The following is a 131,124-nucleotide window of genomic DNA, read 5'->3' on the forward strand; positions in this document are numbered from 1 at the left end:
GGTCCGACGCGATTACGGTGCGTATTATGTTTATTTCTCTCGACATTCGGTCATGGCCGACTTGGCAGCACAAACTAGGCGTTTATTTCTTTTCTCGTGGTTTAAGAAAAAAACATAATATTCTATTTGAACACGAACCAACACCACTCACCAGTAATGTATACGTGCAATAATACCTGTACGGTACCACCGCCGCCAATCGTTTAATATACAGTATTGTGATTCTATATTATCACGACCGACTGCAGGTAAACGCGGTAATACTGATTCCACGATTTTAATCACTATTGTTGTTACAGACTGCGGTATATTATCGTGCGGTATTACCATACTATACCTATATTGTTATGGTTACTGCTTAATATTCGTTCGCTCTGCTCCAGACGCTACAGGGGCAACTCCCGAGTGCGTCCCGTTTATCATATCGTACCTTTTTAATAGTCCAACTGCGTCCACAATAATATCGCTAAAAATGTTGGTATATCCCATGTGCGTTCGCATTTATTGATTATTTCGTAGAAAACTATATTGATCCACAGTCAGACTTCCCTCCTCACACATGGGCAGAAATGAGCAGTAGCAGTGAACGAACAACAAATGCGTGTGAAAGCTTTCATTCTAAATTTAATTCATGCTTTTACACACCTCATCCGGATATATATTTCTTCTTAGAAATATTAAAAGAAATTCAAATAGACACAAAAATTTTAATACAAACTTCTAATCAAATACCTAAAAAAAAATAGATCAGTCAACGAAAAATATATTAAATTCATTGAAGAAAATATACAAAAATACAAAACTTCTAAAATCTCTAGATATGATAATGTGAAAATCATGGCATTAAAAAGTCTACCAAAAAAATAGTTTAAATATTAACATTTTAAGCATTTAAAAATTGTATGTAAGCCTAAATAATTTAGTACATTTATATAATAATAAACTTTTAATTTTATAATAATAATATAATATAATAATTAAATAGGAGGGAGGGTTAATTTTAATGTTCCCGGCGCTAATCTGCGCAACTTTTCTCCTTTCCGGGTCCCGTTCTGTGCGACAAATTACTTATATAATGAACCCATTTTGCGTATGATGGCACTAGCTAATGATGGATCCTATAACATCTAATCATCTTATTGTGTGTAATTATTTTGTACTACATTATTATCTGCTAATATTATGTATGTTATAGTGTATTATATTTTTGTTAATTATTAATTTTATATAAATGTCAAGGGCCTATCCCGTTTACTATTATAAATAAATAAATAAATAAATAAATAAATAACCAAATAACCAAATATTTTTGGGGTGTAAGCCAATTCACCTCCTAATGATACACCCTGGGTAAATCTAAATAAACAGGGACGCATTCGGGCTATGTAAAAAATATGACCTTTTTTTCTTGGGACGCACTCGGATGATACCTTATTCTGGACGCACTAGTAACATAAAAGCGTAATTTCGGGACGCACTCGGGCGAGGTTAGGACAGGTTAGTAACCTGCAGTGACCGCGGAAAATGCGTGTGTGCATAATGTAATAGCGACATTATGATCACTCGCCCAATGGAATCTCCTAGCGTAAATTAATTAATAATATTTTGTTGTACCGTTTGTTGTCCGTGTCAACACGTTATTATATTGCCATAAGCGCATTGTATCTGAAATACGCTCGCTCGTGTGACACAATATATTATTATAATATGAATATTGCAGAGCGCGTTGATAATGTTCTCACGCGAGTTCTCGATTCCGATCCGCACGCACAACACGCATAGGTATATAATTAAATATTTTTAGTACATTATACGTGAAAGCGTGCGACGACGACCTAGACTATGGCTACAGCGCAGAGGTATTCAAACGGTACGTCGCCGGAGTTGTCGAAGGGAGCCTACAATAATTATTGAAAACCAGTACTTAAACATTTTTACGAAAAACGTTTATTATTATCGTTGAGGCACACCTGTTGGGAAAACGTTGAATTGTCTACAATAATTATTCGCTAAGTATAGCTTCTCTTGATGAGGTATTGTAATCAACTATTGAAATCGTAAACTTCATCAAAACTCGTCCTTTGAAATCCAGATGTTTCGAACAAATGTTTGTTGATATGAGAGCTGAGCACACTTCCCAACTATTACAATTACAATTTTTTCTATAACAACTGCTTATTTAAATTTTTTTTATACGTGTAATGTGGTAAATAAATAATTAGTATAAATTATAAAATATAAATTACATTCATATAAACATTGATTTTTTTGTCATTTATAATTTGGGAGCCGTCAAAAATTTGTGAAAACTCAAAGGAGCCGAGGAATGAAAAAGTTTGAATACCTCTGAGCTAGTGTAGTGTGTAACTTATATAGATCACCCCAATCTAAGATCGAAATAGTTGCACGGTATACTGTGACATTCCCTCAGTCTTCTCAGCGCGGCCAAAATTCAATTTTATGCATCCTATATACATACCTGGTTTGCCCGATTAATAATCACTGTCAACCGTTAGCAAATAAAAATAAAAATTTCTACTAAATAAATTGTATTTCTCCTATAACCAATATCTATAATAATTATACCAGTATAATATAATTATATATTATTAATATGTATCCGAAAATTATTGATAAAAATATAATCTTAAGATCAAGAATCATATATATATATATATATATATATATATACTCAAGGCCGTAGCCAGGGTGGGTCCAGGGTTCAACCCCCCCCCCACCCCCGAAATTTCTGGCTAAGGCCTTGATTTTCATATTGTCATATATAATATAACATATATTTATACTCAAACCTCCCCCATAAATATTTTTCTAGCTACGGTCTTGTATATACTTGTCACTTGAACATTATAATATATATATATATATGGGGGACGGAGTGGCCGAGCGGGTCGTGTCAGTCACGGGCGGCACTTCTCCCCGGGCAGTCAAGGTGTCTGGAGAGAGAGGCCGCCATCCCGCAACTGGGCCCACTAGAAATTCTGCCAAACAAACACACACGTGTTCCATGACCCTGCAGTAACCCTACAGTAACCTAACAGTCCCAAAAACCCTACAGTACCGCAACCACACCTAATGGCCTCAGTTGCCGAAGCTTAAATTAAAAATAATATTTATATTATACGTAATAATAATTAAACCTAGACAATTATAATTTAAAGCTATCTGTATATAAATATAATAACGATACTACATTGTTGTATTAATAATAATATATCCATAGGTTAGTAATAATAACATGGTATTATTATTTATTTTTATGTTACTTTGAAAATAATACTATACATTTATTTTATTCTAAATAAAACAATATTATTTTAATTATGTTATTTCAGATATGATGAATTAATAATATATTAGTATTATTATCATTACGCTTTTGCTATCTGGGAATTCAGTACAAGACATATTTCTCCATTTTGATCCATTGTCTTGGTGTTGGTCGGGAGTCCTATTTTAACGATTAATTATGTCATATGGACCAGCGATTCTCAACCGGAGGGTCACCAACAATTATTTTAAGGTCGTCAATTCATGTGGGAAAAAAATTGTTTCACTTAGAATCGTATAATTGGTAGTAAGTGCTATAATACATATACATTTTTTTGGATAGTCCGATAGTCGATAAAAACGTTCACTGAAGTGTACATAATATAACTTTTTTTGTAAGATGTATACACAAATAAATACAATAATAACAGTTGATTCAATTTTTTAATGCTTACATTATAAAAGGGTCGTTTTTGGACGTCTTGGGGACATTATAGGGGGTTGCGAACTCAACAAAAAAAATTTTAAAAACGAGTTTAAATGTTTTTCTTAAAAACCTTCTCCTGGCAATTACGAACAATTAAAATAAAAATTGAGCCACATCGGCTCAGCCGTTTTCAACTGATGAATTGTTATACATTTTTGGCTCAATTTTTATATATATAGAATATAGATATAAAACATATTGTCTTCATTCATTTTGTTTATTTTGGATTAATATGAGTAAAAAAAAGGTGTATTGCCCTCAAACCTATTTGACCATTTACTTGTATATTATTGCACATTTAAGAATATACATAATAATAGAATATTTATAATATGTCATATATATGGAATATAATATAATAATCGAGGGTCGGGACCATGACGCCAATGAGTACCTTAAAAATATTATGTATACTAAGTGCAGACAGTTGTGGAAGAAAAATTATAATTTTCGATAAAATATATTCATTGCGTGGCACATTACCATTGATTGCAACTTATCGTTATGCATAACATTGTCCGTGGATAATTTTTTTTTTACTTTTGTAATACTGCATTGTATATTTGTGCCTCAAAAATATAGATAACGCAGTCCTGCGCTACTTGTAAAATGAAAAAAAGCTAAACGTTTTACACTCGTCCGTAACAGCAGTGCGTGAAGTGCATAATAAAAATGTCAAAGATTTTATGCTAAGGAATAATTAGAAACTTAACCAATACCGTAAAAATGTAGGTGTGAGTACTTTGTTTATGTATACCACACTCCATTACACTGAATTACGAAAGTATTAAATTAGTGCAACATCGTTATCTAGCTAGGTATTATATTTTCGTGTGGTTTAATAGATAACAGGTGCTATTAATATTTGATAACATTGTAGAAATTTAAAGTATAACTCAGTCAGACTACCTACGTGATCAATCACATGGTAGAACAGTATCGCACATATTAATATACAGTATTTGTTTATAGAGAATATATAAATTACATGGTGTAGGCCACTTAACAGATTATGTATTTGTATATTTTGTTATTTGTGCATGTGTAGAAACTTAAATTAATTTGAAATTTAAAATTTAAACTTATTTTCGGCAAGCAATTTACCTAAGTTATTTTGTTAGACATTATAAAAAAAAGTAGGTACTTGACAAATTTCTCTAAACATACAGTTTGGTATTATAGGCGATGTAAAAAAAAATCATGTTTTAAATGTACAATACTTTTTAAAAGTGTGTTGGGAAAAGCAAAAAAAAAATAAAGTAAGAAACAATGAACATTTTTACTCAAACCCAGTTTTTGACAAAAACGATTTTTTTTTATTCGTGTAACTCAAAAACTCAAAAAAGATATTACCTCGGAATTAATAACAATATTATAAATAAAATATATTATACGTTTCTCAATTATTAAGATTAATCAAAGTTACAACATTGTGATGTTGATACTTGTTAGTTGTTAGTAAACCAATTGCGCTTAAAATGCCCTGTTAAAGTACCAATTATGCTCAAAACATTTTAGGGTCGATAGCCCAATTATTAAAAAAGATCCATAATATAACGTCAAACCACTTAAACGAATACTTAACAACTAAAGAGATACGTTTCAATTAGTATACCTACTTTTGAATTATAAATGAATGAAAATATTGTACATATATAGGTATCTAGTATTATCATTGTGTTAATAATTAAGTATTTTAATAATGATATTAACAACATACCAAATAGACTGATAAATAGGTACTTAACGATAAATGATAATGAAAATTTGTTTCGTCTATCACTTAAACGCATACATTAGAATGTTAATAATAATGAAATATACATACTTCATAATATATGAGCATGGATATAATCATAAATTATTGGTAGAAAATCAACTATGAACAAAATAAATGTTGTGTTTTTTGAAAATTAAAAATAATAAAATGTACTTAACTATATAGTCACGAAGTAATCAATTTATCAATATATGAATTTTAATTTCCAATTAATAAATTATGATTCTTAAACCTATAATATATTCATAAATATAAAACTTGAAATAAAACTAAAAGGCAAGAACAAATTGACGTATTGACCGTATAAATAAGGATCCCAATAATTGGTAAACTGACCCTAAAATAATATTTTTTTTAGAATCAACTAGTCCATGCTCACGATGTTATCGAATTTTACTCTCTCTTTATAATAAGATGTACAACACTACATCACTGGATACTGATAACAGCCAAAATATCAGCTAAATAATTGAATATTTGGAGGAAAATGGAATCCAACCTTTTTTGGTGGAGGAAAATAGATCCAACAAAATTTTTCAATCATCTTAGCACACATTTCCAAACCTATGATCATGGATACATACATCATGGATAGGTACCCAATATAAGTTAAGCAACTGAAAAATGACTTATTAGATTTTTTTTTTAGATATATAAAAATGTTCATATTATATTTTCATCGGCTTAATAGTTTAATTAAAAGACAAAAAGGGTGATTCTCATTTGAAAAAAAAAATTTGTAAGCCCTCAAAACACTAATTAAATGGTGTACAAATCCAAGTATGTGAAATAAATATGGGAGGTACTTTAATATTCCTACTTAAAAATTCCAAAAATTAGAATTTGAATAAATTTATTATTATTATTCAAGGAAAAATTAATAGCGGTAATCATGCTTCGTTAAACACTCTACTTAAAATATAATATATCAGACATGATTATCCACAAAAATATATGAAATTAACACCTAAATGGAAATCATAATTACGATCAATTATAAGTTTATATACACATATATACTTTATACTTAACTTATTATGTATTATGGTGTAACCTTGCTTAACATTACAATGCTGCAAACAATAAACTAAATTATTATCTGCATAATTATTACACCAAATATTCGAATGTATTACAATTTTTAGGAAACCATTTATAAAAATATGATATTTTATAATATATATGTAATATACTTATGTTGTAAAGTCATATGTAACATAATTACCTAAGCCATTGCTACGAAGAGTCGTTTTAGTCCATTAACATTAACACAATTAACACTTATTTATTTAATTCATGTTAAATATAACTATATTCCAGTAATGAGTCTTAACAGTATAAAATTAAAAGGGCTTAATAATAATAGAAATATTATCATCGACCAATTAAAAAACCCTGGGAAGTTGTTGTTCCGCTGTCGATCGACTGTCGAGGCCTCGAGGCAGTAGTGAGGATGTGTTCAATTTTAATTCAGTGATTAACTTTTTTGTTTAAGATTTTCAGGGGTGGAATTTGCTTAAAAATAATCAAATTATTTTTAAAGTAGTATTATGTCATAAAGGAAGTCTAATAGTATAGTAAAAGTAGGCAATAATGAAAAGCTTCAAGTCCCTGCGAATAATATTTTTTTAGTAACAACAAAATAATTAAAATCGTATTACCTATAGACGTATGCAATTGTAAGATTTTTGTAGTTTTTAATTTTTTTTAAGTGTATTTTAATCTCCTTCAAAATATTTGTAAATAATAAACAATTATTATTTATGTTCGAATTTTTGTGTAGTAAATATTTTATATAGGAACATGGTACCCGCATTATATTTTATTATTAAGGTACTAAATTATTAATAAATTGTAGATAAATTATTGATCAGTTTCAGTTATACAGTATAAATGAGGTATAGCAGCCTGCTAGGTCGTCTGCCAGAATCAGACATTCTCGATCTCGAGTCGTGTCCATAAGTTGAACTCAGCCCAACTCTGAAAATTCCCCGGTAGATCATGGTTAATGAATGATACCGTGATTACAGTGGACAATCAAAATACGATAAAAGCACACGACACGACAAACGACGTAGTGTGAATGTGTGATAAATATGATAATCGCCTTATCGATGTGATCGTCTATCGTAGGGTTGCCATAAAAGTTCAAGTACTGACCGGGACATTTACAAAAATAATTTGAACCTTTTTTTTTTTTAATATTAAAATTTAGAACACAGTGTAATGAATATATATATAATATATAGAATAAAATAATAATAGTATTGAATTATGAAAGACATTAAATTAGAAGATACATTTGATTAACGAAATATTATTTATTTATTTTGAAATATTATATTTTTCTGACTTTTTCACCTGTTTCAATAGCTCTGGTTTTCCCATAGCATACGTATGCAATTCAACGTGAAATTCATGGTTTTAGAATACAAATATAATTTTTATAGAAACATAATTTAATATAATTATTGGTACTAATATTATTTACACATAACCGGGACTTTTGTAGGNAAACATAATTTAATATAATTATTGGTACTAATATTATTTACACATAACCGGGACTTTTGTAGGGTCTAGTGGGACGACCGGGACCGAAGTCATGAACTGGTGACATGTCCCGGTGTACCGGGACGTATGGCAACCCTAAGAGTCTATCGTTATATTCTTCACACTTGGTCGTTAATCGTTTTTATACAGATCATGAAGATTCTGGACAAATTGTATAATGATGTGAATTCCGTTTATGAATATTGTCGTTCACAAATAAAAAAGCGATAATACAATAATGGTAATTAAATATATCTTACGAACGTTTAATGTTTACCAACAACGTCCGCATTAGCTGTGCACATTCTTTAAATTAATGAAAACATAATGATACGTCATCACATCACAATATCACATCGTCAAAACAATTCGGCAGTCGTGGTGTCGTAGATAATAATAATCGACCTGTGCAATTACAAAACAACACGGACGTAAAATATACGTACTATGTATGTCCGTGCAAAACACTTTCCCCGTCCCCTCCATGACCGAGGTATAAGGACGTTCGAGGCCTTGGCGGCGATATCATTCCGACGACAGCGTTAACGCGGTTACGGTAGCAGTGGGGTGGTCGTTCAACATATGTTTAGATAACAAAGACCAAAGATAACGGCGATGTTATTGTTGTAGTAAATGATTTTCTCAGAGCCGTGTATACTGTATACGCGTAATACCGTATACGCCGTAAAGTTTTTGTAGCGGACTAGCGAACGATATCAAATTGTCAACTGGTCAACTTAATGAATAATAATATTCATAAATCATAATATCTCATAAGGTATCGCCAGTGCCATTGTCGATTGAAAATTTTCCCGCCTCCGAAAACTGTTCTCGAGACGACGTTTGCGTCCTGGAAAAACGGTGGACCCGTCGTCGGCCAACTAGCTGTAGTCTCTGTGAGGTTATGCAACAGACGACCGACGTGGAATCCGTCTTAAACCGCTAAATAATAGAACGCGAGACCGTCGCCATGTCCAAGACGTCCGGTTCGGCCGCGTCCGGCTCGTCATCGTCGTCGCAGCAGCAAGCGTCCGGGGTCGCCGTTGTGCCAGCCGAGGACAATTTTGACTTTCTGTTCAAAATCGTGCTTATCGGCGATTGTGGCACTGGCAAGACATGCGTCGTTCAGCGTTTCAAGAGTGGTACATATGCCGAGAACCAGGGCAACACCATCGGTGTCGACTTTTCCATGAAGACCATCAAAATCGACGGCAAGAAAGTCAAAGTAATCAATTCGCCTCTCCGTCCTTGATGCCGTGCAGCCTTGCATAGGTGTCCATAATAACTATAACACCTTAAGGCTTACTTACTGTAGTTTTATGTTACAGCTCCAGATATGGGACACGGCCGGCCACGAGAGGTTTCGAACAATCACACAGAGTTACTATCGCTCAGCTAATGGAGTCCTACTAGGTAAGACTTGTTGACATCACTATACAGTTCGATTCACCACTTTGTCATTATATTATTATTATGTTTTACAGTGTATGACATTACAAAACGTGCTACTTTCCTGAATTTACAGAGATGGGTAGAAGAAGTACGACGATATACTTCTTCTAATGTCTTGCTGGTGTTGATTGGTAAGTTTTTATATTGTTATCTGTTTTTTTTTACAGTGAGTACTACTCCTGTAAGTGATGTCCCTTAATTTCTTTGTAAATAATTTATCGCTTTAGAAATGTACCGAACAATAGGTATTCATTCCAACTTATAACAGTACTGAAGCTGTTTGATTATTAATAAATACAATATGCTCATAAAGAAAATAAATTTAAAAATCAAAATAATACTCAAAATTAAACCTAAAAAACTTATATATAATGAAAAGGTTAATAAAAATAAAATTGTATATTGATATAATATATATTTAATACTTAAAACATCTTAAGCGAGGTTCAATTTTTTTTTAATTGATTAAGTTTGAAATACTTATTGAAATTCTTTGCAATGCCAATAATGTCTGGGTACCTTCATTATGTCATAAAAATATGTTTTATATAAAAACCTCTTGTGTAAGTTATTAATACATACAAACTACAAAAAATAGTGACTAACCTATATGATCTATAATTTTACAATAAATTGGTCATTGTGATCAATTGTCGTTCAGTGGAATGATTGCAATTGATTGTAGTGTGAATTATTTACAATCAATCGATGCGTAACCTTTTGAAGTTGTCACAGTAGTATGATTCACCCTCTAACAACTAAAACTACACTCACTCATTACACTTTTCAATCTATGTAGGTAACAAATGTGACCTAGAGGAAAACCGCCAGGTGGAGTTGTCTGAAGCAGATGCAATGTGCGAATACTTTCCTGAACTATTGTCTGTGCTAGAAACGTCGGCTAAGGAAAATAAAAACATTGAAGAAGCATTTGTCACAATTGCTTCTGAACTTAAGGTAAGTGTAAGCATTTTATTATTTGTCAACAGTTCATTCAATAAGAATTTTTACAGAGACGTCATGACCAAAGTGCTCATATTGAAGATGAACCTAATCCTGTCATTAACTTGAGTGAAGGCGAAAATGTTCAAAAATGTAAAGGCTGTACTTTGTTATAAACTAACATTGCAACACAGCACTATAGAACAAATCAATATTTGATCATTATTATTCTAAAGCCCGATGACGAACATGCATAATTAATTAATTATGCGTTCATAATCTTAAGGTAACACACTTGTTTAATATGAAACCTTTAAAGTTTTATTTAGATTGTATTTAAAAATAAAAATTTATGAGGATAGAGACAGATCATCCCAGAATTTATGTACACGTTTATGATCCGCGTTAATAATGTATTTAATTTTATCTTTCTTAACTTGCAATAATTATTCATGTACTTGAACCTCACTTTGTTAATCATTCAATCATGTACTATAATATAATATTAAATAAGATTCTCGAATAGTTTTATGGGGGACCATGGTCATAAGTGTTTTTTTCAAGTATCTCACAAGGTCCACAGATGTATCTTACTTCGAAATTATTTTTATCAGTAGATAATATAATATTGTAGAATATCAATGGTGGTATTTATTTTTTTAGCCGCTATCATATTTTAGGATATTATGTTTGTGATATTATTCATACAACATTTATGTATCCCGTATCGATATTCTGTAAATAGATATACGTCCATATCGAGAATTTTAGCAATTATATTTTTTCTTTTGTTTAATTATGTCATTTACAATTGATGATTTGAATTTATTTTAATTATTATATATATGGTTTTTTCTTCTTAAATTTAGATAAATTTGTCTGTATGATGATTGATTATATATATTTATATGCATATAAATACATATAAGATAATACATACATTTGTATAACATTATTACCATCTTTTTTAAAAGCACCTCTAATAATACGGTGAAGGTATTGAATATTATATTATTTTTTTTATTGCTATGTGTAGTGAGAGTAGGGAAATATTAATAATTCTATTATAATATACTTAATACTAATAACTAGTCACGTGAAAAATGTATGAAATATTTTATTGTAGCAGTTCCTTTCATTGGTTAACAAGTGTTTATGATGATGATAATTTCCCTCTACAAAAAATTGTGATTTATAATGTTTTACGTGAAATGTGTGGTGGAAATTTATATGTACAATATTATGTATCTAAAAAAAATTTATATTGTTTAACTTTTTCAACTTTATAGATGTTTTATTATCAGTACCTAGATATTTTTTTAATTCTACAATATTTTATGTTTTTTTTTTTTAAAGAATTATCTCACATTTTTATTATTATTACTATTATTATTTATTTGTATTTTATTATTTTTTTACCAAAGTCTACATCAGCTGTTGTATACCTGTAATAGTCATATGTGCTGTTTTGTCTTACTTGTATATAGCCATCACGGCTACCAATAATCAGAAAACAAAGAATTAAAATGAGGACTTGAGGCGGGAAATTACATAATATTATAATTATTGTCTTTTTACATTAATATTACAATATTTAATTATATTATATGACTAACAATAAAGAATTTTATTTTTTCCAATATTAAATACTAGAATACTAGATTTGCATCTGATTGATTAAACTAACTATTAAACTTAGAACATTTAGAAAAAGTTGATGATTATGTATTATCATTATTTTAAATATTCTTGCTCACTTGTGAAAAAAATGTTCTTTTTTTTCCTACCTCACCTTCCAATTGTAGAGGTCACTACGATACACTTGTTATCTATATAGTGGCCAATCATAATAATTATATTATTATAGGTATACATCCTATACTGTTTAGTATGCTCACAATCAATGAACATTTACATCCGTATCAATAAACATAATAATATCTTTACTGTATTATTGTTGTTATTATTATTATTAAATATTATTAATTCATTAAAATAATTATTGCACTACTTTAACTTTCTACATAGAACAACTACTACAAACTTTAATTTTGATCTTTTATTATTTTTTATTGTTTATAATCTTTTTGGAGTAAAATCACAAAGAATGCCAAACATCCAAAAACTAGTTTATACTAACTTTACATGTTAATAATATGAATAAAAATAAAATTCTTACTTAATAATATATTATAGACTATTGTAATGTGATAAATTCATATCTTGTAATAATAACTAAAATGATTGTGAATAGACACAGTTTTTAGAAAATATCATACATAAATTGTAAACATAATGTGCTGAGAATGATATTATATATTATGATAATATACTGTGTAACAATAACAATTATAATAATACTATATTTTGATATTTTGTAAATCAAATTTGTTAACATTGGCAATATATTATAGTGTTGTTTGATTATTCAAACCAAAATATGACAATTAGCCTCATCTGTCAATTGTTCATAGAAAAGAAATCATAATAACCAATAAAAAATTTGTATAATTCCGATCTCATTACCTAAAGTATATTTAATATGGACTTATAGTTAAAGTACTTTTGATTGTGCATGATCAGTAAAACAACTTTGTGGCTATGCCAATATGAATATAACATAATAGCATCGATTAAATAATAAATATACTTGTATTTAATCAATGATATTAGGTTGTATAAATACAACCGTAAAAGACATTAAACAATATTATATTTAAATTAGATAGTGTAATGTCTTAGTTATTAACAAGGTTTTACAGATTGAATAAAATAAGTTTTTAATTTATATTAGTGATAATATTGTTATTAAGAGCGTACTCATAATTTTAATTTCAAATTCTAGTGCAGAGTACTTTTCTAAATATTATTATCTACTTTTAATAAACCATATTATTATGGAATATTGGTATTATTTATCATTTAAGGATAGGTATTGTATACTGTATAAGTATATGAGCCGAGTGCCCGAGTAGGTACATTTACTGATGTAACGTGCATTATATTCTTTATTGACTTACTGGCTACGTACCTTTGAGCTATAAATGCTTTTAAAAATAAAAACAAACTTAATTTAAGCCTAAATGACCTTCGTTGTACAAAAATAATAAGTCGTAGTTTTTACAAACTGGTTGTGTTGTATGTACACTTTAATATTGTAAACCATTAAAATCATTTATTTTTTAACCGATTGTACCTATAGGTGAGTAGGTAGGCAACGAGACGTGTTGGCCGTCAAGAGAATCGCTCTGTACACGCATAATGGATAATATATTTAGCCATATGATTATATAAGCACAAATTTCGTTTAATACAATAATTTAATATTGACTGTTGAGTTTTTAAATCTTGTATAGAACAGTTTTAGATAGGTACCAGGTACCTACTACCTAACTTGAGTCGTCCACGGAACGAGCTTTTCAAAGTTCGAAGACTTATATATCTACACAAGTCCGAACACACCAGGACGGCGTGATATAGGTAATGCGATTTAAATAATTAAATATAAGCACTCAACTCGAATGACTTATACTATATCATAATTGATCATAATATTATTATTATCGTGACGAACTACTCACAAATGCACAATGTATACAAATAATAATTACAATAATAATCCGTGTTAGTAGTTTTCGAGAAGATACCTTGATCGGGTCTGGATGTTTCATGCAAACAGCAAGTTGCAATGCTGTTTACTCGTATATGTATAGGTACGACCTACGTGCCCTCAGTCTTGTGAGCTGTAAGGTATTTGAATACTTTTTTTTGTTAGAATACTATTTTTAATACTTTTTGAAAAAATTATTCGAATTTATTGTGTTTTGAATAATTTTTTTGTATTTTTTAATTCATTAAAAAATAATTATTCCAAATCTAAAAATGGTTGAAATTTGTGACAAAATAAATATTGCTATCACATAACGGGCACATTATAATAGTTATAAACAATAGTTTTCTCTTTAAATGAAATATGATTAATCCACGTTAATTTACAAACATTCCAAGACTGACAAATATTAGCGGAAGATAAAAATATATTCCAATAACATTCAAATACTTTTTTGAGTACTCAAATACATATTCAGAATATATTATTTTAAAATTATTTGAGTATATATTCTGAATACTCATTTAGTCGAATGCAAACTAAAAGACAAAAGTATTCTTTACAAGACTGCCCACCGTATAATCGTGGCGGAATAGGGAGAGTGAGTATAGGTACTTACCTACTGGTACAATATTAACTCGACTACTTGAGTACGGATTTCTATAAACTTTGCATGCCTAGAAAAACCTTTCAATTACATTCAAGAAAAAAAAATGCTTAAATGTTTTCTGAAAAGGACATAGGTGAACATGCAATTTGAAATACCGTTATTATCGTATGCGTACGTGCCTATAACGTTATAATATAAGAAATATACCTACCTGCCCAACTGTAAAAAAAAAAAACTTTAAAAAAAAACAATGCAGAGAAATTTTAAAAATGGTCACTGTTAACTATGTAGGTATAATCATATTATAATAAAAAAAAAAACGTTGTAGACAGCCGTTAACCAACATTTAAGTTTTATTATGTTTAACTTGGACAATCATTATTAAAATATAGGTATTATGCGAAAAAGTCGTAAAAAACGAATAATGCATTCGCATAGTTGCATGCTATTATACACACCTATATGCACCTATAATCTATATGTAAATTAACCAAAAAAAGTTTATGCAAGTGCATATTATTATTTTATTTTAAATCCGGGCTCTAGTCTTAACGACACTATTATTGCGATACGTTGTATGTTGGTGGGGTATAATACTCGTATATTTTGCCTTTTTCGAAGTTTTGTTTTTCGGTGGACTTTCCAAACGTGGACGATATTCCTAGTGCGGTCGCCTGATGTAATAAACTATAAACTACTCAGGAGTCTGGAACACTAATTCTAGAGTACCTAGGTATCAAATATATTATATTACTCATTAGTCATTACATTATAAGTAGGTATACCTATTGAAGGTGTATGGACATAAATAGAGTTAGGACGTTGATAACCTAAAAAACACACAAAAATGTCCTAAGAACTTCAAAAAAATTACCTTAAAAATGATCTAAAAAACTAATTAAATAAGTGAAAAAATTGTATTTATAAATAATAATTTTTATTGGAGATATGGGTGTGATAGTAATTTAAAATATGAATTATAAATTATAATATTAATAAACATTAAACAATAGTGTACGTTTACATTTTAAGCATGAGATACAATTATTAAAAATAAATTAAACTTGGATTTAACACTTGCTCTAATCTAAAATTTAAGAAATAGGCCCCACATTGTACAAAAACTACAAACAAATGACCTAAAAGATAACCTAAAAGATGAAAAAATGACGTTATAAACAAAAAAAATTTACATTTATAGCTAAAAATGCCTAAGAATGCAAAAAAATGCAAAAGTCATCAAAATTCCAACTCTAGACATAAAGTAAACACCTGCAATGAAATTGTGGTTATTTATAAAAATAACACTTAAGTTACTTAACATATAATAATATGTCAATATTAAGTGTCTATGCCTTTATAAATAGTAATGATCAAAACAAGACCAAGACCAAGACTTTCAAAATCTTGGTCTTGGTCTTGCAGACCCAGTCTTGGTCCTGGGTATACGCCTTAATCTTGGTCTTGGTCTTAGTCTTGCGCAAGACTCTTGCAAGACTCTTGCTATTTTCACAAAATATAAAAAAAAAAACTAAATATCTACCTATTATAGCTGTGTAGGTTTCTTGCTATGACTTCTATGATGAAACTTATGTCCAATATATTATATAGTATATTAATAATATAAAACAATCAAACAATTTAATTTTTATTATAGGTAGGTACTCGTTTAAAACTTTGCATTTTAAAATACTATGTTTATATTATTTGACTTGGATTTGTATTAGATGAATATAAGTTCCTATTACATTTATAATAAATATCAATAGGCAATATTAGTATTACTAATTACTTATTATTGACCAAAATAACCCATTAAAACTGTACAATTATAATATAAAATATTTATAAGGTTTATTATATTGTTAATAATTATCGTGTATTCCGATTAAATAATATTACTAGAGCAAGGATCTTAGACCCTCACTAAAAAACCATGAAATATGCACATATTATGCATCTAAAAAAATTACACGTCCATATTATACATATTTTTAATTAGTTTAAATTATTTCACTAGGTTCAATTTTCTATGTAGATACTAGATACTTACTTCTAATATTATGACGTATAAAGATAAAAACACAGTTTCGGGTCACATTCTTCATTCAAATGTAATAAATATAATTGTTGACCTTGATTCATGAAAATATTTACTCAAGTGCTTGATTTTTGATGACCTATCAAAATATGTACTAACAACTTAAAATATGCTCTTATAATAAAAAATATTATGCACTGCGAATGCATGAAAGTCCTCGCTCTAAATGAATTACTAAATTATTCTGAGGCAGCTCGCAGCTGACACGAGACATCGTCATTACGACATGTGTAACAGTGTAACCTAGGTAGGTATTATTACTGTCATTTTGTATACAACTGTTATAACCGCACGTGGAGCATAGCCATGCCACATATTTAGGTACCTACCAACAGTACCATCTAAATACACAGGACACGGCGTAGGTAGTGCTCACTTATACAATCTACATCTTAATATTGTAGCATGTAACTAACGACGAACGACACTAATTAATCATAATATATTGACATTTTAACTGCGGGAAATGAGTATAATAGTATACGTAACGACTTACACAATATGATAAATGATAATATGACGTAATACATAATACTATTATAATTAATGATTAATGGCATTATAATAGTAAAATGTAATCGTTGCACGAGCGCCCGCAGGTGGAGAGGGGGGGGGGCGAATGGCCATTGCCCCCTCACCAACCTGGGAATTTTTAACTGCATGTAGGAACTTACATATCAATGTCACTATAACTAATATTAAATTATGTGTAATCATTATCTAAATATAAAAGCATAATATATATATATATATATGAGGGACCACCATACCGTGATGAATGTACACGGGATTGGGGTGCTAAAGCACCCCCCTCCCCCATTTTACGCCTATACCGTCCACGATATTTTAAATATTTAGTAGATTTACCCTGACCTTCACAGAGTATTATGTCTCATTGAATCCTAACTATAAGTTATTTATGTAATAAGAAAAATTATTGTTAATCAGCAATTACCTACATTTTTAATAATATAAATCCTTCGTTTGTAAGCTATAGTAATAGTTTTATTCAGAAAATCCACATATCCTCGTTTACTCCACCGCAAGCCATGCTCAATAAACAAATCAAAACGTGTACGTGTGAAATTTTTTTTCTCGGAAAAAAAAACATAACACTCACAGTTTTTGGAGATGTCGAGACGATCTGGCGGCTGCAGTGTGAACAGTACGAATAAAATCGTGTTGCGTACAATTTTCAAAGTACATATTATTCTATTAACGTCTTGGTCAGGTGAACGGCAGACTTGGTGAAACACCCTGTATACATCACATATACATAGTGACATAGTGTTGATGATAATGTCTGAACAACAATTACAGTAATAACAATACAATATAATACGATGCGGACTGTGCATTGACCTGCGGTACGACCGTTGAGGTGCGCCTACTGTGGACACAATGTGATCGCGATAATATTCATAATAATGACTGCCTATTATTGCGTTATTGTTATTATTATTTACTAAAACTGTTGTAACTGTGCAACACTAATTGAAAAATAACAACATCGTATAATCCACGGTGCAGTATGACGTGTGGTGTGGTGTGCATGTCCAGTAGGTATACCTACGCACGAGTCGAGTTGTGTCCGCCTGTGCGATAAGATTGTAGCAAATATACACACAAATAGTAAGCAAATGCGGTTATTATTAGAGTTGGGATGTTGATGACTTTTGCACTTTTTGCCTTTAATTCTATACAATGCTCTCCTAGCTAAAAATTTGTTCCGTGCTCCCATGATGCAAAATATTTTAATTTTATTATGCATATTTTTGTTTTTTAACGTCATTTTTCAGCATTTTAAAGTCATCTTTTCATTTTTTAGTTCATGTTTTGTAGTTTTTGTACAATGTGGGGCCTATTTCTCAAATTTTAGATTAGAGCAAGTGTTAAATCCAAGTTTAATTTATTTTTAATAATGTTATATAACACTTAAAATGTAAATGTATACTATTGTTTATTAATATTATAATTTATAATACATATTTTGAATTACTAACGCACCCATATCTCTAATAAAAACTATTATTTATAAAGGCATATTTTTTTCACTTATATAATTAGTTTTTTAGATCATTTTTAAGGTAATTTTTTTGAAGTTTTCAGCTCATTTTTGCATTATTTTTGTGTGTTTTATAGGTCACCAACATCCTAACTTAAGTTATTATGTACAAGGTGATTTTTTAAGCATGCTCACGCTACTTTTGTGCTCAATTTGTGCATACATTCAAATTCTGATTTTTGGAATTTTCAAATATACTTGAAGGCCATATTATTTTGTAATGCTATTGAGAATTACCACTTTGGACGTTTCTGTGACGAGCTTGTGTTCGTAGCTTATAGACTCAAAAACAACTTGACTGACTTTGACAAAAGTTTCTCGGGATCAGGGGCTGCTATTCTATGATTAGTGTGTTGCTTCAGAAACACATAATATAACATTTTGGTAGATGGATAGGTGATTGAAAGCTGGGTGATTAATAATTATTTATTAACATAATCAAAAAAAAAAAAATGTTTCACAGTACCTATAATGAGTCATTGCAATTATAATTAATAATTATCATCGTCCAATATAAGGGGGGGGGGTGAAGGAAAATAGTCGAAAATTGAAATTGAAATTTAGTATTTAGAAAATTATGCCATGTCTATACTAATTGCATTTGACAACAATTTCGTGTCTCCGCATTTTTGATGAATGAATTTATGGAGAATGGACCACTCCCCCATTTAAACTTTTAAAGTAGGTACCTATATCGGCTATCACGTACGATTCTAGGGAATAAATGATTTACCGGCACTGTGGGTCATTGGTGTCTGGTAGATACCGTAAATAATAAATAAATAGACCTAAGACTAGTAAGACTTATATGATACTATGCATTTATCACGGAAATGTTCTGCCGCCCGTATTATCGGAACTAACTTCGGGCTCTGTTTACAATGCGCATAATATTGATAGTTATCACGATAATAATAATATGGAACCCTACAGTGTCCATCGCCATAGCCCGTAGGTTGGGTGTAGCCAGTTAAACCCAAATAGCATTGTTGAAGTGCTAACGTCGTGTAAGACGTGTTCGCGTAAGACGTTTTTTCTTGGTCTCGGTGTGTCATGTTGGCCTCGGATATTGGTAGGTACCTAACAGTAGTTTTACATATTTTGCAGCACAGCGCTGGCACCATACGTCCGACATGGGTCGAAATTGCAACTTCGAGGTTACCAGCTGTGGTATCAATATTGACCTACGGAAAGAATGATCCAATTGATCGAAGGAATCAATAAATTGATCGTCCTGCCAATGAGCGCACGCCCTACTTTATTTAGTCTATAATTATATTATCTTTAATATATTGTGTTTTGTTAATTATTATTTACAATATGTTCTCAAAATGTCTTATACTTTAAGTCATATGAACTGTTAGTTGTAATTACTTTCTGTTGTCGTTTATTGTATTCTTTAATTATATTAAATTGTAATTGCACCTTTGGGCCCTGAGTCCGTTATAAATATAAAATAAAATAACATTGAAGGGGGGCTCACTGCAACTCTCCCTGTCGTGTATAGAGTGGAATATATATTCAACTTGCAGGTAACGCGCGACCAACATTTTGTTACCTGTGCATTTAATATACCGAACACTACACGACACGACGAGGTATGTGAATTAATTAATTCATTCTGCAATGGTGGAGTTTCATTTAATTCACACGGTCACTCGAACATCAACTCGGACCGCGATTTAGCAGTGAAAATAATAACGCCTTTGCAGTTCTTAGGTTTTCACAGACATAATACGTGCTGTGCAGGACGTCGACCAGAAGCGAGTACATAACGTTCGAGAAACCAAACCCCGAAAAAAACAAATAAATAATAAACGCGGTTATCAGCACACATACCTGGTAAATACCTTTTAATCATACAAAATTACAGTGAATAATAATTATACGTTTGTACATTCCGTACTCGTAAATGTGACTACGGGGAAAATCTTAGACGGTATTTTCACATTTATTTTAATATGTAGGTATACCTAGTAATTATCTGTACCGGATTTAACTACTGAACAAATTTTTTACAAACGTTCTTTTAAAACTTTTGTATTAATATTATTGAAAAAAAAATCAATATGGAATATTTTAACTTACCTTTCTTTTTAAATACAAACTGATTAATGTTATTACAATATTAAATGTTATACCTAACTAACTATATATAATAATTAGTAACCTAGGTATTAAAAATGTGCTGCCCCTAAAAAATTGCCGCTGAAAGCACGTGCGCGTACTGTTTACCGGGAAATACAGCACTGGTAATAATATAACATTATTGTTTCGCAAGTGACCAATATTATGTCGGCGCAGAAAAATAGCGACTCAGCTCAAAAATCGTCATTTTCGATATTATTACGAACATTTATAGCAAAATACCCACATTTGTATGACGTGCAAGAACGTTCAATAATCCTTAAAATGACCGAAGGATAGCTGTCAAGTCACGTTCTTTTCATTTCAAATTATCACTAATTTGTTATCATGAAAAGTGTCAAAAATCTAATGATTGTGTTCCGGCAGTCAAAGTGACAAAAAACGTTAATTTTAGGCTAAAATGACACAAATTAAAATGTGCCAGTATTATTGAAAATAATTAAAAACATAATTTGCAACAGTGACACAAGTCAAATTAGGACATTGTTTTGTCACTTGTTTCTACAATAAAAAGTTTTTTTTCATCAGGTATTCAATAAATAACGTTGTTATTTTTGTATGCATTTACTAACCATATTATTATTATTATTATTGTAGAAGTCATTATAAAATCGATATAGTGCGATCATAATTTTCAGGAAGAACCTCGTAACTCAAAAAAGGGATGAAAATCAATCAGTTTTGGAGTTGATTCTAAATGTTATCCACACAAAATTGTAATTTTTAGGACGCAAAGTAAACACTTATGTCAATTCCCAAAAGAAATTAAAATTTTTTAAATCCAAATTCATAACGAACATTGCAAGAAACAAAAATCCCTTAACTTTATCCTGTAGTAGGTACTGGAAAATCAACTTTTCTGAGTTTAGTCACTATTCTTGTGCACCGAATTATTATTATCTATATACGATGTATAATGTGTAATATGTAGGTATATTCGATTTAACGGTATTATTAAATTGGTATCTTGGTTAAGTTCAAAGTAATTTTTCCAAAGAGATTTTTGATATAATTTGCGATATAGGTACAAAACAAAACCGACCATGCCCGAAACCACGATTCGCGTGTAAAATATTTTATGTAATAATATTGTTTTACTTTTTACATAATAAAATAATTATGAACACTTAATAGACCACGAGTATCATACTATAAATATTTACCAAATAATAAACCGAGTGTCCGTGTTTGTAATGTAATATATACTATTAGCCCGTGTTTAATAATATTATACATACATATTATATTATTATAATATCATATAATATTTCACTATAAATTTCGAAGAACTATAAAGGTCAATGTATAACACTTTATTGTATATTATATTGGTCTAATAATTACTATGAGTCTAAAAATATTTTGACTAGATGTTTAATAATAAAAAAAAAAATAATAATAATAATATCGAAAAGAGCTATAATAGTATTGATCTTTGACGTATTTTTGTTTGTTTGGTTTTTTTTTTGGAAAATACATAATAATTTATAATATCTATACTACTTATTATAAATTTATATACTTAAACTTTACACATACAATATAATAAAAGACAATGTATTCCTAAGTAGGTTCTATATAATATATAATATAAGGTATGTATATAACTACATGTATAGTATAAATTATCATTATATATATATATATATATATGTACATTGTACAGATCGTTAAGTTAATTTATGTAATGATTCATAAGGACTTCGTCAAGAATGAAAATATTATATAAATACAAATACTTGCATATAATCTATCATTTCTACGTCTTATATTAGGTTGTAAATTAAATAAATCATAATAATATTGATGTCGGTCGAGCCGTCATCGTCTCGTGACGATAACTCAGGGATAATAATATAATTTTTGTCCGATAATACTCTGATAAATAATATATTATATTATTAGTATTATATAATATTAAATTATACGACGCATATTATTATAATATAGCATTATAGCCGGTATAGTTATATATTTTACAAAGGCATACCTAACAAATATTATAATATAATTGTTTTAGTCTGGACGTAAATACTTTCAGGGTATGATATTAAACTATTATAATATTATTATATAATACTACTTCAGTGTTATAATTGTACTTAAATGTAATAATATAGGTAATAATGTATATTGTACGTGAATGTACTTATAGTAGGTATAATATTATATATAGGTGTGTATAAGTCGCGTGATATTATAATATAGGTAATATCGAGATATTAAATTTCGCTAAAATTTATATAATATTATAATATGTGTGTATAATTATTATAGGTATGTATATAATATTAAATAATGTGTATTAAATTTGTCTAAAGGAATCATATCACGTTTCAGATAGTCAGTTTGTCTCGTTCAAATCCCATCGATGAGTACGTTGGATGCGTTCACGTAATTCCAATTGCCGTTGAATACTTCTGAAAAAAAACAATCATAATAAATTTGATTTATTAGTTGAAAAGAACAAACAGTAGGTACTTAAAATCTCGGGAGGTTTGTTAAAAAGTATTAACTACCAAAATACGCAATTATCGTGTATTATTATATAGTATGCCTTCGTCGAAATAAAAAATTAGTTTATAATGTTTTTTTTTGTATATTTCAATAAATAATATGAAACAATCAAAATTAAATTTTTTCTGTAATTAGTGAGCAATGTTTATCTTTAGTTCTTCACTCTTCAGTACTGGAGTCTTATTGTGAACAGATAAAAAGGCTTGAAATATTGCCTATACTCAACCCCTGAGCTACTTTATACTTGAACGACCAATAAAATATGAATTCAACAACTGCAGAAATAAACAGTATACAAAACGTCTTCAAATATTTCATAAAAAAAAGGGTAAGCAAGTGAGTACAGATTTGCTGTGGCCGCTGTGGAAACTTTAGGTGTCATGTTGGTCACTGTAATAAAAGTGTTTCGTTTTAATTCATGATATTAAACTATTGTAGGTACCTATACGAAAAACCATTCTGAGCAAAGACGGAATTTTGATAAATTTGAATATTTAACAGCTACTCATTAATAAAAAATATCGTGCCTATGTATGTTTATTATTTTTGACAAACCTATTGTATTTAATTTCAAGCTTTTTAACATAGTGAAAAATTGAATATATTATATCAATATTTATGAAACATTTTTTAAAGCCTAAAAATAGCTCAAGAACAGAAAAAATACACACTTGGTGAAAATTTCGTGTACCTACGGCAATNATAGTTTTACATATTTTGCAGCACAGCGCTGGCACCATACGTCCGACATGGGTCGAAATTGCAACTTCGAGGTTACCAGCTGTGGTATCAATATTGACCTACGGAAAGAATGATCCAATTGATCGAAGGAATCAATAAATTGATCGTCCTGCCAATGAGCGCACGCCCTACTTTATTTAGTCTATAATTATATTATCTTTAATATATTGTGTTTTGTTAATTATTATTTACAATATGTTCTCAAAATGTCTTATACTTTAAGTCATATGAACTGTTAGTTGTAATTACTTTCTGTTGTCGTTTATTGTATTCTTTAATTATATTAAATTGTAATTGCACCTTTGGGCCCTGAGTCCGTTATAAATATAAAATAAAATAACATTGAAGGGGGGCTCACTGCAACTCTCCCTGTCGTGTATAGAGTGGAATATATATTCAACTTGCAGGTAACGCGCGACCAACATTTTGTTACCTGTGCATTTAATATACCGAACACTACACGACACGACGAGGTATGTGAATTAATTAATTCATTCTGCAATGGTGGAGTTTCATTTAATTCACACGGTCACTCGAACATCAACTCGGACCGCGATTTAGCAGTGAAAATAATAACGCCTTTGCAGTTCTTAGGTTTTCACAGACATAATACGTGCTGTGCAGGACGTCGACCAGAAGCGAGTACATAACGTTCGAGAAACCAAACCCCGAAAAAAACAAATAAATAATAAACGCGGTTATCAGCACACATACCTGGTAAATACCTTTTAATCATACAAAATTACAGTGAATAATAATTATACGTTTGTACATTCCGTACTCGTAAATGTGACTACGGGGAAAATCTTAGACGGTATTTTCACATTTATTTTAATATGTAGGTATACCTAGTAATTATCTGTACCGGATTTAACTACTGAACAAATTTTTTACAAACGTTCTTTTAAAACTTTTGTATTAATATTATTGAAAAAAAAATCAATATGGAATATTTTAACTTACCTTTCTTTTTAAATACAAACTGATTAATGTTATTACAATATTAAATGTTATACCTAACTAACTATATATAATAATTAGTAACCTAGGTATTAAAAATGTGCTGCCCCTAAAAAATTGCCGCTGAAAGCACGTGCGCGTACTGTTTACCGGGAAATACAGCACTGGTAATAATATAACATTATTGTTTCGCAAGTGACCAATATTATGTCGGCGCAGAAAAATAGCGACTCAGCTCAAAAATCGTCATTTTCGATATTATTACGAACATTTATAGCAAAATACCCACATTTGTATGACGTGCAAGAACGTTCAATAATCCTTAAAATGACCGAAGGATAGCTGTCAAGTCACGTTCTTTTCATTTCAAATTATCACTAATTTGTTATCATGAAAAGTGTCAAAAATCTAATGATTGTGTTCCGGCAGTCAAAGTGACAAAAAACGTTAATTTTAGGCTAAAATGACACAAATTAAAATGTGCCAGTATTATTGAAAATAATTAAAAACATAATTTGCAACAGTGACACAAGTCAAATTAGGACATTGTTTTGTCACTTGTTTCTACAATAAAAAGTTTTTTTTCATCAGGTATTCAATAAATAACGTTGTTATTTTTGTATGCATTTACTAACCATATTATTATTATTATTATTGTAGAAGTCATTATAAAATCGATATAGTGCGATCATAATTTTCAGGAAGAACCTCGTAACTCAAAAAAGGGATGAAAATCAATCAGTTTTGGAGTTGATTCTAAATGTTATCCACACAAAATTGTAATTTTTAGGACGCAAAGTAAACACTTATGTCAATTCCCAAAAGAAATTAAAATTTTTTAAATCCAAATTCATAACGAACATTGCAAGAAACAAAAATCCCTTAACTTTATCCTGTAGTAGGTACTGGAAAATCAACTTTTCTGAGTTTAGTCACTATTCTTGTGCACCGAATTATTATTATCTATATACGATGTATAATGTGTAATATGTAGGTATATTCGATTTAACGGTATTATTAAATTGGTATCTTGGTTAAGTTCAAAGTAATTTTTCCAAAGAGATTTTTGATATAATTTGCGATATAGGTACAAAACAAAACCGACCATGCCCGAAACCACGATTCGCGTGTAAAATATTTTATGTAATAATATTGTTTTACTTTTTACATAATAAAATAATTATGAACACTTAATAGACCACGAGTATCATACTATAAATATTTACCAAATAATAAACCGAGTGTCCGTGTTTGTAATGTAATATATACTATTAGCCCGTGTTTAATAATATTATACATACATATTATATTATTATAATATCATATAATATTTCACTATAAATTTCGAAGAACTATAAAGGTCAATGTATAACACTTTATTGTATATTATATTGGTCTAATAATTACTATGAGTCTAAAAATATTTTGACTAGATGTTTAATAATAAAAAAAAAAATAATAATAATAATATCGAAAAGAGCTATAATAGTATTGATCTTTGACGTATTTTTGTTTGTTTGGTTTTTTTTTTGGAAAATACATAATAATTTATAATATCTATACTACTTATTATAAATTTATATACTTAAACTTTACACATACAATATAATAAAAGACAATGTATTCCTAAGTAGGTTCTATATAATATATAATATAAGGTATGTATATAACTACATGTATAGTATAAATTATCATTATATATATATATATATATATGTACATTGTACAGATCGTTAAGTTAATTTATGTAATGATTCATAAGGACTTCGTCAAGAATGAAAATATTATATAAATACAAATACTTGCATATAATCTATCATTTCTACGTCTTATATTAGGTTGTAAATTAAATAAATCATAATAATATTGATGTCGGTCGAGCCGTCATCGTCTCGTGACGATAACTCAGGGATAATAATATAATTTTTGTCCGATAATACTCTGATAAATAATATATTATATTATTAGTATTATATAATATTAAATTATACGACGCATATTATTATAATATAGCATTATAGCCGGTATAGTTATATATTTTACAAAGGCATACCTAACAAATATTATAATATAATGGTTTTAGTCTGGACGTAAATACTTTCAGGGTATGATATTAAACTATTATAATATTATTATATAATACTACTTCAGTGTTATAATTGTACTTAAATGTAATAATATAGGTAATAATGTATATTGTACGTGAATGTACTTATAGTAGGTATAATATTATATATAGGTGTGTATAAGTCGCGTGATATTATAATATAGGTAATATCGAGATATTAAATTCCGCTAAAATTTATATAATATTATAATATGTGTATATAATTATTATAGGTATGTATATAATATTAAATAATGTGTATTAAATTTGTCTAAAGGAATCATATCACGTTTCAGATAGTCAGTTTGTCTCGTTCAAATCCCATCGATGAGTACGTTGGATGCGTTCACGTAATTCCAATTGCCGTTGAATACTTCTGAAAAAAAACAATCATAATAAATTTGATTTATTAGTTGAAAAGAACAAACAGTAGGTACTTAAAATCTCGGGAGGTTTGTTAAAAAGTATTAACTACCAAAATACGCAATTATCGTGTATTATTATATAGTATGCCTTCGTCGAAATAAAAAATTAGTTTATAATGTTTTTTTTTGTATATTTCAATAAATAATATGAAACAATCAAAATTAAATTTTTTCTGTAATTAGTGAGCAATGTTTATCTTTAGTTCTTCACTCTTCAGTACTGGAGTCTTATTGTGAACAGATAAAAAGGCTTGAAATATTGCCTATACTCAACCCCTGAGCTACTTTATACTTGAACGACCAATAAAATATGAATTCAACAACTGCAGAAATAAACAGTATACAAAACGTCTTCAAATATTTCATAAAAAAAAGGGTAAGCAAGTGAGTACAGATTTGCTGTGGCCGCTGTGGAAACTTTAGGTGTCATGTTGGTCACTGTAATAAAAGTGTTTCGTTTTAATTCATGATATTAAACTATTGTAGGTACCTATACGAAAAACCATTCTGAGCAAAGACGGAATTTTGATAAATTTGAATATTTAACAGCTACTCATTAATAAAAAATATCGTGCCTATGTATGTTTATTATTTTTGACAAACCTATTGTATTTAATTTCAAGCTTTTTAACATAGTGAAAAATTGAATATATTATATCAATATTTATGAAACATTTTTTAAAGCCTAAAAATAGCTCAAGAACAGAAAAAATACACACTTGGTGAAAATTTCGTGTACCTACGGCAATATTTGTTTTTGAATTATTTACAACAAAATAAGAAAATTGTTCGATGAGATATCGCTAATTTACAGTTGAATATCCAACGTCATAAAAATTTAAACTCCAAGGGCTCATAAAAAATGAATATAACTTTCCAAACTTTTTCAGACTTCAGTGGTTACACTTAAGTTCTCAGCCAGATTTCGTTGGTTGAATAGGTGCTTTATTTTAATTAACCCTAAAATATAAGTAGACATTTATTGAAATATTTCAAAACTTTCATCCCTCTCCCAAGGTATGCGCGTTGCCAGTAAAAATTGAAAATTTTGAATAACAATACCTTTTACCTGCCTAAATATTTTATATAATTTATCAATAGTCCTATATTTATAGCTTTTATCCATATGGCTCTAAAAACAAAATGTTTGAATGAAAGCAATTTTGATATATAATCATATATTTTTTTCTATTTATTTTAATATTGGGTACCTAAAATCACACTAATCACATTGTATATGATATTATAATGTACACCAATACGGCCTATAGTGTATAGACCATAAAAATAGCTAAGTTTATAAAATATAATTGTTATACTTTGATTGTTTGAATAAAATATGATATATATTTTGAACTCTCATATTTTTTACCATTTATTCAGGAGTTACAAGTAAATACGTACAAGCTAATATTATGGTGAATTCTATTTTTAAGAATATTATTTCATTATAACTGTGCAGATGAGGCGTGTATAAGTATAATATATTAATGTATATCCGTTCGACACCCGAATGTGATGAATCAAAATCATAGACTTACAGCACGTCAAATGATGTTCATTTAATTTCGTATAGTCGACTTTAATGTTACAGTGAATAGACCTCAATCATTAAAGTTAAATCTTAAAGTTATTATCAAACTTAAAAGTAAGAACGTATTATCCGTGTTTTCTAGTGGGTTTTTGATTTCTATGCGAGCTATGAGTTGTAATATTAGACATATTATGCACTTACTCATACCTCGCTTGAAAAATAAAATATCCTAAAAAAAACTGACAATGTTCTTACTAACAGTTATTGATAACAGGTCAATACACTGTACCTCATTGTAAAGGTTAATGCACGAAATCGGAACTGCTGAACACAATTAATAATATACTGTACTGTTTCAACGTTTGTAAGACGGAACGCATGGGGGTATGGCGTCCTCTGACAGTCCTAAGCTCTCCAGCCACTTTTAACCACCCTCCACATACAACTAGCTGGTTGCCGGCGGTTAAACGACTGCTATAGTCGTATATATATATATATATATATATGTATCTATATCGAGCTATATCGTGAGGTATAACGTTTCACAAATATTTGACGTCCCCTCGAAGGGATACGCCGCTCTTCAATAGGTTTGTCTGTCTGAAAATACTCGCCTCTGGCCGGAAAAGAATAAATTTAAGGAGCAAGACGACACGGGAAGTGACTATACATAAAGATTAAAGGCGTATAAATAAATCATACCGTTTCGGGGGGATAGATTATATTATACACCTATTACATTTATACGGTATACATAATGCATCTATATAGACCATAAACCCTCGAGATGCGGTTGCACCACTCTTTTCCGGACCGTCATCTCCTCGGTTTATATGGTCGATATATACGCACCCGATAAACAGGTGGCTGTTATATTATAGTATATACACATGGTGTGCGTCGACTGTTTATAGAACACTAAAACGATCAAACGGAAACGGGTAATTGGACTTATCGTGATCCTCTTATGACGACGTAATACATAGCTGTATGCATGTTGCCGTGGTAACTAGTGCGGAGAGTGAAACGAATAAATTTGGAACTTTTCGTAGGTTTATTGGAAGGGAGAAGTGAAAAATTCATCTCTACGGGATTACCGATATTCGGCAGCCCGACGATGAAACCCAACAGTATATTACACCTATAGGCAATAGGCACTAGACCTGTGCCCCCCCCCCCCCCGTTGGTAACGACTACCGTTTGCTGATAGAAATATTTTGTGTCTAATGTTTATCATATTGTGTTTACAATTATTTCCTCCGCTTAAACTGCGGGATTACTCTTTTCACGTTTAGCATAAACGCGACGAAGGAGTGTTCCTATTACTATCATAAAAAAGTACATAATATGCACACACACATGTGTAAATTAGAGAGAGGGATTAGTCGCCCCTAAAAACTCCTAAAGTATTTCCTAACTTAACCTCGTAAGTATAATAAATCATGTTAATACGTATAAATGAAGATATTTATAACCCCTCAGATTTTTAACCACAATTCTACCCACGTGCACACGACAAAAACGAATTATTGTAAGATATATTAGATCAATATTATTGATAGACTTAAACGGCTCAAAAGAAATTAGTTTATTGAAATTTGTTGGTTTCAAATTGAATATTATAAAAACGAGTCACGATTTTTGGCTTGCACTATAGTTACACTGAAACTAAAACCTAATACCGCAACTGTCAAAGTATATGCAGATCCCAGACCTCCGACTCCAGTTGTCAATAATACAACCTGCCATTTACAAACTTTGCAAGCATTACAGCCGCCATGGCGCCATTTATGTATCCTTAGTTGGGTACAATGTTAAAATATTTATGTTTAAAATAATTTTTATAAATATTTTTCATCATTTCTTTTAAGTATAAAAGTGTATTAATTTTAGGTTGGTGGTGGATACTTCGAATGCTTGTGTATTGTATTATGCTCAATAAAATTATAAAAATTGATTATCAATGAGAATAATAATTAGCGTTGAATTAATATGTATGTTTCTCATGGTACGTATTCACAGCAAGGCGACAGTTCTCTGGCCGAATTCGATTCAAAAAAGGGCACCTCCGGAAAAAAAAGTTTAGGAATCACTGGGATACTGTTGTACAGGAATATAAGAAAAACATGAATCGAGAACTTACCCATTTCGCCGTCTTGGCATGGTCCCGACGCCTTGGTTTCGATCACTACACCCGTTGCACATGCGTCCATGAACATCTGACACCAAGAGTGATACGTCTTGTCATTGCTACCGCACACCTTGCCGCCCGTGTCCTTGCGCTTTCCCGAAGTTTCCGGTTCCGGGCACGACAGGTTGCACGTCACACACCGCGGACGTCCGGTCTTTTTCTCGACCAGACACTTCTGACCGCTCTTGCAGCTCACCGTGGCGCACGTGGCAGATTCTATGTGGAAACACACGTGTGAGTTTTTATACGTATTTTATTTATTATGCAACACCCTCGAGTCCAGCGGCGTGGTGGACTTATTCACATTTTTAGAGACTATAGTCTGATAATAGATATATATACCATGCAACTACCGATGGCCTGATGTACTAAATTATCACCTATTGGCAATCACCCACCCACCTGCCATCTCTCGCTTACCCCGTTTCACCACGCCATACATCGCATTGTACGTGTATAGTAATAAAGACGATTAAGTCGGAATGATGGAGGAGGCACAGCCGCACAGACATCACTTCATAAATTAAGTGCACTGTACAATATGTCTATTGTCTGTAATAATATGATATTAAATATGTGGTATTGTATTTGCTATAACTTATAATATGGTAGGTACAGCTTTGCAAGTTGACTAACACGTGCAGTAATAAGCACCGAGTAAAAAATTTAAATATTATTTAGAATCTGTTGGTCACTTTTTTTTTGCTACTCACGAATACGGATGACGGGATATGGTTTTGGCGTATCGTCAACTCGTAGATATAATATAAAATGTGTAGTAGGTAGTAAAAGTTATATTTGATTTATAGTTCTGAAAAAAATGACGGGCTCCTGGCAAAGTGTCACCGCGTTAAAAATATGTATATACTCATTATTGCAGTGTACTATAAGCGCATCTTATTATATTAAATGACCGTAAACAACGGATATAATTATACTTACGAATTATTTTGAATTTTGACGTATGTATGGTTTTAGTAACAAGAAAAAAGCAACTACGTCAAAATATATGACAACTATAATATATGATCACATAGCACTTATTGCAGCAGCGTACGTCTCTCAAAAACGTCACTATATGATAATAATAATTATTACTATTGTCAAACACGAACGATTTGTTTCGATTCTGTTTGTCAATTTGACACCCTGCGGGTATGTATTATACTACATATTTTATACAAAATAAAATGTTCGAATTCTCGAGCAAATATGTACATTTGGTGCTTCTAGAGATTTTAAAACCAGCGCACTCATAAACTGCAGCCCCGCGGGCTTATCGAGTGATGACTAAAATACATACCTACCCGATGTCCGCAATAATAATTGTAGAGTTTTATTGCCGAGTGTGTGTATGCGTGTGTGCAGTGCAGTGGCTTATTACCTATAGCTATTTTTTTTTCAGTTACTCGCTCCGACGCGTTAAAATTCCCCGAGGTCAATAACGTATGGTTACGCACACGTTGTACGCAGGCATTATACTGTCCAATAATTATTATTATATTTTTCACGGAGACGACGACCGGTAAACGAGACGTCCATCTCACTCACGTTGTACACAGCGTAACACAATACCTATATAATATAATAATAATAATAATAATAATAACAAATCTCAGATATGAAAAAAAAAAAGCCTCGCTACAATGTTTCGTGTGGGCACGCGGGGGTACACGGGGACCTCCCAATAATCGCGATGATAATAACGTAAGCGCGTTATCTGCACGCGGAACGAACTAGGCAAGTCTTCGTCAGTTTTGTAAGTCGTTTTATAATGTGTTACACACGTATGCACAGGCATGCCTATTTTAGGTTATAATATATATGCATATGATATGATGATTACGAGCTTGGCAAAGTCACTGATCATTTTTAATTGTGTAGAGTTAGGTGGACGGAAAGCATTTAAAAAAATTTAAAGTTAATAGTCATCTATTTCTTTTTACTAACTCAGTTATGTCGAGAATTCAACGCAAACTTGCAGTTAACTTTTTTTTTCAATACATTTATCAATAGCCCGTGATGTGGTTTTAAATAATGTTTATCATCAATAATAACTTTTATTATATTATTTATTATTCAATTATTTATAGACTAACGTAACTCGGATGCGTTTAAAAGTAACTATATAGTCATTTATTAAGTTCATATCAATAAAAATCAGTGTAGTTAAAAATTCGGTCAATTTTAATAGGTTGAAATTAATTTAACTTTTCAACTCGCTTATGCCCAGGCTTGGATAATAATGTACATTGGTAGTTATACCCGAATAATAATAATAATAATAATATTTTATTAACGACAGTAAGTTGTAATAATCCGCGACGTATCACCGCTGGACGGACGAGTCGGTCGGGTGCGCGTGTACGCTATTAAAATTTCAACGGTTCCTTCCATCCATTTAGCGGCTTCAAAACGTTGTGGGTCAGCGTTTTTATTTTTCAAGCGTCGCGTCACCCGCCGATGTAAGTACTTCCATATTATTATATTATACACCCACCGCCACCTCACTACTTCTTGTCCGCCTACGCCTCCACCGTGCGCCGGTTATGGTAATACGTCGGGAATGTATGACGATGGCAACAATAATAATGTTATAATACAATGTATAAAATATAATGTTATTATTATATAGGAAGTCGTCGCGCACACGCTGGGGCGGCGGACGGCGTTAAATTTAACTCTTGGATGGCGGTCAACTGCAGCGACGGCTATTACGAGTCATTACCCGTACATATACAATGGTAATGGTAATAATAGTAGGTACTATATAATAATGATAATAACGATAATAATAATAAATAGCTCCGGTATTACGCCTAACGTTGCAGCGAGCCCGTAACTCGCGAGTAAATCTCCCAACTTGAATAATTGCTCCCCGAGCGTCCCCCCTCACCCACGTCAACACTTAAAAAATATTCTATTTCTATACATGTATTGTTGTAGGATTCGTCGAAAATGAACGCTGCTGCAATATACCTCGCGAGTTAAATCTTACAAGTTACAACCAACCGCTGTGGCCAGGGTGGGAGCGGAGGAGGGGTTTAAAAACACAATCACCCCTTCCCAGGATTGCAACCTATTTTATATATTTAATAACACGAGACTTAATTGTGAAAAATTAATGACAGGTGTATACTTGCCATTTTCTTTACATAAATGATACGTCTCTGAAATTTGGTTATCGATTTGGAAACGTTATTTAATTTCAAACCACTGGCGTAATGTACCATGAACGTTAAACAAAAATTTAGCGGTATCAAATTGAGCATGAAAAAGTGTGTTTAGTGGTAACTGGTAATACTCAAGCAATTTGCGAATAAAACTAATTAGAAAATAAATCGGAAGTCGGCTATATCAGGTCATCCGTGTAGGCATTCAAATTTAAAAAAAGTGTCTTTTGAGTTTATGTTAATAGTTCTCTATACTCAGTACTCATTGCTCATTGATTTATAAGCTATTACTATTTCTTATTAAAGTCATTACTTAATAATTACAGTACATTGCGGTTTTTTTTTTTTAATTATTTCTTCGGTTCACACAATTTATAGGTACATGCGACTTAGGTCCTAAACTCCAAACACAGTTCACACGTTAATTAAAAAAAGGATGGTACGCATTATATATTATATGACACAACGCCCGTCAATGGTTCATATAATAATATTTATACGAGACGCCAGACACGTGCATAATAAATAATAATATTAAAATATTGTTAATAGCATTATACGATGGGCCGGTGAGTGCGTTTATGTTACTTTGTATTAAATTGTATAAAATGTCAAAAAAAAATTAATTGTCACCATAATATTATAATTAAACGCGTTGTTTTGTCTGTCTGAGCATTTCAATATAATATTACTATCCTCAATTATGTACCTAAAACGATTTTCAAAGCGTATTAATTATTACACAACGTATATGGTTGTATTTTAAAAGTTGACGAGTGAGCAAACTTTAGTTATATTTTTAGTATCAACTGTCATACATAGTAAACGTAATATTCAAGTACTAGTTTAATGATTTAAACCAATCAGGTACATTCCACATATTTTGGACACGGACCGTTTCGAGTGAGAAATGATTTTTTGTTTCCTTTATACCTAACCGTAACGTTAAACTAAACAACGTTCATTTGATATATTATTTTCTCCAACTTTATGAGAAGTATATATATAATATATAAGTAATAATAAATTGCTAAACAGTAAACTATGTATAATGCCCATAAGGAAGTAACCTAACGTTGTATAACAACTCAAAATTTTAAACCATGCCGACAGTACGTTGACATCTCATCGTCCATAGCTATTATAGGTATGCTATTAAATAGGTAGACAAAACACAACAGTTATTGTGATTGTCTGTGAATCGTTCATTTTAACGAATATTATTTTTAAATCACGACCATTTCACATTACATAAATTAAAATATGTTATGTGTCCAAACGAACGTCTGTGTTCAAAATAACTAATAGGCGATGAAATCACGTACCTATATATAGCAACAAAAAATTACCGAAATTATCGTATTAATCGTTAAATCGCGTATGTAATATTATTCTCATCGTTGCATGACGATGTAGTTGGAGGAAACGAATTATTATATAGGACCAGACGACCAGTCGAGTATACATATAGATATATCATAGAACTAGTAAACTATACAACTCTTATAATATAATACTGATTTCACCTACACACAAGACTATTTTAGTAATTGGATTTTCGGAGAAAAAAAAAACTAGAAACGGATGTCGGAGAAAAACACGACATTACTGCGATATGATCTACAAGAAACTTTGTGATACAAAAAAAACTCCGCCTCAAAGATAAAATAAAGATCACATTTTGGATGTATAATATATTAATATATACAACGTAAACACTAATGAGTACTTTAAGTCTATAAATGTATAATTGCGTAGTTTATTGTAAGCTTTGTGTTTTATATATTAGGTATGACAACTATTGGACTGCTGTTTTTAATTTACTATTTCATCGACTACAATTTAACAGGATAAGAGATTGGAGAGCAGAGTACAAGTCGAAACGAAAATAACTACACAACAAAATCTCAACATCATAGCAGCGTATATAGAAAATATATAATATCAGGTTATATCATCATCCTTCTAATCCTAAGTGCAAACGTGCTTGTAGTACCTACATGTAGTTCTGTACATTGGGCGTGTTGTGGTAAAGGCAAATTATGCTGCGTCTTTCGAAATGAATTCACGTTACTGTGAATACATCGAGTATTTTATTTAAGCTGTTATTGAATGATTCATAAATATTTGGTCCACGAACTGTAACAATGTTTCTGCTTAAAATCACATTTGAAGGACCCACAAGTAGAGTTGTTATTGTTACGTGTTTTAAGTTTATCGGATTCTAAGCGTTAATGTGTTGTCTTCTTGTTCGGAAAACAGAAAATTTCAGGACAGTGTAAGATTTTAGCAGCACTTTAATAGTTTAATATACCTATCTATTTGTATTGCATGTTAGAAAGGTGATTTTTCAAGTATTCCTATAGCTTTCTAAGGAAGCCAAAAACGTTTTAGAAAATGATATTTATTAGCAAGTAACACACGAAATTATTTTTTAAGACGATCGCCTTATGTTGATGAACCGACATTTCCTCTTTCTTTTTTTTCAAATATGTTTAGAATTTGACGAAGTTATAATAAAATATAAAATATGTCAATAATATAGTACGCTAGCTGCAGTAAATTGGATCAGGGCTGTGGCGACTGGCGGATACACCCAAAATTCGAGTATAATAATATCATAAGATCATATTATGTATTTTACAGTATTTATAATAATTGTAGATGAATTACGATCGACGACGAAACGATGGTTGGCGGCGACGACGCCCGTTATAAAGTCAAATAACATCGTATATCTAATATTTTATACGTCGTCGGAGCCGGTGCATCTATATGATATGTCATGTATACACAGCCGAATATTATGCACTTAAATATCGACTCTTCGACGAAATTAATTTATTACGCAACAACAACAACAACATCGACGACGAGGAAAAACAACATCGTCGTAATATACGTCACACGCGACTTCGCGTATAATATTATAAGCGATTGTCTGCGAAAAACAGGTGGCGGCGGGGTTGGCGCGAGTCGTCGTGTTTATTGTAATAATACTTAAGCGATATTAAATATACTTGCACACAAACGTATATTCGTGCGAGTGTGTGAGTATTATATAAAACGGGCAAGTTTTGATGGGTAGTAAACGCCACGGACGACGACGGCGGCGGTGTGCGGCGCGCGAGTTTTGTTGCTGCACCGGAGCGTCTAGACGGCTTAATGAAACCGACTGGTATAATACATAGTGTTGTTGTGTTGTGCACACATATAATAATACAATAATAATAATAATAATAATAATATCGCAGCCGCCGCCGCCGCAGCACTATAAAAACGTCCATATAAAACGCGTACATAGTCTGCTGCCGCCGCCGCCGCAATAACAATAATAAAGTATGCTATACATATACATAATAATAATAATAATAATAATAATAATAATAATAATATAATATAGTATGGTACACGTACACGCCGCCCGAGGAGGAGAAGCTGCGAAACGTAATTATTATTAGCGGGCCCGTCCGTGTGCGATTCGGTAATAATTACGAGTCGATACTAAAAATTCGTAATTTTTTTCCATCCTCTCTCGTTTCGGTGCTTCGGCGTGTGCGTACTATTTTAGGTACTCGCCTGATGTCTACCTGTTGCTGCTGCTATTAATACGGCGCTGATTTGTGCCGAATTCGCAGTATATCTATATGGCCACATAACGCGTATTATAGGCACCTGTACCACAGGACGCGGCATGCATGTTACACACAGGTATAGGTATTAATATTATACGAGTACGAACATTTATAATATATCTCCGGCGAGCGGGGCCGTCGGCGAGCTGGCTTGTGATATTAATATCGCGATACGACCGAATTCTCACGATATTATGATGTGTGCGTGTTGTACACTTGCACCTACCTGTGTATTATGCATATTACTGCAGCGGCAGTCGTGTAATGTATACGACCACGTCGTAATTATATTATATTATCGTACGACCGCCGTCGTTTACGATTCGGAGATTGGCGACGATAGACCGTACTATGTGTGTACGCGCATATTTATCGTCGCAAACCGTTAAAAGAAAAAAAAACTACTCCCCAATATTATTATATATATATATATATATATGCGGTGTGGACATTATATTGTGGTCTCCGCCGGCGGCGTCGGGTGTGTTCGAACGCTAAATTGTATATACCCATAATATAATACGTCGTATACAATATAATATGTATAGTAACGTCTTATTTGGCGAGACGCGAACGGTTCGTATTTTCAGCCATTCGCAGTCGACGACGGTGACCGAGTACGAAGCGCGGCTTACACGTCTATTTTGACAAATGTCGACGAATAACGTGATCTCGCTGTACGAGGAGAACAAGAGTTTAGGATATAGATGCCCGTGTGCCAGGGTTGGATTGAAGGCGGTTCGAGCAGTGCAGTGGCACAGGGCCCCGCGGACCGCGGTCTGTTGGCTGTCGCGCAAAGAAATCATCCGATATTAATTAATATCCCATATTAATTTACTCAGATATCGAAAAAATAAGTACAAATACGTAATGTCTGTTTAAATATAAAACAGTTAAAACGTTTTGTCAGTAAAATATATATTTTGTCGTGTGCGAACATATAATTATTTCTCTCGGGTAGGAACTTACATAGTTATGTGTACGCGTGCTAACACATACAGTGATGTAAGGACGAAAATATTAACAATCATATATTTTATATAATATTAAATGTTTTTAATATGTGAATTTTTAAAAAAAACACCGTTAACTACTTTTTAAAAGTATTTTTTTCTAACACTGTCCATCCTTGATGGCTATGCATAAATTATTTTATTTTATAATTATTTCAGTAGTGTTTGAGTTCTTAAAACGTATTTAAATGTGTTAATATATAAATTAACATAATCCTTTTTTTATTTCGACACAGATCAACATCACACTAATCTTATCTTGAACGATATGGGTCCATATGATTCAGATTCATCATCAGGCTTAAAATTTAACTATCTCTGATAGTCCAAAGAAATAACAATAACGGCTAACAACCACTAAATAAGCTCTTCAAAAACATTTCGCACATAGCCCCGATATTTACCAGGGCCTGCTTACATAACACAAATAGTATAGTCAGTATAGAGCAGTGCATAGGCGTGTCTAAGGTAGCAGCCTATTGTGCCTGGGCTGGCCCTGCAGTTTTCGAAAGGAGCCGGTCAACCGGGGTACAGCTTTTATTTTAAAACAAAATGTATTTTACAAAGATATGTTCGACAAAATTAGGTAGTATCTTTATTTTATCAATAACATGACGTATTGTCAAATTGTTGGTTCGCGACGTCGGAAAAACCTAAACTATTAATACAGACGATGGTACGGTTGGCATCTATTGCCTATTGGATATTATTGTTGTATTATTATTTGATTTGTAGGTAATTCAGGGCTGAAGATTGATGAATTATATTTCTGAAATTAAATTCAAACTTTAAAGGTATACTGAAAATACCGTAGATTATTAATTGTAAATTAATATTACAGATTTCTGGGAGGGGGGGCTTTAAAGAAAATACGACCTTGGGTGTATGGGGCTTTTTTCGGTTCATTGGGTTAACACCGGTCATTAGCTGCGGATGGAGTCTAGTCACGTCTATGGAGCAGTGACCGATACCAAACCTAAAACGATCGGTTGGTCAGCCCGAGAATGTCGAGAATCATTCAAAATCGGAGATTACCACTGTGGACTACCAGAATTGATCAAACAGAACTATACACCCTGCTCAAGTTTAACGCGTGTAACGAAAAAACCGGCGGACGGTGCAATGTTGCATCACACAAGACCAATGATTTCTTTTGGTACTCACTCTTGCAAAGCCCCTTGTACGCTATCGGTATGGCCTTGCCCACCCGGCAGGCGGCTTCGCGCAGATGACACGCGCTCTGGTACGTTCTGCCGTCGGATCCACACACCAGCCTGGACGGCGACATGCCCGGAGGACAGAAAGTTGCGCACTTGACGCAGTGCGGCATCAGGTTCTGGTCCTGTAGACAGTACTTGCCTCCCGGGCAGGCGACTTTATTGCATGAACCTGCAGACAAGTAATGATCGTTTTTTCAAATTAAACCCCATTATATACAGTCTGTGGGTACAGACATTATTAAATCTTAAAATAAATTACAAACGCCTTATCCGCAAAAAAAATAAATAATCATAATATTATATATTCTACGCGCACACATATAATAAAATATTCGTGCCCATATTGTATTTTATTTTTGTACCGATTTCGAGTATACTCACTCTGACACAGGCCGTGGTAGTCGACTACCAACGATTGGTCTCTGGTACGACACGATCTCTTTTTCAGGCGGCAGTGCGACTTGTATGAAACCCCGTCCGTACCACATACCGGACCCTTGATCGTAAATCCGTCACGTTGCTTGCAGTTAGGCGAACAGATGCACTTTGGCGAGCCAGACCGCATAACACACTTTTTGCCAGTAACACATTCCACGTCCGTGCACGACCCTGCAGCGCAAAGTGTACATGAAGTTCCAATTTTAAATCACAATAAAGCTCGTCAGGTTAATAGCGACGAATTGGTTTCCTGCAATTATTATTATACCACCGAAGAAAATAATTGGGAAAATGAATCTCCGTCAGAACACAGAGATATAAATATAAAAGTTAGTGGTAGGGACAGTAGGGTAGGAGGGAATTTAGTTAAATATACAATTTAAGGCGAATTGGCGGACGGAGTATCTGCATAATATGCTTCTATAGATATTTTCCCTCGGCAAGATAAATTGAGGAATCATAGATATGGTTTTGGGTATAGTGCAGTGGAAATATATCTAGTACCTAAGCATGCTCCATTTTGTAAGGAATTTAATCATCTAATAAATGTTTTTCTTATTAATTTTCGTTTTTATGGCAATTGGCAAAGCGTTGACCAAAAAAAAGTTGTGCTCAGCCCAAAAACATATTTCGGTTAAAATATGAAAACGATGTATCTATTCAGACGGTGATAGACAATAGAAATAATGAATGTAATAACGTAAAATATAATATAGTATATAATATAGTACCTATAAACTAATCATTGTATGATATTATGATATTTTTGAAAAATTACGATAAAACGAATATTTTACATTTGGAATGTGATTATTGATTGTTTAATTATTTTTAGTTGACATCTCCAAATAACTAGCTGGTGTAAATGTATATAATACATATAATATTCAAAGTCGATTGTCGACTGTTGTATGGCACACAATTTAAGACACCAAGTTATATTATGTAACATATAATAAAGCTACACAGATAGTTAATTTAAATAAATGATCAATACGTCATAGTTATAAGACGACTTATTATATTACACTATTACATTACACTGCTGCACTACAGGTGAAATACAATAACAATAAAAAAACATATTATTGAAGTATCCATACAGATTAAAATATTGTACGAGTATTAATAATTCTATAATATCCATATACAATGTTAACCTCATATAAGCAAATGACTTGTAGTTAAAGCTCAGATAATAATTTTAAAAAACATAAAAAAAGATAAATGCATGGCTGGTATATAAGAATTTGGCCTTTAGTTGTAATTACCTTTGCACTTTGCACACGGTACGCCGTCGCCCAAGACGCGCCAGAAAAACAGCGCCCCGGGATCCAAGTCAGTCGAGCTCCAGGACGTGGAAACGGAACTGCCGCCCAACTTGCAGCATTGTTCTTTCGACAAGCGTTCAGCTAACAAGTCCTTGCACAGGCCATTTTTACCCATCGATCCCCAACACATGCCACCTGTGACAACAGAATTAAATCCACATTTAATGTTAAACCGTCTAAAACTACTAGAAATCAACAACATATTTCAATTTTATTTTTCACCTCGACATAAACTTTTACCCTCCATAGAATATTTTTCTTCATATAAAATAATGCCCTATTTGCCTTAGAATAACGTTATATAGAGTTAAAGGTGTAGTTTTTGCACTTTTCATTTCGCTGTTACGCATAATTATTCTTTCTGCACACAATTTTTCCAAAAATGTCAAGCAAGTGTGAGGGTGAGGGGGAGGGTTATGACATGAAAAAAGTTGGACACGGTGGATGGTGATAAAATTCTGAATCAGGGGGGGGGGCGATGGTAGCGAAGACGGGGTGACCACATATTATATTCTTCAGACTACAAAGGAGCCTGCATGTAGACCTCTTTCGTGTTTTATGTTATGTCGTGTTTTTCCGCCGTGTTATGTTATTTGTCCGTAATCATGGTTATATTATATGGTAAGAATGATACGATTTTTAAGTATTATGATTGACTTCAGTCAATTCAGGGCTCTGGTTTGCAGAATATTCACAATTCAGATTTCCCTATTTCAGTTTATTAAATAATATATTTATTTTCATAATTATTTATATTTTACCATTTGGTACAATGTTATCAAAATTCCAAGGTATGAAGGGAGGAGCACACTACACCGTGCCGAGTCGTATCTTGTAAAATAAATTTCTCTCGCTTGGTTCCATTGAGGAATGCCATGCAGAATATCGTTATTTTATAGTAGAAAATATATTTAACTTTTGGCTATAGGCTATGTGGTTTTACAATCATGTGCAGTGAATTGATAACTAAAAAAAATTATAAAACTTTGTGGTATAGTATTCATATTATAATCGACAAGGATTTTAGTGTCATTGGAATCGCATTTTGGTATAAACATCAAAGACATAAGGAACAAAGGAGGCACATGATCATTAAAAACCCGACACCACACTAATGGTGTGATTATGTTAACTTCTCTTGATTCAACCAATCAAGACGTCTGTATAAGAGAACATGGTGATGTTTTTTCCTCCAACAAGGAGGTGATGTACAGAAACCTTAACTGATGATCGTCGATGGTATATTATTATTGAGGTAATCGACCGTGTACGCCGTGGTCGTTGAATTTATACCGTCACCGAGCGTTTGACCGCCACCTGTATTCGGAGTTTCGGTATACTCACCGAAGAAATCCTATAGGTAGCGGAAGAAAAACTTTTTGCAATACGAACGCCGACGTTTGAAACGTTTGTAAAGTTGCTCGGCGCGGTATGTAAATGAACCATGGTATAAGTCATACATAATTATAGCATTGGTACTCCGTGATAAGTCTGTCGTAGTAAACCATGGATCTTGTACTAATAGACGGAACGTGGTTGTACTTCCGGCGTCCAAGCGTGACGGCGCTGATCAAGGTAGTAATACATCGTACACTGCACATGCGCACTACATGATACAATAAACAGCTGTATATTATTGTATATAATGTATAGCACATTTATGTAACACAAACTGCCATGACCTCACAATCCAACCCCACCTGCCAGGCATGTTCCGTCTATTGGTATAAGGTCCATGTAGTAAACACAGATTAGTATAAACAAACGCGACTATGGTATTGGTTGTTACAAGAACATGAACAGACAAAACGATGGAACACAGCGTTTGCAATATTTACAAACGTTTACTTCACTACTTAGCAAACAGACAGTCTGAATTTTTCCGTTACCAAACGTTTCCAACGTTTACCGCTATAGAATTTCCTCATAGATCCAAAAACGGTAGGTTACGGTTAATCTTGCGTGTGAAGAATGTACAAACTCTTTAGCGAATAGCGATATACTAAAAGCTGCAGAAGCTTACTATGGACACCGACCAATCACATCAAAGAATTTGTATGTGCTCGTACAGGTAAACGAGTATAACGGAGCGTCCCGTCTTTAATAATTAATACGCGATAAGTTTAAAAAATGAATCGGGTACACGTTGCACGAGTGTCCACAAAGGACAATGCACGTTATACTGCCTCTCGGGTGGGCCACTTTTGGAGACGGCGCAGCATGGTTTTAAATAGACGTACCGAATACATAGACAATAATATATGCATGAATAGGACGGTCCTTATATCTAATGTACATGGTATATATCGTGAGCAAAGAGTCTAGTTACCATAATGGTTATTCGCGGTTATAAATACTAGTTATACGATAAAGACGATTTTAATCGATTTGGTATCAGCCAATTTTTGAATTGTGTCAAAACTTTTTTGCTGACTTAGACGTGCAAGTATCGGGCGGGAAGGGTTGTTACTAAGGCACAGAGTACCTTAGGTGTAGTAACTGCAACGAATTCGAACAAAAATCAATTTTTATCAGACTTCCATCAGTGCCATGAATCTTCGGGAGCAGGGGGGCTTGAACACCCCCCCTACCAAAAAAATAATTTAGTACAATAATAAGTAATCAAAGTTACGCTTACCAGGTAAGTGTGTATATATGGTAGATCATTATACCTGGTAGAGGTTATGTACTTATACAGTTATATAATTATATTATTGTAAATGTAATGTTTAAATGAATAACTCAAAAAGCAGTAAAAAGACATGTTTGATATTGTATGGATGATTAGGAACGATGGTAGATGGGTACCATCTGGTAAGTTCTTAGATTTGTCTCCTGTAAAAAAATGTTAATTTTCTTTACCCACTATTACCAATATTATTTGGGCGAGTACTTTAATAGTACGATCTACGCAGCTAGCAAGGTACCCTCATAAGTCGTACAATATTACTACCATTGTACCCACTGGTGCAAATAGGGCAGGGGGCCTTAATCAACTCAAATTTCAGCCAAATCCCCCCCAATTCAAAAGTCAGTACTTACCAATAAGCATATTATAAGGATTTTTAGAAAATCTTATGGGAGAAATTGGGCTGTTTGCGCTTATGATTGTACCTATTGAAATATCTAGTAAGAATATCATTCAATTATTGCTAGGCAACCATCCATTTCAGAAATGCACAATATTATTCTAAAACTTTAAAATATATTTAAAATGTTTCATATTATTATATTTTTGTTTTTCGACGTGTATAATAAAAATAATAGATAGGTACGATTAAATCCGCGAGGCCTCGGTGTACAAATTTGAGGTCCGCCTGGTGGCTGGTAGTACTGACACCATATACACACATTATGCTGTTAAAATATGTACTTACACACTATTAAGTATTAGGTATAGGCACAATATATATATTATTATTATATAGGAATTGAAACTCGTAAAAAGAAACTGCCTGTGCGTACAGACCGCTTTAAACTAACGATTATGGAACAATATTTTTATAATGTTATGCATTATGGTCTTATCGATCGCGGCATTGTCTACGAGTTTATTTAAAATACATCATCATAATTCATAATGCATTTTACGGCAGTAATTACATTAGCGGGTTAATCAATTATTATGCGTGTCCGATACACAATTTAATATAATATTTTGTTAAATTATTTTATATGATGTTAACGATAAAAATATTATTATGTCCGTGCGCGTTAGTGAACTTTATACATTATTATTGTTGTTGGCCATGTAAAGTAAAAAGGCTATTGTTCATTTATTTTAAATCGTTTGCATTGTGTCTGATATGCCATGTCATTAAGGTAATATTATATTAAATATTTCTGTTTTGTTTGGAAACTAACATTATACTACATGATATTTGCAGTAGGTATCGGTACAGCTTAGGTGTAACTTAATACATATGGTAGACACATGCAGATATTACATGGATCCCGTTTTATTAATTAATTAATAGTTTTAATAATAGGTATATAATTGTTTTATGACTGAGACGTCGGTATTATTGAGGGACCGAGGTTAAATAATGTTATTATGTTAATATGTTCTGACTTGAACACACATTTTACATTTTCAATTTTTTCATTTAATCCGCAGTTTGTAGCTGTACAAAAGTTGTATTGTTTTATTGACTTAACTAGCAATCACTGCAAAATTAGGACATCAGTTTATATAATAAAAAAACAATTACGTGCTTGTCCGCACATCATGCTCTACTCGGCGAAATTGCATGTAAATTGGCCCGTCTGTAGATATATTTCCCGAATCGAAAACTCTAACACCGCTCAACTTCAAAATGAATGTTATTAGTAATATTAAAAAATAAAATATTAAATACGTTTTCATTTTGAATGCACACAACAAATAAATTGGATGTGATGGATAGATGGATATTATGTAAATTAAGGAGGCTGTAGAATGCGTACTGACATCATAGTTTTTGAAGAGCAGTAAAAGAATATTATAATAATTTATAGGCAATTATTAATATTTAATAGTATACTGCAGAAAAGCAAAATTTACAAAAATCAAAGTATAAACAGCGTTTGAGTTATGGGTTTACCGTGAAAATTTCTTGGAAAATAGTTTTCTTATTATATATTTTCTCTTTTAGAGACTGCTGACGAGTGTAACGATTGCAGGTTATTATGGCTTAGGGTCGTTTTCTCTGGTCTTACATGTGTAATTATTAATTAATAATAACTAGTAAATAAAACGTATAAACTACACTTCTAATTTTATTTAAATGCGTAGGTACTTATAGCTATTGTGACTCTATAACAGAGTTAACTCCGCGCGCCGTGACATAATAATTTTAAATAAAATTATTTCAATGGTATAGAACCTAAAATGTTTTTTTTATCAATAAATAGTTTTAGTTGAAATCGTTTTTATTTTGAAACTCTGATCTAAACTTACCAACATAATTTGATCTCATTCTTTTTTATTCTGCGTTATATTTTCCAGTTATCTATATAAGTTCTGAAATGCTATACCACAAGAGTATTCAAAACATGCCTTAGCCTACAGATATAATTCATCACATAATACGTTTAATGTTCGATATGTATATAAATCAAAGCCTAGATTTGCTAGGTATACATGCATTGTCGACCTTAATTTACTACCACAAATGGTCAGTGTGTTGCAGCACAAAAACGTCGCAAAACAAACATATTCCCTTCGCTGTGGTTATTGGGATTTAAAATGTAAATAAGTTACATAAATATTTCACCTGCAATAAAGATCTAGCAGTTTAAGTAAAAATAATAATAACGTTGCAGGAGACGGTGGTCGATATTTTATTTAAATAAAATTGTGAGCTTAATTTTTCATTTAATTTAACATATTATCATTCGTAGATTCTATTATAGATTCCATTCATTATTATACCTACACATTGCCGAGTACCTACATATATTTTGTTTAAGAGTTGGTCCGTAGTCATTCTTCATTCTTCATTTCTACGTAACGATTGCAATGTACTACGTATACCGTCAACGTCCTAAAACATTATTCTTAAACAACCACCAGTTAATGTAATACGTGGACGTTAAAAAATTACTAAAAATAAAACATATGGCAACCATACGTGCAGTACATGAAACGTGACACCGATATACTCACTAATCAACCGCAATATAATAATAATAATAATAATAATAATAATAAATACATATTATTAAGCCACGTTAGTACAATGTAAACACATACACACACACACACACACACATGACATATGACATTTATACAATGTATTATACCTACCTATTTATTATCACGAAGGTTTGACAATATACGTTCGATACAGCCCTTTTCGTCTCTATTTTATTTTATAGCAGCGACTCTCAAATTTTAAACTTTTTAATGCTATCATAATGAATTTGTTACTAAAAATCTTGGTGAAATTAATACATTATAGGCAAGCCCAGATTAAGGGGGAAGAGGTCCACGAGAGGCATGGCCCAGGAGCCCATCTTTATCCTTCTAAATGTATTATTTTTTAATGCGTTCAACACAGTTATCAAAAAAAAAAATTTTTAGTAGGTAGCAATAATAATTATAAAATAAAAATATTCTTTTAATTTTATATCACCACAAATTACAAAAAAAGGATAGTAAACATTAAACTAATATTCTAATAATGATAGCAATATAAAATAAGTTTTATATAAGATAAGTTTTATAAAATGGAAAATAGTACTAATATTATAATGTGAACCATATTGTACGCATAGATGATAGTCTTAATAATTTATGATTGTAGTACATACTTCAGTATGTTACATACTGAATAAAGTTTAAATTTAAACAATTATATACTGTAGTAAAAATGCTGCGTTACAATTTTTTTGAAGTTAAAGTTTTATAAGGTTTATAGTACCTACGCGTTGAACTAATATTAGATATTTAATATAAAAGAATCAAGACGACAAAAAAAATTATTTAAGCCAACGTCTATTGGAATATTACGACGTACCTTCCCTGACGATTATATGGTTAATTTTATCAGGACCAGTAATGAAGGATTTCGAGACGAGACGACGGCATGACGGCGGGAAGGAGGTGATTATGAATTATGATAGTATGATATTCTCCCGCGATACTTCACTTCCCTCTTTCGTAGATCCTCGAATATAAAGAAATAAATATTTTAATAATAAATAAATAATAAAAAATAATATTCTGTTTAAATGCGAATATGATCAAAACGATCCTGTTAATATGCACCGCGGCGCATTGCGAATAACCGGTTCCTGGATAGCACACACGGGGTCCGGTGGAGTTATATTATTTTTATTATTCTTTCGGTCAAAGTTTAGTTATATAATAATAATAATAATAATAATAATAATAATACGTGTAAATAACGACAGACCCGATGGAAAACATTAAGTCAAATCGGATACCCTGACACGTTCCGATAGTACGCGCCGACGAACACGCCGTATGTACTTAGTATATACACACACACGTTCGTTTGTACAATGTACAAGACCCCCGAAAACTGTTTGACATCTCGTTGCCGTAATCACTATTATTACAATATTTCCTTCCCAAAACTTGTATTACAAGTTACAATAATAATAGCGATGAAATGCGAGATAATGAGGATAAAAATACATGTTTAAAATGAGTTATGCAAAAACAGAAGATTGCTTGTAACAGAAAACTAGTTCACTTGAAAACGGCGCAACCACTCTCTACGAATTTGTGTTACACGCATATCGCATGATGCACTAAATATTTTTCAAAAATTATATACGCGTATATATAGCTTAGTATGATACCTAGGTATATCGGTAAGCAGTTTTACAGAGTCCCTCGCAGTGTGTTTGTCCGCAGGTGACATTTAAAAAATAATATATATATGGTTTTGGTTAAGATTATCATTATTGGCTAAAATTATTGATACTCGTAATTTTTTCTGTCTAACTATATAGCACCGAACAAACAAAAATAAATTATATCGTGTTTCAATGTTACGAAAAAAACGTGTTTACCAAAAATCTGCGATAGTCGCGATTTATGTATACGTTTTATAAGTTTCAAACGGTTGGCAAGTCTATTGCAATGCATGGCCGTGGGGTCCATGTCGGCTGATCCAGGTAGATCATGGGTACACGCAAGCCTGCAGGGCATAAACGAGTTAAAAAGTTTAAGTTAAGTTAATCTTAGCTTTTTTAAATTTAATTTTCATTAACTTAATTTTTAACTCAACTGATTTTTAGTGGTATAAATTTAATAAATAACGAGTTACTTTTAATCAGATCCAATTTACGTTAGTTTATAAATAACTAAATAATAAAAATAATATAATACTGTTATTGATGATGGCGATGATGCGTATTGCATAAACATTTACTTTTTATTATTTTAAAACATTTTATTAGCTATGTATTGTGTATTAAAAAAAATAAATAACAAATAATACTTAAGTTAATAAGTTAATTTTAAGTTTCTGTATAGCTTTTAACTTAACTGAGTTAAAATAAATTATGATAACTGTTAACTTTACACTTTTTGAAATTTTTTATATCAACTTAACTATTAGCTCAGTACAAAATTATCATTTACTTACCCAGGCTCGGGTACAGGTATAATTTATATGGCATACGAGGACGAACACACATAGCCACACCCTATATAATTCCATTTCGTATCTTGGTATCTGGTATACCTACATATTCTGCGCCATAATATACAATACAAAATAATAATAATAATATGTATTAAATGTGCGCTGTTGTTACACATCGTGGTATAGAAAAAGAAATGTGGTAACTAATTACACTCGTATTATATAATATCATAATAATATTATGCTTCTGTGTTTGGGTCTAGACGATATAGGTATAAGAACTGCATTCGTTTTAATGTATAATAATAATTAACAATTTATGACGTCTTGTGCATCGTGTATTAAAAGCACGACAAGACGATAGGAAATGTATTTTTCAAGTTTGAAAACTTATTTCATTATAACAACATTTTATTCGCAATTTGAAATTATATATTATAATGTATATTATGTAGTATTATAATACGTTTATGAATGTATACGATGCATAATAAAAGTTTTGTGCAAATAAATATATTATCAAATTAACATAATATTAACAAATCGTGTTATCATAAAACGAATATATAATACAATACTAATTTTCATATCAAATACTGAACATTTTCACTCTTATAATATAATAAATAAACTATAGTAAAGACGGCAATATTAATATTATGATATTTGACGAAATGGTATTACTGCAATAGACAGTTGTAGCATAAATTATTAAAGAGTTTTCAGAACATATTATAATTCTAACTTGGTATTGTAAATTGAAACAAAAACAAATCCACTAACAAATCTTTTTAGTGTGTGATATATATAGAATCGTGTCCATTATATTTTTGAAAAAAAAATAAAACTAATGACTCCAATTCTTCCAAGTTTTGTGTGAAATTCAATACAGTCAGAAAATGTGACTAATTTGAATTTAAGTAAAAAACCAAAAAACAATATATTATTGTAATATTTTTTTTTAATGATTCCAGAGTTCACAATTAAATTAAAACATGTCGAAATTAATTTTATATTATTAGAGTTTAGATAATGAACTACACTCAATGAATGCCTGTAAACAGATGAAATTGGGAGTTGTTACCAAATTCCTAAATTCATAAAATATATAAACAATAAGCGACCTACGAATATTATTGGTAAGTTCCTAGTACCTACATAATATAATATACTTATAGACAAAAAATATGAAACTCGTTCGAGGACAAAAGTAACATAATAATATGCTACATTTGCGTCAAATCAGTAATCACTGTCATTTTATATACGGCCGAGGAACAAAACTAAAATACACAGCGCTATAGTTATAATAGCAAGAATATCAAACAATAATAATAAACATTTCCTATTTCTTCACGTGACATTGTCTTTGTAGTAAATTATTGTTTTAAAACCGTTTAAATATTTATATTTTTCTCATTGAAGCGTGACACGTCCGCGAACAGCATTACTAAAAAATCTGGTCTAAATACTATATAATATACTTCACGAATCGGAGTTGTAGGCGTACAACATAGACGACATACACGCGAACCGATTGTTGGGCGGAATAATAATAATATATACTTAGGTATTATCTGCGTATATAATAATATAAGAGCTTCGAACACCACCTGCAGACTGCAGTTCCGCGTTCAACTACATCATAATATATAGGTACATGGGTATATAAATGAATATTACTTATTAGTGTGCGAGTTCCTAACGGGATGTAGTAATATTATAAACAGCGCTTTAACCCGCGGTAGTGAACACGACGACGACGACGTAGACCGTTACCACGATAACGATCAAGTTCGATGCAGAGGTATAGAATGACAGGTACATAATATTGTAACATCGTTTGCACTATTCGAAAAAAATCTGAGAGCGCTCCGAACGGCATAATATCATATTATATTACTAGGTTTATTATTTTATGATATCATTGTGATTAAAGTGATTTATTTTACTGTTAGGCATCAGTTTGTACTAGGGTACTACGGTAGGGTAAATTAATTTTTGACGGAAAAATTGCATTTGACAACGTCATAGTAAACATAAAATATAATGATATAGTTTTAAAAGTTTCAAGTATCCAGGAAAAATATTTTTAAATTACAACAAAACAACTATTGAATCATTAAACTTTGTTTAAATATCTTATTTCGTCCAAGTTTGAACTTAAAATGTCAGTAAAAAATAACTGTGCTAATAATAAATTTTCAATTCCAAGCTATACAAATTGAAAAACTTTTTAACTAAAAAATAATTTCACAACTTTTGTGATTTTGGTACATTTAGTCAAAATTTGAACTTGAAATACTTACAAAAAATCATGCCTTTACGGATCTTTTATATTTATCAACTGATATTTTTAACAACATACAAGAAAAATTTAAGTTTTTTCAAGGTTTTTTGACAAAAAGAAGAAAAATTGTATTGACATTTATAGGATAAAAAACTAATCAAATTCAAATTTCAAATGCCTATACAAATAACTCAAAACGAGTCAAAATATTTTGATTCATAATATAGTATCATACAAAACACAATGTAAATGCATAGTGGTGTAATGAGGTATACAGTAGTTAAACTGAGCTTAGTGCGATCAGAATTCCTTCATAAGGAGGTAGGGTTTACCCCGCTTTTGAAATCGGTATCTCCCTTTTTAAATTTTTTTGTACCTCATTCACTAAAATATTAAATTGGAGATACATTTTTAAATGTCTTTTTAAATACATTTTTTACTACGTAAGGTTTTAGTAACTAAAAGTAAGCTTAAAGACCATAATCTTCCTGTTTGTATTTTTATAGGCACCATTTAAAAAATGTCCCGAAGTGCTATCAAGTTTGTTTTTTTTTCATATGAGAACCTTAGTCATTTTTCCCTAAAATCGTTTATCAGGCTATATCGTGCATAAATGTTAAAACGGACGACGCGCAAACGTACAACGGAATTTTCACTCTTGGGATTAATGACGAGCGGACGAAAAAAGTCCGACATTAACGCATTATAATTAAACGATAAAAGCTTCTCGGCGAATCACTCTGTACATAATAATATGAAGACGCAGTTGGCCGTCGGGCATTTTAGCTACAGTTAACCGCGAGCGCATTATTATTACCGTAGCGTTGTTGTTGTTGTCGTTGTGACGATGATATTCGGTTGCTGCGTTCCGGCGGTGGCGTGGAAACTTAAACATGTGCACACGAGGAAACGTTTTTAATAGACGTCGCGCGTGGCACTTTCCGAGGTCACTGCGGGCACCCCCGCGCCGGCTGCGAGGAAACGAACTGCAGCTCGCCGTCCGGCGTCGAAAAACGCAGAATTGCATATTATTATTATTACCCGCGTATACGATATAATAACTGGGGCGAGTGCAACAGTAATAATTACACTATATACACGTACTGCAGTGTATCCTCTCACACACACACACACACACACACACACACACACACACACACACCAAAAGACACTGCCGTTTAACCGAATAAATGTGTACGCGTAGATTGCAGTACACAATTGTGTGCACCGTATATCGTGCGCGTCGTGGTATATATTTACGCATACACATGCCCAGTGCACGACGCACGTGACAATAGTAATAAATTAATTATAATATCGCCCGCCGCACTAGTGCCACATGCACATTGCAACTGCGTTTGCACGTAATACGTATATAATACGTAAATACCGCAAAATCCGGCGGAAGCGATGCACCGCCGTGAGCGCGCGAATTTAGGTCAGGCACGCGAATTTGGGTCAGGCACGCGATCCCTCTAGCGCGATTTCAACGGGTTCGCTAATGAGTTTGACACAGTTTTTGCGCGGCCAACAAGCAATCGCAATGGCATTACCGTCATTATCACTAGTATTATTATTAAAATGATATATGCCACTCTACATAATGGCTGAGTGTACCGCGCACGTGCGAATATCGATTATTATATTATTATCTCGTTTCTCGTTTCCGTTGCGATATTAAATATTATATTGCGATGCACATTTCACTCAGTTACCGGTGCGTCAGTATTAGCGGATTGGCGGGAGAGGGGGAAACCGAAATTTTATTTTCGAAATTATTAATCGCGTCAGTAGGTAGGTACATTACTCTATATATATCTACATCATTCTACAGTTCGCTCTAAATCAGCGGTTACTGACCCAGGGACCGGTACAACGTGGTACTGAGCCGCGACCGCTGGTTGACGATCTTTGCGAAGGGTCGGTAAATAATTGGTATCGACGTCGAGATTGTATGTGATTTTATGCGCGTCTATGTTTCTGGTTAGATTAGGTAATTTTTAATCAGCAATAATTACTAAACCCCCTTTATTCGTCATACGAGTACATGTGTTTAAAATGTTTAAATGTTATATCTGTATATTAAGTAAGTGGTCCTCAAAGTTTTGCTTACATAATTGGTGGTCCGCCAAACTGAAAAGGTCGGGAACCACTGTTCTAATGGATCTTACGGTTAGAAAAATATCGTCAAATTCACTATGTGTACGTATATTCGTAGCCGTAAAAAGGCAATATGAGTATAAATTATACAATAAATGTTAAAACAATAGAAACGACAGTACGCCACTATATTATTACCCTGATATTACCTATACACACATTCCACGAACATTTTGAACTTCTTATAAATTATTTTATAACAGTCGTCCTTCAAATGTACGAGTCGAGAAAATCAAAAATAGTCGTGTCCTGATCTCACCCCCAATAAGGTTTCAAGTGAGTAGATATCCTTGAACTGCGTTAACCGACAATTACACCCCCGATGATTATACTCGAAATGACCAAAAGCGGTATATATCATCATTGTTTAAGCCTCCGTAAACAGGTAGTAGGTATACTATTTGCAGGGAAAGGTACATTGGAATTTTGTTTGAAAATAGGAGGCATTCATTCACAGTAGTTCCGGGCGATAGCCGTGTTTAAGTCATAGAAATAAAGATTTTCACGGATACACACACGGGGAGGGTGATTTACACAGCGTATAAACAATATATAATATAAATGGCGCCATGGCGGCGTTTTCCCGTTTTCGTGAGTTAAGTGTTAAGCTTTTGAGAAAACTAGAAAACAAGGTGGCCCAACCTGTACCATGGCCCAGTCATCGCTGACTCGCAAGTTGTATAAAATAACGACGTGATATATTTATCTTAACCCTTACGCTGACATTTGAAGGGTTTTTTTCTCCAGTGATGGTATAGTGGCAGTGCAGGTTACTGGTTATGTAGCTGAGTGCAGTTCACGATGTCTTAAATCGATGATCACATCGGGATTCGGGAACTATCCAAAAAAAAAAATTAATAATGTCGAAATATCAGCGTGGTTTCGGAGAAATTACATTTCACCAGAGATTATAATATCATCTTACGCATCAACGGGATAACGCGAAAATACAAATAAATTTACTACACATTAGTGAATAAGTGACATTATACACAAAGATCGTAAAATACAATGATATATCAAATTCGTGCCAAATTGAAATCACATTATCTTGGCCCATAGTAATAATTTACTAACGAATGAATAATTTACGTCAATTTTGTACAAAATTACGTCACAGAGTTGATACTAAACGTGTCGCAATACGCACACACGCACAAAGTATAAGTGAAGCTTAAGGTGAGTACCGAAAGAGGTATTGACGTAATTACATTGCATTTCAGCAGGTGCAAAACTAGTACATATGTATAAAATATATTTATATAGGTGCTACTGTAATAATTAAATAATAATGATAAAATAAATTAAATGTTTTCGGCAAAAATTAATTCAACTTTAGCAATATAGAAAAATAAATGATTATAGTAGGTATATAGTAGTATACTTACTTCTTATTATGTACTATGAAATAAGTCACAATGACTGAATTCCTTGCACATACAAATTGAAAAGAAGATTCATGCCCAACACACACCCATTACTATAGTCAACGTATCAAGCGTATCAAGCGTATCATCTGTTATCTGAATTTCTTCACTTTACTTATTTACGTATTTCCTATTGTGTTATGTTAAATTGTAAGTGTTACACTTAAGCTATACGAAATAATGAAAATTATGAAACAAGCAATAGACGTCTTGGTAGTATAGGTATATGCTGAAAAACAACGGTATTGGCTCAGCATCGTATTTTAATTTTGCAGTGATTTATCGTTGAATTACAATTTAATACATACACTAACGCCATACATAGTGACTTACTCAATGGTGAAGAACAGTCGACCCCTATACTATACTGCACTGCAGTACAGCAGACTGGTTACTGGTTACCCCCGACTTTTCCCCAATCTTCTTATTTTTCAGGTCTCCTGGAAAACACGGTGGACTCCATGCTCAATTTTATGGAGTAAAATAATATTATGTATTGAGCACAACACACACCGTGCGAATGAAAAATGAAATTTCTCGCCACATTATTATTATTATTTTATTGCTTAAACGTTGAGGGCAGTGACATTTATGACTTTTTTGGCAAACGTGAATGACGGTTTTCGGTCGATTTAGGTAGATTTATTATTTGTTTTTTACGGTCGTGAATATACACGCGGATCCTCGTTGGAAAACTCGCCATTTCCTTATACGAAAATCGTCGGCTCGTATACATATATTATTACATAATATTATAGCGGCGTACATTATACTATGTTTTACTGGCCGGCTGCACCACAACTACCACCAGTCCTTTTATCTGGGCTATTAATCTCGGACCAGACCTGAACACACGAGACGACGGTCGCACGGTAAATCATAGGAGACGGATAATGAGAAAAAAAAATAAAAACATAATAATAATAATTTTTTTCGCCGCACACTAAGCGAAAGACTGCAATGTCGTCCATGTTCGTGAAAAATGAGAATAAAAAATACGACTACACACATTGTACCTGTATATACTACACGCGAGTCTTATTAATATGATGGCAAGATAAATTATATCTACTCTGCGCCTAAGCGGCATTAACCACGGTGATGTAATCGATGGCCGAGGCGGTGGAGGTGGTGGCGGACTGACTGTCTGAGAGTCGAGGGTTATTATTCCATAATATACCATATTATGTATTATGCTCAGCGAAAGTCCAGTACAGTCCTGCAACCTACGTACTACGGCGACAGAGGAGTATTTTCAACTTTTTTTCTGATGGGAGAGTCCAACAATTTTTTTAATTCTCAAATTTTACAGATATTGATATTAGGAAATTGTTATTTATTTATTTTTATACTTAACGCCTTTGTACTACACCATGCATCTACATTATATTATAATACAATATCAAATTAAAATTAAAACATCTTTAGTTATCCTTTTTTTGGGGGGTGAGTTATAGTGAGTCGTAAGTGTATCATTTTTTGTCCAGTACCCCGGACCCCCTTCGTAAATATGTCACCGGGCTTCGAGTGTACGTCATTATATTGTACAAGTTATAGGGTTCAAATTTCTTAAGAATTTGGAGTTATAGCAAACAAATCTTCCACCATAAAAGTGCATTTGTATTATGTTTCCACGAATTTGATTTGAAAAACTAGTGGAAGAACAATACAATTAGTCATTGTAAGAGAACTATACACATAATTGTAATATGGGTTAAGTCAGGTTCAGATATTATTATTGATAATACATGTCTACAATAGGCGTGTTGTGAAAATTACAAATAATATTATTATTGAGTAGTGCTGTGTGTTATAAATAATTTAATAATATTATTAGCAAAACAAATTTATTGAGGGTTAAGCTGTATTTTCAAATTATTTTCCGATTTCCTATAATAATTAAAACTAATTTAGTAACAAATGGGTGTATAGAGTAATTTTTGTTTAACCTTGACCTTTAACCTACATGTTGAATCTCATTTGAAGTTAAATTTGTTGACTAAACGATTTATTTCTGTATATAATATACAAACAACTGTATATTTATGTATATATATTATTCACTCGTGTGTATCATTTAGAAAACTGTGTTATTAGACATTTAAATTTATTTATCAATGCAGATAATATAAAGTTACCATTAAACGGTTTTACACAATATTGAATATCATTAAAAAACAATAACAATTAAGAACGTTTTTATTTCTGTACACAAAATTATAATATGCATTATACTACTGCTAACAGTGAACACGCATGCAACGACTTTAACGCGTTTATTACACCCCTTGAGTTAACTCTACTTACAATTCGTTAGAATGCATCAGTGGTTTTAATAATGGAAAAAAAAATGAGAGAAAATTACAGTGATACAGTATTAAACATAAATACATGTGATAACTAATAACCAACAATACGGCCGTGAGACCTATAATACAAGTTTTGTTCAAATAAAAAAAACTGAGTGTAACAGAAATGATTTATGATATTTCTTATTATAATTATTATCCACAAAAATAAAGTGAGTGCCACAGCTGAAACTAAACCGCTTTGATTACAGGACCTTGTTTTCCTGAGTATTTTGTATTTTGAAATGCTTGTAATTTAAAATGAACATAAGGTAGTAAGAGGTAAATTGGTGTAATACAAGTAATACAACTGCAGAAGGTACAAATTATAATCATACATGCGTAATGCGTAAAATATGTTTTGTGTTCATTCATTGAAACGCTGGGTGCATTGTACTTTAACAAAAATATTTCTAAATTATTTCTTTCTGATTGTTTGTACTTTGTTCAGGCGGATATTTCGAAATATTTGGCGTTTGAATAGAAAATAATAATTATCGTTTTAGATACTCAATAAACCGAAAACTGCACAACAATATTGTCATTACTATAATCATTATCATTATTCATTATTATTATAATAACATACAATAACATGTTAACATTTGATAATCCCGAAGCTATTGCAGTACTTCAATAATATTAATATAATAGTAATAACACACGATTATTACATCATAATTCGATAATATTGCATTATATTTTTCATACATAACCAATCACTATGCAATCACATTGACAGAAAAGTAAAATACGAAGTATGTAAATTTAAGTACCTACACAAAAGAATTTATTTTTTTTTTTTTCTATAAATTATTATTTAATAATTAGCTTTTACATAAATAAATGTGTCATATATATATATATTATGTATTACTATAAGTACCTGATGGGTACACACTACAAATGAAAAAAAATTTAAGAGACGCGATTAAATAAATTTCAAATTTATGACACGAAATAACAAATCAACACCGTAGTCAGTTTTTTTTTTTTTACTTATTTGAGGCCCCAGGTGAAAATAAAATTATAAAAATGAACGAAGGTTTACTTGAACGATGCTCATTATTTGGGGTAGGTATTCAAAATGTGCAGGTATTCAGAAACCAACATTATACAAACGATTTAACTAAAGAAAAATATTATGTTTATTCTAAAAGGAAATACAGTCCCGCATACTAATATAATATTGTTCTTGTACATACTACGAAATAACTACATTTATCGACGTCCGTGATTACAGCCGAACTAGCTCCACCGACACAATATTTCGTGAATTTTTAAAATATTGCCAACAATTATTAAAGTTAAAAACATAAATATTCAGATATAATTATTTAAGTGAAAAATAATTAACTGCCAACTGTGTTAATTTACTGCAGATAACCATAAAAATAATGTAATACACGTGTAACATACAACAATTAATAATTTTAGAAAAATGATGCTTATTTGTAAGTAATAATATACGCGGCTCTGTGTTATATATTAAATAAATCGATTTTAGAGTATTTTTCATATATATATTATCTATTCTTAAAAATATTTTACGCATTTAAATTGCGTATATATTATAATTTATAAGTAAAGTGCATTTGGAAATTATACTTACCAATAATGATACATCAATTATTATATATTATCGTGGTGGAAAATATACGAAAGGGGTTGAATGATGAAATTTAGATGGCATGCATTTTTATCTGCATACAATACACATTTTTTAATTACATGTAATCATTTTCCCGAAATAGGTATATGTATAAACAACATAAAATAATGTAGGATATTATAATAAATGGATGGTAATTCGTACGATGACAGGAATCGGTATGATCATAATTATTATCCATCCAATGATGTATTTTAATCAAACCACACCCGAAGGATATCTGTTAAAATGCGTGAAACATAAGATAATCTATTATTATGTATATACGATTATTATTATTGGGCAGGTACACTTTAAGCGACCATTACTGAAATCGGGTTTGATAAATCACGAACGACCGTCAACTATTCGCCCAATATACCAAAGTATTGAAGAATGGTATACAAGGTGAAAGTTTGATACGAATTTTAAGTTCCTGTAGCATAAATAATTTCGACCGCTGCCGAGTCCTTATAGCTGCACTTATTGAAACGCGCGTGTCCTTCAAACTCGGATTATTCACATCCGCCTGCAACGGGATTTGGGAACTGAAGCGAAATTCCAAAATGTAAATGTAATATAATAAATTGCATAGTATAGGTACGTTTTTGTATTTTTTAAATTTTACGGTGAAATTCCCAGTAAAATCTAAAAAATATTGAACTCCGGTATGCCGCGGTGGTATACGCTCATAATGCCACAGGAGAATTTAAAATGTATATAATATAAAAGTAAAAGTAAAAAAGTCTTTGCTCTTTTTTCTCCGAAGGTCTTTTATACGTAAATCTTGCATGTGTTAGACAGTAATAACGGTATATGGAATTATGTATAATAATATCACAAAATCTGAATTTCGGAGAAAAATAATCTTAACCTTATACGTTTTACTAAATATTTATAAGTAATAGGTATTCATAATATATAAACGATATTAATGATAAATATTATATTATATGCGAATAATAAGGAAAACGAAAATATTACCAGTATTATATTTGTAAGTATATGAACATAATAATACGGGATTTTGTACATATTTCAGTAAGTGTTTAAACATTATTATGTTTATCGTATTCTTTTTTTTTTAACGTTATTTCCCACGATATTGCTAATACTTGAAATATTTTTAAGACAGATACATTTTGGCCAAGTGAATATCGTCACGTAATTATTATAATTACAACAAACCAACATATTTTTGATGAAAATTTGGACATTTGCAGTACACTGAAAGATTAGTGTCCAACAATAACGCTGCCGAACACGCTTATTTTATTTGTAGGCAAGCTAAATTCATTGGCGTGAAATACAAAATAAAAAATATTTTAAAACCTAGGAATTGATAGAGTTGTACAAGTATGACGACAAGTACGTTTAAGTATTTTCCTCGAAGCGATAAGATTAATATTAACACACTAATTCCTATTATCAAAATATCAAACTATAAATATTTAGAAAATTTTAATATGATATTAGGTATCATGTGTGTGTTTCGCGAGTAATTACGGTGGTACTGCAGTTACTCGCCAAAAAAGCTTTTCGTAACAATGACGTAGTATTATTTTCCATAATTTCCTTTGCATAACCATTTACGTGATCGTGTCTGGAGAAATTTGCAAAACTCTATATTTTATGTGTAGGTATATTATATATTTTATAGCCGCCGCGTAGGTTTAACAGTCATCTATTACTTACCTTAATTATTATTTTAATATATTTACAGTATATTTTTCTTCAACTACGGAGGTATTATTATTTATTCTGCCGAAACAGCTTTTCACGATAATGCCTATTTTCAATATTTTTCTTCGCGGGCGTTTATTTGTCACCACGTAGTCGGGAGGAGGAGGGTCTGAAAAAATGTGCGAACCCTATTCATATAGGTATACATGTATGATGTATAACCACTGCGTAGATATTATAACAATCCTCTGTGAGTATAATTTTTATACTAAATATTATTACGTACCTATCGCAATTATTATTTCACTACTCTTGCAGTATTTTTTTCCGATTGATGAGTCATACTATGATAATATACTATATTGGGATTTCACATTTTTAAATGATATTATGTATATAACTTGATAATTATCATGCCATGTTGTACATCATACATAGCCTTCGTAGGTGGACGACCGCGGCCGAGTGCCTACACGCATATCAAAAGAGTCGAATCACGAATGACATATGTGTATCATAATATTATGCCAACATTCTTCGATTTTCCTCCTTGTTCCTGCAAAATTATACTTGTAAGACGCTGCCAAATCTCTTCCCAAACGAGTTCCCTAACACTTCCCATATCTAAAAGTTTATAATAGTCGTAAATTCAAAGCAAGAGAACATTTTTTTGAAAAGTGGGTTTATTGTATCGAATACTAAAACATAATTAATGAATAATAGCCAATAAGGACCCAAATATTGATAAAAGAAGAATGAAGCGGTAGTATAATACGACCATTTAGAGGTACTTTAGTACTTCATTTATAACTATTTGTCTATTAGCATAAGAATTCGTAAACTTTGGGTTGATAAGTCATTCATTATCGATATTTGCAGTGCGTAATCAATAATCTTTTCTAATCATCCATAACCGAATATACGTTTCAAAGAAAAACACAATTTTTTCATAACTTCATTGAAATATTTAATAAAAATAGTGAAATTTTCAATTTTGAAATATTTCAAATTCAGAACCCTAAATAATATATATAATATGTGTACCCTTAATATTATATTTTATATATTTGTACTAAACCCAATTGAAGACCGCTAAGGCGCTAACCACAGACCCAACGACGGTGCGACGCGCCGACGCCATGTCGGAAAATGTGCTTATTATTCTTGTTCAATATTAATTGCAGCCTGTAGGTAGCTATACAATTATTATCGTTTGAAATTTAAAGTTTGGCATACGGACAAGTTTGTGATAACTCGCACGTGGTTCTCCTTAAAAGAAGAAATGTGTTACCTAACTACTTAAAATTATTGAGTTTAGTCCCCAGAATACAATGTAGGTACCTACACAAATACACAATATACGTACCTATATATTACAATATTTTATAGGTATGTAATATTATGTAAGTCTAGATGGCCCGTGGCTGTGCTTTTGTGGTGAATATGTTTCCCGTCGAGAAGAAATGCAAGAACACATAAATATATCAAAATGTAAGTAAGCAAAAATTATGCATTGCCACCGGGTGCAACAGATGCAATTTTCGTCGCCGGACCGAGTAGGTATACGATTTATAAATTAAGATGAGGATTGCAGTGCACATAGTATATGTTGTTATAATATACATATTATTAGTATTTAATATATGTGTATGGAAAAGCAATAATTCTAAACTCGTATAAATAATAAAAATCGATAATAAAAAAAATAATAACTGCAGGTGTGTGCAACAGGTATACCGTATACGTGGTTATTATCTCGCATAGGTATATATAGACTCGCGAAACCGACGATTTCACATAACTATATATTATGTTATGTACAACGACGACAGTGGTTTGTGAGAAGAGCAATTCGGTGGAACTTTTTTTTTTTTAGTTTTGATTTTTTTTCCTACACGAAAAGATACGAAAACACGGCGCACGGATAAATGGAAGCACAGAAAAAAAAATGTCTAAAACATAATTATATGAGAACACACACTTCACATCTACCGATGTTTTATTACTTGCACGTGAATGAATGTTATATATATACTACGTGGTTACGAATCGAACGTATATCGAGATATTACCGATCGAGATGAACTGTATTTTTATACCACAATTAGTCCGGTGCATCTAATAACAATAATTACATGGGTATCAAATGTTATTATGCATCGTCGCGACGGTGACCACCGATAACCGTGACAGCGTGACTAATTCAAATTATATACAGGGGGTATATAATTTGTATTGGTCACCTGACCCCGTGAAACCTGCCTATATTTAATGTGTATAATGTATATATAATATACCTAAACATTAAATGCATTTATACGCCGACCAGTGTGATAGTAATAATAATGATAAAATCGATGGCCACACGATTATAGCCGTGGCATATCATAATTCGAATCATAAAAGCAGTTACATACTTGTATATCAAAGGCCTAATTTCCATACCGACGACTTAAACTTACTTTATAACTGATTATATATGGCTACCTAGCTCTCTCGTCAATGGGGCGAAGACCACCGATTTTATTCGAATTATAAATTATAGTAACATGTAGTTCCAGTCTGAAATGCGAAACCAGACAATTGTATTGGAACAGGCCAAATTATAAATATGTTTTATAAATTCTAATTCCAAATTAAGTTTCTAATTTTAATTTTTAATTTTGTTAAGTGAGAATATTACCCAGTCAGCATATTAGGTCAGACCGTGGCCCTACTGGCCTAACTCGTAAATTTGCCTATGGTCGTGATAAAACTTTACAAAATTTAAAAAAAATTAATCAAAATGATTTGTTATGTAAGACGTACTTAATAAATGAATGATCGCTGAAGTTCTGATTAATTTTTTTTACCTGCAATATATATGGCTGTGGATAAGCGATCAAATTCAATAATATGTACACTGTGAAATACATATCTATTGAGTTTAACTGTAAGCCATAATTATATATTAGTATATTATTATATATATGTAGGTATATTGCACATGGATATGATATATGGTGCATTCATTTTTAAAACCTTAATTCGAATGTATAATTCTTATAAGTTGATACATAAATCTATACGCCTTTATACATTATAGTTGGATTGTTGCTTTTACATTTTTAATTAAATCACGTAACTTTAAAATTAATTATTGCGATTTATCTTTTGTGTCAAAAGTTCCTCCAGTGGGAGGATTCTTCGTTCTACAGGAATACACGTCTTTATTTTCTTTATTTTATTATTATATGTAGGAACACATTCACTTATTGTTCTGATTAATATATGTGACCGACTGTGCGGGTAATAAAACAATTAAAAAATTTAAAAAATTTAAATCAGAATGTACTACATTTTATGTACTTATTTGCCTCAAGCAATTTATTTTAAATGTATTACATTTTAAGATATTTATTACTTTATTAGATAGTTCACAGAGTTAAGAATTATTATTACTTTACGACCTACGTAGCGATTTTTGTAATTTATTTTTCTATACAATTACGAATGATGCGAGGAATAGCATAAGACTAAAATATATATCATAATGCCGCCTATACGCAAGTATTAAATATATCACTTAATCTCTTTGTGTTTAATTTATATGGTTAAACTTTGTATTGACATGTTTGCTTTTAAAAGTTTCTGTTTGTGTGATATTTAATTTCTGGGTTTCCGACTAAAAACAACTTGACCCTATTCACGGAGATATTTTCATAAATAATATTTTAGAAAAAACGTTTTACTGTCAACAATAGTAGGTAAACAAGCGAAATTAGAATCCACATTTTGGCAAGCTACCATAGTTCATCGTACTGAAATATACTAAAGAGGGTAGAATTACCATATACTTATATTATTCCGTTTTTGGCAATAAATTATAAAAACATATATGATAATGGTAGAGATGAGTGGAAGTGTTCTACTAAATTTATGTAAGTGAATGGTCTTAGAACGACAACTCTTTAAGAAATATAAACCATAAAAAATAAAAATACACTACCGTTTAAAAAAGAGGATTTTTATTTATTTTGAGTGTATACTATATACTATATACTATATATATATAATATGTAACTATGTAAGTTAAAATGTACATAGTAGATTTATACTATTATATAAAAAGTTAACTACAAGAATGTATTACAAAATGATTTAAACTAAAGAAAGTATTTATCAATTACTATTTGTTTTTAAATTAGTCAATGCATGTTATAAAATTAATCGAAATATTTTGAAATAATAATTATTAGACATTTGTGTGCATATTTTAATGTCAAAAAAGTCGTTTTTGCTTAGCGAATACATTTTTCGATTAAAAAGTTGCTATCATCAGCACTCAAAAAACGCAGACTTAACAACATATTCAATTCTTATCTACTTATGACCTCCTTTTAAATTTTTCTTTTGAAAAGACCAAACGTCTTTCTTTTTATTTTTTTTTTCGATTGATTAAAACTTATAAATTCAATTTTCACCAGCACATAAAGAAGCCAAATACTCAAAAAGTATAAAATAACAATATTTTAACTATAGTACGTATTGGGTGACGAAACAAAATAATATTTTAAATGGTGAAAATGTATTAAAAGTAATATTTAATGAAAAAAATTCAAATTGTGCAAATAGAGACCTCCTTCCATTTAGGAACATGCTCAATACCATGGTTATCATTAGTGTCAACTATACATTGTATTACAAGGCTAAATATAAGTAATTGTTAAAAAGAGATGGAATTTATTTTTTTCTTAATACCTACCTACATGGGTGAATTTTAAATTTAAATTCGTAACAAATCAATCATTTTTATAGGTTTAAAGTTAAACCCCTATATAATTAAATTAAATGTAAATTACTTGAGAATATATTTACATAATAATAATTACGACACTGTATAAAGTTAACTTTGTGTTAACTAAATTTAATTTAAGTTAGTGTTGTAGTTATTAAATACACTGAGAAATCAAAAAGACGCTTTGAGTATTTAAAAAAAAAACATTCTCAAACAAGAAATTAATTAATTTGAAATTGAAATTTATATTTTTGCTTGCAAAATATTTAAAACTTTAATAACAATTAATATAAAATGAATATACGTAGAGGTTACTTCTGTAATGTTACAATGGTTCAAGTTCTTCGCAATGCACAAATTAAAAAGAAAAAAACTACTATATAATTTCTATACGATTAAAATACTAAGTAGTTGTGTTGATAAATGTCGATACTTTCATTGCGAAGTCTCATTAATAGAATATTATGGCGTATCGACACGAGCATAAAATTCCTTCAAAATCCTTGGTATTGTATTAATTCTTTGGTTCGCAACGTTTCCGTGTCACGATTTATTTTTAGTATTACAATTTTGTCCACTCACAACAACGTAGATATATAGGACATAGATACACGGACGCTACTATACCGTTATATCTATTGATTGGGTAATTATCATTGCACCTATATAGTTCCTACAATGACCAGTAACTACCTCTTTATAAGAGCATGGACATTGTCTCCGTTTTACAAGTGCTTAATACAGCAAATTTATTTTCGGTAGATCAAGTTTAGCTTCGTTAGTTTGAACATTTCAGTGAATAGACCTACTATGAAACTTGATGGTAAGAAAATTATCTGTGTTTGAATGTGAGATTTTTACGACGGTTCAATTTCTTAGCAAGTTTTGAGTACATAATATAGGGCAAATTTAAAATGCTCATAACTCATTTAAAAACTGAATTAACATTATTAAAATACATGTAAACACAGTTGATGTTCTTAGCATCGAGTTTCATAATAGGTCTATTCACTCAAATTTTCTAAGCTAAAAAGTGATCTGATATTTTGGTGTATTACGCACTTGTAAGACGGAAAGACAACAAAACATAAATAATATAATGGTTTATAATATGCTACTGAAGTTTCTCAAAAAGAAAACCAAACGCATACCTAATAATTAAATGTTCAAACGAATCATTAATCGCGATGCCTACAACCAATTCACTCATCTCTACACCTCAAATAACTACAAAACGTAAGGACTTGAAATTTGGAATAGTGTTTCTTCTAATGATCTAGATGTGCGACAAGAAAGATTTTTCCAATATTTTCATTTTAAAAAGGTGCTCAAACAGGGATCTTGAGATTGACGGTGGAAATTGAAACTTTTTTTGTTTATAAATGGACAAATGGTTGATATTGGTTACTCGAACTGATCAGGTAGGTACAACATGAATCCAATCGTCGAGTATACGTGTCCTCGATTAAAGAATCTATATTATCTATTAAAATCAAATGTATGTTAGTGCAGTTTTATACTCAAAAATTACTTAACTGAATTTGACGAAAACCTCAGAGATTGTTTTTAATGATATCAGAAAAGTTCAGAGGGTACGTAAGTAGTTTGAACTACGTTAAAAAATATACCAAGTGCTAAATCCAATTCGCGACTTGCGGTTGCCCATCCGTAGGACATTCTATGTAAAACTATTTAATAAAGGCAGTTTACACTGACGCTGATTTTTCCGTGGACTGAGGCACATTAAAACTGAGATACACTGAAACCGAGATACACCTATATTATAGCGTATGCTAATTAGGATTCGGCCAAAAAAAAAACTTCACTCGGTCAGAGCAGGGGGGTACTTAGCTAGTATGCTAAAAAAATATAAAGCTTTCCGAATTCCGTGTGAATTAATTCTATTAAATATTAAGACATCGATGCACCGTGCACCAACATATTATCTTACACACAACCCAGGTGTTAAATTTAATGACAATTATAGTATTGTTCCAAGCCTATTGAAACTCACTTTGAACAATATGTAATGATTATGCTTGCGACATCTTTCTCAAAGTTTTCCCTCCATCACGCTATACCTTGTTATATACTCGGACGCACCGTGGTATTTATAGGCTTAAGTCACCACTCAATAGATTATATTATCCTTTTCCACTGAGATAAAATGATTCGATTTCTTTTATGATTCTAAAGCAAAATTGAGACCAACATTTTTTCAAATATTATAATGAAGTGTAATTCTATTAACTTCTATTATATTACCTATTTACCTATATTTTTTGTTTTTTTTTTCTTATACTGTACTGATTGCCTTTTTGGCGTTATTCTGAAATAAATAAATAAACAAATGGATATAATATAATATTGTGTTAAACTAACCACTACGGCGATATATAGATTTCTTCAATCACACAAAGTCGAATAATTTAAAATTTAAGAAAAAACAGTAATTATTAGACAATTTATTTTCAGTTGCATTTAATGATGCAGTCGTCATTGCTGCCCGCTAAATAACGACGTTGACGAAACGCCTCATTTAGTTGCTTCAATAACAAAATATTTATGCCGTGTGACGAGTATAGGTACCGGGCAAAACTTTTGCAACTATCCTACGCATAATCGTACTGTAATATCGTGTCTATTGCCTATATAGACAGACCGAAGTTCTAGTGGAGGTGGTCCCATAACGAATGTTTTGACGTCGTGTTTCCTCTCAGTAAATATTCAGTAAATATTTACTATAAGTATTATATTATTATACTACTATATCATCGGCTGTAAAAGCGGCCAACGGCCTGTGGCGTTCTCCGTCGCGCATTTACGAAGGCTATCAAAATCAAATGTACGACGACGAGACGACGACAATAATACTATGAATTATTTTAAATTTAATTTTAAACACCTACCCACGCCACCATTGCGGGTGCGGGGTTGTCGGGTTGACGAGTGAAACAAGCTGCGGCAGTTATGTAATAATCGAGACGCCTCGCCGCGGGTACTTACGGCCGCAGACAGGAAAATGAGATATTAAAATACGTTTAGCCTCGCCAGTAAGTAGCTCCACTCAGGACGATAGCGGATCACGCTGGAGACTGCAATACTGCAGCTGTTATCGGTAAAAGTTAATGTACCCTTTTATATAATATACATGTAGTGATTCGTGATTAGTGGGCGTCTGCTCCAGGTCCGAAAGCAGATGAGTTAACACCAGGAATTAGATTTATATTCAAGCCATTTATGTAGGTACTTGGTAGGTAGATATTTCAACGTTGTATTATTTTGTTTCTTGTAAAGTCGCATGTAGCGGTACTGTACCTGCTACCGAACAATTTAAGTCGTTACTGTTTTTTTCAATAAACGATGGAGATCTGGATGAAGTTATACGAAAGTACTTCCCTCCAGGTTCTTCGTAAACCCAAAAACAAAAAAAAAAAAACAAAAAAGGTAGGTGTATAGGTAAGTAGGTAGGTGGGTAGGTAGGACATGCGTCCTTTGATTGACTGGCCGTCAAGTAGGCATATTATGCGTATAGGTCCGATTCTCTACTCGGTTATACTCAGTGGCTTTAAATTGTCTGATCGTCAACGAAGCCATACCAAATTATATTTATCTTATCATGCTTGAAGAAACTGAAATACATATCTTAAAGTTATGCTATTATTTTAAACCCAAGGTAACGATGTAAAAAAATTAAAAAGGTGAAAAAAATAGATACCTAATACAAGATAATCTGCCTAATAGTGCCTAATATTCGTTCGAAAGACGTAATGTGTATCAAAATGATGCCGAAAAAATATTATTCACAATTGGTTATTTATTGTTACTATTATAACTCTTGCTAATTTATTTTTAATTGTCAAATTTAGCTCCGAATTATGTGTTTGTATAATATGATATGTCTTTAATTACCAACTTATTTGATATTTTTAAATTTAATTTTAATGTACAATTTATTTATATAACAACTATGATTTATAGACTATACAATATAGTGAAGTTTAATATACGATAACTATTAAAATTATTATTTATCTTATGATTTATTATTAATACGTTTTGGAGGTTATAAAGATAAATAGTTGATGAATTCATAAACGAATACATAACAATATCATGCACGAAGTTTCCATTAAATTATAATATAATAATTTAATTATTAAGAACATCAACGGAGAATGTTTTTAATAATTATTGTTTATTATCGATAGAAATGTGTTATATTATTATAAAATTAAAATGTAATGTTTGAAATAAATATTGTTTGACACTGTTAATGTTTATCATAAAAAAACTATACTTTTTTAAATGCACGTCATTATATTTTTATGTGTGAAATATAATATTTTGTAAGTGTGACATTCTTAGTGAATGCTTTTTAAAATAAAAAAAAATCAATTAACCATAATAATATTCAATATAAATTCTAAAGAATAAACTTTTAATTGTCTAAAAAGAATGATTTATTTTTATATCCTATAGGTACATGAAATGTTTTTCGTTTGTATGCTCAGACGTGTACATAAAAATAATCCTCGTAAATTATAATTCACCTGAAAACACAGGTTTTACTCTTAATGGTTATATAGTGTTATATTTATAAAATTATTGGATTTTAAAATGACATTAAATAGTACAGTCGTTACATCAAGGTCTAAACAATTAGTATTCACCATTAATTATTTTTAATGTTAATATACGTGAAAAAAATAATAGCATAGGTATACTTTAATAACATATGACCAAGTTTTACATAAAGATGTTCCATACCACGAAAGGTAGTTATATATTGTGTAAAACGTTAAAATAAATTAACTGAAGCGTATAATTTGTTTAACAGTGACATTTATTTTCCACGTGTTTAGTTCGATTATATACCTATTATTATGCGGTACCATATATCTTATGTAATAAATCGTTCATATTATAGAAAGAGACGAAATACACAAATTTAAATTTTTGTAGAATAAAAAAATACGTTTTTTTTTTCTTTCAATTATGTTTGAAAATTATAAGAATTGTATTTTTTTAATGGATGTATAATTTATTAAGATATCCTAACTTTATTTTACAAATCATAAATAGAAAAAATATAACAAAAACGACTTATATGATAAAATATGTGGACTTGAAATTTGAGTTTAAAATGAAAAAAAATAATGAACTATTTGCTTTTGTTATAACGATCAAAGTAAAATAACCATTTGAGAAAAGTGTAATGTTTTGACTTTATTTGTGTCATAATAGACTATTATACACATTTTAAATTTTTACCATGCAATAAATAGTAAAAAAAAATTTTTATTTTAAGTATTTGAACCATTCTTTTGGATATTTTGCTTAAACAGTTAAACATGGGACATTTTTTAAAAAGCATTTTTTAGTAAGTGTATGTACCTACGACTTACCTATATTGATCCAAAAATATTTTTGAAAAATACTCTAATACAAAAATAGTAATGTACTGATTAAATTCTAGAGCTGTCATTTATTTTAAATAGGGTGGTTTTTATGAAACGTTATGCACTTTTGTGGTTTTATGTAAATGATTGATATCCGATTTACGAAAATATTGTAAAATAGCATTAGTCGGGCATGTGAGCACGGTCTGCGAGTGAATAAAATATCATAAACCCTGTAGAAAAATATACTATATCATATATTTTCGTGTATACAGGACGGTCATTTTATCGTAATTATTTTTTTCCCCCAAATGCCGTGTGTAACGGATACAAATTATGTAAAAAAAATGTTTTTCAAAAACACCGATTAACTGATAAAAATACTGTTTCTTGGTATAAAATGGTCATGCATATAATAGACGCCTATATATATATAGGGCTATATACACGTCATGTTGATGAAACACATTAATATAATGCTTTTGGTTAGTCTCAGAGTTTGGGCAAGTAAAATGTGTGTAATCGTCGTGAACAAGAGATGAATCGTTTCCGGTAAAATGTTCGTCACACGACGTCTTACAATGATAACATGGTTTTTTTGTTGGGCGCGTCTCCCCGCTGCGAAGTTAACATACCGCAGAGTTGACTTTGGCTAGACGGATCCTCTACGTCTGATACACCTCTCTTCATTGATGTCTTCGAGCGTCTGCGTCGGATCTATTGTTCTCGGCACCGTTTTAGCTTCGATAATATAATGCAACCACGACCTTGATGCAAATAAACCTTCGCCCGAAGATATTTTTCCATATAATATCTATACTATCACCATTGGACGGTTGTTTTTATCGCATAACGACTAGGTAGGTTCACATATATAGGCATATGGCACATCATTATAACTTCCGAGAGTTAAACGACAGACTTCTATTTAATATTATGTACATTTTATGTGTAGGTACAATGTGTCGGATACTCGGATATTATATTTGCCTTCAAACGCGAAATAATTGATCAATATAATATAGATATGATATTATTAGTACCTATTCCTTGGCCAACTAAATTAATTTTTGAAATTATATTCAAAAATATTCTTATTTTTATATTTTTTAAATATTTTTCACATGCATACGCGAATATAGCATATCATAACTTGCAAGCGATTCAATATTTTTATATAATTTTTATGTATTTTTAATTTATTAGCCTGCTAAATTACTTTTTGAAAAACTTTTGCACCTAACATGTTAATAGTATATTATACCTATGTAGACATGTAATATTTCCTTGTGACAATGTCTTCTAAAAACGTCGATCAATTATATTTTTGAAATTGTATTAAATAAATTCTAAATCTTAGTTTTTTTATTAAATTTATATGATTTCTAAGTATATTTTGTCAAAGTTGATAGAATAGGTAGTAATAAATTGTATTTAAATAATTAATATTTTAATGATAAATTATATCTTAACTATTGTTACAAAAATTGTTCATATGTTGTCATTAATATTTCTTTAGAAGTTAACAGTCTTCATCCCTAAATCATTAACGTTTTAGAAAATATTTTTTTACATCGTTTCAAATCATAACTAAACTATTTTTATTGTTATGATTTTTTAAGCTATTTACTTTTTTGAATAAACACACATTTTTGTATCAAATTCCGAAATAGCTTATTTTCAAAGAATTGTTATGTATACAAATCAAAATGTTTGGTTAATTTACCTAGGTATACCTAAGTATTTTAATATTAATTAACATTTAAAGTCATATTTTGAATGTTGTAAGTCCTGATGAATAGAATAGTGTTGTCATGGGTCCCAGTAAAATGTTGGACCACTTATCTAAACTCTTAATACTTAAAATAAGTTATAGGGTATACAACTAATTAACTACTTATTAGAAAATTTTTTTTTTATACAAATAAATTACGAAAAAGTAATCCTCTGCTTAAGAACAAAATAGTAAACATTTTAAAAATAATAACGATTGTAGTAATGAATTCAAGTATAAAAAAAATATAATATTTTTAAAAACATTAATGGTTTTTAAAATATTGAGATTGTTTAAATAATCACTCGATATAATTATGTTGTAGTGCTTCAAAATAGTATAATCCCGTATTCGTCATATTCAGGTTAAACTTTAAATATATTCTTGTATTAAATAGCGAATTTATGAGTGAAAACATAAATATGTTTGTAAATTTCCACTTATTTGTAAATTATTGTATATATTGACTGTAACTCGATACACAATCTGTAATATATTAGATGACCAAAACAAATTATCATAATTTATGCGTGTTTTGAAATATCGCCTTATATAGAAATAATTTATAAATTGTACAGTGTTATTTTACAATTTACCTATTGGCTATTCAAAATAATATAATAAACAAAATATATAAATTATATATCATACTGATATAGGTAATCACTGAACACTATAAGTCTAAAACTAAATTAATATAATAAGTATTATTAATACAATCATGTAAGAATGTTTGGTTCAATACCAAGCTTTGATGATAATTTACTTGATTAGGTTAAGTAGGTTGATTCGGCAAGGTTTTTATTGACACAAAAAATTCATTTATGATGGACTTTAAAATATTATGTTAAATATTTTATGCTTAAATCATAAAAACACAACACGTTTTTAATTTATCATGAAATAAATTGAATTCATAGTTAAATAATTTTTTGGAGATATTCCACAAATTAATTTAAAAAAAAACTAACATCGAGCTCCTAAAATAATGAGTGGACAATAATAATTTTAATTTTAATAGTTAAGCATGAAAAATAATCGACTGTGGGACGTTTGTGGATATAAAAGCAACATTCCGAAAAAAGATAATCATTTTATATGAACTTTTAATATTAATTGCGGTTCCGTTTTTAAAGAGACGTTAAAAAAATAAATCTTATCTAATAAAAAAATCATGTTTACACTTTTATAGGTAGGTAGTTACATAGTTATACCCGGGTCGTCCGTCAAAACAGCAAATGGGATTAAATATGAAAAATTAATGTGTCTGGCAAGCCAGACGGCGTTGACACTATATTCGTCATATATCTATTGTTCGATAAGACATCACGTGAATGGCGAAAAAAAGAATTATTAATCGTAAAAACCTTTTGAATATGCGAATCGTTATTAACAAAATATATATGAAACACTAAACGCGTATTGTGGTTACCACAAAAAGCGTCAGTGAGTGTTAGGTGCTTTATTGCGCGCACAGACATGTTTTCCTTACAGAGACACTAATGATTTATATACGCAATAAATAAGCTTCTATTAATGTAAACGTGAAAAAAAAACAAGAATGTTGCTCACGGTAACAAATTATTCGTTTATAATTTTAAAATTCATTATTAACACTTGGTATAGGTAGTAACCTAATGGAGAAAAAAATATTTTGCGGAGACTAAATTTGTCAGAGATTAAATGTAAATATAGGTATTATCGTTTTAAATCCCAAAATCCATGTAATTCAACTTACCTGTTTATCATAGTTAGTAGGTGTGTTGTTTCCTTTTTACGAAATAAAATGTGGCCAACGTATACATAATTATATAAATATTAAATATAATAACAATACCAATAATTATATGTAGGCGCATACGGCATACAACATACTATAATAACTGGAGAAGAAGAACTATATTAATAATATAAAATATGATTATTATTATATTGTCATTAATTAATAGGTGTAATAATCTTAAATGATTTGAGAAATGTCATAATGAGAAACATTCGTATATTATATTTTTTTATTTTATCATAAAAATACTTTTTAGGTGTTTTGAGGGTTTTCAATAAGTTTGATGTTTTAAAAATATATTCATTACTAGGGCCCGGATTTTTATGCAAAAATAATTGTTAAATGTGCACATATTTATGCACTCAAAAATTCACAGAAACGTATTTTGTGTTGAAAAAACCAAACATTTAAAGAAATTTAAAAAATATAATATTGAGTACAAAAAAATACAGTTTAAGTATCAGTTTTTCAAATGTGTATACAGCATAAAAATGTGTACTAATTATTGAACGAGTACCAACATGATGTGATAAAATGTTATTTTAAATTTTCAAATAGAAAAGTTTTACGATTGCCACGTAGCATCACCCTGTATTTCAAAAAACTTATTTTCACACCTGCTGACACAATGGGTGCGTATTTAAAACAAGAAATATTTTCTGTTGACAACTCTGCAAGGTCTTCATCGTCGTTTCTCCTTTTATAATTCCAAGCAATTGTTTTATTTGTGATAATCTGGGATTTTTTGATAATACTTCCGATAGCTTAACTTTAGCAAATCCAATACCTCGTCCTCCTTCACTCAATTTATTTTCAACATTTTCAACCAATTCTATACTTTTTCCAAGATTAACACTCGATTTTTCTAGACACGTGATGATAGAATTATCTTAAGTTAATTTTTGATGAATCATCACTGTCAAGCAAATGAAAATGTCAACTCATATTGTTTATTTATATTCGTGTCTAGATTCTCAAGTTTCCTCGAATGATTTGAAACGCCCCAAAAATAAACTGTAAGCTAAACTACTACTAATACGATTTTTGTGATTTCTTATTTTTATTCCATACTTGCGTATTATTATATAGTAGTACAAATCGTATGGAACAGACATGTCGTGTTTCTAAATCAAAAATTATATTAAGTTGTTCTATAGAGATTTTTATCATACCGTAACAAAAATCGAAAATATGAATTCATTTTTCGCAAAATTCTTTTACGTGATTAAAAACATATTATAGGTACATGTCAATTATATTATTATGTCCATCCTTCGTTTAAACATTAATAACACATTTTTCTGTTACCGATATTTTTTGATTCACTCATCTAACTTTTTAAGGCAGTTCGCAGATTTCACAAACACAATTGCACGTATTTCAAATACCACAATGATAATATACATACAGTATATGATCTATGACAGTGAAATCTTTTAACCATAACATGCGCATTAACAATTGGAATTCTAAACGGCGTTATAGCTCTCGATATAGAAGCGAACATAACAATTAAATTGCATCGACTTAATGGAATTCGTTTGCAATAAAAACTAAAAGTTCCCGATGTACATAGTTTATAATATTATACACTAACAGTAATCCGCGGCGGATTTCACCTTCGATGGCTGATCACTACTTCTAGCATTATAGATACCTATATGCAGTCGTAAAGGTTAGAAAAATAATAGACGAGGATAACATTGGTAGGTAGGTAATAATTTAGTTTAATTTTCTTCGACGTAGGTTATAATATTTCATCAAATATAAGTAGGTAACTACCACTCAGGATAAAATTGATTAATTAAAACGTTAAAATATAACACAGAGTACCTATAAGTACGTGTTTTCTAGTTTTAAATTACTACAGAATCATTATTTGTGTTAAACGACAACTATTCATTTTGAAATACCCAAAAACTCAATTATACACTTTTACATAGTATTTTTTGTACCTAAATCTGGGTTAATGATTATGCCAAATATGGGAATTAAACTTTATACATTACGCACTTCATGGAAGTATTTTTTTTCAACATTTCCACATGTAGAAAAAATTAAAATTTAATATGTAAAAAACTGTGTAGGAAAACAAAATAATAATCACTGTGGGTGTTATTCGTTAGAAATGTTATGCATTAGGTAACAAAGAAAAATTGTTTATAAGTTTTCTGCATCTGCAGATTATATATTTGAGAACAGACGAGATAACAGAAATTCCTTTTAGGTAAGTACCATATATATTATAGAACATATTTGAACCGGTTATTTCAATCAAAAAATATAAATCGTATATTATGTTGGCATAGAATGATTATTATATAAATACTAATATTAAATATTATAGACATAACAATTGAACAGACTTAATTAGGTATGTATTTATGTATGTTTACCTATTAGGAATATGCCGTATACTTATTAACGGCTACAACATGTTGAAAAGTGAAAACTATGTCGAATGTCGAATGACAAATATAAAATATAATTATAATGTTAGTACCTATAATATATTATATTACGTCATGCCGTCATTACTTTGAAAATCGTAGTCATTATGTTATTTATATATTTTATCACCGAAAAAAAGGTTTCTACCCAAGTAACCCATTTGGAGCGTGTAATGCCCATGCCGATAAAAAAGTGTCGGAAACTTCCGGTGCTATACCAAAGGGCGAAAGGGATGATGCGCCAACCGCGGGGGGGGGGGGAATTTATTAAAAACATCATATTATCAGGTCGTCCAGCGTACTTACAATAATGATCGATAATTTACGAAGAGAAATTCGCGGCTCGTTGGCGATTTGATTATCGCTCTCGATAATGTTTTGACGAATAATAACGTCGTATATGGGCGGCGAAAATTCGCTACATAGTAATAGTAATCATTCAAACGGATTTGACTTGTAACGTCACTGCTGCAGCAGCCATGGCGGTCAGAGGAGACGACGCGGAATTGACTAAAAACGTAATAATAATCGCCAACGGCTGCGGTGGCGGCGGAATACCGTTAATGGCACCGCGCCGGGCAAGGTCATCTGATTTGCGTGCTTGTGTGTGTATAATAATATTATGTCTGGAAGTGTATATAGTATAAAATAAATGGCAAAAAATAAAAATTAGACGAGACACATTCATTTTTTTTTTTTTTAAATATTAGTAGGTATTTACACAGACTGCAGCAGCAGAAGGAGTAAGTAGTATATAATAATATAAGAAACGTAAAATAAGGAATCACGGCTACGAGAACACAAACATTTGTAATTGCGTAATGATAATATGTCTTTAGGAGCGTCTGTCAGGAGAAAACGCGTAATGTAACTTCTAAGAAGTATGACTCGCGTGGTTACTATTGCTACGTTAAACAACAATTTTACAGTGCCTCCTAACAATAATAATTAAATTACCGAAGTCTAGATTCTTAGTTCACGATGTGTACAGACGTACGTACTACAGTAAAAATACTGCTGTTTGATTGTAAAAAAATGTCAACAATTTCAAACTGTTCCTTGATTCATCCATTTCTTTTTAATCGAGATTTTATATAGTTAAAGTTTTATGCATACTAAGAAAACACTATTCTATTAATTTATTATAATTCGTGTATTTGTACTTGTACCTACAAGTACATAAATTAAAATAAATAAAGAGAATTTGTCTTCTAAAATTTAAGTGCTGTTAAGCATATTCATATATATAATGTAAAAGCCACCAAAAATGAAGACATTTTCCTTATAATCGTATTCCTTATCAATAAATTTTAGTGAATTGAAAATGTATTATTATTATTGTTGCACGACTATTCCATATTGAAATATATTATTTTACATTTGAAAAATGTCTAAATCTAGGGCCAAAAAAAAATCTTATAAATATCGTTTTAACTAAACTAAACATCATAATGCTCAAGTACCTATAATATATAATATATTATACAAACGCATAATACAATATATTTAAACAATCGTGTCTGCGTGGACGACTCGTCGACTATTAATTGCCGATTATCTTGTTGTGAGAGGTGTAGACATAAATATTAATTTTACTTTGTACCCACTATATTGTACCTATATAATATAGGTACATGATATTATTATTGTAAGTAAGATGGTATATTATAAACAAATAATAATTTTCTACTTATCTAATTACTATGGGTCATGGGTGGTTGATTTGTTTTACTATTTGATAGATAATAACCGATATTATAATCATATTTATATTCTATAATCACAACTTTCAACTCGTTTGCTAGAGTAACTTTTTAAACATTCAATAGCAAACATCTTACTGCCATATTTATTTTATCACATTTAATAACGTAGTTATTTTATGTAAAGGTTTATCTAAGATCATTTATGTTCTATCGTCAACTGGGGTTAGAAATAATATTTTAACGTTGGGTCAAGTCATTTATATCATTTATGGTCTTCCTGTATATAGAAGTAAAATAATAATGAAAAATGGTCGACAACAATTGCTACGTAGTTTTATAGCATTTTTATAGTCAAAAAGTCAACGCAGTGACTACTAAGTAGCTAAATGTAATAATAGTATGATTCCATTTAAACGAATTAATCTAAAATTTAAATTTATATGAAAAATTATAACAATACCTAATGTCCTAATTTATTATGGGTTAATAATCAAACAATTTTATAATTCTTTATTGTGTATAAGAAAAACAGTAGTGAAGTTTTGATTCTGATAATGTTCTATTCGATATTATGTAGAAACGTCAAATGAAAAAGTGAATGTTTATAGTATTGTTACCAATTCAGCACTTCAGCACGATATAAAAATGATGAATTACAAAAAAAAAATATGTATAGTTAGTAAGTATACCGTGTATATTATTATACACCATTGAAATTATATGGGATATCCGTAAAATGGCCAACTGGAACCTAATATAATGTACAGTATTGTTTTAAGAACTACCTGTCTGCAATAAAATGTTTAGTTACTATTCAAATTGTAGAAGAACCTTTTTATACCAACTGGCTTATACATTGCAACAATATTTTTTTTCAAAATGTATTCATAATTCATAACATAAATGTTCCGAAGAACTTTGAGGTTTAAATATAAAATAAATGAGTACCTGTAATAGGTATACCTACTATTATAACTTACAAGGAGGTGCAATATTATTAAAAAAACCATTAGATACTTTATGTCTTTATTATTGTAACTTCAATGCAAATGGATGGATGTGTGTGTTTTACAGCAAATCGTTAAAGCTAATCGTTAAAATAATTTTTCGTTTTGTACCGCCGATCATAAACCACCATGATACGGTGTTGATATTATATACGAGAGAGGCTCCCTAGGTGAATGTGCATTGTATTTACAAATTAGCGATGAAAATCAAAACAATTGTAAGAAATATTATAATAATAATAGTCATATGCACTATTATCGAAATTTTCAACGCGTCTAAATTATAATAACCTTCGCGGCTGTGTCATAGCACTATAGCAGCTGCTGCAGTTTCATTGATCAAAGAAAATCTAAATGCAGACATTATAAAAAATAACAAGGTTACACTTACCCAGCACCAGGTCTAAACTGCACACGTGTAGGACGGCAGAGAACAAAAAGTATTTGGATTTCCAAGCCACCGGGTACATGCTCTTCGTGGAGGCCACACCACAGATCGTCATAGAGTGAACGTGCTCCGTGATAAATTGAGGACACCATTCTGCTGATGTGCATGAATCACCATTTTTGAAACGGTCGTCGCCTATAAAAATAAAAATACAAACACATTAAACAAATAACATAAATGGACGACGATCGTCGTTTTGACAATTTTATATCACTATATTATTATACATTATGCATTTATTTCGATTTACTAAGAATGATGTGTATAATATTATAGCACACGATATTTTCAGTGAAAACTGCAGTTGAGGGGAAACACATTCAAAAGAAAAAACAACTTATTATGATTTCGTGGCCGTTTCTATATATTTAATATTCAATTATTATATTGTTTTTTGGGGCAAGTGCAGCATAGGTAATGGTCGACGTATAAAGTGTGAATAGAAAACATTCCGGAGAGAAAAATATAATAATAATATATACTTCCAACATCGGTTTCGTTTATATAGGTGTTTACATTTTTTTTTTTTATCGTACATCATTAATCAGTCGCCGTTGAGCAGTATTTCATAAAAAAAAATTCTAACTAATTTCTAGTATTGTGTTCGTGCACTCACACAGACACACACACACACACACACACACACACACACACACACACACACACACACACACACACACACACACCACACACACATACAGACGATCGAGCGCTCACACGGGAAATGCGCTTTTCGGCCTTGAACTGCTATCGACGGCTAGCCAAGTAGGCGGAGGCAACCGTTCCACTTGGAACCACACCAATAACCGCGGTTGCGATCCGCCGGGCAGTCGGTTCACGAAAAACATAGCGTCTACCTTTAGCACCACCCGTACTCGCGCACACACACATGCACTTGTGACTTATGTCTGCACCACACTGCCGCCGTCTAATATGCGTCTCCTCGATAAAAATAACCAGGTATATGTCAGCGCACATTAAATCGTCATCGCCGCACACGACTGATAAAAAGTATTAAATATTAATATCGATATATATGCTCTCGCGGGACTGTAATAATATTTTACAAAGGCACTTGACGTCATCCACCTCGAAGAGACGGTCGTGCGGTTGATCCTGTGCAGCTGACATTTAGATTATACAAGTAGGTTACTTACTCTACCTGATTGCCTGGCCACGGGTGCATTATTATGCACGTTTAGTCACAATGAGCCGAATTTCACGGTAACGATACTAAAAGAACACAGATAAGTGTGTACCTATGCGTAGGTAGGCACGTCCATGTATACCATATATACCAGGTACGTGGTAAGCGCGGCGGACACTTTCGTTTTTTTGGACGTGACTGCGTGGCCGCATCGTCGTCCACTTAACGCCGTGCGTTCGAGCCTATTACAGTTTAAGTAACATATTTTACCGTGTGGTATTCTTAAATGATATTATCGTACTACGTAGGTATATTTCGTATAATTTATTGGATACTTGAAGTCTTGAACACAAAATCACTTCAACGGGTCACTATGTATAGGTACTATACAAAACTATTTAACGGAAACTTAATAAGAAACGAGATTAATTATTATATTTTGTAAAGAGTGTACAGACCATTTATTGACATCGACCATAATAATATTATGTGCACTTGAGTTTTAAAACATTTTAATATGACTTTCTTAAAACTATGTAGGTATGTGTTATTATTTGTAACTTTCTCTGACCAACTGCAATTACTAATAATATAAATAATATAAGATAATATTACTTCACATAATTTGTTCTTGCATTAGAATTGTTATTATAAATTGAGTGCTGGTATACGGGTTTTTTATAACTTCGACAATTATTATTTGTAAGTATTGAAATCCATCTAATTAAAATTCAGTATACCAACAATTATTAGTCATATGAATTAGTATTACCGAACAAAGTTTGAAACACGGCTTACAATATATCACTTTATGTATGTATAATGTATTTATGTATTTATGTATCTTTGTAATTGTGTAAACATATATCAAATATCGTAATCTATGTACATATAATGATTGGAATAAAACCGAACTCAAAGCTGTCAAATAATATTTTATAAGCACTGAATATTTATCCCAAATCTTACTTAAATAGATACTTAGATAATTCTTCGTTTATAAATCTTTTAAATGCATCGATCGAATCATTTATCTATTATCACCAAACAATATTGGAAGATATGTTAAACGAAAAAAAAAAGATTCTTGAAAAAAAAAAGTTCACGTAATAATAATTATATTGTATTTAATATTTAAATTCAATTTTAAACGAAAAAAAAGCATTACAATTGCTTTAATGAGACTTATTATACATTTAATATTATCATAAGAGCCTGCGTATGTGTATATTAATATTAAATTAATTTATAGAGTGTTAATAATTATAAATAATATATATATATTATAGATATATAGATAAAGTAAGATGAAAAACAAAGAAATTATTGTAATATAAAATTGAATTTATTATATTGTTGTAAAAAAAATTCGTTCAATGTCATACCTTCCGAAAGTTCAAAGTTTTATAAAAAAGACGAAAATATTCTAGTGATTATGAATCCAACAACGTGTTCAATATATTGTTATAATAATCGTTCCCGTTACTATAGTCGCTTTTTAATAATTAATACTATCGTGTTAAAATATTTCGAGTTAAAAACTATTCAACCATGGAACACACAAAAAGTAAACTACGCGGACTTCCGTGCCATTCGGCACCGTCAATTTCGGACTGTTAACCGTCTCGGCACAAGCAGGTACAGAGAATGTGCATGGGACCGTTCCCGCCATGTGAAATGCACTGACACTATCGAACGTGGAAACCATCGATTTACTGACGCTCACCGCTACTACTACTAGTACTTCACGATTGCTGCGATTTGTATACCATTTTATTATATTATATATACGGATGCGCCAGAAAACGTGATAATATTTACAGTTATAGGACGACTTTATTATTGAACTTTTTTAATTATAATAGTACCTATTGCAAAATATATTCATTACACGAATCAATTGTTCTATTATTTTATACAATAGCCCACACTTTGTACCTAACCAGTATTTAACATTTAAATTGCTCACCAAAGTGTACACAATATTGAAAATAATAAACAATTTTCATTTAAAACGCGATTATGCAAGGTGTAGGTACCCGTCTGCTATAATATTAGACACGTGCGATTAACTGATCTACAAAATCGTCAATAAAGTGTAATAGATATTATTATTAAGTAAATCGTTCGTTTAAATTCATTATGTAAAAATAAGATTTGATTGAGTTGGTGCCTAAATACTTACTTATTCATATTTACATCCAATAATAATTTAAAAACAAATGTTAAACACTCTAACAATTTTGCGAATAATTTTTTAATATTATATGATATACTAAAGTAATATAATAAAATGTTTTCTTTTCAGAGGTGAAAATTCGATTTATCGAGGGGAAGTAATAAATAATTCGAATTAAAGAGAGTGTATTACATAATTAAACATACTGTCTATATTTATTAACTATTATCTAATTTATTATGCATTTATTTGGACGTATTAGTACAGACATACAGTATTATATATTATATTTCATTAAAATTCTTCGAATTATAGAGGTTTTCTCAGAGAACCAAGCGTTTAGTTCGATTTATGAAATTGTTCGAATTATCGAGAGTTTTCTATACCTCGTGATATTGTTAAGTCGAAAATAAGTTTCATTGGGTACAACCTGCGAGTCCAGAAATGATGTATTTATGAAAGCTAGTACCTTTTTGTGACTGCAAATGTCTGTGATTAATATTAATAATCTTAAATGTTAAAACGTGAAAAAAAAATAGTTTTGTATAGAACTTTAAAAAATAGCAACGTATTTAAGTAGAATATTAAGGAAAAGCTATAATTTTATAATAATTACAGTTTTTCAGAACTTGTGAAATTCAAATCAACCCAATATGGAAAAACCAAATACACAAATTTGATTGAGATTAACATATTTTTGAAAACCGGTATTCATGAAAACCCGAATTTAATCACTTGCATATACCTTTTTAAATAATAAACTATTTTAATGTTTTGATTAAAATTATGTTTTTAGTATTTGCTATTCATAATATTCTAACATTATTTTATATCATTAATGTAAATATTGTATTATTCAACACCCGACTTAGGTAAGATAAATATATCATTATGCATATGTATCATAACTTTGGTTTTATACTAATATACTATTTGCACAATGTGGAATATTCATATTGAATAATATATAGTGAAACGTAGCAAAGTTATATAGGTACGTATATAAATAAGATTAATACTTAAGAGGATGCTACCCACGCGTTTGTTGTCTCCGTCTTACCAACTTACGACATAGCAAATTTTTGATATTAGGGTGAATTTAAGTAGTATCAAATTTTTAGGTAAGTACATTATCTATGCTTAAGCGTCGGCGAATTTTCGATGATTTCATTTTCGAGCAAGATACGAGTATCTGAAATAACACAAATCAAAAATGCTCATATCTCGCTTGAAAATTAAAATATCCAAAAATCCGCAGACGCTCAAGCATAGATAATATGTTCTTACCTAAAACTTGGATAATAGGTCAATTCGCTCTAATATCAAAACTAACAGCACATTATTGAAACTAGAGAACGAAAATGTTCTATGTCGTAAGTTGGTAAAACGGAGACAACAAATGCATGGGTAGAGTCCTCTTAAAAATATGAATATTAACAACTTCAGCATGTCTTAGGTTTTTCGTCATGTTAAGTCTATTTGACGTTTTATTAGCATACCCCCATAATGTCTTACATAAGAGCAGGTTCACAGTTACTTAATTTAAATAGCTAGTAAAATTGATAATAACTAGAGGCTTGAATTTAAAATGTTTCACTTGAAATTTTTCAATTGCAAATTTCACTCTTCTTGAAATATTTCAATATAAATGGGAAAATATTTTTTTCTTATTCTAAACGTGTTCGGTTAAGAAAACATTGATAATGAAAAACTTATCAGTAATCAACCAAGGTATACAAATTACTATATAATTATATGATAATGGTTATAAATTAGGTTTGTTAAAAAACATCAAACATTTTTCTATAAAAGTTCTAAAATATGTTATGACTTTGAGTTGGCTTATGAGTTTTTAACTTCTGAATTAAAACGTTAGTTAAGTTAAAATGTTAAAATGTATTATATTATAGATTTGTTAAAAAACTTAAATTGTAAACATATTTACACATTTTATTATTATTACATTTTTCTTTGTTTAATTGTAAAATAAAACAACTTTTAAAAATGTTCACTTACAAGTTAACGACAATAAACTTTTAAATATACATAAAATGAACATTTATTTTTTATTTTTCATGAAATATTTCAAGAAATTAATTTCATGAAACTTTAAAACCCTAATAATAACCAATCACCACTTCATTCAAGAATCTTAAATTTGAATTGACTGCTGTAAAACTAATCATCATTCTATTTTTAAAAATATGATATATTAGGTAGGTATTGTGTTAGTATACCATCTATACAGTACATCTATAGTTTTATTATTAATATTATATTTAAAACAAATCGTCAAAAAATATTTTGAACGTAGGTAACCTAACGTAAGGGGCGTGATATTAGAGTAGATCAATATTTTTTTCATATCCCAATGTTTAATGATCATCACCTAAGATTTAGCAAGTAGTTGTTAGATATACAATTTAAACACATTGATATTGTAGTTGAATGTAGCTAATTCAAACAAAATATCAACAAGTATAATATAATTTATAGTACCAGCTATAATAGGGATTGAAAGCTCAGTTCAAATACTAGCTTACACATAAAATAGCTTATGATATATTTATTTTTTAATATCTATACAAGAAGCTGAGAGGAGGTGAACAAATGAATTAAAGTTTATAGTACACTTATAATATTAGTATGCAAGATATTTTTTAAGATTCCAACACTGAAAAATACCGGTACTCTAAATTGATTGCCAAAAATAAATTAAGTGTGCAAATACGAGTTTTGAATACCAATCCTAATTATTCTTGATTCAATAAACGAAAAACCTGTAACCTGTAGTATCTCGATATTTTTTGATATGTCATCGATATACTCAAACATATTATAAGACAAATATTATTCCAATTCAACTCACTAAAACTGTAATTCAATAATATTAAAATTTCTTGAAATAATTTATTATGGTTGGCAACACTGTGTAGTACCTACTACAATATAATATTTAATTTTTTGCGAATTTTGATTAAAATATAGATTATAAATTTAAGTTTTCTAAACAGTCTTAGTTTAATCTATGTGCACAAATTTTAATTTTATTGTGAACAAGTTGATCCTGCACAACGTTGCCCGAGGATAAAATAATTTACTTCTTCTAAACATCAACTACATTTTTATCAAGTTTCCATGGAAGTTTTAAAGTAAATAATATAATTTTCAAAATCGTATTCAATCATTCCCAATCTTAATAACTGTTCTAACATTGTTTTTGTAACCAATGGCAACCATATAATGTATAATATACAAAAAAATATTAGATTTCAGTTAGCCGAAACAAAACTCCCGTGTGAGTCCATCTTAAAAACCTCGAATTTTTTTTTAATCCATTCTTATTGCACATCTGCCGCATTGAAAGAACCATTATTCAAAGTTTTAAATTCATAATGTCTTTTGTGATTTTTGAGAAGAAGCGATTATTAAGTAGCTTTTATATATATGGATACAGAACGAAATTCCTGTGTCACGATTTCTTCGAAATGCGAATTTCTTTTTAATCCTCTCTATTATTGCATATCTACAGCACTATTCAAAATTTCAAATTCAAACGTTTTGTCGTTTTTGAGATATATTCTAAGAGTATTTGGATTTTATATAACATAATACAAATAGATTTTAATGCTTACAATCCCCTCCGCCACCTTTGGTTTGGATATTCTATAAAATTGCTATAGGATATAATATGATGTAAACTTCAACACTTGTAATACATTTGATTAATTTAAATTTGGTTAATTGTACTTTATTGTTTGTATATGTACTTCGGTAATATTTACTTTCTCAATATTGTAGGTACATATAAAATAACAAATATTAAATGTAATACAAAATAATAGAAAGTAAACTCTTTAATTATAATATTTTATAATACGAGCAGATAATACTATATGGTGTATTGTTTGTATGTAAAATGACTAACACTTTAAGAATTCAGTTTAAACTACGGAATGATTATACTGTGTTATAGGGAGAGAGTATAAAATATAATAGAAGATTAAGCTTAATGTGTAATTATTGTTTATGATATTATAGTCCTTCAGTATGTTTTTTTACGACGGAGACCATCATAAAATATTGTTCAACAACAGAAATAATAAAAGTGTCTATATAAATATTTTCGAACTCAAATCGAGCCCGACGACAGTATAATCCGTAAAAATAATTTTAAATCGACGACCCAAAAGGGGGGAAAAATATCATATTTGACCAACAACCAACGTGACCAAGAGTCGGCAGACACACGTCATAAATAATATTAAAATCGAAAAACGCAAGAACGATACACAAAAGCCGACCATAGGAAGGTAAAAATATTTAACACTATATGCTCACATTGGAGAAGAACTGACGAAGTAAAAACAAAACATGACGAACACTTCAACGATTTGGAAGTTCAGTGACAATATTATAAACGCCAATAAATCGTTAAATTTAATGAGCACTTCTCGGTAAATACTGAGAAAAAACGAAACAGAGATCAGCAGTGCAACAACTGTAGTTTTTGCTTGTAAAAGTCTTGTCTCGTCCGCCGAGATCGTTGAGCCATAGACGTGCGCAGCAGGGATGCCGGGTACGATATGGCAACCCTTGCAGAGTTATCATATAATCATAGTTTTTAGTTGTAAATGGTTTGATAAGGATCATTAAGATAGTTCATAGTTTCTTAGTTCATGATTAAAATTTAAATATTTCGATGTTTTCTTACAAAAGTATTGGGAGTTGAGAAATTATCAAATATTTCGATATAATTTATGATTATATTAACTAGGGCCGATATTTCATAATCTTAGGTACCGATAGATAATAAAATAGATTGCTAACTCATAATATAAGTTGAAGTCAAAATCCTCCATTTGCGTGAGAATCGTGGGTTTTTTCACAGAACATTCTGACCTCTGAGCTAATGCTTTTTTTCATACTGCTATCAAAAATAAAAGAATTTTGATTAATTCGATTACATTAATTTTGTTGTCATTATGTATTATTATAAATATGATCATGTTTATATAAATTCTTATATTGCTTATATTTTTTACCGGCAGTTATCGGCGAATATACGTGTAGGTGATGGGTAATATTTAGTAGGGTGACCAATAATAATACGTTCTATCTAAAACGGGGTTGTTCCTGCTTTCAGCATTATGAGCTGTTCTCCCCAGAAGGTCTCAACGATATGTTTTTGATTTGTCCCGCTATTTATAACTTTATGAAGTTATCCGTTTCCTTCTCGTATTGTGATTTGAGTATAGAGGTTATAAATAGGCCTGTGAATTTGTAGGAAAGTGCATTTTTTTTTTGGTGATAATGAAACGTAGCTTTATAAGTACATAATTTGAATTATGTAACTACGAATCTATTAATGCAACTTTTATTTTTTTCTTATTAAATAAGCATTTTTTTATGCAGGTAATGTACTAATGTATAATATCCTATACCTAATATTAATATAAATATTAAAATTAAATTAAAAACCATTTTTAAGGAATTTGATTCTATAATTTTTGGCATTTTATATTTCATGTTTTTGCATTTTAAGTGCATATTTTATTACATTGTTTTGACATTTTTAATGCATTTTTAAGGTACTTTAGTGCATTAAATTCAAAGCCCTAGTAATAAACAATATATCGTGATCTGAAATTATTATAATTATTATTATTATTATTATTATTATTATCATCATACCACAATAATAGACTTCGTCAATTCAAGATTTTGCAAATCCAAAATCACTACTAGTGAGAGTATAATATTTCACAACTTATTTAAAATTTATACAATGAGGCTTTAACTCACATTTTTCAAATTTGCTAACACATTTAGATTTAAAACGCTTGAGAAAATGCATAACTTGTAAGTTGAGATTCTAAATTTTAAATTGAGTTTCCAAAACGTAAAGAAATTACTGCATATATTCCGAGAATCGAGTCGTGACCTTAGCGGACGTATTATATAGTGCGGTTATCGAACATTTTTCGTAAGGCTGCAGATTGTGGAAGAAACGGGTTTGTAAGAGTCCGGTTTTTAAAACTTTTCTGGGACCACGCGGCCACCCCCTACGATGTGATCATTTCAAATTTCAAATTTCATATTTGTATTATCGTCTGTATAATAATATAGATTATGGATGTATACGTCTGGTCGTCGTTGCAGATGGTTTCCGCTGCAGATCGAGCCCGTCATTGTATTTACATAATATTGTTGTAGGCATACTACACAACTAGGAGACCACGCGTGGGAAAGAGGGGCGGTGGCGGAGAATAATAACATCGCCGGCGCGCGGGGCAGCTGCAGACGGCCCCGCCGACTGACTTACGACGGTGGACCGCCGCCGCCGCCGACTCGCGGTGCGCGCGCGGCGGTGGTGCGTTTCGTCGGAGATAATAATAATATTAGAGAGGCGCGCGCTGGCCGATAAGGAAATGCACTCTGGCGGGCGAGCGAGCAGCACCAACGGCGGCGACAAGAATATTACGCACAGCATCCGGTAGTGACGGCGGCGGCGGCGTGCAGGTGCAGCTGTATAGTCGGTGTCCGGTCGCGGCGTCGTACTTGCGGCGGTCGGCGACGTTGAGGCCGTCGCCGCCGCCGCCGCCGCCGCCGCCGCCGCCGCTTACTGTTCAAGTATCTCCGGAGGTTCATCGGTCTGTTTATTGCGAATACACGAAGAACGGGCCGCCGCGGTGAACCGCATTTGCGGGGCCGTCGTAGTCGCAGTCGCAGTCTCGGCCGTGTCTTTAGCCGTCTTGGTCGCCGTCGCCGTCGTCGTCGTCGTCGGACAATGCTGCGAAATGTCTCTCATTTGAATAAATACGGCATATATGTATGTATAGGTTTACGTGTGCTTGTGTGTATATGTGTGCGTATGCTTGTAGAAACACTGGCGGCGATAAAGGGAACGGGTAGAGGGGTGAGATGACGGCTATGAGGTGGAGGCAAAAAAGCACTCCAACAACAGTAATGACGGGCGCAGTGACCGGCGGCCGTTGACGATACGACCGTTCAGTCGCGCGCACGCGCACACGTTTCCGAGTGCGTGTGCTTGTGTGTGTGTGTGTGTGTGTGTGTGTGTGTGTGTGTGTCNTGTGTGTGTGTGTGTGTGTGTGTGTGTGTGTGTGTGTGTCGTGGGCCTCTGCGTGTGCGTTGACGAGACCCAACAGCAGAGCGATCGAGAGAAGGATTTGCTTATTTACCGTCTAGACACCTGTATAAACCAGACGTTCTCTCTCCTCCCCGCCTACCGCCACCCCGAATACCCTATCGTCGGCGGTGGCCCAAGCCGTATATATGTTGGGAATATGTGCTTATTTTTCTCGTTCCATCTCATTCTCTCTCTCTCTCTCTCTCTCTCTCTCTCTCTCTCTCTGCCTCCCTCCCTCTCTCTGTCTCTGTCCGAATACATGTATTTAATGTATCAGTGTTAAATTACCTCTCGCTCCCTCTGCAGCACCTCGATATAGGTGCACGCAGTGTCGGTTTTGTGTGAATAGAAATACCGCTGGAGTTCATGTATTCTCCGATACGATAGGCCACACGACCGAGAACTATACGATCCGAAGGACGCGGGACAACGATAAACCGCGCCGCCACTCAGTCACCGGAGAGTGGCCGAATATTACGGTTTAGGCTTTTTGGGGGGAGTTTACAGGTATCGAAACGTAGATACGTACACTATTATGATTTGATCTGACAAGTCTATGGGTTTTAAATGCATCGTCCGTCATGGTATCGAAACGCTGAAATGAATAACATGTGCGTGTGCTAGATTTTCTCTTCGACAGTTTTCATACGATTTTCCATTTTACAGATTCCAGCTTCGGTATCAGCTACAGTTTTCCGTCTTCGTGTCTTAGATATCATATAATATTTGATTTTTTTCAAGTATAAATAAAGGCGTATTCTTTGCAGTCGTTATGTGTAGCACCTCGACCCTCGACGTTTAATTCATTCTGAAACCACTGGTGGTTTAGTGCATATTAATGTATAATACTATTTTTCAGTTAATTAAACGTCATGTAAAAAAATTATTAATTTTCTCTCCGAGATAAACCAAACTTGTTCTTCAATATTTGCAGTTTACTTCACAAAAACTTGTTTTTTAATATATTTTTCGTCTGAGTCATCAAATATATTTATATGTTTATAACATTAAATTATTATTATAGTATATGTTACACCTACTTTCAAACAACATTGTATTATATATTTAATATAATTAATTATTGTCGCCAGTTAATTCATCCAATTGTCTTTTTTAAATTAATTGATAATGACTTAACCTTTAGAGGAACTTTAATACGCGTACAGTTTTAATAAATAAATTATTAAATCATTTTAAATTGCCTGAGTAAATTAAAATTAAAAACAATGTATTTGTTATTTCTTAGCTTTTATTTATTTTATATTTTTTGTTTTGTATCTGGTGTCACTATTGAAGTTATAATAAGGTTTAAAAACTCAACTATTAGGGTAGTTTCTGGTAGAAAAAAGTAGATAATTTTGGGAGCATTATAAAAACTAAAAAAATTGAATTACTAGTGCTTTTCAAAATAATCGGAAAAAAATAAAAAATAATTACGAAAAAACAGGATTATTTACCTTTATGCATACGAGTTGTTGACAAAATTGATTTTGTGGTAATTTTAAAAATTAATAACTGCATATACTTGAAATGTACACAAAATATTTGTTAGAATTTTTTAAAAACATGATAGCCAGCTCTTTTTAAGTTATATGAATTTCAAATTTTCGACTCTTTTTTTCATAATATTTTTTTTTACGTCAAAAAGCTTGAAAAATGTTAACAGGTAAGGATTATTATAAGTTTTTTTTTACAGCAATTAACAACTATAAATATAGTCATGATTTTTTTAAAACGTTTGAAGTTCAAAGTTTGAGAAAATTGGATACTTTAAATAACAATTTAAGTTATTTATTTGTTGCAATTCAAAAAAATAATTGAACATATATATAATAGTGCAGTTTCAATTTAAGTAGGTTTATTGTTATTTATACTATTCCATAATAGTAATCAAATAGCAACTTTTTACGACAATTATTCTATTTGTACTTTGCATTGTCGTATAACCTTACGTCTCACTAATAGAAGAAACCATTCTAAATAGTTATATATTATAAATAAATCATAAAAATCCCTATAGAAATAGAAGCTAATTATATTATACTATATTAGTGTATTGCCGTCTCTGATCAGAATTGTTATTGGTATGGAGCAATGAATCATTAAATATAATTTAATTCTTATTTAACGCGTTCCTTGTTACTCTACCCTCGGGTTTCTAAACTTATATAGTTATATTTCCAAGCATTAGGTTGTATCATACCTACGCATTTTCCCAAATAAGACAATTTAACAAGTTCGTTATAAAACGTGAGTGGCAAAGGGGTAAAATGCATACACCATGAAGGGCTTATAATATTAAATATATAATATATTATACACCTCCAATAGACATATGGTAATTTTATCCTTGAGGATTTAACTATTTCATTGTGAATTGTTCACGATGATGTTCTATTACTACAAGGTTTTTTTCTCACAGTAAATTAATATTACAAAAAATAAACAATTTTTAATTCAGACCACCGTTCATTCATTAAAATAATAGTAATTAATAATTATTTATTATTATGAATATTATGTGATAACAATTATTGATGATTTAAATATTATTTAACGGTATTATCCTTTTATTTTTATTTATAAATATTATATTATCAATTGTCCATAGCGTTATTACTAATTATCTAGTTGAGTAAGTTCAAGACAGACAAATACAATTTTCCATACTATATTTTTATTTTATATTTAATTATACTGCACTGTCCGGTTTTTAATACTCGGCATACATATACTTGTTATGTAAACTGTATATTTTTTAGTTAGCTCATAGTCATAATAAGTCATAACTTAAGTCAATAAAGCTAGTCAGAATAATCTTTATTATTAATTAAATTCATGTGGCCACGAAATGTTTCATTAATATTTTTATGGCTTGAATTTAATGTGCTCAACGTGTATGTATATAATAAGATGTACCAGATGTTATAAATCAAAAACTAAATAACTTTAACGAACTCTCGAGTAATAAATTAGAAGTAGTCTCTTTAAGAATTTGTAGGTCGGTAAGATAAAGCGAAAACATGGACTGCTACCGAATTACAGATAATAACCCGTTTGCTGAAAAAAAATATTTTTCTATAATACATTATTTACAATATGTTTACAGATAAGAACAATGAGCACATGTGTTTAATGGTAATTACGCATACAGATGAATCTTTAGAATGGATGAAGCCTAACCTATTGATCTCAATGACACCTATTTCGATTAATGAAATTGTTTTGTAAAATGAATGTTAAAATTGTATTTAATAACATGTTGTTTTTTATTTTTTTTTATTTTTTTTTTTTAGTAGTTATTTAGAATATTATGAAATAATTTGAAGTTGATGAGTGTTAGAGGATTTCCCGGCATGGAAAAGGACCATAATTAATGATTTTACTAATTGCTCAAAACGGAAACGTAGTTGAATGAAAAATTTTTTTAAATATTTAGCTTAAGTGGGCGTTACTGGTCCACCTGTTGTCTCCGTCTTACAAACGTACGGCATTGCAAATTTTGGTTTATTTGTTTCAATAGTGTGCTGTTAATTTTGATACTAGACCAAATCGAAATACTGTCAAGTTTTTTAAAACGATTTTTTTTTCAAGTGAGATAAAAACATTTTTGATTTGTAATATTTCACATACTCATTTATTTTTGAACATTAAAATAATCACTTAAATTGTTTTCATTGGAAAATTATTAAGCTTTAGACATTTTAAATTTAACTCAAAGTTTAAATATATTTTATCAATATCATAGACCATAATCATTACTCATTTCATATTTCTACCAGTCCTTACTACTTATAATTCAGACATTCTCTGAAAATTTCAAACACTTGTTTATTCAAAAAACTCACAGCCATCCCGATCACAAACTGGTATTTAAACATCATATATATAATAATCGGTTTGGGAATAATTTTGAAAGTTAATGGCAATAATTATTATGTGTTTATGCAACATTTCTCATTAGTGCATTTTTTTTTCATCGTGACTTATTGAAATACATTATATAAACTAATATAGCTAATGCGAATTTTATATATAATAATATATTATATACTCCAATGTCCCATATTCCAGTGTTTCTCAACCTGCAGCACGCGTACCACTAGCGGTAAGCGGAAAGCTCATAAGCGATACGCTAAAAAAATCTTCATTTATAAATAAATAAAATGGATCATTATGCACATAAAATATTAATTGGTTTATTTGATATCAACAATAATAGAAATAATATAGGTACTTTTTAAGAACATATTTAATTCTCTTTATGTACATTAAATGCATGTATTATCATCATTTTGTAGTTTCTAATAAAATAATATCCCTTACATGTAAAATAATGTAGGTATTTATGAGCAAAAAATATCGTATTCGGTCAAGTGGTATACGAAATTTTTAACTGTGTAGGTGGTACCTTCATATAAAAAGGTTGAGAACCACTACTCTATTCGGCGATAGAGTTCCGGAATTTAATATTTTTGTTATTGATAATGAATAAGTATGCATGTTTATTGTATTTATTTATACACTTTTATTATAAACATGTAACTTGGAATGTATGATTTAATGATTATAATATATACAAGTACAACTTTGATCATATTTAGTACAGTATAATGTTAATGCATATAAATAATATTAACCAATAATCCCATATCATTTTTTTATTAAGTTTCTATTATAATTTCATATTTCAGAAACTACCTATATGGCTATATGACCTCTAAATTTGAACTCAATTACACCAAATATAAGCTTATTGGAGAGATATCAAGTATTCGTACTTTAAATTATTATTTGATGATGCTAATACAATTATTGATTATTAATATTATAATATACGCTGTACTTTACAAATTCATAATATTATTATGGTAAAATTGTCATTCAATTGTTGGTTTCATATCTATATTCCACTTATTTGAAGCTGTCGATGAATAAATGTGTTTTAAATAAATTAATTCTATAAAAGTCTTAAGAACAAATTTTAAAATTATCATGATTATTAATAAGCTATAGAAACTGAATAAAAAAAATGATTTAACTGTAATAAAAACCAATCATGTACCTATAATAATATGTATGTATAATTAATGAATAAATTCAATAAAAAAAATAATGACTCCAATAATATAATAAAAAATATTAAAGCCTGAAGGAAATGCAGACCAAATCTCATCAATACATAACAAATTTATAAAGTCAAATATTTCTGTAGACACGCATAAATAAAACCAAAATATTTATGAAATAAGTTATCTCCAGACAAAATATAATTTGGTACCTATTTCAAATTTGTATCTGCAGTCATGTCATGTATCAGGCCCATACCCATGAATAATGAATTATTCAGATTCCTAATATTTTAATTTTACTGAAATTTTAAGTAAACACTTTAAGATGCACAACTACTATAAATAAACGATTTTTATTTACTAACACCCTTTAATTAACGTGAAAATTACAATTCTGGTCTGCTACATAGTTCATGATTTGTGGCCTATCGTGGGTAATTAATTGAGAACTATGTTAATCCCTAATTAGTAATTAAGATAAATTGTTGTAATTGTTTTTTTGTAACATATGTGATAAGCCTCAATATCACTGTGAAGGTTGGCGCTCTCGTGCTGTCTGACATCAAATCTCTGAAAAGTGATTTATTCTATAACCGCGTAACCCTATCAACACGTGAATACTAACTCTTCGAGTGTAGGGCGTACAAGATCGTTGACATAATATACTGGGTGAACAGTAAACACCAATATTTCGAAAAGTATTAATGGTTTAGAGTATATGTTATATACCTATATATTATATAATATAATATTATATTATATTATTCCAAGTGATTGCGAAATAACATTTTTTTAGTACTTTTTATCGTTATTATTGTTTTAGTTTTACTTTTGAAGACATAGATTTTTAATTTGATACCTCTAAGCAGAATAGTTCTCTGTACATTTCTGATGATTAGACAATTATTTACAACTATTTAAAGCTTATACCTATGTATGAGAGTAGTAATACTGGCTTAGCTCCTGTCTCCTATATTGTAATGTTCCAATCGTCTAAAATCCGCTCATATAAACTTTAAAAATGTATAAGCAATAAATTGACTACTTATTCAAAATTTGATTCTAGATTCTGAGTGGAGCGATGATGATTTTTTTTTTGTATACAGGTGTCCCGTGAGGATTTACCCATTGCAATATCTCCTGAAATAATGAAGATATCATAATTCTGTTTTTTTATTAAGACTCACCGGGACAAACACTACAAATATTTCATGTTTTAATTTTTTTTAATGTTTTGGTAAAAAAGTTAAAAAATATATTTTTTTATTTAATTATTTAAAAAAAAATCGAAGATAGCCATATTGTAGAGTTAATTTTTCTGAAAATATTGACGTTTCAATATTTTGATTTCATTAATCTCCTGATTTTAAATATTTTTTCTAGTTTCTAGAAAAACAGCGAATTATTTAATACCATAGTGGCATAGTGGTAACAAACATGTGTCCCGCGACCCACGTGCTCGTACGGCCAGTGAACGCTTTCAGTGTGGCTCGCAATAACCATATTATTTTACTTCTTCTAAATTTATTGATGACATTTAAATAATTATTAAACAAAAATCAATATATACATATTTGTAATACTTAGTATTAATTAATACGGTTATATTATAATAATTATGATCAATAGATAAAATAAATTTATTTTGTTTATTTTGAATTTAGTAAAAAAGGTATTATGTCCGTAAACTTATAAATACGTAATAGCATTGATTTTAGAATATTCTAAAATCAATGGTAATAGTCAATATTATTATTATAATATTCGATATTATAATCTTGTATCGTTTTCTGATAAGATTTGATAAATAACTTATTGATCAACAAATTACCGTTTGATAACAATTAAACAATTATTCAATTGATTAAAAATTACCAAATTACAAAATATTATGTCTACCGTTTAATTTTAATAATTAAATAATTATTCCTAATTCTTAGTTGTATTATAAATTCGGGATCATAAATTTATTTATAAAGTACCTACACATTGTTTAACAATATGTAATTGCTCAATTATATCTTAATGCTTATGAAAAAAGTTACAATGGAACAAAGATTAACAAATGATTTGAATTTTAATTATTCTCTGCGCATAAAAATACCTATTATATTATTTAATAAAGTTTTAATATTATTTAACAAATTTTGCAGTACCTATTAAGTATTAGGTACATTAAAATTGTATTGTATTTAATGTATGAGTAATATTTTCATGGGCTTATCAGATTGAACACAATTTCTTTGAAGGTATTATTGGAAATATGTTTGAGCAATGTACCTAACTACCTATCATTAGTTGGTAAGTTATAATTATTTTATTTAACTATATTTAATTATATTTTATTATGATATAATTCTTTACAAACATTTGGTTGGTAGTTTGATGCCTACAGAAAATCAAAGAATAAAACATCAAATAACATTTTCAATTTCTCAAAACTTCAAATTACTTAACAAGAAAAAATTGCAAAGTAAAATATAATAAAGATTTCAATTTTATAGCAAAATAACATTTTTGTTACAATGTGAATATTATTTGTTTTAAACTAATTTATACTCAACCCAATTGTATTATATTCTTATTATTATTGAAGGATAATCTAAGCTAAGCGGTTGTCAACATTGAAGTATTTTTGGTAAGGTTGGAATTGTTTCAAGTTTGTTCTACAATCAATATATTACTATTGCTTGGTACCTGCAGGCCATTTAATAGTACTAATACTTACTAGTTATACCTATCATACCTAGAGTATGCAAATTTATGCATACATACAACCATCAGAAGACTAAAAATAGTATCGAGTTCATCTCAAATATAAAGCAACATAAATCAAATATTTGATTTTATTATAAAAAAAAAAATGTAAATGGTAAATTATAGCTTATAAAAAAAAATGTTGGTGGTAATTATCCAGGTACTTGCCTAATATTAATTTTTTAGATTTAGTGATTTAGTAAATTAGGAATTTTAAGTATTGAGCATTATGGATGTTTATAGATAACTAATAATATAGGAATTTAAATACCTACCTATTACAATATTCTCAATAGAAAATCCTATAATTTTTTTGGTGGCTTGAATATGTGTAGATACAAAACTCTAGGTAGTGGGTAAACGCGTTCTATTTCTCTGACTATCTCATAGCATATAAGTATGTTCACTTAATTACTAGGTATTAATAATAAATAATCCATTTAATAATCAAGTTAATGATTTGAAATTATTGGAATATTAATGTCACACTTGTCATGTATGTTTTAAGACTGAGGTCTTCAACCTTAATGAGAATTTTAGAAAAAAAAATTAAAAACTATAATAATTGTCCTTAATTTGTTATACATAGATTATTAAATAAAAAAATGTTCATGTTATAAAATTAATAATATAATAGCTATTATTTTGTTTTTTTTATACTTGACAAAATTAGTTATTGAGTATTAATGAATCTAATTTTTGTTTTGGATTAATTAGGTTTTGATATGATGTAATGTTCAGATGTAGAAATGTTACTAAACAGAGACATAAGATTAAAGAGAATTAGCATATAAAATTGGAGAAAAATTAAATTATGAGTTGATGCTCATTGTGATCTTTCACTATGATTTTAGGTTGAAGACCTTTTATATGTATATTTTTGTGTAAGAAGGGCATATCAAACACGCAGCCCATGGCTAATTTTTTGGATGGCTCACCACTAACAATATTGATGGATTGTAAAAATTGTAAAAACAAATTAAAAAAAAATATTGTATTTATTGTAATTATTATTGCAGATCTTGTATTAGATAATAAATACAAAGTATAGTTGAAATCTCTTTTAAGATTTACATATTGCCAAAGATCAGTTCAAGTAAATAACTTTAAAATCAATGATTCTTCTAAAAATAGACATTATGCACTTTCATATTACACATAATATGTATATTATTTATTAAAAAAATTAAATTTTCTACATGACATTGACATATGTGACATCAATCTTTCTTATGATGATGGTTAAATTGTTTGAAACACTTAAGAGTTTATTGTATTATACATGAATCCTCTGCTAGTTGAAAACCGTTACGTAATATTATAATAATACTCTTATTTGTTTTGAACATTTAGTCAACAAATTGTTAACTTGTATTATTAGGTGTTGATTTTTTTTTTATTCATCAGCTTTCAGCTTTAGTGAAAGAACCTAGGTTATAATATATATTATGTAATACATGTATATGATATAGCACTAATTATAGGTTTATGTCTACTTTTTTATCAACTGCCACTGTATGGCATATAATCTCATTTTGCATTTTTTCGTTGGTTTTTTTATTCAGTTGTAGTTCTTGCTATAATAATAACATTTTAAATAATTTTATAATTACTTCTTTGTTTGTACACATTTTAGTAGTTTATTATTATTTGTATTTTATAAAATAAAGTAATGTACATTTTATATTCAAAAGTACATTGTCCTCTTCAACCTGAAATTTTAAATTATTTGTGTTTTTTTTTAATTAGATACACCACTTTTTATATGAATATATATTTAGATTATTATTTATAGATTTTAATTTATTTTAGTATAGTAACAAATTGTTTCTATTCTCAAAATTGTAATATGCATGCATTGTAAAAAAAAAAAAAAAATGTTAACCTCTCCTCCAAAATATAATGTACATATACAAGTATAATAAGTAATGACATAAAACATGAAGTAAAATTTATTTGTAAAATTGTGGTTTTATTTCAATTAATTTTAGTTAGGTACCATACTAGTTTTCAATTTTGCTACATCCTCCAACAACTGACTATTAAGCGTATATTATCGATAGCGGATATTCAGTGATCATTTTTATCAAAACATTATATCATTTTGTAAACCAACAATAAACTAATAATTTTGTAGAAGTCTTATCAGAAAACGAGACAAGATAATAATATCAAAACAATGACTAAATAAAGTAAATAACTCATAAAACACCTATTTTTACTAAATCCAAAATAAACAAAATAAATTTATTTTATCTATTGATCATATTTATTATAATATAACTGTATTAATTAATACTAAGGATTACAAATATGTACATATTGATTTTTGTTTAATAATTATTTAAATGTCATCAATAAATTTAGAAGGAGTAAAATAATATGGTTATTGCGAGCCACACTGTAAGCGTTCACTGGCCGTACGAGCACGTGGGTCGCGGGACACATGTTTGTTACCACTATGCCACTATGGTATTAAATAATTCGCTGTTTTTCTAGAAACTAGAAAACATATTAAAAATCAGGAGATTAATGAAATCAAAATATTGAAACGTCAATATTTTCAGAAAAATTAACTCTACAATATGGCTATCTTCGATTTTTTTTTGAAAATAATTAAATAAAAAAATATATTTTTTAACTTTTTTACCAAAACATTAAAAAAAATTAAAACATGAAATATTTGTAGTGTTTGTCCCTGCGAGTCTTAATAAAAAAACAGAATTATGGTATCTTTATTATTTCAGGAGATATTGCAATGGGTAAATCCTCACGGGACACTCTGTATGTATAAGAACAAACTTAAGTACATAATATATAGAAGAACAAATTAATTCAATTTTCGATTTTAAGGGTGGTTCCTGAAAGCAAATTGGATCTTGTTAGTATCAATGGGCTGTCGACATTTAACATTTTTTAAATTGTTCGTATAATCGATAAAACCCATAGACAAATTGAGGAAAAGTGTGAAATTGAGTGAATGTTTACACAATACAGTTATTTTGTTGTAATTCAAGAACAAATTACCGTAGTACTTGAAATTTTCACCAAATGTTGATACAGTAAAACTTCCGTGTAACGGTCACCGAAGGGACCGGAAATAATGATCGCTATTTAGAAGTGGCCGTCCTACAGAGGTAACCGTTAATAGAAGTGCAGTACTTCCAGATGACCGCTATACACGTATGGAGTGCATAAAAAAAACCAAATACATACACAACAATGTGTACATACTAAAAAATGTATTTATGACAAGATATATATATTTATATATACGAATATGTATGTATGTATGTATGTATGTATGTATGTATGTATGCATGCATGTATGTACGTATGTGTGTATGTACAATTTAAAATTTAGAATTTGTGTACATTATAAACATGTACCTTTGTATGTACATTAAAATCAAAAATATTGAGTAATGTTAGTTTGTTTTAAATTTTTATTTTCTGAACAATGTTTTTTGAAATACATTTCTGCTGTTTTTAATAAATTGAAACCGTCTAGGTCGTCCTTTTGAAAAGTAATAAGAGCTCGTTGTTTTATTTGATTAACAACCCTGGTACATATTTGTTATTATTTTATCCTATAATTTGACCGTTATTTAGAGTGCTTGCTATATAGAGATGGTAATTATGTATTTTTCTCATAACACTTGACAAACCCAACAAAAATGGCCGTTATATAGAGGTGACCATCCGTTAGAGGGGATCGTTAAGGGAAATTTTACTGTATTAGCATTTTGAACTCATCGTTTAATTTTTTTTCTGTTTAAAAGATCGAAACCCTAATGTATTATGCAAGGTTAATCATAAGTTTGTATTGTAGCAATATTAAAATATAAAATATATTGTGTTTTATTAGTATTTTTATAGATTTTATGTTAATTAATAATTGGTATATAGGTATATTCATTAGATAAATACATAGGTACCTATACTTTTAAAACTATACTTACGAGTTATTGACATGGCTTATTTAAATGTATTATACATTTTACATACATTTTGTCAATATACATTTTTTTTCAATGCTAGAATTTCATATATTTAAAATCGTATATAGAACCATTTTCATACTATGTTATAGGTATTACGTTGAATGTTAATCATTATACTTTTTAGTATTCTTTATTTAAACATTTTAAATATTTCGAAAATTGTTCGTACTTGTTAAAAGTATAAACTAACATATACAATGCTTATGCCGTCTATACAGTATGATGTTTATAAGTTTAATGACTCAAATAATTGTGTATTCACAATAAGATGGCACGTCATACATACAATACAATATAATATTATGCACGTAACTTTAAACGATACAAATTGATTAACTAGCGGGTATGTAATTTAATTACTGTTGTAAAACATTAATTAAAAATAAAATTATACAGAGGTACATTTCATAAAATACAATTATATTGTTTACAGTTTAGTAAATACAAAATAATTATTAGTTTACAGGTAAACATTAATGGAGTGTCATTTTTAGTTTTTAACTCCTTTATCCAGTCTACCTACCTACTTACTTTTGTAAACCATCATAGTCGTAATTTTGCTAAAATCCAGGGAGTGCAAAACTACCCAGAAAAGTTACAAATTTTCTACAAAATGTCAAAATCCCTCGCTTTACATCCAAATTTATTTACCACATTTAACTCAATCCCAGTTCCTCGATCAAAATTGAATACACAATTTATTATTATCATAAATATGAACCAAGTAAATTTGATTGTATAAATAATTAGTGAACACTGCAGTGATTTATTACATTGAATATTGATATAATAAATATTAATACGTATTAACTAACAAAATTAAATTAAACTTAAGCGTCTACCATGTACAGTTGCTGCTGCATTGAACTCGTCAATTACAATTTTGAAATCTGCTGCGGAGTGGACTGTAAATTTCCGATACTGGTTACTTCAGATACTCAGGTTTAGTAGTGTATTAATTTAATTAATTATTAACAGTTTAGTTATTATAATTTAAATGCTCTTATTCTAGTGACACATAAATGTGTGCGGAGCCCATAAAACACGCTCGATAGTTTTCGACAACTATAACTATATACAATATTTTAAAGCCCGATCAAATGGCAAAACCGTCGGTCTCGCGGACCGATAACAATATAATATAACAAGATAAATAATCAGATAATATTATCTGGATTAATACGCGACGACGGAATCTATTAATCGATTTCTTTCAATTTGTAACGTAGCTATATATTACACTGCGGTCTTTCTTGTCCCACAGTTGTTCTGAGGTAAGTTTTAAGCCTCCGTAAGCAAGAAAAACTATCATTATTTTAAAAATATTTAAAATTTTGGCCCTAGTTAAACATTATAAATATAAAAAATTTAGGAGGTGCAAAATGATAGTTTTACACCCCCTAGAAAATTCTAAGGGGTGCGAGTGCACCCCTTGTACCCCCGATAATACGCCTATATGGTGTAAACCATACATTATAATTATTTATAATATATTTAAAAATATACTTAAAATAATATAGTATTAAACCTGTTACAAAATCGAACTAATGACTGCTATGTAATTTTCAATGGTTGAGAATTCCTTCTTAAATTCAGATTTAATGTATCTAGATCGAAATTCGAACGAGTAGTTTTTAAGTGATATAACTTTGTGTACTAACGATATAATGCCTATGATAATGGGATAAGTATGAGGGGTATGAGGGCTTAGATGATTGAAAATGTTAGAACATAATTACTATTGATCTATTAATAGGTATAAAATATAATTTGTATTAATGGTCAAGGTATAATATTATTACATATAGTTTATATTTTTAGAAAATCAATTTTAAGGACTATTGTCCTTAGTATAAACATTTTACTAACCCAGAAACTACTCATTAGAATTTTAATATTTTAATTTAGATGCTTGAAATTTTCAAGAAAATCATACTCTAAATAACTTGCAGTAAAAAAAGAGAGAGGGTTCTCGGTTTAAAAATATGAGTTTGTATTACCACAGGACCCTTCTTAATTATTACAAAAATATTAAGAATTTGAAAATATGGTCTTTACTTTTTATCTATACTTAAAAATATTAAAAATCAGAATTTTAATATGTATTATTAAGAGGTAAAATGGGGGTGCGCGTGTTTAAAAAATCACCCTGTATAATATTTTGACGCAATGATAAGTTAATAGATTCAAAAACCAATTATTAGCAAAGCTCAATATAAATCGTTATACATAAATTATAAATTATTATAAAACGTTAATTTCTTTTTTTTAAGTTATTCATTTTCAACATGTATTGACTGTCTATACACAATGTAATATTTAAGATATAACTATTTAAATTACAAGTGTCATGCCTGGCTGCATGAACAATCACTAAACATTTGAGGAATAAATATAATAAGCTGATGGTCCCTTAAAAATAATTTAATAGGCCATAGAAATAGAATTCTAAAATATGAATATATTATATTATATTATATATATATATATTTGTATGACTTGTATTTACTAATTATTAACTTATACCCACATGCATATGCAGAAATTCATTTCAATTTCAGGGTGGCTGCCAATTTGTACATTAATGTTTAATTGTATGTATTTAGGTATAAAACTATAGTGCGATATTATTAATTATTAGTTAGGTAAAGTAATCAACCTTTCTTAAAAATAATGTACTTATAGTTAATTTTAGCTATAATGTTTTATTGTACAAATGTGAGTTTATTTTATCAATATGGCTATGATATATTTTATATATTTATACAGAGTGATCCAACAAGTATGCTCACCCCCCTTTTTTCTTTAACAATGAAGTTTTTCAAAATCTAATTTTCGGAATCTTTAAATATACTTAAAAACCATATTTTCATATTCTTGAGATTTTTTTGTGTCACTCAAGGAGTGTCATGTGGCGATACAAACCTTTGTTTTTCAAATGAGAACCCCGCTTTTTTTCTTTAATATATTTAGCGGATAATTTTTTTTAGAATTTTGATGTATCGAAATCAATATTCGAAAAAGAGGGTTTCCTAGTTATTGGACAATTTGTACTAAGGGTAATAATCCATGATATGGATATGCTTATACAGTTCTACACATGGAATAAGAAAAATAACTAAATAAATCAAGAAGTTTACTTGCTATTTACCTAAGTGTTGGACTAAATAAATATAAAATGACGTATTATGTTATATTATGTGAATAAACTATAGATAACAACGTATACTGTATAAGCATATCCTTCTTCCCTATTATAAACTATATTATCCTTTTTTTTTTTTTTATTAAAAGAAAAATATGTACAATCTGTATTATGCTATACAATAAGTAATATGGTTAATTATTATTGGTTGAGGAGGTCCCTGGGCCAATTTCGTTTTAGATGACGTGGTGGATTATCGGGGAGAGTGAGACAAAATGTGTAATAACTATAAAACTACTCATTCAAATTTTGATTTTAATACATCAAAATTCTCAAAAAAATTTTCCGCTAAATAATTTATGGTAAAGAAGTGTAGTTCCCGTTTGAAAAACAAAAGTTTGTAACGTCACAGGACACTCCTTAAGTGGCACAAAAAATCTCAAGGATATGAAAATATGGTCTTTGAGTATATTTAAAGATTCCAAAAATCAGATTTTGAAAAACTTCATTATTAAAGAAAAAAGGGGGTGAGCCTACTTGTTGGGTCACTCTGTATATGACCAAGCGGCTAGTATCAACTGTGGGATTAAATAACGATTCTATTTAATTACTATTAATTAATACATATTCATAGATAATGAAGATCTAAAAGTCATCTTTGAGTAATTGTAAAATAGAGGATAATGACAAGAGATTCGAAATTATTTGCTGTAATACCAAAACATATATATGCTAAATTCTAGAAGCATGCATGATTAATGAGCTAACAAATGTTTGGATTGCATAACACAAAGCTGATTACAAAATATCAACAAACTTTTCAAAAGAATGAAAATTGTACACAAGAACATGTTACACAATCAAAACATACGCAAAAACAACACTAAAGATCAACCAAAGTTGTACAAAATTGAGATTTACATAATTTGCAGTATACAATTTGGGTGAGCGCGGAGCTAATTAATTGGTTTATTTGGCGCATAGTTAGTTAGTCTTAGTTAGTAGTATCTGACTGCTAAATTGTGCCTAGTTGAAATTCAAAAGATATTGATAAGAGATTACAATGAGTTATATAATTTGCATGTTTTTATTCGGTTTATGAACATAGTTATCCTCATAAGCGGAGATAATACAAGTGAATATTATGGTGGGGGACTTAAATATATTTGGTAGTATATTATAATGCCATGTGGATAAATCCACCACACCTTCCAACACATTTACCAATACAAACATTTTTAACAGAAACATTGCACACGCTTACCTACTAATTTATTACAAATATAATACCTAAGACATTTATCTAATAATATATTTGAATGTTTTAATTTTTATGTTGAATTATAACATAATACAGTAACCTTAAGATAATATTTCTTTTTTTAAAATTAAAATGTTATTATTTTATCAGCAGACATAGATAAAAACATTGCTCAGTCTGCAGTCATTTAAGCCTGGTTTTATTGGTACTTATTGGATATAGTAACATATGATATGGTACCGAGATTAGAGTCAGATGTAAAATCTTATTCAATAATCAGTAACCACTATTGATTTTGCAAGGAATTGTGCTACACGAGAGTAGCAGGTAAAACATTGCATACGTTAATTTACGCATATACGATGTGCGAATTCCTACACGAATATAAAAATGAAAAATGTAAGTAAAAAAAGGTATATATGATAGTTCCTACACGGTGGAAAAAAGGATATGCTTAAGTTGCTACACGGCAGAAAGTGGTATGTGTATAAGTTTCTACACGTTAAAAAAGTGTGCATATGTAAGTTTCTACCAAGTAAAAAATGTAATAATTTTAAAAAAATATACCGAACTTATTTTAAGTAATATTACAGCTTATAAGTTATCATACTGATGATACTGTATTAAATTAATAAAAATATCATAATAGCCAATAGGTATCATTTTAATAACTTATAATATTACATAAAGTTGCCTGGTGTGAGGCGGTGGTTGTCCTCAGTCACAAACGTTTTCTGAGGCCAAATCTCAGTCGGTGTCACTAGTTTCCGGATGGGTGACCACCCGGGTTTTAGTGACAAATATACATATATTCTAACCAACCAATGTACCCTCTTCACAGTTAAAACCTACTACATAACCTTCAAGCTAATGACTATAGATGTTGAACTGTTGAAGCCTTAAATAAATAAAATTAATAACAAATATTATATACAATATAGTAGGTATATTTTTATAACAACCATTGAATTATAAAATGTATGAATATGAAATGTAGGTACTACATATTTGATATTACGATTTTTTTATGTAATAATTTTTTTTTTCCATGAAGGAACTTACATATAGGTACACACCTTTCTTTTACTGTGTAGAAAATTATACATAGGTACCAGTTTACCAATTTCCCGCCATGTATAAACCTGTATTAAATTTTCAAGCTTTTCCACCCTCCGAGAAAAATTGTATTGACATTTATAGAAAAAAACTAAAAAAAAATTCAAAATTGTAATCAAAAACTGGTTTTTGGTCAAAATTCCAGTTTTTCCTAATATTTTGGTGTTTTTCTCAGTGCCTAGGAAAATTACAAGTTATTTTTACTTTTGACCTCCCCCCTCTCGAAATACTAACTAGAGTCACTTTTCTACTGGAATAGATGCTAGAATAAAATATCACGTAGTAAGTACTTTTACTGCCCCATAAGGTGACAACAGCCACAAAAATTAAAATAATAAAAAAACATTATTGTAACATCAATACATTCAAAGCTCCGCTTAGAATCTAAAATAGGTATACACATAATCGTAAGTAACTAAAAAAATTATTTTGGGAGGCCTACGACTCCTACCCTCCAACTCCCCCCCCTCAATCGTCAGCTAAACGAACTAGTTATGATATAACTATATAATTAATTAACCAATATATAGGAGTACATTCAGAGATCTTCCGAATTTTCGTACAATTTTGTTTTAGACATTTTTTGATAAATTACAGACCGTATCATATTTCTTAACATTATTTAGGTTAATATTCCCTACAATTATTTCATGCTTTGTAATGCATTTGATTGTAAATATACTTGAAAGCTTGATATGTTGCCTATCATTTTAGTAATCGAGAAAACTAAAAATTTGTGATGAAAATATTCTTTGTTTCTTAGAAATATACAGTATTATATGAATGCATAATTTAAGTAGTTGACTACACTATACTATTATACATGGTAGTGTTGTACATCTTTTACATTTGAATTAAAAATGCAGGTTATTTACAAAAAGTTTCTAGAGAAGTAAATACTTTTAAAATTATAAGAAATTATACAAAAAAATTTACTCTGTACTAGTTCGTAGTACGTTTTCAAATACCATAAATTTAAAAATAAAAATTGTTTTAATGACTTTTCTACTTAATAAATAGTAGTTGAAAACTTCTGCAGCTCTTAAAAAATGATATTATCTAGATAATTATTCAAATTGAAACACCAATGTAATATTTTCCATACGATATTACACCAGTTATATGTAATAAAACTAAAAAACGATAATTTTAATACCTATAACATTATAAATATTTAAAATGTTTTGTATTTTCATCATACGTTTAAACTTTTAACTTATAAGTATAAAATGTATAACCTTACTTGATCGGATCGCTTCCATTTTTAAACTAATTTTAAAAAAAACAAAAATATGAAATTAAAAAAAAACGACTTTAAGTATTGTATTTATCAAATGTTGTCTTACACATGTATTCATATAATTGTCTGTACAATATACATTATGTAAGTATATTATAATTTTTATTATTTGTATTTTTATTTGAATGATAAACAAAATCTACATGTAATCGATGTATCTACCCACAAAATATATTATCAGCTCTACATAGTGTATTTTTATTATAATGGACTTATCAAACCCGTATAAGAGTTGGTTTATTCATATAACAAGTATTTAAACTGAAAATATACTTGAAATTTTTAAACTTTAATAGATTATCTTAATTATATATATTATAAGTTATAAGTTCATAACTACACAAATCAACTTTCTATACGTCTACATTGAACGAACAAAATAATATGCTACAAATGCTACTAAATGTTTTTCCTCTGAGAGGAAAATTAACGAATCATAGATATGTTTTTGGGTATGGCGCAAAGGAAAATTATCTAGTAACATGCAACAGCTTGTTATAAATTTAATTACATTTTTGTTTTTATTGTTGATTTGTGTTTCTATGACATGCGTTACGAAAATCGACCTCACAAAGATCGGTTAGAAACTTAGAAAAATAAAAGTTGTAAACAGCCTGTAAAAACATATATATTGTGTTAAATTATAATATGAGTGATTTAAAATAATAGTCCTATTTACTTATTTAAAATGTATTCAATTTATTTTTAAGATCCCGAGTACAGTATATAATATAATATTACAATATTGACAATAATATAAATTATAATAATAATAATACAAATATATTAAAAACAAAATATTCTGTTCAATAAATATTAAAAATTTTAAGGAAGTAAAGTTACTCGTAAGTAATTCAATTTCTGTTTCGTTTGCCAACATCGTTCTATTGATAGATGAAGCTAAACCATAGTTTGTATTTTGTGAAAATACTTTTAAAAAAACTGGAGTAGACCTAGTTCTGTCCGGTAGGTTAAATTAAGAAAACTTAATAGTTCTGGACAATCAATATAAATATTTAAAAATTTAAATTATGAACACCATATTATACATACCTATACATACATATTATAATATGTATCTTAAATAATTATATTATGTGTATATTTCATAGAATATTTAAAAAAACATTTACCTACCCAGAGAAAAAAAATATTTAAAAAAAGTATACAACAGTAATCATAATAAATGTTTAAATATATGCACATACCTTTTTTTTGTTTATTCATTAGATAAAATGTTCTATTTCAGATGATTTGGACAATATTATACACAAAAAACTATATTAAATCAATTTTAAGGAAATCAACTGATTTCGTAGCGTTTTACAGTGTGGTTTAATAATGATAATTCGGATTGGGCCAATCAGCCTTTTATAGGTTCATACTGAGTGAGGGGAAACAAGCTGACAATGGTAGTGTACTAGTGCGTGTTTTTTGTAACATATAACATTAAAACCGGCTATATTTTATTCAATAAATTTTATTAGATGCACTCTTCCCTGGAAGAACGTCTTCCCCCTCTCAAATAGATCTCAGGGTGTTTTCTATGACCACCACATATTTTGAATTAATTACTGGAAACAATTTATAGTACCGTTCTAAGAGAAAAATATATTGTTACAAGTATAATAAGGTATTGCATTTTTTTTTTTAAATCCTGTTCGGCCACGGTTCAGGTGACATTGACGTTAAACTATATGAGATATAACTTTCACGATATATCGGTAACTATAAATATTAAATAATTATAATATACCCCCTAAATTAATTTAAATTAATATATAAAGTGTCTTGGGACCATATAAAGTTACTTTTTTAGTAAGTGCTACATAACATAATATAATTTTTATATTTTAAAATAGGTACCTACTAAAAAATTTGAATTGATAAGTCGCTTTATATTTATTTTAATTAAATATGTGAATGTGTAACAATATAGGTTTTCAAATTTAAAAATTAAATAGGACGTCTTTAAAGTAACTAAATCTTAATTCGAAACTTAATTTATAAAAATCTAAAAGCTAGACATCCATGAATATAATATATTATTGCTCAACAATTTATTTTAAACTCTTCGAGAAAAATGGAAGATTTATTGTAGGTTTTTGAATTAGTTGCCTATTTATAGATGGATTGAATTATTGCACCAAGCAGTAGGTATAGGCATTATTTGATTAACACTGTCCATCATAAACTAAAGATTTTTATATGCCATAATTTATCAGATTTGATTCCAAATTTGAATTACTAATGCAATAGTATAATTACTGGCTGGTCACATGATGAGCATTGTAAGACGAGTAGTTAGATACTAAAACCACTAAACCGTCCATTGAATACAATGCTAATATTATATGGTCCGATTTGTTTTTCCGATATTTCCTGAAATATATTTTGCTAGTTTGAGTTAATGGATAATATTGTTACTTTTAAATGATTTAGGGAAAAATAAAAATATTTATGTACAGTATATTAATATATATATAAATAATATATATTTGTAAAAGGAAGTATTCTTAGTTACACTATTTATAACTCAAGAACGGCTGAACCGATTTGACTGAAAATTGGTGGGGAGGTAGTTTAGAACCAGGAGACGGACATAAGATACTTATACTTTATCCAAATCGGTTCAGCCGTTCTTGAGTTATAAATAGAGTAACAAACACAACTTTCTTTTATATGTAATATGTAGAGATAGACTGTACGGCACGGTGGCCCGCGGGTTTCCAGCTACCTGCAACTTGACCTTTTTGTCCGTCAAATTATGTTTATTTTAACGGAGTTTACACGTCAGTCATTTTTACTTGAAAAAAAACATGGACCGAGCTTACAGTAGACCAGCGGTTCCCAACCTTTTTCATTCTCCGCCCCTTCAGTAAATTTAATAAAATCTCATTCCCCCCCCCCCCTTAAATTAGTGTTTAGGCGATTTTTTTTTTTTGTGAGCCGTACTAATAAAACATACAAAATACTTATAAATTATACAATATACACAACTATTTACTTTTATTATTTTTATCATTTTAAAAATGTATTATAAATCAACTTACGAAGTAATAATAATAAGTATAAGAAAAAAATATTGAATATAAAAACAAAAATTTTAACATAAAATATAAAATATAATATCTAGGTCAATCGACTCTATCGACTCTGTCGTTATACATAATATATAATTGTTATCGATGCCCGATAATCTGAAAACTAATATACTGTTATTAATTTTACACATCTAAAATAACATAATTATTTTCATAATTCCATCATCACTATATTCCCTCCTGGGGGGGGATCCCCCCCTCCGGTTGGGAACCGCTGCAGTAGACCTTTTGAACATTTCTTTTCTTCGTGCCGAGTTTACCAAAACCCATATATTAATGTTTAACGAAATTTTAGATTGGGATGAAAATTTAAAAATAGATTTGATTGCCCACTTTCTGATGACATTTTTAGCAACTCCCTTGTAAGCAAGGTATACCGTAAAAATATACGTATACAGTTACTCGAGTCATTTCCTTTATTTTTTAGTAAAGAGTAAATGGCTATAAAGCATTAATGCTCATTCTACATTAAAAAAAATTATACCTTTGTTTACATTGTTACAATATATATATTGGGGTTGTATCAGATACAAACTTGAATATTTCACATAATAAAACATATAGAGGAAAGAGGAGTCAAAGAGACTTCAACGTTCGTTGCATACAAAATATTATTCGAGAAACGCGAATATTATGCGAAAATCTATAATACAGTATACATTTAAAAAATAATCCAATTTCTATACTAAAACTGAGCAATATTTGTCCATGCATATTGTGTGTGTATTTTTAATACACTACCTAATGGATTTCGTCAGAATTTCGTAACCATAAATTTTTTGATAAAAGGAATTTATTGGTTAAGATCTTATCTCCGGCAAATTCGCGTTTTTGAGTTGATTTTAAAACTTTATGAAAATCTGAAATATCTATATTATTTCTTGGTTATTCCAAAGAACATAAAATATTTGGAAAATGTGTTTTTATAAAATTATCAAAAAAAGACAATTTTGAGAATAATGTTAGTTACGTGCGGTATTGCTGTGACAGTAGTGATAAGCAAATAAGTAAAATAGGTAAATCATTTATAAAAAATATTACACACATAGTCAATAATTAGGTATTATATTAACATTTAAAATAAAGCATAAATACGAGTATACATGAAACGGGCGCTCAAGACATCCTTAATTTTGTTTCGTTATACGATAATTAAAGGAAAATGTAATAAATGTACATTTTTCTAAAAACTGAACTTGACTAAGCCGGTCATCCAGTACTAATAGTTTAAATATTCCTGACATTTTCTACTAAATAGTTTAAACTAAAACAGTTTCAATTGTTCGTTTAATTATATACAGACTTTTAAACATTTAAAATATGTTTTGGATAACGATTAGTTAAATATACCCTTTGATATATACTTTTAAAAAAGTCAAATTTACTTGAACCCTCTAAAAATTAATCTTAGATAAACGTGTTATGTGTAATGTACTGCTAATAAATCATCAAGGTCTTCCACAACATTGGGATGATAAAAAAAAATAAAACGTTCATTGTTTTAACTATTTTTTCTGCATCCACAGTAATAATAATCCACCACGTGCATAGTGCATACATTGTAAACAAGGTAAGCCAATGACCTTTATTATTGAAGTCTTGAGCTATATAATACGAAAAAACAGTCCATGGTTTATTCGTACGCACATACATACCTACCAATAATATTTTCAGTTGAATAATCTCTTAAGAATTTGTTGATATAATAGCTAATATGCACACATAAAATATTTACATCAATTTTGGACCGAGCAACAAGATCATACATTTAAGTTAAAATAATTTATTCGACTGGTTTTATATTACCTTATGGTTATTAGGTAAAAAAAACAAAAATGTTTTCTATTCATTGATTTAATATCTAAAAAAAAAGTGTACACTGTACATAGTTCGTTTCCTTTCTACAATTACCTATCCATTCAATGTGAATTTATTGTATTTTTTTTTTTATTTTAATTTAAAAATCAAGGACTAACTTGTTTTACTCCCAATTTTTTTTACGATTCTTTTAAAACTAAGCGCATTATTAATCATGTTGTATGCATTTTAAAATGAACTTCGTAAAACTACGCATAAAATACCCTATAGGCTATAGTTAGTTCAAACATCTTTTGGTGTTTTATTGTTTAAAAAATGTATTTTATTAAATTGTGAGCAGTACTGACTTAAATTTATTTATTAGTTAATTTAGATCTAATCCATATAATATTATAGTATAATGTGTATAATGCAGTAAACAAATATCACAATGTTATTATATACATAGAGCGATGTAGTGACGTTAATTTTGAATAGAAAGAACCTGACTGCATAGAGGTAATATATTATACAAAATAGCGTTTTAAAAATAGAATCTTTAATAAATGTACATCCTCAATTCGAGGTATACATAATTAAGCATGTGAATTTAAATCAAAAGTTACATTTTTTTTATAATAAGTTCACATTATACGATATACGTTAGGTTAGGTTAGGTAATTGCCTACCTATATAATACTTTAATAACCATTTTAACAATATAAAATTATAATTATTTGATTAATATCTCAACAATTATCTTTTGATATGGTAGTTTTTTAGAAAAACTTTACTTGAATAATAAAAATTATTATAAAAGAATTTTTAAATTCAAATTCAAAATGTTTTTTAGTACAATTTAATACAATTCTTTTTATTGTTAAAAAATATACATGTAGGTACTGCAGTAGTTTATTCTAAGATCAATAAACGGTTTTCTCAATATTTTATCGTTTTTTTTTTCTATTTATTTAATTACGGCCTACGTATATTTAATCTACAAGCAGTCTAAAAACCTAATAATGGTGAATAACCCCAGTAAAGCTAGGTAGCAAGTTTATCCTTCCATTGAGTAAGTAACTAGGAGGTGTCCTTAGGCATTTGTAAGAGTATGAAAACTAAAGGTTTTTTTTAGAAGATGCCGTACCCTCGTTTGTTGTCACCTTCTTTCTAACGCATAGTACTATAGTAGTAAATATTATTACAACACATTAACAATTTTTAAATGCTCTAACTTGCTTCAAAATTAAGATATTAAACAAATTCAACTGACCTAAATGATATTCTTAAATTTAAATTTGTTAATAGGTCGAATTACTCTAAAATAAAAAATAACAGAGTAAAATGGATTATTCTGAAAATATTTGCATTGCATGCGTTACTTAAATGAAAATAACGAGGGCTGGATCTTGGGGGATCGGAATACTTGCCCCAGAAGACTTGGTTGGGTTCGCCAAATTGCTAAATAATAAGTGGAGATATCAACAGTTTTTATTCATTATATAATGACTAATGAGTATTATAATTAAAATCACAATTTTCATGTTAGATGATAAAATGTTGTTTGAAATGCCATTGAGTAATGACAAAAAAACATTCAATTGACTTATGTAATAAGTATGAAAAAGACTTGAATAGAATTGAATTTATTCACGAAATTGAAAGTTTTAAACAACATATTTGTGAGTTAGACGACTCACTAAGATATGGAATTTGTTTTGAAATCCAAAATTGTATTTATAAAAATAATGTATAAGATGCTTATATTATGCTTATATTTCAATAGCATATCAAATATTTTTAACTTAACCTGTGACTTCAACATCTTGCAAACGAAGTTTTAGTAAGTCAAAATTAATGACATTCTATCTTAGATCTTCAATCAATCAAGACAGACTCAACCATCTTTGAATTATTTCAATCGAAAATAGCCACAATAGCCACTAAATTTGGATAATAAAGATATTATAAGCAGCCAAAAATAAAAATGTAATGATAATTTGTTTTATGTATTCAACTTAATTAAAATAATCATATTCATTAGTTAATTTCCTACAAACTAATCTCATATATTAGCTAACATTGTATAATCTTATATTATTAAATTATTTTTTTTTTAGAATTTTGGAAAATTATATCGGATATCTGTGTTAAAATTGTATATAACGCACAAGTCAAGAAATAAATTGTATTTTAAGGTTTGTATTTAATACATATTTTTCCTAATCAAGAATATACTATCTATTTTTTTTCTTTACCTATTATTTTTCTTTTTAGACAGTAAGTAAGTATAATAAGCAGTGGAATAATGTAGGGGGCTGAATTATGAATGAGCGCATATTTAATACTTTAGCCTGTGGAAAAAACATGCTGTATACGTCCCCAAAGAGAACACATAAGATACGAAGTCCTCTTAAGAGTTTAAGGATATAGACAATTTTAACCACAAATTGTAATAAAAAATATATATAAATGCAGCATGCTAGTATGCTACTAGATGTGTTACCTCCGCAAGGAAAATTGTGGAATCATAGAGATGTTTTTGGGTATAGTGCAGTAGAAAAATATCTAGTACAGTTTGGTAGAAATTTAGTGAATTAAGAATTGATTTTAGGAAGAGACAAAATAGATTGATTTTTAATGTATATTTTATTTTATTTTTTGATTTGCGTTTAACAGCAATAAACAAAGCGTTATGCAAAAATATCGGGTAGAAAAATGCTGTATCCAGCCCAAAAACGTACAGAAAAATATAAAAAAAACATATAAAAATATAACACCTATTACCTATTAAATTAAAATATAATATATTTTAATTAAAATAAATATAACACTATTTAATCTATGATAATTAATGTAATACATTTACAGTTTTATTAATATGGTAAGAATCTTGCACAGAATCCGACTTCATTTACAGAAAAATTAACTAAAAAAACTAACATTTTTAAAAAGCTAAAAATATGGTGAAGGAGACTTCCCTCTTTGCCCCTCCTGCAAGATACTTCTGAGATTACAACGATGGTTAATTTCAATTTTAATTCAACTATTAATCATTGTACAAAAATAATAATATACTTAATTATGTAAAGTTGTAATCTACTTAGTTAAAATTGTTACTTTACCTTTAAATATCCAACTTCCTCGTAATATATACTTCAAATAATAATCAAAAAAACGTGGTTATATTTTCAATTTTTTGAAGCGATGTAAGACAACTACTTATGAATAACCTTGTTTTAAATGTTCAAACCTTGGGTAAAAAATTGAAAACTTTTGAACTACTAAATAATTTGCGATAAGTTCATATGTCCATAAATAGTTATAAAAGTAGCAAATTTTAAAAATTGTATACCATGTCTACAAAATGATATTAACTATGTATATTTAGCAATATAAACGTGAAGTCTCTATACGGTGTTTATTTTTCTGTTTTAATAAAAATAAATAAATTTGATTTTATCAAAAACTGGTGCTACTGAAATATTTCCCTCTTGCCGCTGTTCTTTTATAATTTTCCCAACAACTTTTAAGCTTTTAAAGTACTATAAACAAAAAAATTGCAGCAAGAATCCACCTTAAAAAAAATTTGAGTGAAGCACATGTAATAACAGAATCTGTAATGTTTTTTTAAGTCCGTAAAATAAAAATATTATCTCTATACATCTTTTAAGAATACTTTGTTCATATACTGAAACTGAACCAATGTGATTGGTGTACAGTCATTACAGTTCCACAAAATAACAAATACTTGTAATGAAATTCATTTTCATATCATATTATAAATATATGTACTTATACAACGTTATTACTTATTATACATAATGTTTAAGTTCTTATAATTAATATATTGATATTGTTTTATTATATATACAAATCTAAATTACTAAATTAAAAATAAACGTTTTTAAAATAAAATATATATATCTCTAAAGCGATTTCCATTTATGATTTATGCCTTTTTGATAGTATGCTCAATTAATTATTATTTTACACTGTTTTACGAAATTGAATTTAAAGATTTTTGATACATAGCTCTAAAGATCGATTCTAGTGATTTAGAAATCGATTTTATGAAATTTAATAATATTTTTTTTAACTTTATGATTTATCCTACAAACCTGAATTATTAAATTATTTTTTGCTTTAATCTAGAATAATAAAGAATTATTTACCTACGGTCTTTAATAATTATATTAATTTTCAAGTTTTTTATTAGCTATCAAAATTCAAAATATACGAAAATATAAGAAAACGAAATGATATTCAAATATTTGTATTTATACTACATAATAACATAACATACTAATACTATAGACTCTATAGTATTAATGTGTTAATGTGTTATAGTATAGACAATCAGGAACTACTCAGGATCATTGGTAAAAAATAGTACAGGAGAATGTACCACAAGAAAAACGATCACTTGGACGGCTGAGATTACGCTGGGAAAATAGGGTAAAAGAAGACATAGGGAAAGTGAGACCAGGGATGGATTGGAAGGATGTAGCATTGGATAAAGAAATGTGGAGGCAAATTTGTTGAACGACATGGTCTTGAAGACCGAAGTCACGAAAGAAGAATAAATATAAGCTATAGAGTCTTATGGTGTATTGTAAAAATGCAGAAATTCTCTGAATTTGAGTAAAAATCAATATCTCATATTTTTTAAAAAAAAAGGTAAAAAGCAGGTAATTATTAAATAAAATTAAATATTTAGGCACCATAATCAATCTATAAGTATGATTTAAATCTAAGTTTTTTGTCTTTAATATTACTTTAAAATTAAAATACAACAAGTATAGTTTTACTTACAGCTGACGAATAGAAAACGACCATAAAATAATGAAGACCTACATCAGATAGGTGTTATACGCAATACACATACTTCTCCGTGAATATACCTAGTATTAACTGAATAGACCAAGAAAATCGACACTAAACAATAAAAATAATGTAGACAAAAAGAAGTGGGAAAATATAAAAAAAAAAATCAAGACCATTATAAAATTTTGATTCATTTTTATAGGTAGCTAGGTAGTACTATATGTACGTGTATATTTTTTATCAATGCGCCGATTTCAACCGTGAATAATTTTCATGTCACTTAAATAATTGCATGCAGCTACGATTTTTCTAAACCCAATGTATAATGTTTAATGGTTTATATTATGTTAAAAATTAAGTACACTTACCTCTAATCATATAATACTCATCACATATTGACATGTGTAGACATTAACGTAATTGCAATAGAATTATTACTTACATACAGGCATACAGCATTATTGATGCATGTAAAATACTTAGATTAAAGTGTAGATCCTAGTATACATTATAGGTAATTAATAATAATAATTGTTATTTATAAACCTTACAGAACACATATTTAAGTTTAAAAAAATGTAGAGTGTTATTAGATATTATACGTATTCCTCTATAAGGAAAATTGAGGAATCGCAGATATTCTTTTCAATGGAAAAATATCTAGTACCATGCTACATTTTATCATAAGAATTTATTAAATTAATAGAGTTATAAATTGTATTGTTAATTTCCGTTTCTATGGCGAGGATAAACCGATAAACAAAGCATTACCCAAAATCAGTTAGAAAAAAAAAGTTGTATCTATAATAAACAAATAATATATTCCAATATAGTTTCATAATATTCCATATTTTTTTACGTACATTTATGGACATGATGATAATGCAACAACCTCAAAGCCGCTATACTCTCCAACGACTCCGAGGAAATAAAAATTAATATTTTTAAATTTTAACATTTACTAATTAAATTGTATTATTTTAACTACATTGAAATTGATATATTATTGTCATTTTTCTGTAAATTATGATAAATATATATAAATATATCATTTTAAAACACCGATACCATTTACAGAGTGACGACCGACGTTGGCAGATTAACGAGTTGAGTGAAAGTTAGCACAGTCAAACAGAGGTACCCAACAAGAAGTTGGTCTACTATTCCACTCGTCTAACTTTAGAATAGGTTCAAATATTAATATTAGTTACTGTTCAAAATTCAATTTGTGTACATCAAAATGCATCATTCTTGGGGATATGAAATCAAAAATGTACGTCGTCATTCATAAAAATTAAAAATAAAAAAAAAATTACTTATAAAAATTGCAAAAATATTATTTCTTTCAATAATGTTGTTTGCTTCCTAATTGCTTCAAATTATAAAAACAATATATTATCTAAAACGTTAATTCTTGGTTATTTTCAATTTATCGAATGTTTATACTGTTGAACGAACCATATTATGAGTATTGAATATGTTATACAACAAGTAACAACTATGGAGGTTGAATCCTGGGCCGGACTAAGTTTTAATATTTCCAATCGTCTACATATTGTCTTGCATATTTTATTAACAGTTAAAAAAAACGTAGGTGTTAATTAATATTATGACTTATGAATATTACCATTGATTATAATATATAGTACTCAATGATATTACAGATACAATGACTACCAACCAAGCACGTATCATTGCATATTATTGTAAAGTATTAATATTCATGAGAAAGGTAAAAAAAATATTAAACCGTTTACAATCTATCATCATATATTGAAATAAACCCATCAATCAAATAATTATTTGAGCCTTCATCTCTAAAATATGTGAACCAATTTCTATCTTATGAAAAAACATGATTTCTAAAAACATAATTTATTATTATTTATTATGAATCTGATATTGAACATCTTCGAGTAGGGGACCTAGATTATTTAAATTCTGTAGGTCAAAGATACCTATGCATTTTTCAATTTTCAATTCACGTAATATTTTTTTCAAATAAAATGTTTGATTTATTTAATTTTTTTTTTATAGTTTAACGATACATATAAAATTTGTATTTTCTATAAAAATGTCACATGAAAAAATAAATACTATTTATAGGTATTGCAAGTAATGAGGAAAATACATACAACGTATAGCAAATGACTTGTGCTGTTAGTGTTAGGTATTTAGGTTACTATAGGTACACTATAGGTACCTACCGAAATATGATATATATAATTGAACAGTTTGTGGTCCTCAAAATATTTTAATTTTTATATACTAATATTTTTTGATTTATAGATTTTAATTATTTTAACAACTGTATACAAGGCAAACAGCTTAAGATACATATGTACCTATAAGGTGAACAATTCTGCATACGAAAGACATCAGTCGTTCTGTAATAACGATTGGCGCTATTCCAATCATACTTTTTTTCTATTTAACAAAACAACTTATTAAAAAACATAATGAACTTGTTATTATTCAAATATATTGTAAACGATTCCACATTTTGGAAACCAAATAGGGATTCAAGAAGAAACAATATGTATGCGTGCGGATAGGTCAGTGCCGTCAAGAATGTAGGGCGTTCAACAATAGATAAGAAATAATTCACATATTTTTTTTTACAACCAACAAATAATAAATTCAAAACTGTCAAAGAAGAGGTATTTTCTTACATAGGTACTTTTGATTACTAATTGTTGCAGCAAAACTATAAAACAACAATATTCTAAAACAAGTTTTAATACACTATTTCAGATTTTACGTTTAACTAGCCGTTTCTAAATTCCATGCACATATACAATATACATGAATTAAACTCTAAGCTTTAAAATTCCGAAACTTTCAAATTTTTATCTAAAATAATATATGTATATTTTTTATACAATTATTTCTCTAGTTATTTCATCGCATTATTCACAAAATCATTCAAAATATTTTTTATAAAAATTATCCTGGCACAACCTATATTAACAAATTTCAACATTTTTCTGTAAAAAAAACTCAACAAAATCAAATTTGATCAAAATGTCCACAAAATGAACCTACTTATCAACTTATACATTATCAACATATCTTCCAAAAGGTAGGCATATTTGTATGTACATATCTATGTATCTATGTATGAATATATATTTATTATAAGATATTGAATTTATATAAAGGTGCATAATTACGCACTCAAACTTCGATTTAGCCATAGACCTTTAAAGATATGAATTGTGTGGATAGAGAAAACCAATATTAACGTACATAGTGAGAGAAAAACACTATTCCTCTTCTCATCTCTCCATCTATTTAAACGACGTAAAAAATCTTAACATAACAATTCTATAATACGATACAAATAGTCACGATGAAACCCCTCTAAAGAAGAAGAACAAATATTGGATTAATCAGCAGTCTATATAAACGAGATGCTTCTAGCAGTTCCAGATCTTACCCACATATTTTACAATTTTTAGTAACAAATGATGAATAGAATAGAAAGCTTTCAGTCACACTATAATTTAATAAATTATTATTATTTTTTTTTTTATTAATTGTTTATGGCATCAACTACGAAGTTATTAGCCAGGGGGTTAAAGGACTGTCGGGTTACTGTAGGGTTACTGTAGGGTTTTGGAACACGTGTGTGAGTAAATTATTTATATAACATTAATAGTTAAATTATTTACCTATATTCTATTTTAATGTCGTAGTACCTCCGTTGGGAGGCCTCTACATTCGGTCTAATCTGTCGTTATTTATTTTTATTTTATTTTTTATTTTAAATATTTCATCAATTATTCTTATTGTTCTATTTTATATTGTAACAGATTGAATAAAAAATCATTAAATAACAAAAAAAAATTCTATTTTAAACTTTAAATTTCAATAAATACTATAGCACATAATTATTATACATTAATTCATTACTATAAATGTATTTTTAAACATTATAATTAATATAAATAATATTATAAGCATTTAATGAGCTGCATTTTAAGAAGAAATGATTATTAATTAAAATTATATTAACTTGCATTTTTTTTTTTTTTTTTTTTTATTAGAATATTTACAATCTATGCTACAATAAGGCATAATAAGCAAATTTGAGCACACAACGTACAATTTTATTTACAACATGAACACATGAGGAGGGAGGCCATCCAGTGATAGAACCCAACGTTATTTTAATTTTTTTAATTCATTTTTTTAATTTTAATTATTTATTAATTATTGACTTGATATAAATTAAATTTAAATTAAATGGTATGAACTTGCATTTTTAATGATTAATAAACACCTATTAATATTTTTTAATGAGTGACATATTTAGATTATTTAAGAAGGAAGATATTAATATTTAAGTACCCAGTCATGGGAAATTACTAGTTAATAATTACGTATTCGGTATTGGATATAATTTAAATTTGATCAAATATCGTAACCATATGTATTTTTTAAATTTATATTTATAAAACAAAATAATTTTCTGTAATTAAGCTGATATAGTTAGCCAGTTAAGTCCAAAGTCAAACTGTACAAATAATATTTAACAATTGATAATTATTATAAGCTAAATACTAAGATTTTATCATTATTTTATAATAATAATACAATAGTGACAATAGTGATGTAAGTACTTATCATATATATTGCATGTATATACTAGGAAGTATAATTATCAAAATAACAAAACCATAAGCCAAAAAGAATAAATATTTTTTCATTAAAGAAAATAAACACTTGACCTACCTTATTCTATACTAGCACAATTTATTAATAAGACTATAACCGGTTTTCACAAAAAATAATAATAAGTAAGTATGAATACCTATTCAATATTCTGTATTTATACATAGATAATATAGTATTAGTTATAAAAGGTCATCTAGCATCAACTTACGTATATGTATACACAATTAAGAAGACAATAATTTATCATAAACGTAGACGTTGATTTTTATCTATCGCACGAAATTCGTATCACAAAATAAAAACAGCAATTTTTGTTAGGTACCGATAACATAGGTATTAAGATTTTAGATTTGGACTTCTGAATAAACCTATATATTAATATACCTATCTATATAGGATTATATTATGACACATAATAACTTAAGCCCTGAATACTTGATTTTTTTTTAAATTAAAATAATTTTGACTTACAGACTACAATTTCAATAATTTCAAAGAGTGATTAACACATTTATGGAGACAAAAAATTATAAGTACAAATAATATCTTTGATTTTATTTTTTATTTATTATCCTTGAAATCCGTGAAAACTAGTTAAAACTAGTCAATACTAGTTTTCACGACCCCGTTTCGTCAAAACTTATTTTAACTGGTTAAAACTATAATTAATCAGGACCCTCATTATTTTAGAATTAGTTTGAACTTACATTTTTTACTTAGATAACAAGTTAGGTCAGAAATATAATGGTACCTAAAAAGTAAGAACTAAAACTATCCAGTGGAAATTTATTTACAAAATGTTCTCTAAAACTAATTTCACTCATGGTTAACATTAAAAATATTGTTAAAGAAAAGTGAAAAACTTTCCAAAGAAGAAAAATACAAAAAAAAACTGTTAACACGCACTAAACACAACAACCACGAATTGAGCGATAGGCACTCAAAGACTACTTTATAAATAGTTTGATACACACACAGCTACTACAGCAATTTCTCCAACTTTATTTCATATTAATCGATTAGATAGCTAGTTGGTGCATCGCAATCGGATGATGTTCGTTTTAGGTCTTACTTTAATAGGTTAATAGGCAGCCATTTGCATTTCAGTAAAATCTAGTTTTTTTTATTTTGACATTTTAAACCTTGGAGTTTATTCTAGTTTAGTACCTAGTCTTAAAATCAGTTTTGATATTAGTGTGGAAAAAATAAAGAAGCGAGCCGTTTCCGCGTCATCGGCTGCCGAGAAGTATATAATTTAATATATACGTTACACAATACGTATATAATAATCTGTAGGACATACCGTGAGGGGCGTCGAGGCGAGGAGGATTTCGGTTGTTCGGCGAGACGGGTTGCGAAAGGGAACGCAGAGGAGCGGACCGTTCGAAACAGCGGCGCCTCGGTTTTACGAAAATTAATTGGTGTAGGTCACTGTCAAACGCGTAAATCGATCAAAGCACCAATATATATTATACATGTCTGGGGCCGCGTTGATAAATCGCATAAAATTCGACGACGGCGCTTCGCCGATAATATTAATGATGGCTGTGTCGTAGTCCGCGAGACGCGCTCACAGCAGACGGGACGTAGATATTATTAATATAAAGAAGACGGAGAGACCGCAGCAGGTGATTAATGACGGTCGGGAGCGTGAGAGCTTTCGAAAGCAAAAGTTTGTGTATACATAATATATATATATACCCGATTTAAGCGGGAGTTCTTTCACCTCGGTCCCACGGTGCAGACGAGGGCCGCGTCTTCTATACGCACCCCCCCCCCCTCCACACACAACCAAGACTTCCACAACCGAACCCGGACTGGTCTAGACTTACGTGTGACAGTGACACAAGATCATATATATACATAATACATATATACATCAGGTATGTATATGTATAAAAGCATATGCGGTATATCGTATATATACACCTTTATGTACGCGCGCAGTACATAATGTATAGTAAGTACGTTTACGGCGGCAATCATTATTCATGTCGTCTGCCGCCCTCGAAATGCCTTACACCGTTGCAGCAGACTACGACTGCGGCACATTCAGCCCATTCATATTGTACCTACATATGCGGTCATAAAATATAATATGTTTGTGTTATTTTGAGTGCAGTAATGTGGATAATGCATACGTTATTACCTACATAGAGGAACCTCCATAGCTCGAACGATCGGGAACATAATGCAAAATTCGAGTTGTAGAAAAAAATTCTAGGTATTTCCTCCTTATGCGACACGAGTTTTAATTGATTGATTGATTTCATCGTGTTTTAAGACTCCACTATAATATTCTTGAAAGAAATCTAGTCTGTTCTATAATTTGGTTTTTTTATTTTTCTGGCCGGACCTATCGGTAAAGCGAACAATCGTGTCGAGTGCAGAAATGAGTACCTACAGTACGAAAGTTATTGGTTCCCGATAAAAATTACTCATCATTGAAGATGGGTACAACTAGTCGAAATAATACCATATGCACAAATCGATAATCTCATGACATTTTAATAGGTTTTACGATGTCTGGGAAAGTTTATAAATACTATAATACATCTATTCTATTATTATTATCATTTACTAATACATATATAGCAACACTTTTGATCATACCTATATGTATTCTAGACAATCCTAAGTCTGTGTACAATGGAAAGGAATTTGGAATCGTTGTTGGTTTAATACATCATAATAATTTGAAAAGTTAATTTAACCTAGTGGTATTGTCGTTATGAATTCTTATCGGAACTTACCTGTAGGCCGTTGAGAATCCGGGAACCAATTCGGTAGTTTGAAACCAACTCGTAGTCGTCCCAGAAAAATATCTCGTCTGAAATGTCTGGTTGTTCTCGAGTATAGCTATTTGAGTAGTTCCTGTAGACTAATGCCTGGACAAGTATATTGAAGGCGATTCTACATCGTCATCAGTCATCACATCCGACTCCTCTCGAGACTTCTCTCCACTTGACTCTCTTCTTGGAACGTCCAATCATTGAGGGTTTCATCTTTCATCATCAGTAGGGTATAGTATATGTTACCTATTGTAACATCAGAGTCCGGCACCTCGTCAAATCCCACTCCACGAGTCCCAGGACAAATTTGTTGGTATTCCACTCTGTTGGATTTTCTTCGAGGGGCTATATTATTGCCGAAAATATTTTGACCGAAAATATTTAAGCCGAAAATTAATTTACGAAAAATATTTTATATGAAAAATATTTTAATAGAAACGTATCTTATCCGAAAATTATTAAACACGAAAGTAAAATACACGAAAAATATATTATCAGAAAATATTATTCACGAAAATAATTAAGCCGAAAATATATAATTTTAAAATATTTTACCCGAAACGTTTTCTCGCCGAAAAATATTTCTTCCGAACCGTATTTTATCCTAAAATAATTTTTTTTTTTAAACCAGTGTCACCAAAAAGGTAGACTTGTGTGAATTATCGTTATACCGGCAGCACCTGTTTGCAAACAAGTGTAGCAAACCTGCGCCTATAAAAACATCAACTCATAAACAGCAATAAACGCTTAAATTGGGGCCGAACAAAAATTCCATTTCAATTTTTATTCCAAAATTATGTATTTTTAAATTCAAATATTATAGTACAATTTGAAAAATTAAAAATATTGCTTATTTTACGAGTTGTTTTCCGGAGAACTCGTGCAAGATAGGGCGAAGACCCAATTTCGATAATTTTGATGTATGTGTTATTATTAAGGTTTTTAAAATATCGTAGGTCAAGAGTTTTCAAAAACTGAATAGGTATTTGAAATAACAATTTTTTTTGGAAAAATGAAAGTGTAGAATTCTCCGGTAAACAATTGGACATCAACAGTAAATGTTCGTTCGGGTTGACCGGGTGACCGAGAAAACGTGAATGAAAATGAAAATTTCCGAATTTGGTAAATCTTGCTTACGAATTATATTCGTTAGTAGACATTCCCGAGTCGGCTTAAACAAAAATTAATATGTAGTGTAACCAAAAAAAATTAAATATTTATTATTTATTTGTTTAAAATACTTAACGATGTTGATGACATTTCGGCAGAAATTACTGTGTTATATGTTAATGGCAAACATTGTTTTAGGGATCTAAAGCCATTATTCTATAAGTTATAATGAGTTATACCTATAATGAATAATACAAGTATTCATTTATAAAAATATACACTTATGCAAATTGCATAAAAATTCCACAAAGGTATAATAAATTATTATTGATAAATAATTCACAAATAAATTTAATTTTTAACCAACTTAAAACAACTTGTTGTTCAACACTAGAATAACACTATGTCTATATATATATATTGATGTTGTGTGAAACTGCACTTGGCTAACTTTGAATTTATACATTTTACATTATATCAATATAAATATTTATTGAAAGCCAAGCGTGGTCACAAACTATTTATCCATAAGGGTAAATACTAAATATTGAAGCGATCCGCCCAAACTTACAAACATTTAAAAACTGAATGCCAAAAAAAAGTATGTTTGTGACACCACTGGGGAATCTGTGTAACACAGAACTATATTCAAAACAATCATGTTCTATTATTACTCTTATCATATAAACTTATTGTGCTTTAAATAGTATTGATTGTTTATGTCAAATAAAAAAAAAATATATATAGGTATACTGAATATTTTGATAATTGTATAAAATAAAATCTAACGTATTTACGTAAACCGTATACGTCATACGTACTCAAAAATAAAAAGGACGGCTGTGTCGCTGTGACAGTGTGTACTACACATTAGTACCTAGGCACCTACTTTGCAGTCTGCACAATGAGTGCACAGAACCACGGTAAATATTGAGAACTGAGAATTGGAAAATAAATAATGATTGTATTATAATAGTATTCAACCACTGTACGAATGTGCAATACAACTAATATAGGTAACTATAATATTATAAGAATAGGTATACCAATACGGGACACGGGCACCTATATAATAATGGTAATAAAATAATATATTAATATTATATATTATAATAGGGGAGTTAATAGCGTTACACCTATAGGTAAGCTTGAAGCTGATATTATGCAAAAAGCAGATAAGCTATAGACCTTAAGGTAATACACATAAACACATTTCTTCCACGAAAACTATGACCAATTACGATCATTCATACTTGCTGCATACCTACACAATGTCAATTATATTATTTCATATTTTATAATATTACTAGACTTTTTCATGCTGCTAAGTAAGTTACCTACTCTGTTTTTATTTTTGTTATTCAAGACTGATAACCGGTACATTACGAATGAACAGGAAAAATAATCAAAAGGAAGTAACCAGTAAAAAATTGAAAACTGGAGAACTTATTTCAAAATATACAAATGATGGAATATGCGTGTTTAAGTGGAAAGATAAACGGGAAGTATTAGGTTTATCGACTGAATGGAAAGCAGACTTAGAGAATGTGACAAATAGGAAAGGTGACGAGAAAGAAAAGCCAGTGCCTATTATAAATTATTATTATTATTATTATTATTATTATTATATTATATTTACGGGTCTAGCCCTTTTGGAAAAACAAAGTTAGATATATACAGATTTACAATTAAATTCTGGTTCTAAGTACCAGATAATAAAAACATTATAGTTATAAAGATATACACAGGTATAGTACAAGCATTAACAGAGGCGGGAAGCGTCAAAATTGGCAAGAGACATTAATCTTGTGATAGGTTCATTAGCTAAATAATTAGAGGTGTAAGAAGGAATGTAGAAAGGAGCATTATTACGAGAAATACGTTGAGGTACTTAAAAATTAATGAGGCTTAAAAGGTAAGGTGAATCTATGTTACCAGACAGCAATCCATTCAGAAACTTAAACCCTAGAGTGATTCTCCGATTAGAAAGGGAATCAATATTGAGGAATTCGGAAATAGGGGAGTAATCGTGAGGCTGATGGTGTATATGTAGAATAAACCCAGAGAAACTTAAGAATTTTCTTTGTACCATTTCAAGTTGTCGAGAGTTGCCTGCGGTATGTGGGCTCCAAAGAACAGCACCATACTCTAAAATAGGACGGACAAGTGAACAAAAAAAAATTTTTAAAGATAGTCCTAGCTTAAAGTCGTGAGCCAATCTCTTTACGAACCCAAGCATTTTGTAAGCTTTACAGCATATCATAGTGATATGCGGTCCCGGATCAAGAGAACTGTTGAACTTAAAACCTAAATCAACTATCATTTCAACACGGGAGATTTCCGCATTATTTAGA

At 29.9% G+C, this 131,124-nt stretch overlaps 2 protein-coding genes and 1 long non-coding RNA gene across 8 annotated transcripts; 2 read left to right on the top strand and 1 right to left on the bottom strand.

Annotated features, from left to right (window-relative positions):
• The first annotated feature begins 8,741 nt into the window (after window positions 1-8,741).
• Window positions 8,742-12,456, top strand: LOC111037518 (ras-related protein Rab-43). Its single transcript, XM_022320147.1, has 5 exons — window positions 8,742-9,333; window positions 9,437-9,521; window positions 9,593-9,691; window positions 10,360-10,517; window positions 10,574-12,456. Exons 1-5 carry the CDS (start codon window positions 9,079-9,081, stop codon window positions 10,676-10,678), a joined length of 702 nt encoding a protein of 233 aa, XP_022175839.1. The 5' UTR covers window positions 8,742-9,078; the 3' UTR covers window positions 10,679-12,456.
• A 927-nt stretch (window positions 12,457-13,383) lies between these two features.
• LOC111037521 lies at window positions 13,384-20,316 on the top strand. The gene is made up of 2 exons (XR_002604891.1): window positions 13,384-14,252; window positions 19,996-20,316. It is a non-coding gene; the product is annotated as an uncharacterized LOC111037521 (long non-coding RNA).
• Window positions 20,317-27,529: 7,213 nt separating this feature from the next.
• On the bottom strand, window positions 27,530-120,239 carry LOC111037517 (follistatin-A). 6 transcript variants are annotated; one of them, XM_022320141.1, is made up of 7 exons: window positions 81,580-81,753; window positions 81,273-81,464; window positions 42,262-42,456; window positions 40,934-41,161; window positions 40,497-40,721; window positions 31,464-31,727; window positions 27,530-27,737 (listed from the first exon to the last, which is right to left on the bottom strand). In XM_022320141.1, the coding sequence occupies exons 1-7, from the start codon at window positions 81,647-81,649 to the stop codon at window positions 27,676-27,678; spliced, it is 1,236 nt and encodes a 411-aa protein (XP_022175833.1). In that variant the 5' UTR covers window positions 81,650-81,753; the 3' UTR covers window positions 27,530-27,675. The 6 variants fall into 6 exon arrangements, with proteins under 6 accessions (XP_022175833.1, XP_022175834.1, XP_022175837.1 ...); XM_022320142.1 differs by having other exon boundaries at window positions 27,622-27,734; window positions 81,580-81,758; XM_022320145.1 differs by lacking the exon at window positions 81,580-81,753 and adding an exon at window positions 120,177-120,239 and having other exon boundaries at window positions 27,625-27,737.
• Between the last annotated feature and the right edge of the window lie 10,885 nt (window positions 120,240-131,124).

Source organism: Myzus persicae, unplaced genomic scaffold (assembly GCF_001856785.1).
Source record: "Myzus persicae strain clone G006 unplaced genomic scaffold, MPER_G0061.0, whole genome shotgun sequence".
Classification (NCBI taxonomy): domain Eukaryota; kingdom Metazoa; phylum Arthropoda; class Insecta; order Hemiptera; family Aphididae; genus Myzus; species Myzus persicae.

Coding starts and splice junctions, on each gene's coding strand:
- LOC111037517 (XM_022320141.1), bottom strand. CDS start 81,649: ATGTGTTTCCCCTCAACTGCAGTTTTCACTGAAAATATCGTGTGCTAT. Junction 31,728..40,496: donor GTACAAGGGGCTTTGCAAGA/GTGAGTACCAAA, acceptor GTTTCCACATAG/AATCTGCCACGTGCGCCACG. Junction 27,738..31,463: donor ATGCCAAGACGGCGAAATGG/GTAAGTTCTCGA, acceptor GTTTTTTTTCAG/AAGTATTCAACGGCAATTGG.
- LOC111037518 (XM_022320147.1), top strand. CDS start 9,079: ATGTCCAAGACGTCCGGTTCGGCCGCGTCCGGCTCGTCATCGTCGTCG. Junction 9,522..9,592: donor AGCTAATGGAGTCCTACTAG/GTAAGACTTGTT, acceptor TATGTTTTACAG/TGTATGACATTACAAAACGT. Junction 9,692..10,359: donor TGTCTTGCTGGTGTTGATTG/GTAAGTTTTTAT, acceptor CAATCTATGTAG/GTAACAAATGTGACCTAGAG.